General features: G+C 40.2%; 5 protein-coding genes and 1 pseudogene across 9 annotated transcripts in view; 4 read left to right on the forward strand and 2 right to left on the reverse strand.

Annotated features, from left to right (window-relative positions):
• LOC137257791 (docking protein 4-like) overlaps positions 1-24,067 on the forward strand; it is a 37,192-nt gene extending 13,125 nt beyond the window's left edge. The window contains exons 2-14 of one of the 5 annotated variants that reach the window (XM_067795229.1): positions 7,875-7,992; positions 8,823-9,045; positions 10,103-10,159; positions 10,468-10,654; positions 12,059-12,171; positions 12,731-12,769; positions 12,908-13,066; positions 15,533-15,619; positions 17,268-17,342; positions 18,052-18,105; positions 19,289-19,304; positions 22,639-22,680; positions 23,175-23,225. In XM_067795229.1, coding sequence (XP_067651330.1) covers positions 7,921-7,992; positions 8,823-9,045; positions 10,103-10,159; positions 10,468-10,654; positions 12,059-12,171; positions 12,731-12,769; positions 12,908-13,066; positions 15,533-15,619; positions 17,268-17,342; positions 18,052-18,105; positions 19,289-19,304; position 22,639 — 1,083 coding nt within the window. In that variant the 5' untranslated portion in view covers positions 7,875-7,920 and the 3' untranslated portion in view covers positions 22,640-22,680; positions 23,175-23,225. Of the gene's footprint in view, positions 1-7,874; positions 7,993-8,822; positions 9,046-10,102; positions 10,160-10,467; positions 10,655-12,058; positions 12,172-12,730; positions 12,770-12,907; positions 13,067-15,532; positions 15,620-17,267; positions 17,343-18,051; positions 18,116-19,288; positions 19,305-22,638; positions 22,938-23,174 lie in introns of those variants that run through there. The other 4 variants (XM_067795228.1, XM_067795231.1, XM_067795230.1 and 1 more) reach the window with 4 other exon arrangements.
• A 13,966-nt stretch (positions 24,068-38,033) lies between these two features.
• Positions 38,034-73,520, reverse strand: LOC137257773 (E3 ubiquitin-protein ligase ZNRF2-like). The gene is made up of 4 exons (XM_067795197.1): positions 73,040-73,520; positions 59,692-59,787; positions 56,629-56,734; positions 38,034-40,913 (listed from the first exon to the last, which is right to left on the reverse strand). Exons 1-4 carry the CDS (start codon positions 73,350-73,352, stop codon positions 40,856-40,858), a joined length of 573 nt encoding a protein of 190 aa, XP_067651298.1. The 5' UTR covers positions 73,353-73,520; the 3' UTR covers positions 38,034-40,855.
• Positions 73,521-73,735: 215 nt separating this feature from the next.
• On the forward strand, positions 73,736-98,174 carry LOC137258426 (sodium-coupled neutral amino acid transporter 7-like). Its single transcript, XM_067796104.1, has 9 exons — positions 73,736-73,990; positions 78,643-78,764; positions 81,473-81,671; positions 84,933-85,074; positions 85,964-86,056; positions 86,647-86,704; positions 87,995-88,254; positions 89,723-89,922; positions 96,415-98,174. Exons 1-9 carry the CDS (start codon positions 73,879-73,881, stop codon positions 96,618-96,620), a joined length of 1,392 nt encoding a protein of 463 aa, XP_067652205.1. The 5' UTR covers positions 73,736-73,878; the 3' UTR covers positions 96,621-98,174.
• Positions 98,175-110,253: 12,079 nt separating this feature from the next.
• Positions 110,254-117,978, forward strand: LOC137258564 (serine-rich adhesin for platelets-like). Its single transcript, XM_067796276.1, has 5 exons — positions 110,254-110,407; positions 112,693-112,910; positions 114,744-115,001; positions 115,829-116,677; positions 117,508-117,978. The coding sequence occupies exons 1-5, from the start codon at positions 110,256-110,258 to the stop codon at positions 117,783-117,785; spliced, it is 1,755 nt and encodes a 584-aa protein (XP_067652377.1). The 5' UTR covers positions 110,254-110,255; the 3' UTR covers positions 117,786-117,978.
• A 3,893-nt stretch (positions 117,979-121,871) lies between these two features.
• Positions 121,872-122,641, forward strand: LOC137257520 (uncharacterized; annotated as a pseudogene).
• A 764-nt stretch (positions 122,642-123,405) lies between these two features.
• LOC137258528 (uncharacterized) lies at positions 123,406-135,906 on the reverse strand. The gene is made up of 6 exons (XM_067796233.1): positions 135,865-135,906; positions 129,045-129,090; positions 127,095-127,278; positions 126,172-126,392; positions 125,053-125,307; positions 123,406-124,708 (listed from the first exon to the last, which is right to left on the reverse strand). The coding sequence occupies exons 2-6, from the start codon at positions 129,088-129,090 to the stop codon at positions 123,792-123,794; spliced, it is 1,623 nt and encodes a 540-aa protein (XP_067652334.1). The 5' UTR covers positions 135,865-135,906; the 3' UTR covers positions 123,406-123,791.
• Positions 135,907-144,179: the final 8,273 nt, after the last annotated feature.

Raw genomic sequence — 144,179 nt, forward strand, 5'->3', positions numbered from 1 at the left:
TTGTTGTAATTCAATAAATAAGAAACGGAAACTTAAACGGAAATTATGTGCGTGTACGTAAGATTGATTCATCAGAAATGAGCGAAATTTGACTTGGATGCTAAGAAAATCAAAAACAAGAAAATTATTTGTGCTACATTAATTTATATAATGTCTATGGCAATGAAGTCAAGTGACTAATATTTCGGGCACGGTCTGTACATCAGTTGTTTACGGCTTGATTCAACACACCTTATAATAAGAACCGTACTTTCTGAAGTTTCATTTGATCTTTCAGGTGTTTTTTAGACTATCGATGTTTCTGATATCTAGTTCCGTAAACATTTTTTTATTTGATGTTCAAATAAACCCGGAAGTCACGCCGGTGATCCCTGGGTGACAATGCATTACTTATCTAAGGTTCTTTATAACACGACACGGTCCAGTTACGTGGAAATCGTATTATAAACTTCAGACTTTAAGTTTTTGATTCGCAAACATTTAAATCTAGAGACAGAACACTGTTTATGCCGTTGTAATCGTGATTACCAATAAAACCGACATAACCAGAATCCAGATGATTAAAAGTTTCATGCTTCGCGGATCATCAGGAAAAATCCATTGCGCCATTTTGACCCGGAAGGTATTGAGAGTATGCGAAATGTTTCGGTACAGATGTGAAACTGGCCCTACACTAACCATAACAGTCGTCAATATGTGCGGTACCCACATTCATGTAGAGACGGTTTATGACCGATTTGTATTCCAGATGTTTGACCTTGTCTGTTACATATTCATAAAATGGCTGACAAAAGAGAAAGGTGTTGAATATTATCAACGGTACACAGTCATACATTTGCACTTTCCGCAAACAAGGAAGTGAAAGATAAAGGCAGTTTTACAACACTATCCAACTGGACAGAGAACACACCAAAGTACGTACGGAATCCATCCAAAGATGGAGTCAACGTAAACAGTTAAATATTGGCCTGAGACAGAGCTTCATGACTCATGCGTAAAGTAAATCGAGCATGTATGGGACCACATTGATGGAGTTATTCGACGGAGACGGAAGTCACCAGTTACAGTACAGCAAATGACTCAAGCTCATGTAGAAGAATGGAGGCGAATACAATCTGACGTCATCCGACGCCTAACAGCTTCAGTGAGAAGACGTGTTTTTGCGTGTACTCTAGCCAGAGGTGTGAGCAATCGCTATTAGAGACTTCGGTTCACGATTTGCTTTGTTTCCCGAATAGACATCGTGAATTCTCAAGTTTGAGCCCATGTCAACCACAACCTGTTCCATAAGTTGTCGGCCTTGTTAAAAATCGAAGGTTTGTACTTAGCAAGTGCCTGTGTAATTGTTTCACACATTTTAAATTGCAAAGTTCGATTTCTTGTTGTTTTTGAGTAAGATCATATTGAGCGAGGGTAATGTTTCTTTTGCCCGTCAGTGTATATAGATATGATTCAAATAGAGCTCAGAGCAATGCAATTTTGAGCTGGGGTAATGTAGACTTGCCCAGTCGTTCTTTATATGATGTATGCTGTATGACCAGAGAGAATGACGTATGTAGGAACGCGTCTCCTACGAAGATCGTCTTTGTATTGATGCGTTATGAAAGCAGTAAGGCAGTTTGTGCTTCAGGTATTCCTGTTTGAATTATCAAAGTCCGGGGCCATAATAGCCATTTGACGTACAGTGTTATCTGCACCGAGTTAGTTAGTCACTGAGCACGTGATCTGTCTATTCAGCGCATACCGACGAGCTGTGCACAATGAAATCAACATGTGCGAGCATATGTCATCAGTCTTCCTTAGAGTTGTTACTGATTCCTTTAACACCAGCTTTGAAAACGTTTAATGGTAAGTTATTTCCATCATGTCTGAGGATATTCTCTCTCTCTCTCTCTCTCTCTCTCTCTATATATATATATATATATATATATATATATGTGTGTGTGTGTGTGTGTGTGTGTGTGTGTGTATTCTAAAACATGGAGATTTTCTGTGCAAGAATCGTTGTGGCCGTTTAGCACTTGTTCTAGCAAGGTTTCGTTAGGACAGAAACTAAAGCTCATAACAGCGATGCATAATAAGTAAAGTCAGTTTTATATATAGGGGAAACATCTGGGTGGGTAGGTGTTTTATAAGGGTAGTAGTAGTAGTACAGAGTTTGCACTTTGTTCTTGGTCATCTGGACGATCAGTACGGATCAAAATATCTTCCTGCACCTCAAATCACACTCCAGTTCAAATCTTTATAACACAACAAAAGCAGTTCCTGGTTATGAGACGTAATATTGCTTCGATTATGTCACTCGCGGATGAGTGCTCAACTGTCACCGTGACATTATCCACATAAGATATCGAAAGTGAACCGTGTAACTTCTAGGCTTGGCTCCGCCCGGAAGTAACAGAAGACGTCTTTATGTTATAGCAAAAAAACCAGTCTAAAAATACAAATTAGTACAACACAGTGTCACAGTATCAGTACATAAGTATAAGGTATGGGTTCTAAACAGTCACAGAAACCATGTAACAAGCGCGTTATTGTCACTAACACGACTGCTGTGACCTCTAACTTCATGAGGCATTTGAAGTTGGTGTGTTGAAGACTGGGGACAAATGTAAGGATGTCCAGGTTTACTATCATTACTGTGGGCGACGTTTCCGTGTTCCTACTAACACCGTTTGCTTTCTTGATAAAGGTTTGAGCAGTTACATCATTAAGTCACACAGACTTTTTATTTCATTATCAGTTTTACTATCACATAGGGAGGTAGGGTAGTCTAGTGGTTCAAGCCTTCACTAATCACGCCGCTTACCTGGGTTCGATTCCCAACATGGGTACAAGTCCATTCTAGTGTCCCCTGTCGTGATAGTGCTGGAATATTGTTAAAAGCGGAGTGAAACTAAACTCACTCACTCACTCACTCACTCATCAAATTGGACAGCCCTGTCGTCTAAGTCACGCAGTTGCGACTGGAGGCCGGTCAGCACACTGCGACACCCGTCACCTGATGTCATCTTATTTCAGTGTAGCGTATAAACAATTTCCATGGCGTGAGTTTTGGATGGATCTTTGTCAAATTTGACAGGCCAGTTTGAAAACATCTCTGCTCTGCGCACACAATTTCACTTCAATCCCCCGACCACTAATTAACTGATGCCATCACATTTATCACGAACGCATGGTTCCACAATGTACAATCCCATAGGCCGCCATGTTTAAGGAGTTCACGGCATTGTTCATATGTTGATTAAATTGTTGTAATTCAATAAATAAGAAACGGAAACTTAAACGGAAATTATGTGCGTGTACGTAAGATTGATTCATCAGAAATGAGCGAAATTTGACTTGGATGCTAAGAAAATCAAAAACAAGAAAATTATTTGTGCTACATTAATTTATATAATGTCTATGGCAATGAAGTCAAGTGACTAATATTTCGGGCACGGTCTGTACATCAGTTGTTTACGGCTTGATTCAACACACCTTATAATAAGAACCGTACTTTCTGAAGTTTCATTTGATCTTTCAGGTGTTTTTTAGACTATCGATGTTTCTGATATCTAGTTCCGTAAACATTTTTTTATTTGATGTTCAAATAAACCCGGAAGTCACGCCGGTGATCCCTGGGTGACAATGCATTACTTATCTAAGGTTCTTTATAACACGACACGGTCCAGTTACGTGGAAATCGTATTATAAACTTCAGACTTTAAGTTTTTGATTCGCAAACATTTAAATCTAGAGACAGAACACTGTTTATGCCGTTGTAATCGTGATTACCAATAAAACCGACATAACCAGAATCCAGATGATTAAAAGTTTCATGCTTCGCGGATCATCAGGAAAAATCCATTGCGCCATTTTGACCCGGAAGGTATTGAGAGTATGCGAAATGTTTCGGTACAGATGTGAAACTGGCCCTACACTAACCATAACAGTCGTCAATATGTGCGGTACCCACATTCATGTAGAGACGGTTTATGACCGATTTGTATTCCAGATGTTTGACCTTGTCTGTTACATATTCATAAAATGGCTGACAAAAGAGAAAGGTGTTGAATATTATCAACGGTACACAGTCATACATTTGCACTTTCCGCAAACAAGGAAGTGAAAGATAAAGGCAGTTTTACAACACTATCCAACTGGACAGAGAACACACCAAAGTACGTACGGAATCCATCCAAAGATGGAGTCAACGTAAACAGTTAAATATTGGCCTGAGACAGAGCTTCATGACTCATGCGTAAAGTTCACGATATCACTGCAATTGTGAATCAGGTCTACCTTTAAACTACATATACCATTCAAAACATTAGTGGATATTGGATTGATAAAATCCAAACGCTGACCCCTAAGAGGAAGCAGATGATGAAGAGAATTAAGGCAAAATGTGAGAATTTATGACATTTCTTTGAAAATGTTTCATCTGTATGGACGTATATTCCATCTGAATGGTATGTATAAAAAATGACAGTGAATGAAAAGAAAACAGGAAAACAATAATAGTTTATTGTTACATTTTTTTAAAAATATGCAGCTGATGTTATTGTATTTTTATGTGTCACGATTAGTGGACATGCTTGACTGAGCCCTTTGGTAGTCTTAAGTGTCATAACTTAATCATGGGACTGTCTCTTCAAATATACTGTATATTTATAAGCCTTCGTTTTACTTTACGGGAGTTTAAGATAGCTTGTCATTAGAAGGATTAACAAAGTGCATGCCATATTTTCACATACAGTTCGTCACACACTGGAACACTTAAACACTAAATATAAGATAAACAGACAAGATAGTACATAAAATCAAACAAAAGAGCATAGTTGTTGTATTGCAGGTACTTGTGTGAGCCAGGCCCGTTTATGTGTCTCCTATAGTTGACCCAGGATTGTTTTGTCTGTCTCGTTGTAATATTGCAGCAGAACACACGTCTGTGAGTGTGTGCACCCTGGACCTAATGGTACGTTGTCATGGCAACAAGGAAGACGCTACTTCATCTTCTCTTTCCTCCCCACACGGCAATATTCAAGTATCTATTATTGCTAGTTCCTTTCAAAGTGACCGTCACCTTTGTTCGTCGACAATCAACGTATCTTGTGTATATACACCACACCGTCCGATCGTGATACGCCCATCAGTGAGTTCCATATATATAAGGACACTGATAAAACTGTCAAAGGCGCCTCAGTCGTACTACAGAGTTATGCCCCTTTGACGTGCCACTATCCTATGATCATATTCGACGTCACTCTGATTATGTGTCGAGGATTGTGGGCATAACCTCTGTGATTGCAGGTTTCTCAATAGTGGTAAGAACTATTTTACTTTCATATTTCGTCAATAACTCGTGTGATAGCTATTAAAAGGGGTATCATTTCGATTTTATAAGCCACTGACCCTTGTAAATGAATTTTTTAAATGGTCACACCGTAGCGTTTAATGTCAATGAAAATATGTTTTAGAATGAAACAATCGAAAGTACAGTTTTCTTTTACATGTCATGGAATTTTAGTACATAAATATATATTTTTTTCTATCAGCTATTCATCTGATTGTTGAAACGTACATAAAATCTACCTATCAACTATTCATCTGGTTATTGAAGCTTACATCTTGCGTAACAATGAATATATTTCTAAGGTACATCTTACGTACAATGATTGATGTTACCAGTAATGATGAATATCACAATCAATTGTTCTGATATCAAATCTAGAAATATATGTATAGTATTAACCAAATCATGGGTCGTTGGTTGAGTTACTCTCACAGGGACCCGTGAAGGTCCCGGGGTAGAATAGGCCTTCAGCAACCCATGCTTGCCATAAAAGGTGACTATGCTTGTCGTAAGAGGCGACTAACGGGATCGGGTGGTCAGACTAGCTGACTTGGTTGACACATGTCATCGGTTCCCAATTGCACAGATCGATGCTCATGTTGTTGATCACTGGATTGTCTGGTCCAGACTCGATTATTTACAGACCGTCGCCATATAGCTGGAATATTGCTAAGTGCGACGTAAAACTAAACTCACTCATTACTCTCACAGGTTCTGGACAAGAAAGTCCGCACTTCATTGAAGCCTAAACATGTCAGGTGACAATGGTCGACGGTGTTGTGTTTCACTCCAACGGTGAAACTCACTATGAGAGAGTTACCTTACTTCGTCGCAACTTGCCAGGCACAAGTACATGGACGCGTGGTCCTATTGGCAAGGCCAACTTAACTAAAACCGAAACATTTCTTATGGTTGTCTAAAGCTGAATAAGCTATATTTGGTAGGCTGAGCCACTGACAAATTTACAGGCTTCTCTGATTTTACAAGGAGTGAGCGAGTATGGCTTTTAGCAATACTATCACGGCGTGAGACAATTAGGAATGGCTTTCGCACACTGTTGCGACTGCTTAAACAATATGCCCACTTCCGTTTTGACGAACACTTGGTGGTTATCTGTGACATATTGTATTACATTGAGTCTGACCAGTTACTTGTCTCCTACACCACTATACACCATTTTCCATCTCTCACTCAGGGCAAGTCAAAACATTGACTTCACAACAAACGCTATTCCTGCTGACTGGGTTCCGTGCTATTGCGGAACTTAGTATAATAACCAGGCCAGAATTGTGAGAGTGCGGCGTCAAACAACAGATTCCAGCCATAATTACCATCTTCGTTCCAGTTATTTACAGTGAAAGTGGCCCGTAGAATAAGCCTTCAGCAACAAATGCTTGACACATAATTAAAGGCGACTATGCTTGTCGTAAGAGGCGGCTAACGGGATCGAGTGGTCAGACTCGCTGACTTGGTTGACACATGTCATCGGTTCCCAATTGTGCAAATCGATGTTCATGCTGTTGATCACTGGATTGTCTGGTCCAGACCTGATTATTTACTGACCGCCGCCATATAGCTGGAATGTTGCTGAGTGCGGTGTAAAAGTAAACTCACTCACCCACTACAGTGAAACGTAGATATCTAAACTGAAATTGGTTCCACTGCCCATACGCGCTCCAGTCTAAATGTTACACTTTGAGGTAGACTGATCTTCAGCAATCCTTACCAATCTAGACGCATTCGTGACCAACTCGTGTTATCCCGGGACAAGTGGAATAGTGGCTCCTGCCCCTCTAGAACGATTTCATATTGGCACATGAACATCGGAACTACTTAAAACAAGAACGATAACTCTATTCAGGTTTCATTCAAATAGTAATTAATATCACACTGTATTTCTGTTTTAGGTTTTGCCTTTTTATTTTAGAGAATGAAATCTCTTTGATAGAATTGAAATGAGAAATACATGTTTGTAGAAGACATACTCTAACATACTTATTACCAGCTGTTCACCAGATATTTCCAGATATATTTCTGAACAGGGTGTAGGAATAAAAAATGGGATAAATTTTTCACGACTCTCTAAACAATGACATACTGCCATAAACGTTTATTTTTATTAAAGCACCGCAATTATTACGCGCGTTCTGATTTGTTTCTCGTACTTTCGCACATAACAAGCATCGAGAAGTGGACGATGATCACGGAAAGGGCCGAGTTGTGACGAACGATCAAGAAAGTACATGAAGAGACGCTGTTACCGTCTCTTAAACGACTAACTCTATAAGCCGTGAACATTAATCGAAAACATGAAATGGAACCAGTTTAGGTATATTACTCCATATACTGTTATATCCTGTTTATTTGTTAATGTAGGCCACGATTTTCGAAGATCTCTTACAGCCCAAATAGTCGTAAGAGCCATATATTGACAGCAACTTACGGGAATCTTAGTGCTAAGAGATCTTAAAAAACCGTGTCCCTGAACTACTAAATATGGAAGATTCTTCTCATTCAGATGGTGCTGTATTTTCAGACGGTGACAAAGTGACGTTGGATCTTGGAAGGCAAGATGCACCTCAATGGCGTCGACAAATCAAGCGTCTAATATAGTGAAAGTCGGCTATGTAGAAGTCCAAAGCAGGCATATCAAGGTGTGGTGTTACGAAACTCAAACTGACTTAGGATCTAGATATTAACAATTCAGACTTAAAGGGAATGACAGGACGAGAAACAAAATCCAAATATTATTGGGCTGAACACAATTGGCCATATTTACCCAAGACCTTAGGTCCTTCCCACAAAGACATCACCAATGAATAGCCAGTTTTATCTAAGCCACTATGAACCATTGTTTTATAAGTCAGTATATAGCCCAATTGGTAAGCGCACAATTTTAGAGCACGAAATGTTTTCGGTTTCGGTTTTGAAGTAAACACTTCCATCTCTGAAAATGGAATGATATAAATTTGACTATAAATAGTATATATTGAGCCGGAAAAGCGATAGGCAAAAAATAAAAGACCACATGTGAACCGCCAGTCTTTCTCCTTGCAGGCATTGGTTTAGCAAAATGTGGAAATTAGTAGTCTGATTATGAACGGGGTAGAGTTTCGTATTTATATTCATATATGTTAAGAATAGTGAGTACACAGTAAAGAGAATACATATCAAACCCTGATCGTTTTAATAAACAAACAGATGAGTGAGTGAGTGAGTGAGTGAGTGAGTGAGTGAGTGAGTGAGTGAGTGAGTGAGTGAGTGAGTGAGTAAGTAAGTAAGTAAGTAAGTAAAATAAACAAAGAAATATTTCACTCTGCTGAGGTAAATATGATTCGGCTTTGAATTAAGTATTAATTCCCACTTCATGGTCTTTTTCTTTTAAAAGACGTGCCTGAAATAGCGGATTCGGGGTCAAATATCATCACTTTTAACGCCCCACTTCTTAAAAGAGATATATAAATCAGCTGCTCTGTGCTTACAGACATGGTCGAAGCGATGGTTTGTACTCCACAATAACACGACGGTGTCTCCAGCTCGCCTTGTGAAATACCTAGACGAGAAGGACGCCAAGAAAGGGAAACCGCGTCATGAGTACTTTGTCAACGACATGGAGATGGTGGAGAGGCTGCCGGGGAAACCTAGAACCATTCATATCACCCTCAGGACCAAACAGTGTACGGACATCTACTTCACCTGTGACTCCGGTAAGTATAAATCTATACACACAACAACACTGCACTGTTGGAACAAGTATGTATGGAAGCAACTTTTTTAATTCAAGAGCACAACGTTTTGATACAGCTTTTTGTGTCGTTTTCATTTTTTATCTTCCTTCCATCTTCTAAATATAAAGTGTGTTTCAAGTATCAGCGACATTGGTTCCTATAGGGGCGTTGTGTTAATGTTTTTACCGCTACACTACCGACATCGCTGCAATTGTTTCGCGAGTGGGCTGCGTTTGTTTACATTTGAGATGCAACTCCTTCATATTTGCCGTAATACATTCAGTTATTTGGGGGGATCTGAAGATGTCACTGAAGCAATACTGCGCTGTGACTCCCGTAAGCATAAATTTATACACGCAACAATATCACTCTGGTAAGTATAAATTTATACACGCAACAATACTACACTGACACTCCCTGAGATTGATATCCAGCAATCCAAGCTTGTAAGAAGCGTCTAACGGGATCGTGTGGCCAGGCTCAAAGACTTGGTTAACACGTCATCGTATCCCAAGTGCGTAGATCGCTGCCCATGCTGTTGATTGCTGGATTGTCTGATCCAGGCTCCAAACTCTACAGACTGCCTCCATATAGCTGGAATAATGCTGGGTGCGGCGTAAAACTAAACCCACTCACTACGTGTCGGGTAAGTGTACATATATACACTCACAATAATAGGCTATTGTGTCTCGTGCAAGTGTAAGTATTTTATGTACAACACAGCAATCGGGAACTGTGAAATATATCCTCTTTAGAAACAATATTTTCCGAAACGAAACTGGTAATGAATTTTATATGTGCATAAATGTTTCAACAATTCGTCTAAGTTACAGCTTAATTTCAGGAGCAACAATCTTGGGCAAAATGTATTGACAGAAAGTGCTCATAACTTTCTCAGCAAGTGTCTGGTGTGAGGTTGTACTTCATTTAGTACTTGGTTTGGTCATTTGTGTCTTATACAAATATTGGCTTTATGTTAAAGGGTTGTGCGTCATTGCAGGTCTTGTATTTATGGTATTGGTGAATATATTCACAGAAGCAGGTGCTGAAGAATGGTTCGTGTGTCTACAGAAAGCAATCAGTACAAAAATTGGTAAGTTTCTGAAAACTAACGACCCAAGGAATACAAACCTTCATATTTGCTTTCATCCCTAGTAGACTGCATACAGTTTATCATCCAGATCTTGTTCGGGTTGTTAGAGGTTGCCTTATCATCATCATCATCATCATCATCATCATCATCATCCTCACAACCACCACCAACAACAACACAATAACCATCATCACCTTCGTCGTCGACTCCTTGTTGTTAACGACGTCGTCCTCAATATTAGCATTATCCTAACCTTTATCCGTAGTTTGTGACTCATCACTCACATCATCATCACAATTTTTTTACAGATATATTCCCAGCAAATATAATCAGTGCCCAGCACACCACATTCAAGGGCGAGGTCAGTCTTTACATCGCAGATGGTCATCTGACAATTATTCAAGAGGATGAAATCCTGTCAAAAATACCCTTGACGACGATCCGCAAATACAAGCAAGAAGAAAGAGATTTGGTATTCTGGATTGAAACTGGGAGGTGGGTATGTTTGAAGTGTAGGAGAAAACACGCCTCCGAGGTTTTGGTAGACAAAGTAAAACCGGAGTGGGAGGGATTTCCCGACCCCGATGGTTTTGCACTGTCTAACAGAAATCTTTGTCGGCCCGGTGGCCGTGCGGTACATCGTCTGCCTACGGATGTGACATTTATGGTTCCAATCCCGCTTCGGAAAACATTTGTGTCCTGAGTTTAACCTTGAACGATATTCTTCAATTGATTTCAAACACTCATGTATCATTTGAATGTTGATGTTCATATAAAATTAGGAAAAGTAAAACCTGGGAAGCGGTCTTACTAACGAAAAGTAAAATCTGTCCCTCCAAAACAAAAACCTAAAATGCGGTCATTCTGGGAAAACAAGCGATGACCTAATATATAGTGAGTAGCACACTTTAGGTTTACATGAAGTTGACAGATCTCTTCGAAGAGTATTAATACCCTGAACTGCCTCTTTGCACTATGTGCTGTGTATGACGCTCACAAGAAGTCAGTTGTTCACCAGGTGCTTTGGCGGCAAAACGTGCAAGCTGATGGGCGAATTATTTTTTTCACAATAAATTAAATTACATTACCTGTTGCTGTAGCCACATATTGTTTGTTTCAACAATGATATATGGAGACTTAGTTGAGGTGAATCTAGGTACATAATGAATATGGATGAGGTGGGGTGAAGTCAGGTGTTTGTTGTTTAATGACGTAGTCCGCAATATTGCAGCTAGATGATGGTGGTTCGTCAAAAAATATATATACAGGACTACACATTCCTGTGATCAACAGCATGAGCGTCGATTTACGCAACTGGGTTACGATGACATGTGTCAACCAGGTCAGTGAGTCTGACCACCCCATCAAGTTAGTCGTCTGTTTCGACATGCATGGGTTTGCTGAAGACCAATTCTACAAACCGAAACATGAGTGTCAATAACAGCCACACCCCACACCCCACACCCCCCCTAAAGAATTGAAACGAATTACAGCAAATTTGAAAGAATTGTATCTCAAATATAACCAAACGTAGCCCACTCCAGGAACAATTGCAACGATGTCGGTAGTTAAGCGATAATAACAGAAACACAACGCCCCTATTGGAAGCAGTGTCGGTGATACTCGAAACATTAACATTGATTAACCAATTCATGCAATGTCCTATTTTTTCAGCGCATTTTCTCGTATGAAAGTTACAAGAGAAACCAACTCCTTGTTTCAAAGGAAAATATTATTTACAAATTAATATTAATTTCGAAGTTAAAAAAGCTTATATTCTATATTTTATGTCGAAATTTAAGCAGCATGTCGTCGAGGGGTCGGAGTTTGGTGTTGTTACCGTAGACTGTAATATAATAACACCTCGAGGTAATAGCAAACCTGTGTATGTTTCATCAGGAGCAGTCCGGTCGGGGAAGGCTTCATCACGTGTCAGTCAGCCCATGCCTACAACATCCTAACCCAACTGGACGACCAGGCCAGGAGGTTGAACTCAACCCTGTCCAGCTCTGGTAGGTGGTCCCGTGGAGATCCGGGATAGGATAGTTCTTAAGCAGCTAATGCTTGCCACAAATGGCGACTATGCTTGACGTAAGAGGCGACTAACGTGATCGGGTGGTCAGGCTCGCTGACTTGGTTGACACGTCATCGGTTCCCAGATCGATGCTCATGTTGTTGATCACTTGATTGTCTGGTTCAGACTCGATTATTTACGGAACGCCCCCATTTAGCTGGAATATTGCTGAGTGTGGCGTAAAACTAAACTCACTCACTCTTGTAATGGTCCATCGTTAATGTTTGTTGAGCATGCACGGTTGTGATTGACACGGTGTGGAGCCAGGCAGGGTGTGAGTGAAATCAGGGTGTAGAGTCACTCGGTGGAATCAGTCAGGGTGTGGAGTCAGCCAGAGGGTGGAGCAAGGTTGTGGAGTCAGTCAGGGTGTGGAGTCAGAAGGTGATATCAGGGTGTGGAGTCAGAAGGTGATATCAGGGTGTGGAGTCAGAGAGTGGAGGTAGGATGTGCAGTCAGGGTGTGGACGAAGCTAAGCTGTTTCGACGTTGTTTTTTCAGGTGGCAGTGATCCAACTGCGAACTCCCTCTACTCTCCAGGTTCGTATATGTAATATTTTAGAAAGAAATGAAAATAGAATTACTTGTATTTGTTTAAAAAAAAACTAAAATGCCAATGAAGCCTTCTTTACTTAAAATCTGTGTTCACATCCACGAACAATTGAATTTCATTTGTAGATCCCTGTCAACCGCCAAGCCATCCCCGACCGCGGTATATGTCCGAACCGTGTGTGCAGCCATATTTGCCGGACAGAAAGATGGCTTCATTGACGAGAAATTACTCCACCAACAGCCGCCCGAATCTTCCTCGGAGGACAAGTTCCGGCAGCTCAAGTGGTAAGCAATTCTGATTGTAACAATGGGGATTCAGCATTTTACAGAAAATATATTGTCACGTATGATTTTGCAGTGGTGGTTGCCTTTTCGAACTCAGTTATGTCCGGAGTAGCAGGGTTCCGAATTCAAGGTCGCGATCCACAAAGGGTTCGTAACGTTACGACCTGTCGTTCCGGACTAACGGGGTTTTCGGACTCGGATATTTCTGGGGTGATGGGAGGTTTTTTTACTCAGATATTTCTGGGGAATTGGAGGTTATTTTACTCAGATATTTCTGGGGGTAATAGTAGGTTTGTTTACTCAGATATTTCTGGGGCAATGGGTTTGCCGAACGCAGATATTTCTGGGGTAATAGGGCTGCAGAACTCAAACACTTCGGGTAACGGGTTATTTTACTCAGATATTTCTCGGGTAATGTGGTTGCCGAACTCAGATATTTTTCGGATAATGTTTTTACTTGGATATTTCTGGGGTAACGGGTTTTCCGAACTGAGATATTTATGGGGTGATGGGGTTTTCGAACTCAGATATTTCTGTGGTAATGGAGTTTTCGGACTCAGATATTTCTGTGGTAATGGAGTTTTCGGACTCAGATATTTCTGTGGTAATGGAGTTTTCGGACACGGATATTTCTGTGGTAATGGAGTTTTCGGACACGGATATTTCTGTGGTAATGGAGTTTTCGGACACGGATATTTCTGTGGTAATGGAGTTTTCGGACACGGATATTTCTGTGGTAATGGAGTTTTCGGACACGGATATTTCTGTGGTAATGGAGTTTTCGGACTCAGATATTTCTGTGGTAATGGAGTTTTCGGGCACGGATATTTCTGTGGTAATGGAGTTTTCGGACTCAGATATTTCTGTGGTAATGGAGTTTTCGGACTCAGATATTTCTGTGGTAATGGAGTTTTCGGACACGGATATTTCTGTGGTAATGGAGTTTTCGGACTCAGATATTTCTGTGGTAATGGAGTTTTCGGACACGGATATTTCTGTGGTAATGGAGTTTTCGGACTCAGATATTTCTGTGGTAATGGAGTTTTCGGACTCAGATATTTCTGTGGTAATGGAGTTTTCGGACACGGATATTTCTGTGGTAATGGAGTTTTCGGACACGGATATTTCTGTGGTAATGGAGTTTTCGGACTCAGATATTTATGGGGTGATGGGGTTTTCGAACTCAGATATTTCTGTGGTAATGGAGTTTTCGGACACGGATATTTCTGTGGTAATGGAGTTTTCGGACACGGATATTCGATGTGGACTGGCGGTGTTTCAGATAGGTCAGATAGGCGTTGAGTAACGGGTTGCCTGGATTCAAATAGGTCCAAGGTAACAGGGTTTTCACTCATAGTATGTTGAATAAGGAAAATTGTATAATGATACACATTATGTGAAAAACATACATTGAACTACCCGAGATTTCGCTATGGTGTCAAGGATATCTGGATTCTGTTTGGTATGGTCTGAATGAATTTCTGACCTTCGTTGACCACGGTGTAAGAGGGTTTACCGAACTGTTATATCAGGGTTAAACCACCAGGGAAAGTTATGGTCATTGTTCTTGGAAGCGTTGTTTTAGCATAATCAGTTAACTGACCTTGGGCACTTATTTCTGTTTGCAAAAATTAAATTTGCACTTATTTTGATAATCTTCATCATGCCTAATATATTGCAATCGAGTTAAATTTTTGTAAGCCTCGCAATCACCTCACAACAGCAAAGCCCTTGCAGAGTTTATTGAAAGAGCTACATTGTAAGGGTGATTAACCTATACACAACGAAGTTCATAGAAGATCCGGAGTCAGCAGATGTCGCTAAAATTGCAGGAATCATGAGAAAGGTTTTCTGGACAACACAGCCGCGAGTAAACAACAACCAAAGTACAAAAATAATAAATGATACTTGATGTTTTACATGTCTGGGGCCCGTTTCACAAACCTCTCGTATACCTAAAATTTCGTAACTTTTCTCGAAGCATCCGTTCCTCTTATGTTACTGTAAAGGAGGTGAGTGAGTGAGTTTAGTTTTACGCCTCACTCAGCAATATTCCAACTAGAGGTCTGTAAATAATCGAGTATGGACCAGGCAATCCAGTGATTAACAACATGAACATCAATCTGTGCAATTGGGAACCGATGACATGTGGCAACCAAGTCAGCGGGCCCGACCACCCGATCCCGTTAGTCGCCTCTTACGACAAGCTTAGTGGCCTTTCGTGTCAAGCATGGGTTGCTGAAGGCCTATTCTATCCAGGGACCTTCACGGGTACAGTACAAGAGGCACGAATGCTACGAGAAAAGACTTACGAGAGCTTTATGAAACGGTCCCCTGAACGACAGTAAAATCTAATGTTTTCTAGATGTTGAGGAAAGATGTCTGACAATGTCCTATGGCATCTCTAAATAAGCACAACTCCCAATGTTTACTAAAATGAATCAAAACAAAGTGTTATTATCCTAGGCTTGGTTCGCCCTGAGAGTCGTCGGCCGTCGGAGCCTGCCCTGACTCAACAAAGCGCAAACCCGTATTTACCCATGAATAACCCAGGTAGGTTAACTCCTTCGCCAAGGTTATATTGTGTTATACCATCCGTTTGATATTGTAGCTTTGATGGTTGGCGTCTCGATTGGTTCTGGGGTTTTGAAGGCAGGCTTGATATTTTGTCAACTGCAAATGCCACACCACACCAGATATTAAATATTGCCCCAAGTATTTTGTTAAATGCATACATATTCCGTAATTCGATCATTCGTTTGCTTATGATAAGTATATATTTTTCTGAAGCCTGATTAACATTTCAAAGCCTTTCTCTTTGAATTAGTACGGAATGGTAGGCCAGTTATTTGCGTGATACACTGGATCATCACAAGAAACCCAGAAACATACGTTGAGATTTTCAACATAATTTAGTAAGGAAAACAAATAATACCGTCGTATGATGATGACCCGAAATTTGCAGTCAAAAGTTGTGTCCCTTAGAATCAATGCTTATGTTGCGATTCGCCCTGAATATATTCCTAAGTACTATATTCAAGTTAGAGAGGTTTCATCAAAATGGTAAAGTTAAATAGAACGAAATACAGTTCACAGTGGAGATATAATAGACACAATATATAAATGGAAAATCTTAAATTGTGCATCTGTACTCCTACAATGAGAATGTATTCATGGATCAGTCATCTGTTCTTCATCTTGTATCCTTGGACCAATCATCTCTTCTCCACCTCCTGTCCTTGTACCAGCCATCTGCTCTTCACCTTCAAGTTGTATCCTTGGAGCAGTCATCTGTTCATCACATTATATTATTCGATCAATCACTCGTTATTCACCTTCTGTAACTGACCTGTTCGTCACTTTGTATCTTTAGACAAATCATCTCTTCTCCACCTTGTATCCTTGAACCAATCATCTGCTCCTCACCGTGTATCCTGAATCAGTCATCTCTTCTCCATCTTGTACCCTTGGACCAATCATCCCTTCTCCACCCTCTATCCTTCGACCAACTGTCTGCTCCTCACCATGTATCCTGAATCAGTCATCTCTTCTCCACCTTGTATCCTTGAACCAATCATCTGCTCCTCACCATGTATCCTAGGTCTGTTCGTTACATTATATTCTTGGATCAATCACTCGTTATTTACCATCTACCATTGGACAAATCATATGCTCTCCACTTTGTATCCTTGTAACAAACATCTCTTCTCCACCTTGTATCCTTGGACCAATCATCTGTCCTTCACCCTGTATCCTTGGACCAGTCATGTGTTCTTCACCGTCTATCCTTTACCAATCATGTGTTCTTCCCCTTGCATCCTTGGACCAACCATCTGTTCTTCACCTTGTATCCTTGGACCAATCGTCAGTTCCTCACATTGCATCCTTGGGCCAACCATCTCTTCTTCACCTTGTATCCTTGGACCAATCGTCAGTTCCTCACATTGTATCCTTGGGCCAATCATTTGTTCTCCACCTTGTATCTTTGGATCAATAACTCGTTATCCACCTCCAATCAGTGGACCATGGTTCCTCATATCTGACGTCATGCCACCCTTGACTATTACGGCGTCAAACTAAACTCACTCAGTCACTCCAGAATAGAATTTGACTCAGGAACAGACTTTATCCTAAACAATGCACAACATCCTGCGCGACTGAATCAAAGGAACCATTCAAACGTTACATTGTTTCATTGCAGTGATCAGGGGCCCACCGCCCCCTCTCCGTCCCCCCGTCGATGACCCGATGCCCTACACCGATATGGCCAGAGAAGGTAAGTCTGACAGCGTATATAGTACAATATCCCTATTGATAGCTTTGCTATCTGATGTCACCCCGTGTCATCCACAGTCTTTCGTGTCTTGGTGAGGATTCAAAACGACAAAATATTGTTTTTGAGATGACCATCACGACATATCAATTGTGAAGTATTTTGAGTCGGGGGTCATCTCAAAATTATATTTATATTTAATAAATCCTTCATCCTCACAAAGACACCGGATCAGTGGTGCCATTCCGATTCCACGTTTTAACACCAGTAAACCCATTGGCACTTACCTCCTGTTCTTGGCATATTTGAGGTTGAGCTTCCGTAAGATGAGGACACGCTTACCACGAACACATGACGTCATCACGTCGTATTTGAATCGGTCCGAATTATTCAGGGGGCGGATCCAGAGATGGCCTAGTCCTTGAATCTCTCTCTCTCTCTCTCTCTCTCTCTCTCACACACACACACACACACACGCGCGCGCGCGCACACACGAAAAAAAATGAATTATGAGCGCCCCCTTTCTCCAAAATCCGCGAGGAAAACGTATCGACAGAACCTTGAGAATGACACATTTTCAGTAGTTGATTTTGGTTTGAAAAGAGCAGGCATTGTGTACCAGACACTTTAAACTAAATACCTAAGTCGTGATTACGGAATGTTTGTTTTAAGAATGTTTACACGTATTTTTCTTTTATTATTTGACCTTTAGCAGACTACCTGAGCCCGATACCATCAAGTCAGGACCACAGGTCACCCGACTCAGGTGAGCTATAGTAAACATCAGAATGTCATGGATGTCAGAATTATTAGGAAGAACGTGCATTTGCATTGATGTACACGTCGTATCAATGAAAACGTAAGCAGTGGAATGATGTCATAGGGATGCGCCTCCAAGCTGCTTGATGTTGCCTGGTGGTTGTGGTAATAGTGTGGTGCTACGGTTTAAGGACAATATAGGCCAAGAAAAGACCTATTTGCGCCCAGAACTGACGTTTTATAGCTACGCCTGGGTTGTTTCCCTTGGTGATCCCAGAGATGTTCGATATGGGATAGTTCAGGAGAACGCGTTATCATGCCAATACGTCAAAAGAAATGGCGGTTCCAGAAGTATGTCATTGCCTTACTGCCATAGAGTAGCCTATGGTTAGAGCGTTCTCTCGTCACTCAGGAGACCCGGGTTCAAATCCCCACATGAGCACAATGTGTGAGACCCATTTCTGGTGTCTCTTGCCGTGCTATTGCTGGAATATTGCTAAAAGTGGCGTACAACCGTACTCACTCACTGTTGTTTTAGGAAACAGCGGAATAGCCACCGGCTATGAATATGTGACACGTTTGATGGATAACAACTTCTTTTTATTCTCTTTACGTTTCAGAACTAAATATGGGCTCCGTTCCGCAAAGCGATCGTAACGCTATGTTGATTGTAAATCTTGTACTGTCGTAGCTCTACGATTTCTTTGAGGAACGGGGTCCTGGCACGTTCATCAGATGAAGGAGCAGGGATTAGTTATCAAACGTCGTAAAAGGGACAAAAACAAGTTATTATCCATCAAACGTGTCATATATTCATGTTTATCACCCTAAAGTGTGTTCCACAGGAGATATCGCCTGCGTGAGATCAGACAAGAGATATCGTTTTGACACTAGATTTTGTACAATGCCCTAGCAATGCTATGACGTCATGAGCGTTATGACATCACTGCACTGCAAATCTAACTACTGTGCTCAGAGATGTACATTTTTCATGATTTTGGATGTTAAATATATAGAATCTCATCCTCGTGACTACTGTTATCAATTATATCAACACTCTTTTGATAGAGGTAAAAAACTGTTACTTTACCAACTCGTGTTGATATATTTGATATCGATAGACACGTGTGTGAGATTCTCCATTTATCTAACTTCTAAATGCCTAAACGCAAACTTTCCATTAAATTTAGGTCCGATAGCGGAGTAGTATGTATATTTTCTCTTTTGCATGTTTACTTTTGAGAAATACTGCACAAAGCGCACATTACCATTGTCTAACTAAAGGTTCCGCTCTGCCCGTGTATATTACCCAAGTTGACCAACTACCTCAAACTACCGTGGAAAGGCAACAGTTAAACAGAACGCTACCCATGAAGATGTGTGTGCGTGTGTGTGTGTGTGTGTGTATGTGTGTGTGTGTGTGTGAGAGAGAGAGAGAGAGAGAGAGAGAGAGAGAGAGAGAAAGAGAGGCGACTAGCGGGATCAGGTGGTCGGCCTCGATGAACTGGTTGACACATCATCGTATCCCGATTTCGTGGATCGATGCTCATGACGCTGATCACTGGATTGTCTGGCCCAGATTCGATTATTTACAGACCACCATATAGCTGGAATGTGTCTGTGTGTGGAGTCAAACTACAAACATCATAGTATGCAGCATGTAGTTGGGGGAAATTCCTGGGGAACGCAAAAAAAAACTATGATAGTGAATGTATAATATTATATGTGCTCATAACATGTCGGCATGGCAATGATGACGTCATTGCTGCTTGAATAGAATTCCCACGCTTCATAATTATCTAAACTGCACAATGCCCGTTCGCTTCCCTCCAGGGCAATATTTTTTTCCTGTTTGAAGATCGCATGGTTTGTCCACTTAATAAGTCTACAGACAATTATAGGACTGCAGAAATATCATTATCAAGTCTATACGGTCAATAAAGGTATTTAATTCATGCGTGGTTTAATGTTAAGACCCAATGACTCATTTATTCAGTGCTAACAGGTTATATTCAGGGTCAGGGTGACCCCAACTAGCCTTTGCCTGTTGTAAGAGGCGCCCAAAATACCAGACACTCGGGTGACTGCAAGTCGTCGTAACCGCATGCCATGTGCTCATGATATCAACACCGTGTTCGGTGATCCAGATAACTCGCAGTCAGTGGTCGCACAGCTAGAATATTGATTGTATATTGCCTTAACTACCTTAACTGCCTTAACTATCAGTATCCAGGATTCTTTCGAATCTGTCCAAACACAAGCAAACTGTAGCGATAATGCGCGGCGCAGCATAGAGAAAATGACTAGTCTTCTCTACACGCGCAACCCCATTTGCGCTACAGTTTGCCTGTGGTCCAAACAAAACTGATTACTTTGCACATTACCTTACCCAAGCATATCAAGAACAAACGTATGGGCATTTCTTGTGTACGTCCTATGTACATCAAACTGTATGACCATATCCGATCCATTCACCCCACCAATCCGCACGCTGACTTAATTTAATTCAACCGCTGCATGTAAAAACCCTTCATATTATTTCAAACATATTTTCAAAATATTTTATCTGTGTGAACCAACTGTCCCTTGCTGTTTATCAAAGGAATTGTGAACAAACCTTCTCGTAGATAGTCCTTATGGAGATAATCAAGATTGTTAACAGTTACATAGGGTATATGTTTTAGTTGCTGAACGTTTGTAACTTTGCTAACAATTGCAAATAAGAAAGAAATATAGTTTACTTTATTGATAACAATTTCTTTAGTATTGTAGGATGAGACTTTTCGGTATAGATTCTTGTACCATTGTCATGCAAGAGCTTTGACACTCTATCCTGACAACGGTATAAGAATCTTTATCTTATCTCACACATAAATATCGCTTTCTGATTGGCTGAGCGCTTTTCTATTATTTTCAATGTACCCCGCTTACATGCGAGTAACATTTATATGTAGCCCGAATGCTGAACTCATTTGGTACTTCGTGGTAGTAATTATTTATCTCGAATAACATTCCATGACGTATGATGTACGGAAATTACCGATGTTTTGCAATATACATCGTTGGAAGGGAGGTAACTCTACATCAGTTATATTTTTCTTGTCATTACTTTCTTATTACTCACGAACTTATAAAATGCCAATCAAGCAGATCAAGGAGTTACGTGTCTGTATTGAACACTTCATAAAAGATGGAAGCTGCTACTTTTAAGTGGTAAACACAATCTGTTTATTGGTAGTTTTACAGCATGAGATCCATGATAGCATTACTAATGGTACATTTTAGACAAGGTGGCAGAAATGAGTATATTACATTAGCTTATGACTGATTGGATATATTTGATACTAAATTCACAGGACATGGTTGGAAAGATGCTTGTTTGTTAGTTTTTGCATCAAGGATAAATGTCACGATGTACAGACTATATTTTCAGAAATGTCTGCCTGTTCATCTTTGGTTTGTGTATTATAAGATCTAAGGGACATTTGTATAGAGTAATACCTGTTAAATGTAGAACTGAAAAGGCACGAAGCCCCAACGCAGAATTACTTGTTTGGGATTGATCTTCCTATTTATAAGTACCCGTGAAGATCAGGGTTAAAACTGATCTTCATTAACCCATGCTTGTCGTAAGTGGCGACTGACGAGATCGAGTGGTCAGACTCGCTGACTTGGTTGAGACAGGTTATCAGTTCCCAATTGCCTGGACCTAAGTCGATTATTTACAGACTGCCGTCATATAGCTGGAATATTGATGAGTGCAGCGGAAAACTAAATTCACCTACTATGTTCAAACATACCGGAAAACGTGACCGTGCTTCGTGCCAGGCTCAGTAGTGTTGTTTAAATTAGACATAAACTGAGGGTTCTGCATTCTCTTCCCACAGTGGTTACTTGTCACATCTTCCCACGTAACCTCTAATACGACCCTTTCGCGGTGCGAGTATTCAAGACTCGTGGAGGCAATCAGATTTAGTTGTGCAATCAGCGACCTTGTTTCAAAAGTGATCGTTCGCAAGATCTCGGTAGTTTCCGGATGCATCGTGAAAACTAGAACCTCTTCCCGAGCGCGATACTCAAATGTTTCTTCTAGACAGAACTCAGTCATGTCGTATTTGTTTCTCCACATTGCTGTCATTTGGCAAGTTGAATCTAGGTCGATGTAATACGTGTTCTGATTGGACAGAAAAAAGGGAGATAAATCTGCTGCCATTTTTTGCCTCTAGGGGATTTTATGAGAACCGCGAAATAAGGCCGTATTAGAACAGAGGTTCGTAGGAAGATATGACAAGTATCCTCTGTGGGAATAGAATGAGGGTTCTGCTGTGTATTTCCCTAGTTAGAGAATTGGCTAATGACTCGATACACTATGTAATGGGCAGATGTACGGTGTATGAAGTCCACTTAAGATGTTGTATGAAGTCCACTTAAGATGTTGCAGTGTAGTAAGACGGTCGTCGTATTTCTAAATGTGGCGTAAAACACTACCAACTCAGTCACTGATGTCATGTCACGTACAACTTCCTTTTTGTATTTTCAGATAAACCACATGAGAAAACAAACGAAGAGTGGGATTACTTGTGTAAGACCGATTGTAAAGCAGGTGCCATTGGACGTATGCCACTGCGAAACACTGTTGTGTCGAACCTACGGTTATTTCGAAGTGAAAACTTGGTCCCATCGTATTATCTGTTCAACCGTAGTCGATGGGGTCCAAACTCGGATAATTCGAAGTATTTACGTACTTAGTTTCAACTTCGACACAATGTCAAATTTTGAAGAATATTATCAGACTTTTGTGTCGGTTTTTCTGCATAATTATCGGGGCAGCCTCGTGAGTAAAGCGTTCGCTCGTCATGCCGGAGTCCCGGGTTCATTTCCCCACACTGGGACAATGAAACCCATTTGTGGAGACCTCCACCATGGTATTTGCTGGAATATTCCACACAATACTGTGCGTGACCCGGTAGTGACAATTACGAAACGCGGCGTAAAACTATACTCGCTCACTCCCAGATTACAGCTCTCACCAACGTATTCTCCACCTTATTCATTAAACCATATCTCTCCTTTCAGCCCCACTTCATCCAGATCATCATCGGTACTGGATGAAAAATAAGCTGTCGTGACCACTCGTTCGTTTCCGGATTTTGCCGAAATGAGATCCTTTGAAGTACGAGGTCTTTGACACACGTTATGGAGTTCTGGTCTGGACAGTTGACACTTGATGCTGCTACTGGTTCACTATACTGCTTCATTTATCTTTCTGTGTAGTGTCGAAACACTGACAGTTTCTTCTGTCACTCAAGGCAGTATATTATAGCAATATTTAGACTGCATTCGTCTTGAATTCAGGATTAGCTATGGTGTGGTGGAAAGAAACTCGACACATCGGCTGGAATTTGTGTATAGCTGGTCTTCAAACCACTACCATGATATAAGTGAGGAAAATGAACTCTGCAAATGTTTGTCTAAATATCTTCCAAGTATTTAATCCCTGTCCGACTGAGTTTAAAGGAAGAGGGAAATTTGTATTGAACATGTAACAAAGATTTGATGAAGAAATTATATTTAAATACTGTAAGCAAACATACACACAGGACCAAATAAATTAGGGATATTGGTATTTTTAGGATGGATATTTTATTCGTGTGTTTTTATCAGTGATGTCTAGAAACTATTTAAGGAAGAACATATACGCAACACAACAGCCCATGCAGGTGAAATCAACCAAACGATCGCGAAGACACTTGTATTGTTCGGAATGTTTAGGTTGAAGTTTGGAACCCTGTCAGGAGGCCAGCATGCACAGGTCGATGTTCGTAGCCTGAAATCAGGATAGGTTCTGTACACATGCTTATATGCCTTATTTGCAAACACCTGTCACATTTGCTCAGTACCCTTTCATATACTCATATAAATCTACATGCTTGTATATGGATGCATAATAATATAAACACTTGTACATACCCTCTATTGTTGTTGTATTTTACCCGCAAGACAAGAAAGCCAAGGTATCAATTTAGTTGTCTAATTTTTGCGTTTATTTACAGATCGACGTCATGTAACTGGATTTTTTTAAAAAACGCGTTAAGAAAAACAAAGCAAAACGAAAACACATACAAATTACTTCGTCGAAGTCAAAACCTGAGGAGCCGGAACTGAATTAATCCAGGAAACTTTAAAGGTCACATGCAACGTAAAACACAACTTTGCAGATTCTGATTCACTTACCGAAACAAATCATCAAAAATGCCAATTCAGCCTACAAAGTTAACAAAAAACGTGATAAAAAAAACCCCCACAATATCTCATAACGCATGCAGGTTCGTGGAGTTTGAAACAGTATGCCTGGCCGAAGTACGAGGTCGTGAGCACTAGTCTAATCTTTGTTGTATACACAAACAAGTAAATAATCTACTTGTTAGATAACAAATACATGTTGACTGTGATAACCAGACTCTGTCACAGAGAAAACTCAATGTCTGGTTTATTGACACCTATGTCAGCCTGCCTGTCTGTTAATGACAATGTGCAATGCACAACTTCATTCACTGACCACATGAAAATTGAAATTAACAGCTATCGGACTTATAAACCATAAAAAGAGCCGGCTAAGCGTATTGACAAATGAATCATTGGCCAATGAAAAGGCTTCGTTACACTTGAGTCCACACCCACCGGCTCTGACTGGGTTCGGTATCGCGGCTGCTTCGTTTCGAGGATGGTAAACCGAAGTGCAAAATATTGCACTTTCGATTTGTGATTATACGCTTATATTTTGTTTATTGTTTTTAGCATTTTATATATCATGAATTAATGATAACTGTTTTAATTTTTTTTTTTTTTAATATTTTGGTTGCATGTGACCTTTAAGGTTCGAGGGGTGATCGTCTTCTTTAGAATACGGCCGTGAAGACGTGGTTGCATCTTCTTTACGATAATGTAAAGAGCATGGTCTCCTTTGTCGTAGTGCTGTTGATGAGAAAGGCGAAATGATTTCTTACGTCGATTTTAAGTATATGTTATTTTCGTTGTTGTTGCTGTTGTTATTGTTGTTGTTGTTGTTCTTCTTCTTCTTCTTCTTCTTCTTCTTCTTCCTCATGATGATGATGTTGTGTAACACAGCAGTGTTCTAGCTTTACGACAGTGGCCTGTACATATGGAGTCTAAGCATTCGCTGTCTGCAGGTCTGCTGTAGGGAAGCCACCCAACATGGTATACTCATTCCAGTGTGTTATTCTAATGTTCAGGTGATCTGTGAATAATTGAGTCCTGACCAGACAATCCAGTGATACACAATCGATCTGCGCAATCGGGATAAACCATGCATTAACCAAGTCAGAGAACCTGACCACCCGTCGCCTCTTACGACAAGCATTGGTTGCTGAAGACCAATTGTAACCTGGATCTTGACAGGGTAGAGACTTCAGTACAACAGTACAGGCCTACTGAAGTAACAAGCGACAGGGTAACATGCGAGTCGACTACCAGCCAATGGTTTATCCACTAAATTCCGATCTCCGACCAGGCTTACACAAGTGCTGCCTCATACCGCCCCTTGGAATCACTCGGTGATAGTATCTGACCATTGAACATCACCGCTTTGTCCACTTGACCATTGAGGCGACCCGGTTTTACACCGATTTAGATTGCGTGAGATGATCATAAGCTTAAATATTTCACGTAAGAACGTCATGCACTCGGTTCACCTAAACACGTCACGCTATCTCTGTCAGTAACAACCCCACATTGGAACAACGGTCGACCTACGTGAAAAGACAGCGTTGTATTTCACACACACACAAATATTTTCCATTGACTTGTACAGTAACTTTAATAAGTGAATGTATATAATTTTACGCCGCACTCAGCACTATTCCAGCTACAAGGGGGGCTTGTGTTTAAAAACAACCAAACAAAACTACCAAAAATCAATAAATAAACAATCAAAAAGCACTGACTTTCGCACGCAACCATGTATGTTCAAGCATAGCCCTGAAATGTTTAATGTTGAATTTATTGGTGCATGTGAACATTCAAAATGTCCTTTTGCGTGTCTTACACGATTAAAGGTCAATACCGAGTGTCAAGTCCACGTGACTGTATGACATCCATCACTCTCCTCCCCATACCCCTTGTCAGCCTCCTGATCCCCTGGAAGGGCAGTCTAAGCCCTTCCTAGTGTAAAGCTGCTTCCAGTTGGGCAGGTTCTATACAGAAAGATGCCAATCTTGCACATGACGACCAATCCTCTCTCAGATATGACCCAAAGGATTAGGATCGGGGCTCATTCAATCGTGAGAAGCGTTGCCAGTTACTCAAAGTAACTTTCTTTGTGTATAGTTACGATTCGGGGGTTCCCAAGTTGCTATTGTGTTGCATGCTACAGGTTGTTACGACAAGTTGCACCGCGTGAACACACAATGATGGTGCCCTCTAGTATGTTTGTTGTTCAACGCGTCTAGGGATCGAACTTCTCTCTGAGAAGACTTTCTCTCCACCAACAAGGACGGTCCTCAAAGTGGCAAATGCGAATAAAACATTTGATCACTTGGCGTAGTGCATTCAGTTTTAGAGGACTCGCATGCATGAACACTACCAACATCAAAACCTACCAAATTTCACCTGAAGTCCTAACTTTCAGTCTTATTTTAAATAAGAGGAAGTGTGTCTTTGACATGTGTGCATTTTAATACGATTTAGTTTCATATCCTTACACTCTCCGTTTTAACAAATGCCCTTCAACAGTATCCCTTTCGGATTGAGCTGCACATCATTCATCATAGTGATGAACGTATCAAACTAGCAGTGAGGGATGTTCTCGAGTCCTATACAGAAATGTCTCCATTGCATCGTGGCACCCAAACTGTAGAGGTCTCGACGCTGATTAGCTCATGACTCAGACACACATGTATATATTGTTAGAGGTGACTAACGGGTCGAGTGGTCAGGGCCCCATTTCACAAAGCGATCGTAACTCCCTTACTTTAACATAGACTTACGACTGTCGTAGCGCTAAGATGATCGTAACTCCCATGCGTTAACACAAACTTAAGACAACCGTAGCGCTAAGATGATCGTAACACCCATGCTTTAACATAGACTTACGACTGTCGTAGCGCTACGATCGTTTTGTGAAACGGACGCAAGGGCCAAGATTTTCGAAGTTCTCTTAGCGCAAAGATAGTCTAAAGTGTCATATACTAACATTAACGTATCGATCTTAGCGCTTCGAAAATCGAGGCCCAAGTTCGCACGTTCGGCTATTACCGTATCCCAGTTGCCAAACATCGATAGTGAGTGTGGTTTTACGTCGGTTTCAGCAATATTAGGAAAGATCCACAGTCACGATGTCAATGTTTACATTGTTTGGTTCATGCGTGATTTTCACAGACAAACGTCCTATCTGGAACATTGATGGAGAGTGTGATAAAGCATCAAACAAACATAAGGGTAACATGGAAACAATCTGTAGCAGGGTATACCAATAATATTGTTCTCAACATGTCCATGTTTTGTTATTTTTTGGGGTTTTTTTTAAAGAATTGTTTAGTAATTTTTAAACAACACATACCTTTTAAGTTGTCGTCATATAGTTTATTATACATTTCAGTTGCCTCTCAAATATTACTATGATGAATGTAGGTGATAGGTGAGCTTTTGTACCTTTTGGTAGTCAGTGTGTGTGTTCCTAACCTTAATGTTTTCATGTGATTTGCGAAACACAGTAATACCCGGTCACATATTGTTTTTACAATTTCTTATCATGCTATAAATGTTCTGAGGAATACATATTTTTCAGGTGTTTTTTTTACCGAATCTGAGCAATTCTGTTGATCAGATAATTGTTGCTCTACTGTCTGGTCTTCCTATGATTATGATGACATTGTGGTTGCTATGGCTACAATCAATATTTAAGTGTTTGTAAATAAACATTTTTTCTGTTGTCATTCTGTTTTCCTAAGAGAGTTATATTTAAAATAAATACTTGTTAAAAATTGTGGAGAAATGTTCTGGTCTGCCCTGCAGTGAACAAGACTTCTGTGCAAGGAAGAAGACAAGGGTGCCGTTCCTCAGGGGAACCGTAGTACTATGACAATCGTAGGTCTGTGTGAAAGAATAAGAGTTACAAGTGTCGTGGCACTGTGATTGCTTTGGGGAAAGTGATCATATTGCTAAAACTGTTGTAAGTATTGTTAAAGGCCAAGAGATACTAAGCGCTTGTTCAGTGAATATAACGTGTTACGCCGAAAGGTCGGTTTCAGTGTTGTCAGATCCTCACTCAGAGAGCCACTGCATGTGTGGCAGTCAAAGATTTGACGTTAAGTTTTACGCCGAAAGGTCGGTTTCGGTCAGGTGTTGTCAGATCCTCACTCAGAGGGCCACTGCATGTGTGGCAGTCAAAGATTTGACGTTAAGTGTTACGCCAAAAGGTCTGTTTCAGCCAGGTGTTGTCAGGTCCTCACTCAGAGCCACTGCATGTGTGACAGACAAAGATTTGACGTTAATGACACTGTCACCAAACAACAAAAGTCTTATTTATCAATATCGTTTATTCATATTGTCCACAGTTCCATTGAAATGCAAAGTCAGTACATGAAAATGATGGAATAAAACATGCACTTATTCCAGCTCTGCATGGAGCCGTTACATTAAGCACATGTAAAATCAAGGTTATGTTCCAGGTCGAACACAGCACTGAAGTGGTAGCCTGGTGACCACCTGTCCATACTAATCACGAGCACCAGACACTGTGGGAATAATGCAGCGAGGAAGTGCCTTAGCCACTGGAGGTATTATTATGATGGTCTAACTTCCTCGCCCATGTACACATACAACCCATAAATCTACGCCATGTAATACAACTGTTCACAACTGTCAAAACATGCTGGCTGTTGCTCCTTCAAGCACTGAAGTAAAAAACGTTTCTTAAAACTATTGACATATTCTTTTCTATTTACTATAGTCAAGTTATCGGATGAGATACTTATTCAAGTTTGAGCATGTTCTATTGTGGTGACATCAACATAATCTGGTCCATAACTGGTGGATATTTAAAATGGTTTTGTGTTTAACATAATTTGTTCCAGAAATAGCTTGAAATAAAATATTTTCTCGCCTCTGAACAAAAAAAAAATATTTTTTTTTTTGGAAACAGTGGATGAACAAAAAGAAAGGTGTTCATCTCTTTCATTGACATAAATATAACGTCTCTAAAGTCCCACACTGCCAGATTGTAAAAATGGTCTGTCAGTAAGTTTGGAAACTCCTATAGGTCAAAATATGATCAGAACAGGTTGCATGAATTCATAGGGAGTCTAGAATATATCATATGACAAACATACACCATGCCTGATGTACAAACACTTATTTCTAACTTCTGGTTAACTGGTATGTATGTGTCTATAGATAACCAGGGATAGTTCAAAACATTGCATTTAAAGCATATACTGTCATTTGTTTTATGCTGCTGCTGCAAGCAAACCCCATTTTTCGAGATATGTTCTTGCAGAGAAGAGTCGAACACAATTTCAAGAAATGTCACACACAATTTAAAAAAATTTATGTTGAAAACTACTTCCCAACTTAATTCGTTTAATATAAATCAAGGTAAAATTCACATAAATAACCATCATTCAAATCTGTGTCATTAGTCCTTCATCAGAATCTTGACACATTGGCCAGCACAATCTATGGAACAAGAACTAACATTGATCTGGGTTTGCATGTCTTACCTGCTTTCTTCATGGAACTCAGGGTAATGACTTATCAAAGAAAATAATAAAATAATCTCATAATCGCTTAAAAGTTCAACAAAAATGAAGCTGACAAAACACCTAGTTTGTAAGTATTAAAATCATTTTGTGTCAACATTACCACAATATCTCATTTACATACATGGTACTGGTAATGACCAACCTAAACAAGAGGAGAGTAGTTTCATAAGCTTTCAAACAATCTATTTTCAGTTAAAGACTTATATTTGTGTCATCGAAGGGGGGTTAAAATTAGAGGAAAACTGCATTTGCTGTGATTTGTGAGTGAGTGAGTGAGGAAGTTTAGTCTTATACTGCTCTAAAAAATATTCCAGCAATATCTCTGCAGGAGACGCAAGATAAGGCTTTGACATATTGTGACCATGTGTGGAATTGAACCTGGGACTTTGGGTGCAATGAGCTAACACCTTAACCGCTGGCTACCCCATAGCCCCAATTGTCATTTGTAAAACAAAACAAGAAATAGTGTCACCTACACATGTTCTCAACTGGTTCATAACATCAGGAAACCTTGCTCTTGTCACTGGTATTCAACACAAAATAAATAATACAGTACTACCAAGGATCAAATATGTTTCCAATCTGTAATGATGAATGGTCCATCATAGTTATCTTATGATTACTTATGAGGACACATCTTTGATACAATGATTGTAAAGCATGTATTAAAGTTACCGAATCTCATTTCAGTGATTGAGTGAGTGAGTGAGTGAGTGAGTGAGTGAGTAAGGTCTTACACCATTTAGGTAATATTCCAGCACTATCATGGTAGGGGACACCTCAAATGGGCTTCCCACATTGTGCCCATGCAGGAGGAACTGAACTCGGGTCTAATACATGACCATCAAGCTATCCCACTGTCCAGGGGCCCCTTTCACAAAACTCTCGTAAGCCTAAGGTCTCGTTCTCATAGCATTCCTACGTCCTATTTTACAGTATAGGAGGTACAATGGCTACGAGAAAACTTACAAGATCTTAGGCTACGAGTGTTTTGTGAAACGGGCCCCTGGACTTTATTTTACATGCAGATGACAAGGGTTTGTACTTTAATGACGTAATTTGATTAAAATCCATAAAACTACCCTCCTCTTGTCTTCATTTGTACAGTGAACACAATCATGAACACCAACACTCATCATCCATCTGGTTAGTGTTGAGAGGATTACAAAATATCAACACAAACTGAACCATTAAGCATTCTAAGACTTTCCTCAGTCTTCATACACAATAAGCTCTGTCCTGGTTACAAACAAATCTGAAAGACTTCGACATGACTTGCTGGTCTGGTACATTTCTACTCAAACTCCACTACACAGTTCTGCTACATCCACAAGATCCTAGGCAACAGAGCTGGTGCCTAGAAGTAATAAGCTCACAGTCTAGGTACACGATACATCATTCAGTACATGATATTGAATGAGAGAGTTTAGCTTCAGCTGCTTAAATCAATATTCCAACAGGGAACACCAAGACATTGCATAATGGATTAACTATTAGAGAGAGTGAGAGACTTCAGTTCTAAGCTGCTGTTAGCAATATTCCAGCAAAAATGGGTGTCTTATTACTTGAAGACATAAGAAAGATTAACATGGTCCGTCACATCTTTACAGTTGTTCAAAGCAACCAAAGGTGATTACACTTGAGGATTTTTGGAACTTCTTTTAAGGCTAAATAAAACAAATTTCTTGTTTTTCATCACCTTTTTATAATCTGGGAAGCAGGAGATTGCATTTTACTTCTATATCTTAATATTTACTTTCTGATTTTCCATTCCATTTGTAGCCGAAAACTTGCAATGTCAGAAGCTGAGATGGATTTCAGAAGTCTGCTGGCTTTAAACAAGTATATTTACCAGTGACATTTAAAAAGAAAATTTAGGGTCATGCTAAAATTTTAATTAAAAACAGGAAATTATTTTTATGAGGCCAAAGTAATATGAAGACACATGGGCCACTAGTACTGACTCTCTCTGAAAGAACACTGAAGGGACTTAGGGCCATCTAGTTTCATTATGCTCATGGTGCGTTCAACGATTTCCTGCCTGTGGGAGTGGAACTGAGTCTGAACTGGACAAACCTGTGATTGATATTATGAGCAATGATCCATACCACAGAGGAACCATTGCAGGCAATCAATGGCCTAAGAGCTCACAGGACAAGGTTGATGAGGGATATCAATACCATTTAATAACAATATGAGGTTCCGATCCACAAAGCATGTATGGTTCTAACTAAGACTAAATAGGTTATCATCAGTTACTAACGACTTACTTCGAACAGGTACTGCTTTGTGTGACTATTACATTTCCTTGTTTCTTATCTGACTGCTCTGCGAAAACAGATCAAGAATCCAAATGAACTAATGCTTAACCATATATATGCTGAGATGTTGGTTAGCTTATGAAACACTATCACAAACTCAGGATCCACAAGGTTCAAATATTTGGTGAATAAGAAACTTATACATGTACCGTGGTTTTTTTCAATTTTGCAAATAAAAGTTAAATATGTCCATAAATTTTTATCATGGACAATTTTTAAAGTAGCATTATATTTAAAACACTGACTGATGCAATAGAGCTGTAATCACCAACGACCGAAGAAATAGTACTCAACATCATGTACCATATGAACACAAATTATACCTGACGGTGTATGGTGACTCCTGTGTATTGTTCCACTTCTACTAAATACTAAATACATATCAATATATAAAGTTACTATCACCAAATCTACCTGTGGAGTAAGACAGAGAGCTGTGACACAAACTGAAAGCATCAAATTTGTAACCATGGTAACAGTACATCTCATGAACTAGTATCCTTTCACTACAAAATACATTATTTTAACAAAATGCACAACTTATAAATGGTGTTGCATATATACATGACTATTATACATTAGCATACATACAGTTGTGTTCTGACTCACACACATATCATCCTCTTGATTCAGGGGTATATTTCTCAGACATTTGTCATCATAAACCCTCCTTGTCATCATTTCAGAATTTTACAAACTTTGGGGTAAAAGGCATGACAACTTGAGATGTTGGATCTATTAAAAAGTGGTTTTAACATGATCCACATGTTTAACTGTACATAATCGTCTTTAAAAGGATTTCTGGTGAAATAGCTGTACAAAATATGCAATGAGATACTGACAGCAAGAATATACAAATAAATCATTTAACCCAACAAAAATGAAATTGTGACCAGTATACTGATGGACAAATGAATACATGCACTTTATATATGTTGATAATAGAAGCATGAGTGACTGATTTAGTTAGCACTTCCATTCCAGTAAGACACAAGATTAGTTGTTATACACTGCAGTGACAAATAGATATAACTCGTGATGCATTTATACCCAATGAAAAATCACTGTTGTCATTTGTATATTAGTACAAAAAGTAAAGCAAAACTGAAATTCTCATAAAAATGATGAAACTAAGTCATCAAAGAACTAAGTTTATGACGAATCTTTGAACCTGTGATACAATGAATATATTTGTCATCAACAAATATGATTCAAACTGAAACTCAATCTTAAAGACAAGCTGTGACGGATTAAAATATCATTCAAATGATTATGATCCTGACTGACCATAACAAGCATAAACGCAACTTGTCACCAGAGTTACCTCCCTTTGATAACACAGCCAATCATCTTCTGAAATACAAGTTGACAGATGGAACAATGGATCTCTGAATAGTATACTTGTAATGATGAATAGGATCAAAGTGGTCGTAACAACTGGCAAACAGCTCATGGATGAGGGCAATGAAGAAACTAGACTCTCATACCTAGACGCTCATACCTGTAAGAAAGTCTTCAACGACCTTTTTGATTCACAAGATAGAAAACAAAGTTCCAATTACTTATGAGACATTTTGTCTTCAAGGTCAAACAGCCTTTTCCCTGTTTTTAAATCAATTTGTAGGTTGTGACTTTTGATGACACAGAAACTAATCACACAATGATGCAATATTTGCCTTCATCTACTACATAATTGTGTTTCTCAAGTTTGATATGTGGCAATGCACAATGAAGATAAAAATATTCAGAATTTGATTGATGGTAATAAAGCTAAATTACCTGTTGACAACCTCAGTAAAATGTTCCATGGACTAAAGATGTATGGGAAATCAGTCAGTACTGATCCCAGCATGATAAAAATGAATTTAAAGTCCAACATCATTTAACATGGTCTAAAACAAGGTAATCCATGGTGATGTGGGTATAAGAACTTATAAATTGTTCATATTTACTAATGACTCTTTAGACAAGCACATTTACAATTAGAAACTTAAACTATTTTCCAAACACTTGCATACTAGCAAAAGTGAACGACTTTTGAAAAAAGATACTTGCTTGCTGTTACAAAAGATATATATGAAAAATCTGCTTTCCCATAAACAGACAGTTAATGTTTAAAAAAAACTTCTGACAGACATTTCTAACCAATTTAAACTTCTTACTATGGTAAAACATTTTAAACATTAACTGATTAGTTGCAGTATTAATCTTGAAGTTCATTTTTTATTTGAATATGCAGACAAAGATTTCATAAACCAACTAACACGAAAACAAAGTGCCATGCGAGGAATGGTTTAATACAGGCTACACGCTATGAACACAGCTAATAACACAGACTGGGTCTTCCTCCAAAGGTGAAATGATAGCTTGGGGAGTTATCTCCCCTGACAATGAAATTCTTGCCTGATCAACAACTTTGTTGCTTTTTGCCATGAATATTCATGAATATATTATGACAAATCACAGACTAGGTCCCCTCATCATTGTCATGTTAATTACATTAATGTATGTCAATCGACAATCACATCACATATTCCACACCACATTCAGTCTCTTCCCATACTGTTCAACAAAACATTCAAGCCCTTTCTGCCAATGTGACAACAAGCATCTTCAATGCAGTGTTGCATGGAACAGGGACATACTGTTTTTCTCTTGTACATGTACAATTAAGGCAATACTTTGTTTAGCATTTGTATTAACACAAGTGTTGGATGAAAATGACAAAAGCCAAAGGTTAATTCAATTCTAAATTTAACGTAAAAAAATCTCATGATATATTTCCCTTCCTCCATTCTGCTAGTACTTTCCACTGGACTTACAATTAGACCTGTTAATGACCTTTGACCCAGTTTTTGTCAAGAGACTGCGGATATTATCATGAGGAGAAACAATTCCATTTTCAGATGAGCTGTAGGAATTTGCTCTAAAATCAACATATATTATATTATTTAAGAACTCAATTATCTACTCCAACCTAACCACATGTCACTTATCTCTCAAATAAACAGAAATAATACTACATTCTTTAAACATTTATAGTCTCGGACCAAATTCGACCATAATCTTTTTCCAAAACATATATAAAATATCCACAATAAAATTCCTAACATCCCCTCAACCACTTCCATATGAAAATCAACTCTAGCAATACATGTTCCAGAAATTACAAAACAGTACATCTTCAAAATCTATCTGACTATGATGAGAAACAAGCATTTCTTCAGCAAATATGTGTATGAATATCCATGCAAATTTTCTCCAAACCTGTGAACAGGATTAAAGCCAGCCAATACTCATCATGGTCAAATCACAGGCAAACTGTAGCACAAATAGGTTACGCAGCAGAGTGAAAATGACCAGTCTTCTTAAAGGCGAGCGAAGTGAGCAAAGGTTAGCAACGTACTTTCCTCGCTTCAGTTCGAAAAATACTTTACATGTCAAAATAAAATATCTCCACCATCCAAAGTATACACCTATTTCTTCACTTGGTTGTGATCTCACATTTCCTACCCCATGTTGAACAATTACTCACATGAAATATTTTTTATTCATTTTAAGTGCAACTCGTGGTAAATCATACAGTTCTTCGCCTCTATTCCCCCTTCCAGCTTCCGGTTCAAAGGAGTGAAGGAACAGGAGGGTACTATTCCACATGGAATACTTAGTTACCTCCCCTGCTTCATACGCCCATTACGCCAGAAGTGCTTTTATGTAGAATACATGTTACGAAAATTCTAACAATAGCGACAACAGATAAGACACATAAACCACAACAGGTTCCTGATAAAATTAGGTAATATGGTATTTCTTTTCAATTTCTGCCTATTCTTGTTCCGTCACTCCGTTCAACCAGAAGCTGGCAGGGGTAATGGAGGCGATAAACGATCTGAATACCACGAGCGGCGCTTGAAATGTTGAATAAAACATATTTCACGTGAGCAATTATTAAACATGAGGCAGGAAATGTGAGAGCACAACCAAGTGAGGAAATGGGAGTGTACCTTTGATGTCAGCGATATTTTAGTTTGAGATGAAAAATATTTTTCGATCCAAAGCGAGGAATGCATGTTGCCAACCTTTGCTCACTTCCCTCGCATATATGAAGACTTGTCAAATTCTCTAACCCCATTTGCGCTACAGTCTGCCTGTGGTCAAATGTACAAGAAAGTAGCTGTGTTCATATCTTGTCTATTTATTTCACTGTGTTCATATTTTGTTGATTTATTACACTGACATTCTGGTAAGTTCTCATCCATAACTGTTTGTTTGGTGTTTAACACCCCCATTCAGCTCTATTCCGCTATATGGCGATGAAATTACAATAATCAAATCTGGGCCAGACTATCCTGTGATGAACAGCATGAGCACTGTTCTACGCAACTGGGATACAATAACATCAGATCAGAAAGAAAGCCTGACCATCCTATCGTATTAGTTGCCTCTTAAGCATGTCAAGCAACTCTTAACTGAAAAATGTCTTTTTCTTTCATGCTTATTGGTGTGCAGTTGGGTGAAAGATGGAGTCCATTGACTCTCATAAAGGTTTGCATTCAAAGACTGTGATCCAATAATACTAACAAATAATCAAAAAAACTAAAATTCAGCCAGTCAGATTTTGTGTTATTGACAGACTATGATGTTACAGTTTTTAACAGATGAATTAATAAAAAAGTATTTAGTTTCTTTTTCAAATAGAGATAATCAATAGGCAGCATTTTTCTATATCACCTTCTGCTTGAGTATATATGTTGGTAAATCAAGTCTGGTTTGTTGTCACAGACAACTGAATTAATCCTTTATAGTCAGCAACAAACTGCTATGATCAAAGGTACTTTTGCTTTTGAGCAAATAACATGTTCAAGACACCATACAGTCAAACTGACACCATCTGACCATGAGCAGTAAGTGGAGCCTTTAACCCTACTGAAGAATGAAAATGATGCAAACAAATTTCATGCAGGATATGAATGTGACAAAAATGCAACAATTACTTGTGTTTACCAAAATGACATATTCATGATCAACATACCTGTCCACCGTACACATGTACTCCACTCACTCATGCACACAGTCATACATGTTCAACATAGGTGAGCTACAGGCCCCACTACTTGCTGGTGACATAAGGACTAATACAGACCAGCATCAGGCTGATGATGCTATTGTTGCTGCTTCACAATGTATCTTCAGGAAAGTCTTGTGGAAGTTGGCTGTAGTACTGGACTCCTTGACTCCAGTGTCTTTCACTCTGGACTCTTTGTCAGGTGAGACTCCTTGACCTTGGACTCTGACTTATAGAGACTTTGGACTCACTTGAGACTCTACATCAAAAATCATAGTTTTTGGATTAGGAGTCCTGAAATCTGCCTTAACTCCTACAACTTAAACCTAAACTCCAATATATGGAAACTTGATTCCTTCAGTCAACGAGACGCCAAGAATTTGGACTCTCTTGAGGCCCTAGATCTAAAATCATTGACTTTGGACCCTGGACCCAAGTCCTATAATTTGGACTGCTTTGACTTTTAAGTCTGAACTCCCAGACTTCAGATCTAGACTTCGAGATGGGAACTCCAAGGATTTGATAAGAAGGTACAAGAACTTTGTAATCTGCCCCAAAAAAGGGGAATCCAAAATGTTTGTCAGTTCTCATTTAATGTAGGTGTAGACAACTTCTACGTTTACCGAGTTAATTTTCAGCAGAATTCTACAACTGAAAACAGCTTTAGAGACAATCTCCCACTTAACAATATTACTGATCTTAATAGTTCTCACTATGATCATTTCTTCATCATGTACATAGTGTGAGTGAGGAATTTGGTTTTATGCTGTTTTTGTAAATAATGACCATTCATCTGACTTTGATTGTTCAGAACTGTGACACGGCCATTTTACATTATGTCTCTTCAGTTACCTTGAGATCCATCAGAAAAAAAACCCCTGCTGTACATACATGAGGTTACAATTAAATCGATAAATGCCCTATAGTTTTGGTTTAGGCACATCCTTACCTTTCACAAATCTGAATTAGTGAGTCAGTGAATATGGTTTCATGCTGCTTTTAGCAATGTTCCAGCAATATCACGGTAGGGGACACCAGAGATGAGCTTCACACATTGCACCCATGTGGGAATTAAATCCAGGTCTTCGGCGTAATGAGCGGACGCTTTAATCACTAGGCTACCCCACAAATCTGAATTCAGATAATCATGGTCTAATTAGCAGGAGACATTAGCAAGGGGAAAGTATATAATAGTTTCTTAACTTTACAGTTTTCCATAACTAGTACGTGCGAAAACTCAATCACATACAGAGCGCAGAGTCCAATTCCAGCCAAATGCACATCAGTCATTGGGTTACAAGAAGCAGTGACAGACACAACATGTATATGTATAATATCAGGTCACATCCATGGCGACAGCAACAGACTGTACATGTATACAATCTTACAAAAGTTTATATCACACAATAGATTCATTTGGCTGAGTGTCTGTACACTGTTGACAAATCTTGTCACTAATGACAAAGAGGGGTGGGCACCACTGACTTGGAACCACTGACAACAAGTCTTGGCACCACTGACAAGTGTTGCTTCCATTGACATACAAGCCTGGGCACTGCTGACGATAGTTTTGGCACCTTTGACAACAGGTCTTGACACCACTGAAAACAACTCTTGATACTACTGACAAGTCTTGTCTCCTTCACATTGAGCCTAGCCACCACTAACACATCTCACCTGTCAAGTTTGGCACCACTGATAAGTGCTCATCTCCTTGACAACATACCTTGGCACCACTGACAAGACCCAGTAGTTCACAAACACGAGCACTGTTTTCTGAACTTGACCGTTGACAAGATCAGGCATTGCTGAATGAAGTGTAGGATTGACATTTCCCATGGTGAATAATTCACACATCAGTGCAGGTGACAATCTGGTACACTCACAAATATCTGTTCCATTGATAAAGTCAGTTAATTATTGACAAAATATGAGCACTGTTGAAAAGACCATATCACGTTGACAAATCTTGGTAATGTTGACAAACCTATTAATGTTGACACATTGGAGTAACCTTGAGAATCTGTTTAATATTGACAATGTTGACAAATCTGTACAAAGTTGATGTCTGGGTGTGGCTCTCGTCTGTTTCGCTCTTTGATGGCTGACTGTCGTTGAACCACTTGTTGTAGACTGGCGCAACAGTGACATAAATGACTGATACACATAGAGGTGGTTGTGCTGTACACACTGTGAATGACTGTCCAGCTGGTCAAGCGCCCCAAAGACAGCTTATGCAGTATCCACATCGATCACCACTGCACCGGTCTTCACAAGTTGAAAGCATATTTCATCAGAAACATCCTTCTTGACAACACAGAAACTCATCAAATATGGATGTTGCACTGGTATGAATATATCTTATCACACTTTCACTCTTCATCCACTGAAGTTTGTTTTTTTCCCACGAGGGATTGTGGCAACTTGAGAACTTCTGAGAATTATTTTCACAAAACACTGATGCGGTACTCCTTACCTCATCTGTGAAGTATCGTTATGAAATAATCATCGTTAATCCACATTAATACCATTCTCGAGTCTTTCTTCCAAGCTGGAGTGTTGTGGTACACCAGTTAAACCACATCAATTCTTTTATCACACAAGGACATATCCATCAAGTCAGTGTCATAATCTCCACAGAGATTGCGCTCATAGAAACACTGTCAAAACACCGAACACACTGCCCTCCACTGGGTTAAATGCAAGCATTAACCTACCAAACACTATGCACACAAAACTCTAGCACATATACACAGTTATTATCAGTTTTGAACTAAAACAGGCCTCACCCTTTAATGACAGATATACGTACCACTTGCCCTCAAGGTGGGATCTGTACTAAAAGAGTTAACTATTTTGATGTGTAAAAGCATTCCCTAGGTAACCCGCCTAGCATATGCACACTTCTCGTTCCATCCTATGGATAAAAAATAATCACATTTTAAAAGGTCAAATAGAAGTAGCGATAACTGTTTTCATGACAATGCCTCTTTCACTTATAGCGCATTGCAACAAAATCAACACAGATCAAACAAATCAGAGATTTGACAAAACAGGAAACTCCATCAAGTCCTGCTTGTTACACCTTGACAATCAATAGAATATACAGTCCAGTTCTGCTGCTACAGTCGGAGTCAAAGCGAGATTGGCAATGATTTGTGACGTCATCCTTTCTAGTGACAACTGGCAGCCATCAGTCTAAGTTAGTCATTGATTTTTTTCACATTCTGATTGATTATTCTTGAGGTCAACTGATTGCTGGCTGAAGACTTTAACTAAATCATGTATCCAAACCATGTCTTGACGATCCATAAATAACTGTGACTATCTATAGAAACTGGCTGATTGATCCCAGAATTGATTGCTTGTGTCATCTGAGGGAAAAGTTATCAGATCGACACAAACAAAATTGCTCTGCAATTAACAACTACCACTGCAATAAGGGCAGCTGTGCAATTTCTCCGTGCAAGCAAAATATGGTAATTGAAGGTTTGATATCACAAAATTCATGCACCATTGGGTTTTATGTCCACCATTTTGCACCTGCTGTGAACTCCTGACACTGTCCTCACATCAAAGCTCCTTGCATCTCTAATCAGCTGGATGTTCGGGACAAGAACGGTTCACTTCAAACCATTTGTCTATACACCTACAAAACAAAAGAACTGTGTCAGCAGATCAGCTAACACTGTCAAGAGACAGTGAATTCAAACGACAGTTAAGGAACCAATTCTTGCCCTATCATGCAAAGAAATGAAAAACTGACCAGATGCAGTTTTTGTTACTTAACACCACACCCAGTAATATTACTGCTTTATGAAATAATCAAGTCTAAACAAGACCATCCTGTGATTGAGTAGTATAGGGAATGACAGTCCGAAAACACTTTTCAAAAACCCCTCTAAAAAGCCTCATTTACTAAATGAGGCTTTGGTGGGACCCTTAGCTCTTGATATTATTACCCCTACTACAAAGCCACACCATCACGTTTACCGTGACTTGGCAGGCGGTAACACTGTGCCGTACGGTACGATCAATAATTTGTTGTAAGTTTTGACTGACCACATAGGATCGGTGGCTCGCTTACGGCTATGTTATGTTTATATCAATGAAACAGTTTAATGTGAACCGCCTACGATCTCTTTGGTGTTCATAATAAAGGCTTGCTGGGCTTTTTGTATTCCCTGTGCTATGTACTTTTTTTTCTCGTCCTCGCTGATAGCAGACTTACGAGACTTGGATCGAATATCTTGTTTCATTCCGTTATATTTTTTGAGTTCAGAGAGGATTGAACTAAACTCCTCTTCTGAGATCTTACTGTCAGAGAGTGCCGTGGAAATTCTCTCACTCACTGTGTTCAGCTTTGCTTCAGCCAGAACCCTGATCTCGTCGTGTTTCAATGCCTTACGATTAAGCCTGCGTGATACTAACTTAAGCGCCAACCGTACCAACCCTGCCACCCCAGCCGTTATTTCAATACCTAGCACTATAGGTGCAGCCACGATGGTGGTTAACAACCCAACGCCTGCCGCCCCTAGTCCCATGCTGGTTGCCATAAGGGTAGTGTCAGCCCCGTCCACGATATTGAAAGCTCTATTATATTTTTTACATAATGCTTTCCGCGTGTCACGGTCTTGTTCTAGTTGACGTTTCACATCACATAACTGCCTCAAGCGGAACCCATCTACGGTTTCCAGTGTCTTCGCTACTTCCTCTACGACTGGGTACAGACCCATCCTATAATATATATTTTGAAAAATATTTTAATTGGGTTTCAGTTAATATTCTATCAATGTATTTGAAGCCTATAAGGAGTAGATCATACCTAATGATAATAGGTGAGAGGCTAATAGACTTTTCTGTTGTAATAAAAACCCCAGGGAGGCTTATTAAACGTTTTATAGAACTCGTGGGGGTATCCTGTTGTATAATAATACGGCAATATTGATCTAAGTGTTCGGTAAACCAGTGTATTGACACCCCGGGTAAAAATTGACGTCCTTTCGAGGAGTTTTCCTGATCAAAATACGTAAACATGACTTCTATGATGATTGTGTAGGGGGAGTATATCTCAAGATGCCTTCCGTGTAAATAACTACTACTAAATGTTAATTTATTTTCTATTCCAGAAAGTAATCCAATTTTTCCTTCATGAAAATATACCGTGGCTGTTTCTTCATTCCCCATAATGAAATCCCCGGGCCAGATACCGTTATTCCTAATCTTAGAGATAAACCTCCCCCCCTCTTTTGTTGTGATATAAGGTGAGGCGAGTGTTAAGTTGATCGGCCATTTGGGTTCTTTTAAATCTGATAACGACACCCGTCTGTACACGTTGTCTTTGAAGTGCAGGATGTATAATTCATCTTCCTCACCAGGTTGATCGAATCCCTCCGTATCTCCCAGGTCGTTAAGCGTAGTGTTGGGATGATGACTGGTCATTATTATACTATTATGATATAATTTCCAACTGGTTTTCTGATAATAATTCAGGGGTTAACTTAATACCCATGAAGTGTATGTTGTCAGGCAGGAATATATTGATTAGTGATATCTTGTTTTCTACGATCACGTTGACCCCCTGTAGACTGGTCTTGGAGTCGACACCCACCCGCACGTAAACGTTGCAAACTTGAAACTGGTGTCGTTTTACCCACCCGAGTTTGATCCCCTTCACGATCTCGACATCATTCCCCGATGGTTCCCCTAAGTAGACTTTGATGAACAATGTTGAGTTTGCCGGTAGACTCTCTAGTATCTTGACCACGCCTTCGAATTCAGACACCAACTGCAATTTCACGTTTTGCATGGCCGGTTTACTCGATAGCATGTGGGCTGCTATAGTGTTGACTGGGCTGACGACTATGCTACGTCTCTGAGTTGGGACGTAAGCCACGAGCAGGGTTCCATTGTTCACGACTTTGTTTAGGTGGTTGTCTTTGTTATCCGTGAACACGTAAGGGGAGACGAGTCTAATATTGAGAAACCATTTGTTATCGGGTAACAACACCCACTTGTCATCTTCGGTGAAGACGAGCATATATGGTTTGTTTTTGACGACGGTAGTGCTCTCAACATCGTCTAAGTCGAACAGTTTACCTCCGAATGATGGGTATATTCTCCAGTTGTCATCACCGGTGTTGACGAGGGCGTACTTAGTGTTGGCTGTTGCCCCTGTGGTATCTATCATATCACTTAGGGCTCCACCGGAGGGGATTTCAACGCGTTTGTAAATGTTGTTTTTTAGTTGCAAGGCGTATGATTTACCATCTACTCCGGGAGCGTCGAAACCGCGTGTGTCTCCGAGGTCGGAGATCCCGATATTGACGCATTTTTTCACTCCGGGCCCTTGTGCGCTGGTCATGTTACGTGAAGCGTTAAGCTGAGGTATCCTATATTTACAGGATTATGATTTATATCTAACACCGATATTGTCAGTTCAGGTATGTTGCCCTGGGTTAATCTCTTATACTGCCGTGGTGAAAATGACTCGGTTCTACCGTCGTTGAATTTCTCAGTTTTAACCGGCACTGCTCTCAGTATAGTGGAAGGGTGTCCTCCTTGAATGTTGTACGTTGTGCTAACCTGATCGAGATGAATGTATAGCTCTCGGTACGGTACTAGTTCGGGTAACTTCGTGCCTGTGACGGTTGTTGTTGGTTTTATCTCGTCAGGAGACATACCGAGTATCCTCGCTAATGGTCGGCCGAGTCTCAAGGAGGTTCTTCCGTTGTTGATTAACACCACTGTGCCGTTTGAGTCGTTCATCTTGAGTTCGGCTCCCAGGGGTTTGAAGACCTCGTCGTTTAGCGAGCACACGCTGTAGTAGCCGTCAGTTATTTGACTGCGAGTTCCACTGACGAACAGCTTATTGTTGCTGATATTAATGTTAGTCCATTGCGGTAGGTAGGTGATATCGCAGAGTGCGACTTCGAGTTGACCTGACGTGTTATCGATCGAGTGCGTCAGCTGAACGGCCTCACCGCTAGTTATTCCTGGAAGTGTTATGTACATATTATAATATATGAATTATAAATTATAATATGGATTTAGCACACTTGAAAATCGTGGTGAATGCAGATGGTACTGGGTTTAAAACAACCTTTATTGATATCTTTGAAAAGTATGTCGTGTCCGTTAATAACGCGCAGGCGGTGGTAAATTGGAATCAAAACCCAATGCAGTTTTGGCAGAACCAACTCAACTTTGCTGTGTGGTGTGCGACGACAGGGTCGGGTGTGACACCAGACTATGGTATAGACGAACTGAGTAAGGCGGTTGTTTTGTTTCATATTTATTATCAAACGAGACGAATATTGAAGGAAATAAGTGCTCCTCTTCCCCAAGATAAAGCGTGGAGTATGACGAATAACCCCTATGATAGACGCGCTTATGAACGTATTTGTGGGGAGTTTGAGATTCCAACGAATAAAGACTTTCGCCTTCCTGGTGTGAACCATGGTCTCGGTATAGTTCTCGTGTACTTCTACAGGTCCGGAAAATATTATGCCGGTTCTAAAGATGGTTCATACAACCCACACCGTCATACATTTACAGGCCCCACAACGAATGAAAAGATCCATGTCAGCTGTATAAAGCAAACCAGTCCTGATGCAGCCACAGCCTGGACTAAAATGATCTCAAAAACATCGAAAGGATTCACTCGTGCTGGTACAATACGCTTGAACGACTCGATTCGAACGTACGTGTGGGCGCTGTTGGGTGCGCAGTCGATGACGCGTTCTAACATCCTCGGTAAGGGAACTGCTTACGACGCTCAGACACAATTCGTTTCCAACGTTGAGGATGCTATCAATTCTCCAGTTGATCTCCCGAGGGCTATCGACCGTTACCAAAACGTGTTAGAATACGCCAGATCGAAAGTCAATTACGTGTTCGGTGTGGGGTTGTATATGGCTCCGAGTGATATGCAACTGAGAATAAAAAAAGTGGTGGGTTATAACAACAAAATAGTCATAGCCACGGCGGACCAAAAGTTGGGTATCAACCCCGATATTAACACCCCACATATCCCACACATCCCACCACGTGAAACGGGTATAGTTGCGCCACCTCCGGAGCCTAAAATTCATGTGGAGGTACCCCCTGGGGGTGTGGGGGTTTCCACCACCTATCAGCAGCATATTGATAATAAAACAGCCCTAGTGGTTGGTGGGGTAACTTTGGGACTTATTTGGTTAAAGATTTCTTAGCCGCTACGTACACCAGACCCGCCACGGCGACGATGGCTGCCCACAGGTTTTGACTGAGCCACATGGCAGTTTTAGACAGAGCGCTCAACAACCACGAGACGATGCTACCCAGTATGCCGGGAAGGGCTTCGGCGGCTTTACCAGCTAGTTTAGCTAGGCCTTCCCCGAGTTTTTTAATCCAGTCTTTAACACCACCACTTGGAGTTCCGCCGCCTCCTGTAGACCCAACAGGGGTTCCCCCCACCAGTGACACCACCAAGGTTGATATGATGAAACCCAATGCAGTCAGAATGCTGGCGATGGTGATCCCTTGCTCCCGGAACAATATCCGAATCCTGTTGGCTAAAGTTGTATCTTCATTCAGTATTCTATCGATTGTTTCCCGAATGCGACTGATCTGGGATCGAAGATGTTCACGATTCGAGGAAGCGGCTTCCAATCGTGTACGTTTCTCGTCTTCTAAATCGCGTAGTCGTTCATTGATGCGACGCTTCATATCATCGTCGTCAGTTTCGGTGAGTTTGGTTTTTTCCCTAGCGATGTGCTCGTCGATTTCGTTCAGTTTCCCCATGTTGTTCACGAGTTCTCCACGCACGCGTTTCACGGCTTCGTCTAAGCCGTACAGTTCCCTTACCGGAAAGTCAAACCCCGGTAACGGTTTGTCCCAGTAGGTGCTCAACAGTTTTTCTATGCTGTCCGAGGCTTCTGTAGCACGCTCTGGCGTCATTTCATCTATAGTGGTGAGGTGGGATCTGGTAGCTTGCAGATCTTCTTTAACGGTCTTAGGTATTGCACCACCGTAATCACGCATGTTTAGATGTTCACGGATAAATTCAGCACCACCATTGCGGCTGGCTAGAGTTGACAAGGCCAGTGGTTTTTTAGTGATCTTGTTAAAGAGGTCAACCCCTGGGGCAGACTTAAGACGTAGAACACCCTTTGTATCAACAAAAAAATTCTTATGGTATATACCCTGGGGTTCAACGTAGTTTTTATCGTTTTTTAAACTTTTGTAATAATCATTTACCGTTGTTTCCAAGAGTTCTTGGCTCAATGGTGAACTAGTAAATGAGGTCTCCTGCTCATCATCATATGCCTGGGCACTAGCGCCCCGCATATCATCCATAGGTATGTCTTCATCCATTAGTATTTAAATATATTTTATTTATATATAACAATGTACGGTAGAAAATTAGATCCTTTCAGAAAATTGAGAGAGCCATTAGGTGCCAGAGCCGTGCGACAGTCGGTGACCATCACCAACAATCCCAGTAAGATAGACCAGAACCAAACTCTGCTGGTTAGATTTCCAAACCTTGGTGAGAATGACCTCATTGTACCAGGCACTGTTCGACTGGCGTTCAATATCACGTTGACCTCCGACAACGACAAACGCGAGCTAGTGCGGAACGTGGGTCGAGCTATCATCAAGAAAACGACCGTCAAGATAAGCGGTAACGAGGTACTGAGCATCGACGACAGCGACGTGTTTCACTGCTACAAGGATCTCTGGAAAAGCGAGAGAGAACGAGTCAATGATGTGTACCAGGGTATCAGCAAATCAACCCGGGCGCGCATAGGATACGTCTTCACGACAGACCAGCAAGACAAGCTATCGGACGGTGAAAAGGCTATCGCTCTAGCATACGGGAATCGATTCTGCGTGCCGCTCGACTTCGAGTTGCTCACGGGACACGCGCCATTTTACCAGGCCGCGCTGGGTGATAGGCTCGAATACGAGCTCACGTTTAACGACTATAGCAAAGTAGTGCGTACACCGAACGGTGATGAGGCCAGTTATGCCATAGACAACATCTCTCTGGAGTTCGACATGGTCACTAGCCCGGAGCTGGCCAGGCAGGTTCGAAGCCAGTACTCTGGGAAGATGGCCATCCTGTACGATCGCGTACTGAGGCATAGATCAGTCGTGCGAGACAAGAGCGACACTGTGTGGAATATCAACCTGAACGTGCCGGCGCGATCGATGAAAGGTATCCTGGTCGTCCCCGTGGAGGATTATGATCCATTCCGGAGGGACAGCGAAAAGTTTTTCAACCCCGAGATTGAAAAGGTGGAAGTGACTATCGAGGGCGTGCCCAACCAGCTGTTCAGTCATGGTATGAGACCACACCAGCAGTGGGATGAGATAAAAAAGCTACCAGTTGGGGACTACATAACAAAGGACCTGGACCTCGGCTCCGTGCAGATCGGTGAATACCTGACCACCAAGTACGCCCTATGGTTGGACATGCGATCCACGGATGATGATAAACTGCACGGTAGCGGGCGCCGTATAGATAACGGCAGCGAAGGGATAACCATCCAGATTACTAAGAAGGCTCAAACCGCTGGTAAGTTGAAATTATATCTGTACGTAATTATGGACGCGCAACTTAATATAGACAATGGGAGATTCGTGCAAGCCATCTACTAGTGGGGGTGGGGGGTACCCCCCCATACCCCCCAACAATAAACTACCCCACCTACCCACTGACCCACACTGCGCTATCATATGCGGGCAGACTGGCTGTGGGAAGACAGTTTTCGTGTTGGATATGTTGGAGGGTTACTACAAGGATGTGTTCGATAACATCGTTATCATGTGCCCTACTCTGAGTATGAATAAAACGTACGCGCGACCTTGGGTGATGACGGACCCGGACGTACACAAAATCGACCCTGGAACACGCCTGCAGGACTGGTTGAAAGCTCTTCACGAGAAATTTAAAGGGGAACCGACGCTGTTTATACTGGACGACTGCAGCGCTAATCGTGAGATAACAAAAAAGAGAGACATGCTATCGTACCTGGCCTTCTCTGGCCGGCATGCAAATCACAGCGTCTGGGTGCTAACGCAGAAGTTCAACTCGGTGTTGAAAGACCTCAGGGAGCAGACGCGATGGGTGGCCTTATTTCACTGCAAGGACAGGGATTCGTTCGAGGAGTGTTTGAGAGAGAACGATGTGATGAGTAAATTAGAACGGGAACGGGTAAAGAAACAGCTCGCTGAAACTAAACACGCTAAACTCGTACTAAAGACCGACCAACCAGTAGCATATATAGTTTGCTAAGCAAAGCTAAGTAAAAGCTAAGCAAAGCTAAGCAAAGCTAAGCAAAGCTAAGCATAGCTATGATATTTGAAGTATTTGTCGTGTGCAACTTAACTTTCATTTCTCTGTGTTTTGTTTGTATCGGGTATTATATAGTTAAAACTAAATCTTACTTGTTATATTATAAGATGGAGTGTGAGGAATTGCTCGAACAATTGTCTGTGGAGGGTTCCCCCACTGGGGATTCCCCCAAGCGAGAGAAACTGGTGGCGTTGGCTGTTGGCGGCAAAGCCAAACATTACTTTGGAGACTACACTCCAGATAAAATTAACAAAATGTCAGCCGAAGAAATCGATAAACTGTACGCTAGATACGAGGCCCGGCTCGGAGCAGAAATGACAAAGACAATAGGATCGGCTATGACCCAGATATACACCGGTATTGTGTCACATTTCCTTCCCATTCCACCAGAGCGCCGACTTTACCTGTGGGAGGACCTCGAGAAAGACCCTTTTATCGAACACGCCGTGAGCTCTATCAGCTGCGGGTTGTACCACAAATATGGTATGTTGTTGGCTCCAGTGACGGCGGCGATTATCACGGCAAAGCATTGTCAATTTGAGAGAAAAAATAATAATAATAGTATAGATGGATGCTGCACAGGAACCAGTGGAGGTACCCCCAACAGTGATGGAGGAGACCCCACCCCCAACAGTGACCCCTTCAGTGGAGGTACCTCCAACAGTAACCAGACAGAAGAATCCTAAGAGAGTAGCTGCCGGTAAAAAACGGTGGTGTAACCAACATAAAGTGACCAACCCAACCCGACTGTTGTTGGCTGTAGGCGTAACTGCTGCCGTGGTTATAACATGGTTATACACCTCCCACAGTGAGCCACAACCCAACAGTGAGAACAGTGAGGGTATGGGGGTATCCCCCATGGTAGACCCGCATATCATGTTATAATTTAAAATATTTTATATCATATACATAATGTCTGAGGGGAAAACGTTCGTCAACGACGCATACCACGCCACAGTGGTAGCCAGTCTAGCAGTAGGGTACGCTCGGTTGACTAAAATGGTGCTTAAACAACCAACTATCAAGCTAGATTTCAACCTACAGGATATGGGTATGCTCATAATGAACCTTGGTATGGCGATGGCCACAAAAGACATCCTAGTAAAACAAGGAATAATACCTGATAATATAATGAAATAAATATAGGGATGGCCACGATAGCTATGATGGTTGGTGGGGCGTTAGTGAATGCCCTGGCATTTTCCGGGAGTAATTTCCTCTTCTCGAAACTACGAGATGATCACGCGGCTGAAATACAGGAAGAAAGGAAGCGACACGATCTCGCTACTGAGAAATTACAAAGAGCACAGGCCGAGTACGCTAAAAAACGCCTCCAGAGGCTCGATTTCATTAACGAACAACTCCAGCGTGAAAACCATGCCGTTCAAACATTCAACGATGTCGATGAAGCAATGAAAGAATACTACCTACTAACTGGTAAACGATTGGAAGCGCTCAATGAACCCACACTCGCTCAGTACTACACACCATCCAAGGGACAAATGAATCGTGAACTGGGCTTCATAGTGTTGGGTATAGCAGCTACTGCGTTGGTTGCTAAGCAATTAAACTAAAATACCTATATAAGTAAACATGAGACCCGCTCCATACCGATGCGAATATATACTTATGGGGAAGACCGAGGCCTGTGGTAGGAAATGCAGGAATCAGGGGTTCTGTTGTTTCCATATGGGAAGTCCTAACTATACGTGTTCTGTGTGTGGTATCGGGGTTAAAGGACACTACTGTTTATGTAAAGCTCACGGAGCGAACGTAGTCAGACATCAACTCATATACGAGAATAAAAAAGACTACATAAAAGAACGTAGGCGACTGCTCAAGATAAAATCCAATTAGAGATTGGTTCTCTTAAGTGTAAACATGTCTTGAATATGGAAGCCTATCTTACGGTAAAACAATTAAAAGCTATAGCAAAACAGCTTGGATGCCGGCGTTATTCAAACCTGGGGAGAGCCGGGTTAATCGAATTGTTATCAAATAACCAAACACTGATTCACACAAGCTGTTGGAAGACTTACGAGAATTGTGGCCAACAAACCGAGTTTGGTTAATAAGTGATTAAAATATTTTTTATCAAGAGTGGAGGAGTTACCTCCCCTTACTGTGAACCAATTAGACATTAGTTCTCTTAGGTGTAAACACAATGACTACTGTAAGCGAGCTCAAGAGGGTCGCAAAACAGAGAGGTGTTATCGGGTATTCTAGAATGCGGAAGCCAGCATTGTTGAGATTACTAGGTTTAGAAGTCCCTCCTACGGTAAAACAGTTAAAAGCTCAAGCGAAACAGCTTGGATACACGGGTTATTCAAAATTGGGGAAAGCCGGGTTAACCACATTGTTATCACATGCCCCAGTAGCACGTCCAACTGTAAAACAACTGAAAGCCGAGGCACACGATTTGGGTTTAGGCGGGTATTCTCGTATGAGAAAACCACAGCTTGTAGAATTATTACGACAGAATAGAGCTATTGACCTACAGTTTGTGCGCACTGAGCACGCCGTAGGCAATTATTTGAGAGGTTGGCGCATGCGTGTTGATAGAAACATAGACATTACAGATATCAAGCCTCTGATAGCTGATAAGGTCAACCAGGAACTAAATAATCTAGGAAGTATCAAGTTTCAGATCACAGTGAAAATGTCGCTCGATAAGCAGGTTGGGAGTACCACTGAGTATTTTCAACCTTACTTCCGAGGTAAACAAGAGGTCGTCACACATGCAGAGACCATTGACGCATCAATCGATACAAGTTTTCAGCAGATACGAGAATACCTAGAACGCTACACGCACATGGGGTCCGGGTGGGTTGTAGATAAAATCGATAACGTCTATCTAGACATAGCTAAATACGTGCCGTTCAGAGGTGGGTCATACCTAGACTTGCCTCCCTACTATAAGAACAAACAAGCCATAGTAAACGTTAAGAATAGAGGAAACGATTGCCTGAGGTTATCTCTCAGGTCAGCCATATTTCCAGCTGTCACTAATCCGAACAGGCCTTCTAATTATCCACAGGATGATGGGCTCAACTGGGATGGTATAGATGAACCAACCCCAATAACCCAGATTACTAAAGTAGAAAAACAGAATAATCTGGCTATAAATGTTTTTGGCCACGAAGGTAATACAACAATAATACACAGGGTCAGCCCGGTGAAGGATTGTCAAGTTATTAATTTATTCATGATTCAAAAAGGTGAAAAGTATCACTACACGTGGATAAAACATCTCAGCCGGTTGTTACACGACCAGTCGAAACACGATGGGGAAAAACACTTTTGTGTACGATGCCTACACTGTTTCAGTCGGGCCGATTTATTAGAATCCCACCTGGAGGATTGCCAAGGTGTTGGGCAGACGGCCATACGAGTCGACATGCCTAAGGAAGGTGAAAATATCCTAAAATTCGACAATCACAAGAACCAAATGTCTGTGCCTTATATAATATACGCCGACTTCGAAGCCTTAGTGGTTGGGGAATCATCCACTAGTGGGAGTTTCACACAAAAAACACAAGAGCATAAAGCCTGTTCGTTTGGATACATTGTCGTCCGTTGTGACGGGGAAACGAAAGCTCCGGTAGTGTATAGGGGTCCTGACGCGGCTGAAAGGTTTCTAAAGTGCTTGCAGGAGGAAGAAAAAATTATTAGGAATGCATTGTATAGAATCGCTCCCATGCGTATGACCAGAGCCGACAAGATAGCTCACGCCAGTAGCACTAACTGTCACGTGTGCGACTCGCCACTTAACGGTGATTCGGTGAGAGATCACTGCCACATAACTGGTAAGTATAGAGGCGCCGCTCACAACGCGTGCAACCTCAAGCTTAAAATCAATCCTAAGACAATAAACATCCCCGTTGTCTTTCACAACTTGAGAGGATACGACTCTCACTTGATCATGCAGGCCATAGCGAAAATCGATGGTAATATATCGTGCATCCCAAACAACATGGAGAGATACATCTCCTTCAGCTTAAACGGACTTAGGTTCATTGACTCGTTTCAATTCCTCCTGTCGTCACTCGACAGTCTGGTCAAGGCCAACAATACCTTCCCTATCACAGATCGATACACAGACGCCGAGACTAGACACCTGCTCATGAGGAAGGGCGTATACCCATATGAGTACATGGATAGCTGGGCTAAGTTCACAGAGACCAGACTACCTCCTATCGACTGCTTTTATAGCAAGCTGAATGAAGCGTCCGTCTCACGAGACGATTACTCGCACGCGATTAACGTATGGAATAAACTGGGTTGTAAGAACCTTGGCGATTATCATGACCTGTACTTGAGGACAGATGTACTGCTGTTAGCCGACGTATTCGAGACGTTTCGGCAAACATGTTTAAAGCAGTATAAACTCGACCCCGCATGGTATTACACCAGCCCAGGTCTGTCGTGGGACGCCTTGCTTAGAAAGACCGGAGTTAATTTGGAATTGCTCACAGATTACGACATGCACCTATTCATTGAGAAAGGCTTGCGAGGTGGGATTTCCATGGCATCCAAACGATACGCTAAAGCAAATAATCAATACGTGAAAGGTTACGATCCTAACAAACCAACCAATCACATTCTCTACCTCGACGCAAATAACCTGTACGGCTGGGCTATGAGTCAGTATCTACCTACAGGAGGATTCGAATGGGTACCAAACGTTGATGTTATGAGCATTGCACCAGATTCGAACAAAGGGTATATCCTCGAAGTTGACTTAGAGTATCCCAAGGCATTACACGCATCGCACAACAGCTATCCCCTTGCACCCGAACGTATGAAGGTTAACACAGACTGGATGTCTGAGTACCAACATAACTTGTCAGGTGGTCGTGTGGCGGACGTTGAGAAACTCGTGCCTAACTTAATGAATAAGACCAAGTACATAGTTCACTATCGCAACCTACAGCTGTACCTGTCATTGGGTATGAGGCTGACCAAAATACACAGGGTGCTCATGTTCGACCAGAGCCCATGGATGGAGCCCTACATCAGAATGAATACAGACCTACGAAAAAAAGCCACCAGTGATTTTGAGAAAAATCTCTACAAGCTCATGAACAACTCGGTGTTTGGTAAGACTATGGAAAACCTGAGGAAACGCGTAACCGTGAAACTGGTTAGATCTAATGAGGAAGACAAGCTCAGGAAATTGATAGCCAGTCCGGCATTCAACCGTAATAAAATATTCACAGACGACCTAGTTGCCATACACATGAAGAAAAGCCACATAAAATTCAACCGACCTGTTTACGTTGGGATGAGTATCCTCGATTTATCCAAACACCTGATGTACGACTTTTACTACAATGAGCTCAAGAAACAGTACGGCGACAGGTGTGAAGTGCTGTACACTGACACGGATTCCCTGCTGATGGAGATTCGAACCGAGGACGTGTACGAGGATATGAAAAAACACATCGATTTATACGACACCAGCGACTATCCTAAGACCCATACCATGCACAGCACGGTAAATAAAAAGGTCCTAGGTAAGATGAAGGACGAGTGTGCTGGCACGCCAATAGCTGAGTACATAGGTTTGAGGCCTAAGATGTACTCCATATTGAAAGCCGACAATAGTGAGATCCGAAAAGCTAAAGGGGTTAAGAAGTATGTGGTGAAACAACACATCAAACACGCCAGATTCAAGGAAGCCCTGTTCAAGACCCGTACCTTTAGGCATAAGATGAACACGCTTAGAAGTGATGGACATAAGATATACGGACTGACTATAAACAAGACGTCCCTATCGCCTATGGACACGAAACGTTGGATAGCTATTGATGGTATAAACACATACGCGTATGGACATGAAAAAATTTGAGGCTATTTATTACAGCCCGCGTGGATATTGGAAAGGAGCTAGCGCAGTAGATAAGCTAGCTAAAATGGCGCGAGTATCACCAGAGAAAGCCAAAGCGTGGCTTGAAAAACAAGCCCTGTGGCAGATCTATTTGCCGGCGCCACGCTACGTACCTAGAAGGAGTTTCGGAATTAACATACCTAATAGCATTCACCAGGCAGACCTACTGTTCCTACCTCATGATAAGAGGTACAAGTATGCCTTAACCGTAGTGGACGTAGCCAGTCGTTACAAGGAAGCCGAACCCTTGACCACGAAAGATTCGGCCAAAGTAGCCAAAGGATTAGAACGCATATACAAACGCAGCCCGCTGACTTGGCCAACAGAGCTGCAAGTTGATCCAGGACGGGAGTTCATGGGTGCCGTTTCACAACTGCTATCCAAACACGATACAAAGGTCAGACGTGGCACGGCCGGAGCCCATCGCAGCCAAGCTATAGTTGAGAGATTTAATAGGACTTTGGCTGAGCGCTTGTTCGGCTATCAGTATGCTAGGGAGATGACCACCCCTGGAAAACGATCGACCGAATGGGTAGCGAGGTTACCAGAGGTGGTGTCAGCAATCAACCATGAAGTCACCCGTCTCACCGGTAAGAAACCGGCAGACGCTATCAAACTAAAATCAGTGTTAGCAGAGTCGTCTGCTCCATTGCGTGGGAAGGAGAAACAGATACCAGATAGGGTCTTAGTTAGGTATCTATACCAGCCGGGGGAACACGAGGGCGATAGCCGTAAGCGAGCCACCGATCCTATATGGTCAGTCAAAACTTACAACATAGATAAAGTGGATATGAAAGCCGACGAACCTAACTTATACTACTTGAGGGATGGGCCGGGTAGGGGGTTTGTAAGAGAAGAATTATTGATCGTACCGTACGGCACAGTGTTACCGCCTGCCAAGTCACGGTAAACGTGATGGCGTGGCTTTGTAGTAGGGGCAATAGTAGCAAGAGCTAAGGGTCCCACCAAAGCCTCATTTAGTAAATGAGGCTTTTTAGAGGGGTTTTTGAAAAGTGTTTTCGGACTGTCATTCCCTATACTACTGATTGACATCATGAGCATCAATATATGCAATCAGAACATGCTCACATGCATTAATATGATCTCAGTTTTGCTTTGATATAATATCGATTCGTAAACATACAGCTATTTTGATATTCATGTGTTCTTAAGAAAAGCCCCCAAACAAGTGTCACAATATACAATTTTCTTTCAGTACTTTGTCCATGTTTACTCCACACTGCTGTTCCTACAACTAGGTGTTTGCATGTATTCATATGGTCACCATCTGGTCATCTACCAACGGATTCGTAGGTTCTTCTAAGTGCACAGGGTAGTGTACTGCACATTAGGGGTTGTGACAACACTGAAAAAGTTTGCACACAAAGGTGACTCCAAGGTCTTTTACATCTCGGTACTTCCAAGCTCGCTAGATTACTAGCCTGGTGCCTTAGCTCAACCACATCGCCCTCAATGGGTCTCATTGTACCAATGTGGGTAATCGAACCCAGGTCTTCAGTGTGATGAGCAGGCACTTTAACCACAAGGATTCCCTTGTACTAACCACAAGAAATGATCTTAACGTATTGAAACAATGTGAGGATTTAAACATGGGACTCAGACATGAACAACGAACATATTTACCATTAGGCCGAACCATTGTAAAAACAAAAGGGAAATCACAATAAGGTATGATAATCATAATGTTCAAAAAAAGATTACTGTGATGGAGTGAGTGTTTGCATATAATGCTTAGACACTTTAAGCATTATTCCAGCAATATCATGGTGGCTTACAAAAATAAAGCTTGTCACCTATAATGCAGATTTCAAGGGAATCAAACCCTGTGATAAATGTCTTAACCACTAAGCTACCTAACTGCACTGGGCCTCGATTTTCGAAGCTCTCTTAATGCTAAGATAGTCATAAGCTAACGTTAACGTATGGCACTTACGACTATCTTAGCGCTAAGAGAGCTTCGAAAATCTAGGCCCTGATCGTAAGTGAACTAACTGCAGGAGGTATGTTGACATAGCTACAAATCGTATTGGAAAGTAGCGCTTCGTTGTGATAAAACACACTGAGTCATGACTGTAGCGAACCAGTGAAAATCAGCCAAATAGAACTTACGCTTTGTGATATATACACAAGCACGGTAGCCTGGCAATGGTATCCCCTTTCTGCAGGTCTTCAAAACATATGACACACTCCCCCTTGTCATCTGGCAACACATCCTCTGTAACACAGCAACAGTGGGTGAGTGAGTGAATTTTACTTACTTCCATGATCTGCAATACAAAGGGCTGGTAGCACTATGCCATTTGTAATCTTATGATAAAGTATAGAGTTACGATGGGTCGTAACATAACAAAGTCTTTGAGGATCATAACCCTGGCCCAGAAGGATGCCTCAAGAGCACTGTCCTTCCTGATGTACTACAGATATCTGTAGTGAACAGCAAAAAACCCCAACACTTCTTTATGGTCATGTGACATTATTATGGATGCTTACTTTTATGAGATTTCATTGTTTGAAATATGTGTTTCTTTTGGTGTTTAGTATCTATACTGTAAGCTACATGTAAATGATCAGGATCTAGATCCATGAAGTGTTCAAAGCATCATGTCCTTCCTAATTTTATTCCTAAAGCAGCACATCCTCTGTAACACAGCAACAGTGGGTGAGTGAGTGAATGTTATTTACTTCCCTGATCTGCAATACAAAGGGCTGGTAGCACTATGCCATTTGTAATCTTATGATAAAGTATAGAGTTACGATGGGTCGTAACATAACAAAGTCTTTGAGGATCATAACCCAGGCCCAGAAGGATGCCTCTAAAGCACTGTCCTTCCTGATGCACTACAGATATCTGTAGTGAACAGCAAAAAAGCCTCTTCTTTTTTGTCACTTTTTTAAAAAGAAGACATAATTATGAACGTTTACTTTTATGATTATGAGATTTCATTCCTAATGTTACGACAAATATAGAGTTATAATAGGTGATAATGTTATGAACACATTGTATATCTGAGCTCAGATAAAGAAGGGTGTCTCAGGAGCACTGCCTTACCTGATGCACTACAGATATTTATATACTGTAAGCTCAAATGTATATGTTCAGGGCCTTGATCCACAAAGCATTCGTAGAATGATCACAATAGAAACAAACCAGATAGTTACGAAGGTCGTAATGCTACGAAAGTTCTGTGGATTGGGACCTGGCTGACACAATTACAACTCGATCAATAAATTATTTATGATTGTCTCTAAGACAAAATAACATGACTACAAACACAATTTTCAAGGAACAGAGATAGAAATCAGTAAGGCAGATTGACTCCATAGCAACAGATTCATGCTGTTGCAGTACAATGACAATAAGCCTGTTTAGCGGTCATAAGACTGACTTTCACGAATAGTATTTGCTAATGACTTGAACCCAAACACAGACTAGAATCCCCACATGGTTTGCAGACAGGTGAAGCGTTGTGTGTTGTGTCTTCATCCATCACCAGCCACAAGAATACAATAGGAGCGTCACCCATCACTAGCCATGTGATGACAATAGGTGATATTGAGTCAATGTTGCCTTACACAGCACAGCATTGCTACAGCCACATAACATGTACAACAGCACACAGGAATATTTCAGCTTCATGGCTGTAAAAATCTAAATGCTAAGCTCTATTGGTGGGTACGTGATGCTCAACATATTAGAATCATTTGGGAAATCATACACCGGTGCATGAGTAGACACTGGTTTTTAGGAGGGTCTTGATTAAAGGGGATTCTTGGAGTCAGGCTGATATTGAATGAGGTGACCCACAAAGCCATTAACTTGACACACTGCTGTTTTGACCCCTGATTTTTATGCTCATACATTGATTTACAAGATGCCCACCAAGGTGTTGGGATGACGGAGAGGTGGAGAGTATACATTTTACACCTTTGATTACAAAATGTCATACAGAAAGTGGTCAAATGTAACATACGTCAAATTTGGGATGTAACAAGCGTAATAACAGATACAACATATGTTACATTTCACACCTTGTCCAGTGTTCACGAATGGTGATTCAAAACAACAGGATATTGGGTTCTATAAGTTTCAGATGTCTGTCTGACCTACTGAAATATTCATAGGACCCTTTGAATATAACTAAACATGCATTTCCAATTTAACATTTCTTTTGATGTGTACTGATATTATCAACGAAAGTAAAAATTCAGAAAAAGCAAACCAAGTGTCACGTGTCGCATATAACAACTTCATTCAAAGTCATTGTGAAATATACAGTTGGAACTTGGGGTCATCGGGTTGTAGGCTTACACTGGACCAGATTTGTCAAAGGGTCAGACACTAGTCGTGAACACTGCTTGTCAGGTATATTAACAGCTATCTCATGTAAATACTTTTAGTGGCTGTTGTTGTCAACACACTGTACGATTAATGGAACTCCCACACTTTCAGGTACATGTAATTCAGCTGTAGATGTGAGTGAGCGAGGAAAGTTTTACACCACACTCAGCAGTATTCCAGCTATATGGCTGCAGTATATAAATAATCAAATTTGGACCAGGCAATCTAATGATCAACAGCATGAGCATCAATCAACACAATTGGGAACCGCTGACATGTGAACCAAGTGAGTGAGACTACCTGATCCCACTGGTCGTCTCTTACAACAGGCATTGTTGCCTTTTGTGACAAGCATAGGTTGCTGAAAACCTGTTCTACCCCGGATCTTCATTGGTCCTAGGAAGAATGTTACTCTTATACATATGTCCCCAGTAGAGGCAAATTGGTTTAGGTCTCAAAGTGGACACATCTGCATAGTATCCTTTGACAAGATACATAGGTCCACAATGTCTCAGTTCAACCAAGGGTAAAATGGGTACCCATGAGGATGTGTTGGCACTGCATTTAGTTCACTGCACCTAACAGGCAGCATGGCTGTATGATCCCCATGGAATTCAAAAAGAATCAGAATACGATAGTGTCCTATAGCGCCATGAGCAGGCAACATGCCTGGATATGAGAGTTATATAAACTGACTATTATAATTACTATCATAGTACAGGAGTTATGATCACATTTAGGGTGGCGCTGAAAACGTTGATGATATTCTACTATAGTCACAGAATCCCAAAGGTACACTCAATAAGGAGGTCAAGGATAAGTGGTTTTCTTACCATTGTAGGTTATTCGTGGCTTGGTGAGGCAGATGACAAGATGACACTCAATATCATCTGGAGGAATGAACTTGGAGCACACAGGGCACTTGATTCCTGTAAAACAATATCAAACTAAATAATACCCATTACATACTACAGTTCCTCAAAAATATTCCAAAGTCACTTGTATGTTTTCTTGAGATTCTATGCTGCCTTCGTCGTGTAGTTGTCAGAGCATCTGTCTGCAAGAGCAAAAGGTTGCAGGTTCGACCCAAGGCCGTGTCATACCAAAAGACATTAAAATATGGTACTTGTTGGTCTCGAACTGGTGCTTGGCATTAATGGGTACAAAAAGGATTGCTTGGCTTGGAGTCGGGGTGGGGGATTTATGCTTAACTGTGGTATTTCAGTGAGCTAGCACTAAAAAGCCACTCGTAAGATGATATGCATGTATGTGTACAAACCACCAGACATACACAAGCATGCATTTGTACAAACCGCTACACATACACATGCATGCATGTCGTCTTATGTGCGGAATATTTTTTGCGGACATTAAACCCCATTTCATCACACCTCACTATGAGATCCTCTAATGCTTACCAAACTCCCTGCTATTTAGGATCATGACCCATAAACTGTTTGTAGTGATACGACATTGCGCAACCCTATGATAAACTATAGGGTTGCGACAGATTATAACTTAACGAACACTTTTTTGATCAGGGCCCAGGTCTGTGGATTATGATACAATGACCTAATGCATATATAAAAGTAAGCCATCGGTATCACTCAACTGATCACAATGAGCTGTTTCTGCATAAATTTACCATACATTAATAGTGCATTGACTTATGATCTAGGTTTGCTCAGAGGACTGATAGTCTAGCTCAAATTTTGCAGCAAATTTCATGACAAATTCTCAAATGGAAATCCCTCATCCTCTATGTACATATAGTAATGTATAATGGAGATAAAAGGGTGGGTGAGTGAGTGAGTATTTAGTATTCAGGGCTCCAGAAAACATTTGGGGTGTGGGCATACTTACTCCTCATATTGCAGGTGGAGGTGTACTGAGAATTTTAAAAGGGTACTGACATGTTTTTGCGCTTACGAGACGGCGATGTGGTTTGTTATTTATAATTTTAAACAACTTATTCTAAATTATTAAACTTTATACAATTGTTAGACATACATAAACATTATTTACGTTAGACGTACAAAGGTATTTATATGTGTACATTATAAGTTATCACATCGTGTTGAGGGAAATACGGGGTTTTATCAGTCCCTCGTAAGGGACTTGGGGCTGATAAAATCCCGTATTTCCCTCAACACGATGTGATAACGCATTTATCTAGCTGAATGTTTTCACTAAATCAAAACAAAACAACGTGCATCGAATCGACTTGCTGCCATGTTGACACCAGCTGACCATTTGACCTCAATGCAACACACGTTACTAAAGGCTTGTCGATGCACGCTTTTCTCACTTCACATCGTCACCGAGGCGTAGTGGGGTGATATGATTTTCGCAGCGGGAGTATACGACTTTTATACTCCCGCTGGCGGATCGTGATGGATGTACATGGTATTTTATCAGTCTCACGTGGACCAATCAAAACTCGACATTCTTACATGAGGCTAGATAAGATACATTTGAAATCATATATTCATGTCATTCACTTTTAGTCTTACATTATGTCTGTACACCCCTTATCCGTATATCACTAGCATTACACTGCTATTACAATATTCCACCAGCATCACAGGAGAACTTCACATTGATCATGCCAACATATGCACTATAGTTTTATGCAAACACATGCATCATACATAAATAACTTATCAGTAGTCTAGATCTATTCATTCATCACAGAGATAGAGTAAAAAGTTCTTATTTTCTTGATCAGCATGCTCACAGTAAATGTATTATTCAGTGTAACCGAACATGACAAGGATCACTTTATTTTGGCCTTTGTCTTATTTACCAGTGTTCATGTTTATATATAATGGTCTCAGCAGTTACCATGACAGTGAAACTACATGCAAGATGTCAAAATATCATGAACACTATCGCCATCTCTTTACACAAGGCCATATAACAAAGAAACATGTTCATGGAACAAGGTCTGCTCTGAAAAATGAACACAGTTCAGGATATTCCCAAACAGAAAGGTAAAGTGGCTTTGATTTGATTTAGATTCATATTTACTTCTCCCTATTGTTTAAATTATGAACTGTCCATTTGTTTCCTGGGCAAATGACAAGGAAATGAATGTCAACAAGTCATCTAGGATCGTGTACATGTACAATCACAATTCATTTCATGATGAGATATAAACAATATTTATCTTTGGAGAGGTCATCAAGTCTATTAACTAATGATATTGTCATACATTTATACTCTTAGTGTGTGCTGTTCCTGTGTATGAACGTACACAAATCATGCAGGAGCACGCTTTGGATTGTGGATGAGTCTGCAAGGGGAATGATATACCATTACATCGTTAATTTATATCACAACAATGACATGACATACAATAACCTCGCATCTTGTCAACCAAATACTGGAAAAATTATTGTAATTAGAGTTTGAAGTCTACTTCCAAAATAGTTCCTATGTCCAGAACTAGCATTTTCTTTTGTACCTGCTGCATTCTCTATATAGAAGTTTCCTTGTGATTTCATACGAACATGCAGTGCTTGCCCTGACACAAAAAAAACCCTGCATGTTTGACGCCCAAATTATCTCAAATATGCAGTGAATTTAAAAGTTTGATTGGAAAGATGCCAGTTCAGAATTTTTTGGATTAAGAACAATAATAAGACATTAAAATAATAAATAAGAATTGGGAAACTGCATAATGTTTTCAAATCTGTTTTAGTCAAGGCTTTAGTCATTATACCCAAAGTCAGATTTGTCCAAGACCATCGGGCATGCAACTTTTTAAAGCTGACTGTCAGGTCACAAAAAAGACCATCCCAGACGTTCAGGCAGACGGGAGTTTGCAATGCTGCATGATGACTCTTAAATTTTTATGTCTAGGGCAAAAAAATGGAACATACATATCGTGATATGTACTGCGTCACTGGCTAGTTTCCTCATTGGACGCAAGACTACATGGAGAATGCCCCAGTTTCACAGTTTCCTTCTCCGCTGAGATACTCTACTGTACACACTTAGCCGGAAGGAAGCAGGAAACATCAGATGACTTTATTCACTTGTACAGTCACAGCACCTCTGTACTGCATGTATTCACATATGAGAGAAGTGTATCTATCCAAGTGTTTTAGAAGCAAGCTCTTAGTGCTATCTACCTATTTACATAGGCGGTATAGAGACCAGACATTTTATTTAGCTGCATGTGTAAAAAAACGATTTGTGGCACTGAATACTGAAAACATGATACACGAATCTTATCAAAACATCAAGCTAAAGAGGTTGTCATCTATATATCATACTTGCTCTGTCAACAAAAGACAATGAGATTAAATATCTTCTTTATTAAATACCTGCTTACAACAATATGTATTTGCTGACACACATTACTTTCTTTCAAAGCTACTTTATAATTTCTTTTATCTAGAACAACATACTTTTTCCAAAGAAATCATTCTCCATAAAAATCAAAATGTGTCTTCCACATGACTGTCAAACAAATACTTCTACTGTTAAGCAAACTAAGCTACCTCACAAGTTGTTGAGCACGTTCAAGACCGAAAGACTAATGAAACTCGGCATGATTTAGACATGTAAGAAACTAGATGAGATGATCCACATTGAAAAAGACATGTCTGACATATGTACATGACGTAGTAATTAAAAGGAACCCCGAGACTATCATATCCTAGCAACAGTATCGACAATCAACTTAATCAGGATTTTACTGTTGACAAAATACCACATTCCTGCTCCAAGTAACTGAAGAAAGATGTAAATAATTACATATCTATGCCAGGAATCAATGAATCTGTTTTGAAAAGAAATGAAATTCCATTTCAGTCTCATTTTTCGCTCATGGGTTTCACCAAACCAAGATATGTCTGAAACCTGCATCAGTGAGTGAGTGAGTGAGTGAGTGAGTGAGTGAGTGAGTGAGTGAGTGAGTGAGTGAGTTTGTTTAGTTTTACGCTGCCATCTGGAATATTCCACCTACATGGCAGGTTTCTATAAATAATCAAGTCTCGACCTGACAGTCCAGTGATCAACAGCATGAGCACTGATCTTCCCAAGCATCATTTGATGTTTCATCATCACATCAACATGATCAAGCTGACACAAGCTGGGATAGCCTAGTGGTTAAAGTGTTTGCTCATTATGCCAAAGATCGGGTTACAACTTCCTACAAGGGTACAATGTGTGAAGCTCGTTTCTGGTGTCCCCGCCGTGACATAGCCAGAATATTGCTAAAAGCGGTGTAAAACCATACTCACTCAATTGTCATACTGCTCAAAGCGATGTTAATCCCAACTCATCAGACTTGGGAAGGTCCAGGGTTGAACAGATCTTCAGCAACCCATGCATGCCACAGATGGTGACTATGCTTATTGTAAGAGGCAATTAAGGTGGTCAGGCTTGATGACTTGATGACACGTGTCACTGGTTTACAAATGCACAGATCGATGCTCAGACTGTTTACCACTGGATTGTTTGGTCCTGACATATAGATGGAATATTTCTGAGTGCAGTGCTAGACTGAACTCGCTCACTCACTATAATGAATCATACAACATTTTTAGCCTCAAACCCTTATGTTAATATCTTCAAAGCCTCTAAAATATTACTACTATCCCCAAGGTCCAAATATAACTAGAACCAAGAGAATCGATATCTAACCATATGATGCACTTGCTGAACTGACCATGCAGGACAACTCATTCATTTATCTTGTTGATGAATTACTAATCCAAATTTACACAACACCTTTCATCTTTTCATACCTAAAGCTACAACAGCAATGCATAATTAACAGCAAACGTGTCAACACAAACACACTGCTCTAGTTAAATATTCAATATTATCATTCATGCTTACATAACTTCACTGATCATGTCGGATTAGCTTCAACATGACCCATGCTTTGGGCTACCAACAAAAGTAGTAAACTATTACTAATTATATTATCATGATTCTCTGATGTACTGATTCATGAATTAATTAATTCTGTATCGATTATTTGAATATCTGCCACTACCAACAAGACCTGCACCCAAGTCAGCTCCACTTAGACACATCACACCCCATCACTTTCACCTCGGCATGGTACATTATTTTGATGCTAGTGTAAATGATACTTTACGAGTGAGTGAGTGAGTGAGTGAGTTTAGTTTAGTTTTACACCACACTCAGCAATGAGTCAGCTATATGGTGGCAGTCTGTAAATAATCGAGTCTGGACCAGACAATCCTGTGACCAACAACATGAGCACCGATCTGTGCAATTGGGAACCGATGACGTGTGTCAAAAAAGTCAGCGAGCTAAAGTCACCTGATCCCGTTAGTCGCCTCTTACGACAAGCATAGTCGCCTTTTATGGCAAGCATGGGTTGCTGAAGGCCTATTCTATCCCGGGACCTTCACGATTGATACTTTACTATGATACATAACTAACAACTACATGTGCTAGCAGCAGCTTGATCTTCCAACATATCATGAAACAAACTAATGTTTTTACTGCATAAAATCATTAACTAACTTTACTCATGCAAGTTAAACATCTGCTGATTCAGCACAACATACTCCTGCTAGAATTTCATGCAAAACATTGCACAAACCAAGTAGCAGAATGTATACCAAACTGTATCAATATGCTAGCTTAGCAGAGTCTCCAAATTGCAACGCAGACTTCCTTACAGTAGCTGATATCTGCGTGATAAATTACCATATGCACATTAAAGACTTGGTGATTCTTTCAGACTCAGGTGCAAAGTTGTAATTTCAGATGAAATATAATTATATGGAAGAACTAGTTGTAACTGATGCATTTGTGAGGTGTATAACATGTCTGCCAAATCCAACAGACTGGTTAGACCAAATTACATAGGTACTAAGATTATAGTGCAATTGATACCATGGCATTGAAAGGTTAACATTTAATTACAAAAAATATAACCGAAACAAAACATGCACATACCCACAAGTGAATTGTTGTGGTTGTTATTTTCACATTTTTTGTACTTGTGTTGATAAATCAAAAAGCAGTAAGTGGGTGATTACTGATGATTTTTCATCAGATACACAGCTCAATATATCCTAAGGGGCAAAACCTTCAGTCAAATACTGAGTCTTGATCCTTCTGAAATGTTGAACAGTACGTCTCAGATTTTACTTTAGTCATTGTCTCCAGATCATAAAGGGTGTACAGTAATACTGATTTGTTGGTTTACTGTGATTCATTCTTAAAACAAAATGTTGTATAGATATACAGGTTTACTGTGGTTCTTTCTTTCCAAAACATATATTATGGGTATATTAGTTTACTGAGGTTCATTCTTTTTACAATAAGCATTATCGGTATACTGGATTACCGAGGATCATTCTTTCCAAAACACATGTCAGTGGTATATTGTTTACTGAGGTTCAGTCTTTCCAAAACACATGTCAGTGGTATACTGGTTCACTGAGGTTCAGTCTTTCCAAAACACATACTGTCAGCATATTGGCTTACTGAGGTTTATTTCTTTCCAAAACACATACAAATGGTACATTGGTTTACCGTGGTTCATTCTTTCCAAAACATATGTCAATGGTACATTGGTTTACTGAGGGTCATTCTTCCAAAACACATATTATCAATATACTGCTTTACTGAGATTCATTCTTTCCCCAGTACGTTTTACAGGCATACAAGTTTTCAGCAATGTCCCAAATACTGCACCTAGTGCTGTGTGGCATTTCATTCTGGCATTTCCGCTATTGAGGCAAATTGTACTGTTATATGTTTTCAGCATCTGTTCAGTTCCATCCATTTCGTCTCTCTTAAAATCTTAAAAATAATGGTATAAAAATCACAGGTCTGTCATATTACCGTGTGTTTCTGACCACAACAGAAAAAACTGGTAATTGACGCACATCAGATGTGTGCTACAGAAATCTCTCATCCACATGTGGACAGACTAAGGACTGTTTGTTGGGAATAGCCAACACATTATTTACCTGTGGAGGGATCCCACAGGTGACGGAAGTCCATGACAAATCCCTACGGCGTCTGCTGAAATTAACACGTCACTCTACCTATGGTCTTGTGCCGTGTCATATATAAACATGTGATGGCAAGAAGTCCACGCAAATGAAATTTCAGTGTATCTAAGGCTTTGTTTGGTTGTTCTCAGCAATATTGTAGATATAGTGGTTGTCTGTGAATAATCGAGTTTGGACCAGAAAGTCCAGTGATCAACAGCTTAAGTGATGATCTGCACAAATGGGATGTGATGATGTTTATCTAGGGAATAAGCAAGGGTGGGATGTGTAAATTCCATCAAACAAGACCTCATGCCTCAACATCAGCAGTTTTCATTAAATTTTTATTGGACTGTCTGCAATTTTAAAGTTTAACAGAATTAGCAAAGTAGGGGCTAAAATCATGTTGATATTATGGGGCTACATCTGACATCCTGATCCTCAGAATGGAGAGGAAGGCAATGGAAGTACTTCTTCATGACAATACCTGGGACAATACATCGCACGTATCAGGGGGCGTAAAAAGTAAGTGCATTGTGTTTCCTAATTTTATGTTTCATGGTTTGCATTTCATGTTTGCAGGGTTGTGTACTTCCATACTGCAATAGATAGCGATTTAAGTATTCCGATTTTTATATGGATATATTGGGAGCTAAAGTGATTGTCAGTGAGTGACCATGATCATACAAGCAGACCTTATCTTCAACATAATTAGGCAATAAAATTGTATGTTATGGTTTGGATAACATCAATCTCAAAATTAAAAATTAGGTTGGTGGTTAGTTCTTCCTTTATTTCGGGGTTATTTCTCTCTCTCTCTCTCTCTCTCTCTCTCACACACACACATACACACACAAACACACAAAAATAAAATAAGAAAAAAGAGAGAAAAAAAGAAAATGAGGGAAAACAAACAAAAACAAAGTTAGTTTCTGAAATAATTACACGACACAGTTTACTGATTGTAATTATTTCAGAAACTACTGTACACTAGGTATTCTCATCATTTGCTTCACACACAGACACACACAAGATACACACAGACACACACACACACACACACAAAAATAATCCATCCACATACAATTTACAGTCTTGTAGATTTGAATTAAAATCCAAGAGATGATCACAAAACGTCCTATACAGAGGCTAAAAAATCGCATTGCCCGACGCCTGCACCTGGAACAAGTCAGTTTTCACTTCGGACCATCAAATCCTGGTACCTTACTTGTCCATGGGCTAGTACATAATTTCCACTTAAGGTTTCATTTCACATCTACTTAAAATGTACCTATTAAATTTTGCAATAATAATAAAGTTAAATTATCTTTCTTGCCTGTTTATCACTTAAATAAATAGTCCAGTAAACATTAACATCAAATATCATGTTGATTTATTCCTTCATAATTTCATCATCATGATTATGTCATAAAAATGGAAAGTGGAAAATTAGTCAGGACAAGTTACTTTCTTAAAGTCGCTTGCCCAATGGCAAGTGGCTTATAAAAAAATTTTAAGCCCTGTTATATTCTTTTACCAATGTAAAAGTTCCAACACAGATATTGCAATGTTTACTGAAAAGCATATTGTGGTATACTGTGCAGTCCTACACATGTACATTCTGACATGTACTGCATGTTCTTGTATGTCCCCCAAGGTGAAACAATTAGCTTGTCTCTGTATGTGCTTGTGATGGGTGCCATTGGTCTGTGTTTCGTGAACACAAGGTAGCATCAAAGTTTGGTAGTGATTATAATTTCTTAAACTTTGTTAAAGCATGATGTCACACATTTTGAACAATATTTTGGCCTATGTTATAAATATTGGGGTGTAAGCACTCACTTAAGCTTCCTATTGATGAAATAAAAGATCTATTATCTTGACGACTTGCCTGAAATTGAAAATTGAAACTTTCACGCGAACAACTTCAAAATCATATGTAAATAGAGAACAAATGCTATATATGGAATGTGACACTTGTTCCATACATCGAAAACTGTTGCATGCAGTTTTGTCGGTGTCTGCTGAAAGGTTTCAATCATATGTTGATAACACCAAGGGGCATAACTCTATGTGATTCGCTTGAAATAATGTTCGTCCAGTAGAAGGTGTGGGAGCCCATTGCATTAATTCATTTTAAGGGTTTGGAGTTTAATATTGTAATCCAAATATGTAATTATCTGTGGAAATAAATTACATGGTAGCTTCCCTGAGGGCTGATAGTTAATATTGCTGCAAGAAATTATTATTTATTTCAACAGATGTCTGGTGTGACATAGTGCCTCTAAATCAAACTATAACATGAAAAATCTCACATCTATTTTATTAATGTGTGGTGATAGCGATTCTCCATTGATACGTTTTGTGACATATTGGAAGCTTCTGTGTGACAGTGAATGAAATTGATTGTACATGCAGACACCATTTTATACATGATGAAGACCTAGAAAATAAAGTATGCAAAGTAAGGGATTGTATTTTATTTTCTGAAAAGTTCATAGCGTGTTATGTATGTTAGTTTTGTCAGTTAGTTACAATGGAAAACTAAAACCCATGAAGCCTCTAGTGTCTCGACAATCACCCAATGTACGCTCTTGACATTGCGAGGACATTGCGAGGACATTGCTTGCAATGTTTTATGGAATACTGCATTAATTAACATAAGTTTGAAAAGAGGACAAAGTGGGTCATGGTCATATTGAAAATAAGATCAAGGTCACCAAAATCAACTGGTGTCTGCCTAATTCCCCAACATAGGCTGTAACCAAATTTGAAGACACTGGGTAAACAAGTAAAAGAATTTAAAGAGTGGTTAAAGCATCGTGAAGACCTTGAAAATAATCCTCAATGTAGGCTGTAACCAAATTTGAAGACACTGGGTAAACAAGTAAAAGAATTTAAAGAGTGGTTAAAGCATCGTGAAGACCTTGAAAATAATCCTCAATGTAGGCTGTCACCAAATTTGAAGACACTGAATTTAACAGTTCATGAGATAGCGCGTTAACAAGAGTTTGAAGAGTGGTCAAAGAGTCGTAATGGCCTTGGAAATAGGTTAAGGACACCCAACATGACTGCTGTCTGCACATTCCCCTAATGTAGGCTGTCATCAAATTTGAAGACGCTGAGTACAACATTTCATGAGATATCGCAATAACAAGAGTTTGAAGAATGGTCAAAGAGTCATGGTGACCTTGAAAATAAGGTCAAGGTCATTCAAATCAAATGGTGTCTGCATAATTCCCCAATGTAGGTTGTCCCTAAATTTGAAGAAATTGGGTACAACAGCTCATCGGATATCACGTTAACAAGAAATGGAATGTACAGACGCTGCTCAATACAGTCCCCTGTTTCGAGTTGCAGCGGTTGACAATTACGATCATGACAGTAACATTGATATTGAATTGGAATGTGGTTAAATTGGATGAAATCTTGATACTTCAGACTGGGTCCACTAATCACCACACAAAGCTGAAAGCTGAAACCATGGATAAAAGATTTCTTCATAAACTTAGCGATTTACTTCCTCTTAATAGCATTTTCCCCCAAACATATCAATGGAATTTGTTTTCTATGCTTTCAGAGCTGTATATGTCAAACACAGAAAGATGTGTAATTGAGTATGGTCTTACGCTGCCTTCAGAAATAATCCAGCAATATCATGACAGGAGACACCAGAAATGGCTTCACTAATTGAACCCATGTACCACCCATGTGCGGAGTGAGTGAGTTTGGTTTTACGCTGCTTTTAGCAATATGCCAGCGATATCAGGGCAGGGGACACCAGAAATTGGGTCTCACACATTGTACCCATGTGGGGAATCGAACCCGGGTCTTCGGCGTGACGAGCGAATGCTTTAACCACTAGGCTACCCCACTGACCCCCCATGTGCGAAAGTTAGCTCCAGTCTTCTGTGTAAAGATCAAATGTTTTAAACACATGGATACCCATGGATACACGCGGATTTAAGAAGTCAATTTAAGCCTATTACATTTTATCAGAAGAGACCAAAATGAATAAACCATCCAACAAAAGGCAAAATTTGGCTTCTCTTGTGACAGAAAAACATTTACATCAGTAAAACATGTCAGCGTTGTTGGTGGCCATTTACTTATCAAGATGAGTAAATTTGCATCTTTTCTGAAGGACACTATTAGTGAGTGTTCATTCATCTCTTAGCTACTGGTTATCATTCCTATTCAAGAATAAAAAACTGAGGCTACACATTCTTTTATATATCATGTGCTTATTCAATTCTGAAAAAAAAATGTTAAAAAATCTTTATCTGTCACAAGTGGTACTGAAAAGGAAAGTACCCTTGTTGAGCAGAGATTTCATATTATGGATTAGTACAGCTGTTGCTGCTGTTATCTGGTGGATCATGTCCCACCTGACACGACTTGTCAGTAGGAAGGACAGGGTCATGGAGTGAGTTAAACTTAAAGCTCTGGTCAACACTGAATGTCACACAGCCTACTCCAGTCATCCCATGTTAAATGCATTCCAACCAATGGAATAGTGTAGCAGGAGCTGAGAGCATATAAACATATTCTTAGTTGAATGACAGTGTGTATTTATATTTCTTCTTCACATTTGTGGTCGTGATAAGGTGAATGAAAGATGAAATCACATGACCAAAATGGAAACTTATGGGAAATATGCTGGGATGAACGGGTTTTAGTTTTCTTACAATGAAACTGTTTTAAAGATAGGTGAGTGTGAATGTTGTTTTACAATGCAGATGTTTTGACGTTTGTTGTTTAATGCAACTCAAAGTATTAGCGTCTGAGCCCTTTGTAAACAATATACTGGGGAACAGAAGGCAGTATCTGAACTAGCGTGCACATACAATTTATATTGGTTCGTTGTTTCCAACCCAATAGGTAATAATATCACTCACATTTCTCTAAATGTGACCCTACTTCATAAATGTAATAGCAGGAAAATGTCACTCTTTGCTTGCTTCTTTTGTAACACTGCTATCATCAATATTCCTCTTTATGTGACAATAGTCTGTAAATAAAAAGAGTCAATCAAAAGCATCAATCAATGACTCAATCAGCATCAACCAAGACAGCAAAACCAATGATGTTAGTTAACTTGACAAACAGAGTTGCCTCCTCTGACAATGATGAACATTTTACATATCATTCAAGTACATGAATTTGTTTTGAGCATAACAGAAAGACAGATTAGGCAGTTTCTTGCATTGAGAAGATTCTGTTGTATGTGGAAATGCACTGAGTTTGGGGTACAATCCATATAGAAAGTGAAAACCATAATCACATTGGTCATAGTCTTCATTCAACAGTTTCCACTGCATGTGGAAGTGATTGATTCTTGGTGTATTCTGCAATCAATCATAAAACCATTAGGATCTGGCAACAATCCAAGACCTCAAAGATGCAAAGTTAATGAATGGTTTATTTAGTAGCATGCAAACATGGGAGCTTTCTCTTCACATATGGTAACGTCATAAGCAACGACTGAAATCAGCTCAAACTCAGCAATACATGGTGACACGTAATAGCATGCATATTTCATTCTCTCATCACGTTCCTATCAAACCCATAAGCAATGTATTGGCTAATGAAATGTGACAAATGAATGTTAAATACTTTGCCATAGAAGAGTCGTGAACCAATAACATATCAAACATTGTAGGTCATCAGCATGGCATAATGACAGTAACTGTGATATCATAGCACAAAATCAACAGTACTAAGTCAACTATGACTTCACCTTCTCCATCAAAACCTTCTAAAAACTTCCAAAACTGTTTTCATATCAATATTTTGTACAAATTCTATTCCCAAAACTGCAACAACACTGTTTCTTTTTAACACGTGGGGTGATCAGCTGATCAGCTGTAACAGAAATAAATATGTATCACATTTGATGCTGTTACAAAGGTGGGCAAAGTCAGCTCCATATTCAGCTATCCTCGGTCGCATGTTGTCATCACATGACATTTGATCCACGTGGCTGATTGCGGGACAAAAACATTCATGTAAACAATCCGGACGTGAGTTCATACAATGATCTAGCACATATTACATACGTCAGACCTGGTGTATTCTCGACAGGTGCGCGCTACACTTCGAGGTTTACACATACATGCTGTTGTCACCTAAACAAAACTGCACATTTTATGGCTGAAACTAAACATGAACGGGGTATACATACCTTGTAATGCAAACAAATGAACGGGTAGAGAGTGAGCAAACGCGCGCCCGAACGGTCCCCCTTCTTCTGGTGAGCTTGAATCAGAATCAGGCGTATTGCTTCTGTGAGCGGCGCCGTTTGATGTTGGTATAGTCAAAGCACCCGAATGACCAGGGGATTGGAAGCTTCCAAGACTTCTGGCACGGGCACGGGCGGCAGCACCCCCTGATCGACCCATGGCTAAATCCCCTGTGGCCGAACTGCTGCCAGCAGGACTGCTCCCCGAGTATGTTCTCATACGGGGCTGATTGTGCGTACTAAGCTTGAGGCCCATGGTTTTTCAATACACTGACACTTCCGTCTTCAAATTTCATGGGTTGGAATCAACGATTGCGACTGGCAAAACTCTAAACTTGCAACACAAATACATGATTTGATCTCTTTCTGTTTCTATCCGCCATCTTTTCTTCCTTGTTTTGCGTCAGGGAACCAACACAAAAGTGACGTAGTTTTGTCATGTGACCTATGTAAACCATTGAAAGACAACACAAGGGCATAAATAATATGTGTTTCAAATGACCATTGTCTAATGAAAGACTGCATAACTGATGGGGATCATATCGCTTAGTATACCACTATGAATATCTTTAGGCTGTTTTACAGTATAATTTACTTTATTTTATTGGCCCTTTCCATTTTAAAATATTTATCGCTTACACTTTCAGTCACATGACTTAATCATGGCGGATGCAACTTTCTACGCCATGCAAAATATAAACATGATGGTTATGACATTTTATGTTTAGGGTTAATGTTTAAAGACTGTGGACGTAACATTTCGGTTTTTGAATAGCCTAACCATGTCTCTCCAAGCTCCTGATATAGCTGACGAAATAGTCATTTCCCAAGATGAGGAAGAAGTTGGGTTGCTGACAGGAAGAAAGGGGAAAGATGCACCTGCAATTATCAAAGGTTTTAAGTTTTGTTCATGGTGTAACTAGCATTAAAGATAATACGAGTTTGCATGTAGATCATGTAGACTTCCTTGCAATTAAACAAGCGTTCGTTTGTGTTACACTTGGGCAGAGACAAACAATTAACTCTAAGTGCAGACGTATATGTACCTACATGTATATCTAAATTTTGATTTAAGGTGTACATTTTCATGTTTACATATAAATTTTGTTGGGTCTACATTGCATACATTGCTTAGTAATGAATGTTTAATTTTAACAGAAGCTGATTCCAAGCATGGTAACTTTTCAAAGCTTTATGATTTTTTTGTTGTTAATAATCCAAATGACAAGTCCAGTTGTGTTTCATTATCATGTCCGAAGCACAAAGTCCTCACCCATATATATCTCCCATATTTATGCATCACGCATTTAGCATGAATATCTGTGTAGGGAAATTATCACCTTCTTCACATTCATTATTATAACATGCTCCATTTGGCTGAGGTTTTCTCAGATTTCTAGCTGATTTGTTTCAAATGTCCCAACGAACCAACAAGAAAGCCTGTCTGTGAGCAATAATAAAATATTGCTGATATTCCACACAAGAGAGAGACTGAGGTGTAATGGAATAAATATTTTAATGCCTGTATGAATGCCTATTACAATATACAAACTGTTTGAATAGATTATGCTAGTCATAAAAGACTCAATAGCCAGTGTCACATGTCTAGTTGGTACCGGACAGCTAATGGACTCTACATAGTGAAAATGGACCATCTGTACTTAATACATTTTGTACTGAGACAATATGTTCACTACTAAACCTGATTGGTAATCATTGATGAGTTAGAGCTAGCTGCTGTTTCCTGGATTCAGATGAAGGTATTTATTCATTACTGTACTTCAGATAACCTCAAGTATGATAATCATCATAATGCAAATATGTTTGTCATGGTTTTACAATTTGTTAAATAAATGCTAAAACATGTTTGTATATGTAACATGGTGCTATGCATACACAGGTGGTGTTTGTGTTAGAAAAACATGGCACTATAATACCTTGCATATTTCCGATTTAATTAAGTATACTCTCTTTGGGTGATCGTTAAAGCTGTAAACACAATGATCACTTTCTAATAGAGGTTATCTATTGAATTCAAGTAGTTGCACATCGTAAGTTATCATTCCAATTAATATTTATTGGATTGGAATTTCAGAAGTTAGAAAGTACAATACTGACTATATTTTTAGATAACATCTTTTATTTTGTGAGTGAGACATTCTGTTTTTTCTGTTCAAGTAACTCTGCTTGACAAGTTTATTGATATTACAGTGATCATTTGTTTAGATATTGGTTCAAATGTGTTAATAACTTTCATCATTGTCATCACTGAACCTATCTCAAATGTAAGAAATCATTAAAAGTGAAAAAATGTTCTATAGGCAAGTAGTTATCCCATGTCATCAGACTTTAAGTACTAAAATGCTTAAGGAATACTGAATTAATCAACAAATATATTCTGTTTACAGATGTATTTGATTGTTTTTGTGAACAGATAAAAGGGTAAGTTTGTGTACAGGCTGTCCAAGTTTGTGTGAAGATCAGCCCAAATTTGTGTGATCAGGTCAGTCATTTCTTGTGTGTACAGGTGTGTACTCATTTGAAAATATTATGGGATTAATTACCCATTATCATCTCGCTGAATGTCTTAAATATGTTTAATTGGATAGTATGTATACAGTGTGGTGTACGCAGATATCCTGCACAGGTATATAGAGTGAGCTGTGTTATGAGAGAGTAATATGACACTGTGATAAAACTGTTGACCTGGTGAAAAGCATTTTAGCCCTGAGTTTAGATAAACTGGCTCAACACTGGTAAGTATTTTCCTACACAAAAGTAACTTTGATCACATAATTTTATCAGTATAAAAAGTTATAATTGATAATGCTGAATTTAGAGAACAATTCATCTGCCAACTGTGTGTTGAAAAGCTGCTTGTAAAAACCAGGATAGCTGCATGAAATTTTAATGAGCCACACCATCAAAGTGAAGCCATGTGTCAAATTATTGTTCTCGTTCTAACTGACATTTTAGTGACTGATGAAAAGAAAGATTTAGCATTACTTTTTTGAAGGAAAACATCCAAACTTTACTAGTGAGAATTCAAATTGAAAAGTTTGAATTTGTTCTAAACTTATGTTCCTAGGAATCATATTCTTTGAAAGACTAATAATTCATCATGAGACTTTCAACACCCAAATATTTTTTATCTTCATGTAAGCACATGTTTTGGGTTTTTTTAAGTTGTGTTTCATTCATATCTGACTGTTTTGATCCTATACTATGTAATCCTAATTCTTATGATGGCCATATTTGATTATTTCTTTTTCTATGGCTGAAAGCTATTAACACACTTTCTTTTTATGGATTCCCATAGATATGATCAAATGACTGTTGTTTTTGAAGTTGCATATGATATTTCAGTGAGAAAAAAGTGTGGTGTTATTGTCTTGTTAAAGAACAGCTTTTCATGATTCTCAAGTAACCTTGATCATAAATAAAAAAAAATGTCAGAAAGAAATCAACATATTTCACATCACTGCTGAGCAGAGACACATTTCTGCATGGATTACAAAACATTAATTGTATTCTGTCTCAGTATATTACAACTTCATTTCATTACAGTAGATTAAGTATAATCAACGGCACAAACAATTCTGTTGATAGTCATTTATTATTCTTTACACTAACTATTTTTCCTATTGAGGAACTGTTTTAGTATGTTAAGCCATCCCCAATTATCCATTTTCATTCATGAATAAAACCAACTTTCAGCTGCTACTGACAAGTGTTTGGTTCAATTGAGGTGTTGTACAGACAAATTCTTTATATTTGTATATTCCATGCCAATAATATGGTCTCTTATAAATGAGTGAGTGAGTTTGGATTTACGCTGCTTTTAGCAATATTCCAGCTATATTCCAGCAGCAGTGGACACCAGAAATGGGCTTAACACATTGTACCCACATCATCACTGTGGGAATCGAACACTGATCTTAACTGGCATGATGGGCAAACCAACAGACTACCTTACTGCCATGGTCTCTGATAACAGGTAAATCCTCTTTTTGATGAAAATGACATGATCACAAGTTCTAGACGTCAGCCGCCTAACCCGCTCAGCCACCGCGACTTCCACAAAAGTGGCGTGGAAGTCGCGGTGGCTCAGCGGGTTAGGCGGCATGGAAGTCGTGGTGGCTGAGCGGGTTAGGCGGCTGACTTTGTGTGCTGGCGATTAGGTGCCTGACTCTGAGGGTGCAGGTTTGAATCCCGGATGGGACTCAACCAAAAAAGTAATAGAATTTGTACTTTACTGAGGAAGTGAAATCCCAAATATGACATATGTTGCATTTGATCACTTCCTAAATGGCATCAGTTTGGCTTTTCTTCCTTCCTACACTGGTGCAATATACTCACTCATTCACTTCAGTCACGATCTCCCTTACTGATTGGCAGTGATGCTTCAGAAAACTGAACTTCCCTGTAATTACAGTAAACCTCATTATCCAGGACACTCATTAATCTGGAATTTCCGGACATGATATGCTGAGAATGGGATTTCAGTTAGATTAGGCCTCCAGCTAATTAAGCTGGTAATGATAAGTGAGGATCAAGGAGTTGAAGTGAAACAGCGTAATCTGGACACCTGTTAATCTGGAATACCCACTTCGAATATGAATTGCTGGGAATGCTAAAAGGGCCTTTCCATTGAGGAGTTTGGGCATTTGAATAGGCTCCAGCAATCTAAACTGGTCATGAGAGGCAATGAACATGAATTACAGTGGAACAGTATTAGTGTGGACATATGTTAATCTGGAAATCGCATATCTTAGACATGGTGGAAGTGTTATAAGAAGTGAAGAAAAATGGATTAGGTTGTCAGGTTATGCTCCATTGATGAATGTGTATCATACCTCTGTTCATTGCTTCTGTTCACCCTGCAGTGCAGAGTTCAGCGATGTATAAGTGGCCAATTATTGTTATTATTATCATTAAAGCGTGAGGGATCATTGCTCACAGTCTCGATCGCCAGTTCGTGTACATGGACACTCAGCGCAGGGTTACAAAACAAACAGAAACAAACTACATGTACTTACCTTGATTCCTTAACCAAAATTAATTAATCCTGATGATTTAATTGGAAGACTGCTGTCCAGAATTTTGAGGTTTCACTCTGCACCAAAGCATATAAAGTTTTACCTGTACGAATTGAAAACTGAACTATTGACGTATGCTGTTACGTCAATAGAGGATTGAAGCACATTCCTGATTTAAGTGTTTGATATTCTGCACCAGTATTTTCATTACTGCTTAACCAACCAGATATATATATATGAATAATTCAAAGCGATTGCATTAGCTTCGAGGAAAAATCCTTTAAACTACACTTTCGTTGTATTGACATTACAAACAGTGTGCCATAGAGTATTACATATGCTGTATTCAATCAAACATTGAAGTTTTGGCAAAGTCTGATGTCTACAAGAATCATTCTAGACCTCAGTTATGAATAGTAAGTATCCCAAAATTTTGTTTCAGTTGACAGAAAGTGGAATTTAGATCTGTCCTATAGAAATGTTTACACTATTTTGGTTTCTTCTCAGGGTCTTCCTGGTTTTCCTCTGCCTTCCTGGTGGTCAATGCCGCCCTGGGGGCAGGACTTCTCAACTTCCCTCAGGCGTACGACCAGGCTGGAGGTGTCCTCATTGCCATTATCATCCAAACAGTGAGTATTGAGAGCTGCTTACGTCCCAATGGATAATGTAGTCATTCATTTCATTACTCAAAGACAAGGTCAGCCTAAATTTCAAAAGCCGAATAAGGAATGAACTGTGCTGTGGGGCACCTTTCATGAAGCAACCTTTACTAAGGTTAAACTTAGTCACATTTTTTAACACTTCACAAAGGTAACCTTAGTGACTTAAATTATGGTCACCTTATAATTAGTACATTTTCCAAGGGTATATATCTATCCATGTCATTTACTACAGAAAATATTCTGAAAATATTTTACAGTTGTGGTAGCTAGATGACGTCTGTATAGTTCATGATCAATCAAACTTAACTTGCACAGATCATCCTACCCATTTATCTAACACTAAATGTGACTAGGCTCGAGCATGCTTTAAGCCAGTGAATAATGTCGTTCTTTTCTGCAATGACACTAAATGAATCAACAGTGACCTGCAAGTCATGGTTTTATTGAATTTGCTTTTACACATGTTTATGTTTACCTCACGACAAGTAATTCACTAATTGCTTCATTTTAACACCATATCACAATTTCCTATTTTAAATACATGGCTGCTTACATGTTGACAGGGCCAGCAACATTTTTTAGTTGTCAGCCATGTGGGCTTCCTTTCTTTTTGTTGGATTTTCATACACTGCTATTGGTCAGTAAAGTTCTAACTATATGCAATGTTTAAACCCTTTTTGACAAATACATTGCCATTTAGAAAGTCAAATGTAACATATTATATTTTCTCAGTAAAGTACAGACTCTAGTACTTTTGATTAGTTGAGTCCCATCCAGGATTCAAAACCACACCCTCAGAGTCTGGCACCTAATCGGCAACACACAAAGTCGGCCATCTACCCCATTCAGCCACTGTGGCTTTCACAAATACAGCAGTTGGACTATTGGTGGTGTTGACCCTTCACTTGTGTCCCCCTCTGACAAGGGTAAACTGGCACGTCTCCCACATCCGAAAACTACAAATACTTACTGCCATTTTGAAAGTGGTCAATAGTGCTAGCATCAAGACTTGACTTAGAGAGTGTAGTCCTATAAAGAGAGAATGAGTGAATTTAGTGTTACGTCACATTCAGCAGTATTCCAGCTGTATGGTTGTGGGCTCTAAATAATCGAGTCTGGACCAGACAATCCCGTGATCAACAGCATCAGCATCGATCAACACAATTCGGAAAAGATGACATGTAAATTAACCAAGTCACTCAATCTCATTAGTCGCCTCTTAAAACAAGCATCAAGCATTGGTTGCGGAAGGTCAGTTCCCTCTCAGATCTTCACAGGTTAGTCCCAAATTTAACATGTTACCCTTTGGGTGATTTTTAAGGGATTGGAATTGCTATGTTTATCATGCACTACTACACTATGACTTACTGAAAGGAGCATGTGAACTAGATTCAGATTCTCAGATTAACTGTTAATGTTCAACACTACAGTGATCTTTTAATACACTCACTGCCTCTAAACTTCATGCACTGTACTCCAACATTTGCCATTTGTAAGTTGCGGTGATGTGTGTAATTACCCATGCTGCTTGGGCTTGACGTCGAACTGAGGTACTTCGGTACACACATGTTACATTTATATCTTACAGATGTAGTTCACCGAATAATTAAAATCATCACACAGCCTTCTGTGAGTGAGACATTATAAATGACTCAAGTTTGTGCATCAGTGGGATCAGGGTGCAACCTTGTAGTGTATTTAGACATGATTTTCATGTAAGGGTTTCACTTTGGACTCAATATACACTCAAACAGTGGGTGATAGAAAAATCCCAGTTTGTGGAATAAGCTGCCACAATAGGTCAAGAGTGCAGAGACCTACTGATGATTTTGTAGCTTTTCGAAAACCTGCCTCTTCTATAATTCCTACATCTGCAATATTCAAAGCTGACATACTGATCAGGAACTTGCCATTGAGCACCAAAAGTTGGAAGTTTGGTGCAATACAAATCAATCATTATTATTAACTATTATTATACAATAGTTTCACCATGACCTCTGTACAATAGTTTCACCATGAACACTATACTATAGTTTTACAATAGGCACTATACAAAATTTTCAACAAAGAGTCATTTCATGCAATAGTCTCAACAAGAATTCTATAAGAGTAGTTTCACAGTGGACACCATACAGTAGTTTGACCAGGACTCTGCAACAATAGTGTGGCCAAGGGCACTGTAATAGTAGTTTCACGATGTACACTATACAGTAGTTTGACTAAGGACACTATCACAATAGTTTCACAATGTACACTATACAATAGTTTGACTATGGACACTATCACAATAGTTTCACAATGTACACTATACAATAGTTTGACTAAGGACACTATTACAATAGTTTCCACAAAGTCATTATAACAATAGTTTCAAAAGGGAGACGTCATCAACAGTTTCACAATGGCCACTACTCGAAAGCTTCACCTAGGACACTATACAATAGACTACAATTCAATGGTGCAAACAACTGTTTTGAGTTTTCAACATCTTAAGCCAATATGCTGACCAAAAGGTCAAATGTTGCTGAAATTAGTGATTTAAACAAGCTTAGTAAGGTTTCTAAATTTTCATATTTAAATGAGGATAGATGGGGAGGCATGGGGTATCAAAAACCTGTTCGTTCGCTCACTCACTCACTCACTCACTCACTCACACAGATATCTAACTATTTCAGATAATGATGGCATTTGTTGTAATGGCCATCTTTGTCCTGGCGTACATCTCTGACCTGAATCACAGCGCCACGTACCAGGACGTCATGTTGTCAGCGTGTGGAAGGAAAGCACAACTAGCATCAGCCTTTACACTGCTGATGTACTGTTTCGGGACATGCATCACTTTCCTGATCATCATAGGCGACCAGTGGGAGGAATGTAAGTGCAAGGGGAGGTAACTGTCAATAAACCTCATCAGGTTGCTGATAGGGGTCGTTGTCGTCATTGTCAGCAAGGGTACTACCTATATGTACCACAGGGTCCAGGTGCATTTGACGTGACACCCACCATAAATTACCGTAAGGCTCAATGCAAGAATTTCTGATCTCATGCAAGGTGTCTTTTAAAAAAGCAGAAATCAAGGTACAGGTCATGGAGAAAATCGGACAGCACAGGTAACCAACAGATCAGACATGTTAGCAAAGCTTCATGGCCACGTTATCAAGTTACGGACTCCGGTGAGACATTGTGTTCTGAATCCGACAGCAGGTCTGGGCTAACTGTAAGGACTTTGTCGTGTCAGGCCCATTGTCATACCTCTGACCGATTCCACTTCTGAGTCTGACTCCATGATTGAGAAGCTGATGACACTTGAACACTACAAGCCATGTTACAACATAAATAATCTGTTATATGTTGAGAGGGTGTCACTCATGGTGATTGGTGTCAGGTGCCCGGGCAATAGAGATATCAGATAAGATAATCCTTTAGAGGAATTAAACTGGGGAAGTAAACTACATATCATAACAATTTATCAATGATACCCGGTCCTGTCGACTACTTATATATTTTGAGACATTTAATACAATGGCTGATTTAAGCTTATCTGTGGCTATCATACTCTTTTATCTCAACACACACTTTATGAAAGAAAGACACATAACTTGTTAATCAATAAATGAGACATATTCAACACATGTAAAGGTGTAAAATATCTTTGAGATGACCCCTTGTACCTGTAGGCTGCACATGTATTCCATGCCAAGTGAGTCGACAGGGCATCGTCGTCTGACGACCTAATTGCCATCTATAGTCTAATCTATTGTTTTCATTAGCTATTCATATATTTTACCAATTTTATGGGTAAACATGCTTTTCTAGATATCGTACAGACACTGTGTATTGCCAAGGCCAAGGCTCGTTGAATACAATGTTCATTCCTAATGCAGGATATTAACCATCCCAAAACACACCCACAGGATAGCTTATATTTACTTATACTTGCCACATAAATTCTCACTATACTACTTATTCTCATTGCTGTTGGAAGGAAAATGTTCCAAATGGCTGTCACTTCCATGGCCAAATGGACAAGATGCTGCTCTTGAATGTACAAGGGAGATAGCTCGGTTCATTAAAGGCTGCCAGTTGGAAGAGTGTATGTATGAATGGGATAACTCTCTATTCTTCACTCAACCTGTGTGAGAAATCACAGTGAATAAAAGAACAGCAGGGTAGAGGTGAAGGTCATGTGTGGAGTGATTCTGTGATCATCCTAGTTAAAAGTAGTTAATGTTAAGGAAATTAAGAAAAAGCCTGCGCTTACACATAATTGTTGTTAGAAAAGTTGGGAAATAAATATACACATGAGCATTAATTAAGCACCACCAAAAATAATTGTCAATTGTGACAAAAAGGGATCAAACCAGAGAAGTCAACCAGTTATATCTAAATACACATGCAGTTAGCATGAAATTCACTCGCTGACTCAAATGCATGCTTTTCATGCTAAAGTTCTGTCATGGTACAAGTTACTGAGAGGTATAAAAAGGTGAAATGAAGTATTCTCATTGCTTTCTTTTTGACGCATCAGTAAGTGAACAGTGCTGAAATTGAACTTTTTAGGACATGCCGAGGTGTAGGCTTTCTGAAAATACCAGATGGCAGATTATTGGTATGCATGAAGCTTGTTTGCCCTGTCGCAGCACTGGGTCTAGATTGAATATCAAGCACACTGTCATTAATTGCCTTGTAAGGAAACGTGGCCACTGGTTATGTCAAGGATCGTCCACGATCAGGAAGGCCGAGAAAGACCACTCCCCGTGATGACAATGCCCTAGTTTGCCTAGTGAAAGATAGGCCCACGACCAATGTCAAAGATCTCAGAGAACAATGGAGAGCGGGTGTTCATCTCTCAACCAGCACCATCTGAAGGAGGCTCAGATCCTCTGGACTGGACATGCATGTCATCCAATCAGATGTCCCTTACTCATTGATAGACACAAGGCTCAACGTTTGGCGTGGTGTAACAGCAAAACCACAATCTGAAGACATAGCGCTGAAGGCATTGGTCCAATGAAAGCTGTTTTCTTCCTTATGTTACTGATGGCCATTGGCAAGTTTGGAGAAGGATTAATAAAGCTTATCAACAGCGGATGATCCGCTGAACCCTTTGGCAGTGGCTCTGTAATGGTGTGTGGGTGTAGTTCCTGTCACTGTAAGCTGAATCTTCTCACCATTCAAGGGACACGCAATGGTCAGAGATACCAACAAGAAGTAATGGAAGCTGCTGTTGTCTCACATTTTAATAACCACCCCCTCGCCAGTCAGCCAGTATTTATGAACGATAATGCTAGGCCCCATAGTTCCAGAGCTGTTATTGCATACTTGCAGAACAACACAGTTGGCAGATTACCTGGCCTGTGAGAAGCCCTGATCTCAACCCAATTGAACATTTATGGGACCATCTGGGGCGTCAAGGAATGGCAGAGGATTCCAATTATACGCATTTGGCGTTTGATTTCCAGCATGAGGAGGAGGGTTGCAGCAGTTATCGGTGCGAGGGGAAGATACACTAAATACTGATGTCATCATTACTGTTGGCTTAGGATTGAACAGTGAACATTTTTTTAACTTTGGATACATTGGACCACAGACATTGTCTGACATTGAAATCCAGCTTGTCTTTCATGAGTTTATGAAATGGGATTTCATAGCGTGTTTGGTATTATGTGTATTACTCTCCAACATGAATTGACAGAAACTGCATACTAACAGCGTGATGACTCTCAGCTTTCTGTGAGTCAAGCAGGGTCTAATACAAAGGTGACAGAGGTATTAGCATTGTGATGTCATAACTGTAAACCATTATGATGTCTTAAGTCCAGCATCAAGCAATGTGTACTAACATTGTAGATTGATTAAGCAGTAATGTCTTCAACAGGTGAATAATTTATGTTGATTCAGTGTTAATATGACACAGTTATGTACTCCGTATCTATTACTACACAGTGCATACATGCCTGTCAGATACCAACATCTTAGTTGTTTCAAATAATATCTAATGAGCTAAAGCACCTGCAAAATCTGCATGCATCAGAAACAAAAAGGTAAGATGCACAGTGTTCATTTTGCATAGGTCATACAAGAAATAGACCACAGGTGTGCGAGGTAAGGGGAGATCACTCTTTTCTCTTCCAGTTTTCCTTTTCGTTGCCAAGGAGCTATATTGTGATGAGCAGCCAATCTACATGAATCGCATTTTCTGTGTTGTTGTGACATCAATCCTGTTCATCCTCCCTCTCTGTTTCCCCCGAAGGATCGACTTTCTAAAGTATGCCAGGTATGCTGACTTATTTTTGTGATTGATTGACATGTAGTCGAAGGTGCATGTTACCAACCTACAGAAGGCAATCATAGTTGGCAGACTAGGATAAATAGTCGATGAACCACACATATTGGACTATCAAATGGAGGGACAAGTTTGTGGAGTGCAGTGGTAAGGCACCTGACTATCACGCTGAATTGCCCAGGTTCAAACCCCAGTGAAGACATCTAGGTTCGGGTTTTGAGGTCGGAATATTTGCGTAGTATCCTTGGACAAGATACTTAGATCCACAATGTCTCAGTTCACCCAGCTGTAAAATGGGTACCCATGAGGATGTGCTGAGTGTTTATTGCATTGCACCTAGCAGACATGATGCCTGTGGAGTTGTACTAAAGTACTGGAAAGTACAATAGTAGCCTATGACTGGGGATAATAATGTATGTAGCACCATGAACAGGCACTGTGCCTGGATGTGAGATCCATACAAGCAAACTATTACTATTACTATCACCAGCACAATTTATTATAATAATTTTCAAATCACCTGATGTCCATACCTCCTGAAATTATGTGACGGCCATCCAGAGCTGGAAACAGCTTTTTGAAAGTTGTTGTGCACACTCTTTAGAAAGAGGGAGGGCACACTTCATCATCCCCAAGTTTCAATGGTCACTTAATAAACTTTCAGGACACACACCCCCTGGCCAGATACCTGATCTCCGGGTATCTGCTTCTTGTTTGGTTTCAGACATTTTTGGGATAGGAATTTATCTTGAAATATAATAATGTGGTCCGTAAAATATTAGGTACTACCACTTATTACCAGCACTATTATCTGTGTTACTGTCACATGATAGACTAATGCTGGTTTAAAACTCTTACATCTTCTGTTTATCTGTTTCAGTTTTGTTGGTGTAGTGGGGATTGTTTATGTTGTTGTCATGGTTACCGTGAAGTACTTTCTCCCTCATGATCCACCAGAGAGTGTGAAGACAACGTAAGTATTACATATTAAGCGGAAACAGTGGATTGTAGGAAAGTTTACATGTGAACGGGGATTACAGAATTGTAAGATATCACCCACTGCTAATAGTACATCAGATCTTGAATTTTGTCATTGTTTTGAGAACTTCCCATTTCCTATGCAAGGTGATAGTTGCAAAATAGGCACTGGAAGTAAAAACAAATGAAACCAAAAGGGAGATAACTCTTGGATCTTTTGTGCACTGACCACTGGCCAAAAAGATAGATTGTCTGGCGAATCCAGTTTATGGTAAAGTCTGGTGCAAGGGATGTCTATTTTATTTAATGTTAGGCATCGGGTAATGATGTTCACATATCCAAAACCATATTGTTGGTCATGGTTTGTAACCAAAGAGGATTTAGTGGTCAATTCCGACTCAGAGGGCATGTGTTCCTGTTCATATTTTCTGTGACTTATTTTCTGATACAGATCTGATTATTTATACAGCATTTATGTAGCTGCTTCCGGCAACATCTGTTAAAACATTCAAATACTCAGAATCATTAAATGAAGTTACATACCACAGTTGTGATAAAGAAATTGTATGTGGTCCTTCTTTTCAGACCTGATTCCTGGATGGACGTTTTTCTTGTTGTACCAACTATATGTTTTGCCTATCAGGTAAGTCAAACTTGAACAGCTGTTTAGTACAAGAAAAGTTATCTCCCCTTAGATGTCACATTTTAGCATTTTTAGGGACAGATCTTCCTGTCATGATTTAGGAACTGTGAGTTTCATACTACAATGATAGAAATACCTACCCTTTTTCATTGAAATTATTGAAATACGAATAATCCATTTGTTAGTTTGGTTCTGTGTTTAGTAACATAATAATTATCAAAAATAACATGTAAAAAGATAATTTACAAGTTTAATACATTTATCAAGACAGATTTCACAGGCATTAGCAGATTTCGGTTTCAAAGGGAAACCACTCCTGACTCATGTAGAAACTACGATTAGCTGCCGTTGAATTATTTAAAAGGTCACGGTATTTAATTATCACTTGCAGAAAGTTTTTGTCATTACCCTTCCCTTTATTATTAAAAAGGTATGACATTTCATACTTCTTCCAATGCGCAAAGATCCATTGTAGAATAGGCCTTCAGCAACACATGCTTGCCATAAAAGGCGACTATGGTTGTCATAAGAGGTGACAGACGGGATCAGGTGGTCAGGGTTGCTTCCTTGGTGGACACATGTCATCAGTTCCCAGTTGCAATGCTCAATGCTCGTGTTGTTGACCACTGGATTGTCTGGTCCAGACTCGATTATTTACAGGCTGCTGCCATGTATTTGGAATATTGCTGAATGCAGGGTAAAGCTAAACTCACTCAGTCACTCATCAGTTCGACTGCTCAAGGGTGCTTTGTTTTCCCCCCCACCCGATCATTGGATGGCCATAACTACGGCACATCATATTTTCAGTCTCAGCTCATTCATTCTTCTTCCATGAGAATGGTACTTTTGGTAATCCACTTGGTAATCATGTGGTCGTCTGCTGCAGTTGATAATGTTTGTCCATCAGACCTAGGGTACATTCTCTATGTTGGCAAAGAGGTTTAACAAAAAGTGAAGTTAGGTGAACTGGGATTTAACGTCGTGCTGAAGAATATTTCGCAGGCATGTGTGTGTATGTTTGGCTGCATGTACCAGGACAGGTTTTTTATTGCTCGCTGACATAGATAGCATGCCACAGTTAAGCATGAATACCCCACTCGAGCCTATTATAATAACTCCGATCTGACCAGTCCTTGTTTTACCCATTTATGCCAAGCTCCAGGAAGGGACCAACAAGTACCGTATTTTAATGCAGATGGACACTCTAAGCCCAGCAACACAGAGGCTGCACGTTGGCTTTTGTTTTGTATTTCCCATGGATGTGTAAATGCCTTTTCTTACTCTTCACAGTGCCATGTCAGTATTATACCTATTTACTCCTGTATGGAGAAGAGAAATGTGAAGGAGTTCGCAAAGACTGTATCCGTGGCGATGTTACTCTGCGTGGTCAGCTACACAGTGACAGCAGCACTAGGATACCTCCAGTTTGGTCAGAGTGTCACCAGCGATATATTGCTGTCCTTCAAGCCTGATATTCCGGTCATTGTTGCAGTGGTGTTCATTGCTATCAAGACCTACACAACATACCCAATTCTGCTGTTTTGTGGAAGGTTTGTATCAACTCTTTTTGCATCCTGATAAAAAATAGTGACAGTCATCAAGACATGATATTTCCTTATATTAAATGTGGTATTTCTCAAGGACTTTCTGCTTAGAAATGGTTCCAGCAGCTATGATATGAAGGCATAGTATTTCCTTTTTTCATGTGTGATGTTCCCTCGAGTTTCCTGGTTAGAAGTAGATTCCAGCAACTTATGGGGGTCATAAGAGGTCATAAGAGAGAACTCCCATGACAGGGTGGTCAGACTTGCAGAGTGAGTGAGTGAGTGAGTGAGTGAGTCAGCGAGCGAGCGAGCGAGCGCCTATGTGAGGAATTGAACCCATGTTTTTGGCATGACAGCTGAACGCTGGTCTTATGAACGAGGTCATAAGAGAGAACTCACATGACAGGGTGGTCAGACTTGCAGAGTGAGTGAGTGAGTGAGGGAGGGAGGGAGGGAGCGAGCGAGCGAGCATCTATGTAGGGAATCAAACCCATGTTTTTGGCATGACAGCTGAACGCTACCCCACCGTTCATTATTGCAGAGTGAGGTGTTATAAACATGAAGTTAAACTAATGACAATCTTGTCATGACTCACCATTCATCATAATTCAGTTTACCTGTAAAACAATCTGCTTTACAAATATTAGCATACTAAATTCATTTTTCATGTCAGTTGGTAAATGCATGCTGGGGTCATATTTTCAGTTGTGTCAGTTCTCATATAAATCAAAACATTATGCAGGTGAGTGAGTGAGTTAAGATTTAAGTCACAAAATTAAATATCAAAACTATTTTAACTATATAGGATAATACAATATATAAACAGGCTATAGATAGCCAACAACTGAAACTAGGGTCCATGGGGACTTAGAGTTTATTTACTTCCTGCATGGCCCAAGTTGGATTTTACACCGTTCCTTCAGATGTTAGCTGTTTTGGACAGAAATTGAAATAACATGTATGCTGCATTTAAAAATAGTATTACTTTTAAATTTACCATAATTGTTATGAGACTTTTGTACTGTCTCAGGAGGACAATAATTTGGCAGTACTTGAATGTGGAGGACAGAGCCACTAACAATATCTGTTGATAATCTGAACTACCAATCATATGACACCTCTTATCTAATTACAAAGCATATTGTTCTAAATTTATTATATTAACTGTATTTCCTTTAAAACAATATTAAATGATAATTGATATTATGACACTGAAATATTTATCCCTTGTCATGGAAAAATCAGATGATGAAGGTCCCTTAACTTTGACAAAGTGGTATTTGACTATACATTGATATATGTTGGTTTATACCTACATACAATCATGTTCAATGGTATGTATATGTAGGTCTGGAACCATAACATTTACCAATCGAGCAGTGAAAACATGAAGAAAATATGAAAAGAATGTGAAATGAAGTTTGTTGGCAAACTGTTTTCTATCAGAATATGAACAGATTGATTGTATTTGCAGGGCTGCGTTTGAATCCATCTGGATCTGTGCCAGAAAAATACCTCCAGAGGATGTTGCTCAAGGGGAAAGACTGCGACGCATTGTTACAACTATTATCTGGTTCGGACTGACTGTAGTGCTGGCAGTACTTATACCTAACATTGGAGTTGTTATACAGATGCTAGGAGCTTTGGCAGCAGTCTTCATCTTTATATTCCCAGGTAGGACAGAAGTGATATACTGTGTTGTTATATCAGTTATATCCAACATGGGAGTGGTTATTGGCAGTATATTCCCAGGTAGGGAAGAAGTGATATACTGTGTTATTATATCAGTTAATCCAACATTGAAGTGGTTATTGGCAGTATATTCCCAGGTAGGGAAGAAGTGAAATACTATGTTATTATATCAGTTATATCCAACATTGAAGTGGTTATTGGCAGTATATTCCCAGGTAGGGAAGAAGTGATATACTGTGTTATTATATCAGTTAATCCAACATTGAAGTGGTTATTGGCAGTATATTCCCAGGTAGGGAAGAAGTGAAATACTATGTTGTTATATCAGTTATATCCAACATTGAAGTGGTCATTGGCAGTATATTCCCAGGTAGGGAAGAAGTGATATACTGTGTTATTATATCAGTTAATCCAACATTGAAGTGGTTATTGGCAGTATATTCCCAGGTAGGGAAGAAGTGAAATACTATGTTATTATATCAGTTAATCCAACATTGAAGTGGTTATTGGCAGTATATTCCCAGGTAGGGAAGAAGTGAAATACTATGTTATTATATCAGTTAATCCAACATTGAAGTGGTTATTGGCAGTATATTCCCAGGTAGGGAAGAAGTGATATACTGTGTTATTATATCAGTTAATCCAACATTGAAGTGGTTATTGGCAGTATATTCCCAGGTAGGGAAGAAGTGAAATACTATGTTATTATATCAGTTAATCCAACATTGAAGTGGTTATTGGCAGTATATTCCCAGGTAGGGAAGAAGTGAAATACTATGTTGTTATATCAGTTATATCCAACATTGAAGTGGTCATTGGCAGTATATTCCCAGGTAGAACAGAAGTGATATACTATGTTGTTATATCAGTTAATCCAACATTGAAGTGGTTATTGGCAGTATATTCCCAGGTAGGGAAGAAGTGAAATACTATGTTGTTATATCAGTTAATCCAACATCGAAGTGGTTATTGGCAGTATATTCCCAGGTAGGGAAGAAGTGAAATACTATGTTGTTATATCAGTTAATCCAACATTGAAGTGGTTATTGGCAGTATATTCCCAGGTAGGGAAGAAGTGAAATACTATGTTGTTATATCAGTTATATCCAACATTGAAGTGGTTATTGGCAGTATATTCCCAGGTAGGGAAGAAGTGAAATACTATGTTGTTATATCAGCTATATCCAACATTGAAGTGGTTATTGGCAGTATATTCCCAGGTAGGGAAGAAGTGAAATACTATGTTGTTATATCAGTTAATCCAACATCGAAGTGGTTATTGGCAGTATATTCCCAGGTAGGGAAGAAGTGAAATACTATGTTATTATATCAGTTAATCCAACATCGAAGTGGTTATTGGCAGTATATTCCCAGGTAGGGAAGAAGTGAAATACTATGTTGTTATATCAGTTATATCCAACATGGGAGTGGTTATTGGCAGTATATTCCCAGGTAGGGAAGAAGTGAAATACTATGTTGTTATATCATTTATGTCCAACATCGAAGTGGTTATTGGCAGTATATTCCCAGGTAGAACAGAAGTGAAATACTATGTTATTATATCAGTTAATCCAACATCGAAGTGGTTATTGGCAGTATATTCCCAGGTAGGGAAGAAGTGAAATACTATGTTGTTATATCAGTTATATCCAACATTGAAGTGGTTATTGGCAGTATATTCCCAGGTAGGACAGAAGTGAAATACTGTGTTGTTATATCAGTTAATCCAACATTGAAGTGGTTATTGGCAGTATATTCCCAGGTAGGGAAGAAGTGAAATACTATGTTGTTATATCAGTTATATCCAACATTGAAGTGGTTATTGGCAGTATATTCCGAGGTAGGACAGAAGTGAAATACTGTGTTGTTATATCAGTTAATCCAACATCGAAGTGGTTATTGGCAGTATATTCCCAGGTAGGGAAGAAGTGAAATACTATGTTGTTATATCATTTATGTCCAACATCGAAGTGGTTATTGGCAGTATATTCCCAGGTAGAACAGAAGTGAAATACTATGTTATTATATCAGTTAATCCAACATCGAAGTGGTTATTGGCAGTATATTCCCAGGTAGGGAAGAAGTGAAATACTATGTTGTTATATCAGCTATATCCAACATTGAAGTGGTTATTGGCAGTATATTCCGAGGTAGGACAGAAGTGAAATACTGTGTTGTTATATCAGTTAATCCAACATCGAAGTGGTTATTGGCAGTATATTCCCAGGTAGGGAAGAAGTGAAATACTATGTTGTTATATCAGCTATATCCAACATTGAAGTGGTTATTGGCAGTATATTCCCAGGTAGGGAAGAAGTGAAATACTATGTTGTTATATCAGTTAATCCAACATCGAAGTGGTTATTGGCAGTATATTCCCAGGTAGGGAAGAAGTGAAATACTATGTTATTATATCAGTTAATCCAACATCGAAGTGGTTATTGGCAGTATATTCCCAGGTAGGGAAGAAGTGAAATACTATGTTGTTATATCAGTTATATCCAACATTGAAGTGGTTATTGGCAGTATATTCCCAGGTAGGGAAGAAGTGAAATACTATGTTGTTATATCAGTTATATCCAACATTGAAGTGGTTATTGGCAGTATATTCCGAGGTAGGACAGAAGTGAAATACTGTGTTGTTATATCAGTTAATCCAACATCGATAGTGGTTATTGGCAGTATATTCCCAGGTAGGGAAGAAGTGAAATACTATGTTGTTATATCAGTTATATCCAACATTGAAGTGGTTATTGGCAGTATATTCCCAGGTAGGACAGAAGTGAAATACTGTGTTGTTATATCAGTTAATCCAACATTGAAGTGGTTATTGGCAGTATATTCCCAGGTAGGGAAGAAGTGAAATACTATGTTGTTATATCATTTATGTCCAACATCAAAGTGGTTATTGGCAGTATATTCCCAGGTAGAACAGAAGTGAAATACTATGTTATTATATCAGTTAATCCAACATCGAAGTGGTTATTGGCAGTATATTCCCAGGTAGGGAAGAAGTGAAATACTATGTTGTTATATCAGTTATATCCAACATTGAAGTGGTTATTGGCAGTATATTCCCAGGTAGGACAGAAGTGAAATACTGTGTTGTTATATCAGTTAATCCAACATTGAAGTGGTTATTGGCAGTATATTCCCAGGTAGGGAAGAAGTGAAATACTATGTTGTTATATCAGTTTTATCCAACATTGAAGTGGTTATTGGCAGTATATTCCCAGGTAGGGAAGAAATGAAATACTATGTTGTTATATCAGTTTTATCCAACATCGAAGTGGTTATTGGCAGTATATTCCCAGGTAGGACAGAAGTGAAATACTGTGTTGTTATATCAGTTAATCCAACATTGAAGTGGTTATTGGCAGTATATTCCCAGGTAGGGAAGAAGTGAAATACTATGTTGTTATATCAGTTTTATCCAACATCGAAGTGGTTATTGGCAGTATATTCCCAGGTAGGACAGAAGTGAAATACTATGTTGTTATATCAGTTAATCCAACATTGAAGTGGTTATTGGCAGTATATTCCCAGGTAGGGAAGAAGTGAAATACTATGTTGTTATATCAGTTTTATCCAACATTGAAGTGGTTATTGGCAGTATATTCCCAGGTAGGGAAGAAGTGAAATACTATGTTGTTATATCAGTTTTATCCAACATTGAAGTGGTTATTGGCAGTATATTCCCAGGTAGGGAAGAAGTGAAATACTATGTTGTTATATCAGTTTTATCCAACATTGAAGTGGTTATTGGCAGTATATTCCCAGGTAGGGAAGAAGTGAAATACTGTGTTGTTATATCAGTTAATCCAACATCAAAGTGGTTATTGGCAGTATATTCCCAGGTAGGGAAGAAGTGAAATACTATGTTGTTATATCAGTTAATCCAACATCGAAGTGGTTATTGGCAGTATATTCCCAGGTAGGGAAGAAGTGAAATACTATGTTGTTATATCAGTTATATCCAACATTGAAGTGGTTATTGGTGGTATATTCCCAGGTAGAACAGAAGTGAAATACTATGTTGTTATATCAGTTTTATCCAACATTGAAGTGGTTATTGGCAGTATATTCCCAGGTAGGGAAGAAGTGAAATACTATGTTGTTATATCAGTTTTATCCAACATTGAAGTGGTTATTGGCAGTATATTCCCAGGTAGGACAGAAGTGAAATACTATGTTGTTATATCAGTTTTATCCAACATTGAAGTGGTTATTGGCAGTATATTCCGAGGTAGGACAGAAGTGAAATACTATGTTGTTATATCAGTTTTATCCAACATTGAAGTGGTTATTGGCAGTATATTCCCAGGTAGGACAGAAGTGAAATACTATGTTGTTATATCAGTTTTATCCAACATTGAAGTGGTTATTGGCAGTATATTCCCAGGTAGGACAGAAGTGAAATACTATGTTGTTATATCAGTTTTATCCAACATTGAAGTGGTTATTGGCAGTATATTCCCAGGTAGGGAAGAAGTGAAATACTATGTTGTTATATCAGTTTTATCCAACATTGAAGTGGTTATTGGCAGTATATTCCCAGGTAGGGAAGAAGTGAAATACTGTGTTGTTATATCAGTTAATCCAACATCAAAGTGGTTATTGGCAGTATATTCCCAGGTAGGGAAGAAGTGAAATACTATGTTGTTATATCAGTTAATCCAACATCGAAGTGGTTATTGGCAGTATATTCCCAGGTAGGGAAGAAGTGAAATACTATGTTGTTATATCAGTTATATCCAACATTGAAGTGGTTATTGGTGGTATATTCCCAGGTAGAACAGAAGTGAAATACTATGTTGTTATATCAGTTTTATCCAACATTGAAGTGGTTATTGGCAGTATATTCCCAGGTAGGGAAGAAGTGAAATACTATGTTGTTATATCAGTTTTATCCAACATTGAAGTGGTTATTGGCAGTATATTCCCAGGTAGGACAGAAGTGAAATACTATGTTGTTATATCAGTTTTATCCAACATTGAAGTGGTTATTGGCAGTATATTCCGAGGTAGGACAGAAGTGAAATACTATGTTGTTATATCAGTTTTATCCAACATTGAAGTGGTTATTGGCAGTATATTCCCAGGTAGGACAGAAGTGAAATACTATGTTGTTATATCAGTTTTATCCAACATTGAAGTGGTTATTGGCAGTATATTCCCAGGTAGAACAGAAGTGAAATACTATGTTGTTATATCAGTTTTATCCAACATTGAAGTGGTTATTGGCAGTATATTCCCAGGTAGGGAAGAAGTGAAATACTATGTTGTTATATCAGTTTTATCCAACATGGGAGTGGTTATACAGATCTCTGACAGCAGTCTTCAGTGGGGGATATAGTACATAATGAAATGGAATATCTTAAGAACCAAGAACTAGATTCTTTTTGTATTTGGTCGCTCTGTTCATCACAGTATAAGAAAGGTCCCAAGACTTTACCCTTGTAAGCAAGATATCTCAGTTAATCCAACATCACTGATTTTTTTCATATTCAACAGATTTATCTAGGGATTTCTTTTCTTTGTATTCAACAGATTTATCTAGAGATTTATCTAGGAAAGGCACAAAGCCCAGTCAGTTTTGGTGACCTTCACATAATTTTCAAGGTCATGGTTACACTTTGAAGATTACAGCATGTTAACCTGCAAATTAAGCTATCTCAAGAACCGTTATCTGGATTTTCTTCATATTCAGTCTTAAGCTTTATCCAGGGAACCTGCAGGTCCCGGTCAATTTGGGTGACCTTCAATTCATGGTCATGCCAGCACTTTGAAGATTCAGCATGTTATCCTGCATTTTAAGCTTGTCAGTGAGATACCGCAAGAACCATTGTCATGATTTTCTTCATACTTGACATCAAACCTTATGTAGGAAAGGTTCAGTCAGTTTGGGTGTCCATCCCATAATCTTCAAGGTCGCTGTGACTCTTTGAAGATTCAGCATGTTATCCTGCATTTTAAGCTTGTCAGTGAGATACCGCAAGAACCATTCTCATGATTTTCTTCATACTTGACATCAAACCTTATGTAGGAAAGGTTCAGTCAGTTTGGGTGTCCATCCCATAATCTTCAAGGTCGCTGTGACTCTTTGAAGATTTCAGCATGTTAACCGAAATTGTCAGCAAGATATCTCATTGACGGTTCATTGGATTTTCTTCAAAGACTTTCAAGTCTTCCCTTGAATGTTTTTCAATAACAATTTTAATAGTACTATTTTTGCATATTTCATACACCATGACTTTCATGTCAAGGTCAGTCAGTCTTGAAAATGTTTGTGTATTTGAACAAATACATGTATGAGCAAGATGTCAAGGAAGATTGACTGGTCATGTTTCTGTTGACATTTAACTTCATCATAAACTTTTATGAGTTTGATTTGATAGTTTGCAGTGGTAGATTATGTTGATTCAGATTCATGTACATAGATTAAAATGATCAAATTACGATCTCTTATTTCAGGGATGTGCCTGTTGAAGACATCCCATAGTCGACTAGCAGATTCTACATCAGCTGAAGAACACCGGAAGTACAAGTTTTTCCTATACTTTTCCTGCTTTTTCATCACCTTGGGAGCATTTATCTTTGGTTTGACCTTTACTCAGGCTCTAATGAAGGACCTTGCCCCTGCTGGCATCAAACCTGACAAATCAAAGTTCACATGTTGACAATCAGAGGTCAAGGTACTGACCTTCAGAAGTCATAAGGTGTTGACCTTCAGAGGTCATCACATTCCATGAGCAGCAGCGCAGTTTGCAGCCCATCAAATATCCTGATCAACTCTTCCAATCAACTTATTAATCCCACTCATCATGGTAGCTGCTTGCACTTAGGCAACATGTGATGGGAAAAATATTTTTCTGAGACTATGTCAGAGTGACAAGGGTCATTTTTACACAACGATATGTTTCAACCCATACGGCTGACCCTAATGGTAGTTATTGCAAAGTATGAAATGGCTGTCCTACGAATGCTTGTAGAGTTGGTAGTGTGGCTATGTGAATAAGTCAGAAATTCTGCCTTTCCTTGTTTGTGTTGAGTGCGGAAAATGGAGGTAGGTGCATGCTATAACACAGCTATATCTCCAGACATGGTGTTGGGGTTACAGATAGTGGTGAGATTCAAGAGGGCACAGTCTTCAAGCCACTGCAGTTTGTTGTATGAAGTTACTGCCCTTGGACAGACAGGAACTGTGCATTGGAATGCCTGATTTTATAAATCATAACTCTTGGTTTGCCATCTACAGTCTGTTCTCCATGGTTTCAACTCTGTGGCAAAAGTCTAACACCCTCATGACTTTCTAACCTAGGACACTGGAGTATTAGTCATTATATTATTATCATAAGGAGGGGTCAATTTGACCCACTGAATAGATGTGGAATAGATGTGTGATGTATGTTAAGTTAAACTTTAGGTAGTGATCACAATGTGATAAACACATATAAAACCAATTACTGATGTGCCATAATACTTTCAACTTATCATTATTTATGGCTTGAGGGGCAGGGAGGTGTCACCCATTTGTTTTCTTGGGAGGTAGGGGATCAACGATTTTGTACACATATACAGGGGGAAATAGTTAAGCACTTTTGTGCATTAGAATATTAAAATATTGTAATTAAAAAATATGGTAGGGGTGAGGGTTCATTGCTTTTATTCATGACATGCAGGGGGGTACATGTTCTTCCTTAAAAATCATCATCACCCAGTTGCGCAGATCAATGCTCATGCTGTTGATCACTGGAATGTCTGGTGCAGGGTCGATAATTGACAGATTGCTGCCATATAGCTGTAATATTGCTGAATGCGGCGTAAAACTAAACTCACTCACTCTTTTTCTATGAGCACTATTTTCATCCTTGTTGGTTTTACCAAAATGGTCTACACTGACCCAGATCACAACTTCAAACCAAAGCTCAGTGATATATACTGGACAAAACTAGATAGGGATATATGTAAAGTTTGAAATTATGAATAATGATCTATTTATTCATTGACACAATCATGACATATTAATCATATAAATACCACTGTCCTTAACTTATTTTGTCCAGTATAGCTAAAATACTCTTAATAGCAGTGTCCACCCAAAATATCCTCTCATGAAATCACTTGATACCTCACCATCAGCCATAAAAATATATTTTTTTGGAAGCAAGGAAATATATATCCTTCTTTATGTGAGTTGTTTTGCATAAACAAATAAACCTCAAGCTGAGAAATTTTCCTGTTTTCTTTCTGTTCACTGTGACAGAAACTGTTTCTTCTTGTATAAATCTTTTAAAAACTTTTACCACGTGGTTGTTTTAGATATAGTATTCAACCTATGCAAGGGATATTCAGATGTCATATTTAGAAATACACTTGATGTTGTTTTTTTGGGTTTTTTTTTTATTGTTTTGTTTTGTTTTGGGGTTTTTTTTATTAGAGATGGTAAATGGTATCAAAAGAGTAATGGTATGTAGCTTAGTATTGATTGTTCAGTCTTCAGGGATGAGGGGCTGTATTATACTGCTATACTCATTTAGATAGGTTATCTGTCACAGAGCATACACCTTGAAATCGTTGGTGTTTAATTCACATCACTTTACACATCAAATATTCATGGAATACTGTCTCAGCCATCTTGATGTATCTGTTGTTCTTTTAAATTACATGAAATTGTTTAGTTTCAGCAGGGAGACTATTTAGAGGGGGAGAAGAAACTCCTCGAAAAGCCGCTGAACGTATGTCTCGGGTCGTTACGTAACCAGTGTAGCCAATATGGTGGCAGCATAGTAAGATTGAGCCCGGTTTTTTCAACAGCTGATTAAGTTCGCTGAGTGATGTAACAACTGAAATCCAACAGGTAGAGGAACTATTTTATCACTTCAGTTTAAGTCATATAATTGGTATTAGTGTCCGTATTATGCCAGTAGGTTTGTAGTAAAGTTTCAAGTCGGTAAGTTATAGCCCACTGGCTTCTGTTCTCGATTCACCGCCAAGATAGACTAAATTGTTCCGATAAAAACTTCTTTCGTTTAATTTTTAGGAGAACATACCTTTAGTTGAAAGGTATTTGCAAGTAATAGTGACGGTTTTATGACTTAAAAAATTGTTAGGGTGTAATTGAGGTGTGTGAAAAATATGTCATTTCGGCATTGAAATACCATACGCCTGTGTTTGAGTATTCCTAGTTACTTCCTCAAAAACATTTTTCACATACACCTTTAATTCATAAGAGGGGAATATACTATCTGGTGAAATATGTTTGCAAGTAATTGTGATAGTTTCATAATCTAAAAAAGAATGTTAGGGTGTATTTGAGGTGTGTGAAAATATGACATATTGCCGATCTGATCTGATTTGCCATTGATGCTTGAGGGTTATAGTTCCATAGCTTCTTTCTTTCGTGTTCTTATTATTTGACAAAACTGGAAAGGTGTTTAGAACGCTTCGTGAGAGTTTTACACTTTATTTTTGAGGTCAGTGTGACAGTGTCAGCTAACATCTTCTTAATGTCCTTTACATTCCCCACATGCAATAAGTTATCTGAATTAATTATTAATGTAAACAAAAATGTTTTGTTTCAAAGCAGATTTTTTAAAAGGACAGCTGATGTTAACACGTGTTCTCGCGATACTTTTGCGTTCTTTAACATGTTTTGGGAGGGAAGGCCGCAGTGTATCATTTATTCTTTCATTCATTCACATATGTACTTATTTCTTTTGTTCTTTTTCTTTATCTCGTTGATTCATTCTCATAATTCTTGCTCTTAATTCTTACTATAATTCATTAATTCAGTGTAAAATTCCGACTGATACAATAAACTGGCTGAAGTTCTATTAAACCAGGGATAATCTACAACGTATATACTCTGTATAGTCTCCCTGGTTAAACACAACTGAAGTTGCACTAGGAAGGAGCCAAGTCACAGTGTACGTTGGAGCGTGACGAGGCACACGTTAATTAGTACAAATGGCAAAGAAGGCAAGCGAGTGACCCATCCCCGTTGTAGAGTATCCCTGGTTTCAGGTAATTTGAATATAGGGTTATCTGCTAATCTAGAAGTGTGTTCACATTTGATTAAAACATTATCTGGTAAATAGTAGATCAAGAATCAAAAGTCCCCATCCAAATATTGCTTATTTTATAGGCTCAGCCTGTTAGCTGATCACTGCATAAAACTCACTCACTCACTGTTCGCTTACTGACAGGAAGGCCTATTGGTTAAACCATTCCTCATGCCAAAGACTTGGTTCGATTCCCCTCATGGTATAAGCAAAGCCCATTCCTGGTGTCCCCTCCCAAGATACTGCTTGAATATTGCTTTATGAAAGCCAAACTGCTCACTCACCTCATGGGATTACAACAAACATAAGTTTTATATAGTCAAAGAAGCCATTGTTAAATATTGGCTGGATCCTCTAAATGAGGCAATTTGAATGGACATATCCCATGTGATTATAATCATGCTCTATCATTGGCTGTCATGATCCTAAAATAAGACCTCATTACGTCTAGCCTTGGTAATGTTTGTAAGGCGATCCAGGTGTCAGTCCAGAGATATCATTTCTGTTTCTATTTATAGATTTATACCGTAATGTCTCGAAATAAAATACTCATTTTATATCTTTCGTTTACTGTTTGTATTAGTTGTTCCACCGGTTTCACCTTCAGACAGTCGTTAAATCGCTGTGACAGACCATACTTATTCGTTTGAATTCAGGATGTCCTCATATTTGCACAAGCTTGGCGTCTATTCTGTTTAAGGCTGCTGCAGTGGTAAAGACATTATAATTCCTTATCAAGTTCATGTCACACAAGGGGCATTTTGCAAGAAACGATCACTGTTAAACTCAGAGGTCAGGACCTGTGAAGATCCGGGGTACAACAGGTCCTCAGCAACACATGCTTGCCACAAAAGTCGACAGTGCTGTCATAAGAGGCGACTAACGGGATCGGGTGGTCAGACTCGCTGATTTGGTTGACACATGTCATCGGTTCCCAGTAGCGCAGATCAATGTTCACGTTGTTGGTCTCTGGACTGTCTGGTCCAGATTTGTAGACGCCGCCATATAGCTGGAATATTGCTGAGTGCGGCGTAAAATATAACTAAACTCACTCTCACAGAGGTTGGCATTTAATGGAGAGAATACGGCAAACCAAACACGTTCTGTATTCGCTTCGTACACCATTCCTCAGCTGGGTTTCCCATGTCCTAAGCCAACAGTTATCACAGAAACACAGATCTATTTTCCACGTACTTTCACACATGCCCACATCCATTCTAGAGACTTACGATTCTACGACACGGGTCTACGATCTCAATACGTAAAATGCTAGTAACCACATCTGTCCTACAGACAGGTCTGAAGCCTTATTTATACGTACCCCTTTGCCATTTGGGGCTAACAGGTGAAGCAAATTCAATTAGTCGTTTGGTCTTTCAAAAACATTTTGTCCAGGTGTTCTGTTCTGGTATTCAGGTGTTCCTGATTACAATATTGTTAGAGCTGACACTTGTGTGAGCGTTCAGTATTTAATCAGAACCCTTGGCATCGTGCATGAATAAGTGAAAATATTCGAATATGTTCTTATCATTGCGTCATCTGAAATGGAGTGGGTGGTGTCTCCAAAATAAGCTTTTTCACAGTCTCCAACAGGCAAAATGTTTCTTGCATATTTTGCTTCCTGATGTTTGTGGAGTATTTATTGCAGAATGTGAGGGGTTTTTTTGACGTACCAACCTAAAACAAATAAAAAGTCAAACAAAATGGGGATCGTGAGGCTGGAACATAGCAAAACCAGTTAACTTGTGGTTGACAGATATACAGTTTAATGTGTAGAAAATTGAAATATGAAAACAGGAGCATTTGCATTATTTTCTAGGTGACTTCGACTACGATCCTCGTATCTCCCAATACTTTCAATCGTAAATTGAAGAAGTTCCCCTACATTTTTATGAATATGTATTTCCGAAAAGTGTTCGAAAGCGCACCTACAATCTCCATAATAGGCCCGCAAGGTCGTCAGAAATACACCCAATTTGGCCCTTGAGAACCGTTATGTAAATAAATGCACGTTCGTGTATTTGAATCCCTTACCGGCCATGACATCATCCTAACTAAAGGCTACTAACAGTGAGTGTGTCAATTAATATTGCGTCAAACTCCACACCGGGTATGTCCAGAGCCCCAACACATTCGTAACAACTCGTCTCTTTCCGTGACCTACAAGAAGACATCCGGCTTGCCAGAATGGCACGAGTAGTTACGAATGAACCCTACAATCAATAGCACTGCGCATTTTTACCCGGATAACCCAAGCTGCATGTTGTTCGGCTATAAAAGCTTATAGTCGCATAACTCATCGCACCGAGTAGTTGCCTAGAGTGAGATAACATGTATCCCATGGGCCACATTATTCTCTTAGCTACATTATCTGTTCTTTCAATATGGCGATATATATTTTCATGATTTTTTAAACAGTGACAGAAACGATTCAAGTACTCGGGATTATTTTTTACAAAAGCAGCACAATCATTACGCGCATTCTGATGGTTTGTCGGACATGGCAAGCATCGAGAGGGGGACGAGTCATCTTTGAGGTTACGGAAAGGGGCGAATGGTGATGAATGGGGAAGTGAGCGAGTTTAGTTTTACGCCACCTTTAGCAATATTTCAGCAACATCACGGCGGGGACACCAGGAATGGGCTGCACACATTGTGGTCATGAGAGAAATCGAACCCAGGTCTTCAGTGTGACGAGATAACACTTTAACCACTTGACTATCCTGACACCCCAGATTTCAGAAGCCAGTGTAGGGCACATTACATAAATGAACCTACTCCCAACAAACATTGCCTGTAACACGTATACCACAGGTTCAGCAAAAATCGAAACTCTTTTGCTCGCTCCTTGAGTGAGTGAATGACTTCAGTTTCATGCTCCACCCAGTTTTACGCCGCACTCAACAACATTCCAATTATATGGCGGCGTTTTGTAAAGAATCGAGTCTGGACCAGATAATCCAGTGATCAACAGTATGAGCATCGATCTACGTATTGGGAACCGATGACGTCTCAGCCAAGTCCGCGAGCCCGACCACCCGATCCCAGTAGTCGCATCTAACGACTAGCATGGGTTACTGAAGCAGAGCTCGAAACAATCGCCGACACAGATGCCCAGCGCTGGTTGTTATTGTATCGGGCCACCAGTTCCATATATTAGCAGGCTCTTGTGGCTTTCAGTAAGTAATCTGTCTTTTTTCACCTGGAATATTTCCCATTGTTTGTTTCTTTATTAATGTTCTTGAACGACCCCTGATCCACCACGCATAATAACTTACACTTTCCTTTCCTGGTATTTTAGCTCAGTTATTCCACCGGAATGTCAACACCGGTCTTAAACAAATCAAATCTGCTGCCCGTGCCTGAGGCTTTGCTACTTGATGTCGAATTGTGTGAAACAGTGTACAATGTAGTCTATTTTGTTTCTTTTGTTGCGACGTAAACAAAATAGACCTGCAGATTTCATTAAGGGAATGTAGGTGGCACCAGGACCTGATATCCAACTGGCAAATTCAGGAATTGCAAACACCGTACTGAAGACCAATTCTAACACGGATCTTCACGGGTATCTAATACAAAGATTTTACTCTATCCTTGAAGTCACTTAGATCTTCCACAGTGTATTTCTCCCCAGTTCCGAAGAATTGCGTATATGCATTCCTCAGGGCTGTTTGAAATGCAAAGTAAACTGACGAATCACGGCCAACATGTTTGTATGGTGGGACTGCTGTCTCTCGGCGTTTTCACCACAGTCTGCATCTGTTCCCATAGAAGTACCAGCCCAACCAGCTCAGCATGACCAGAGACCACAGAATAGATAATATTATATTGTCTCTGGTAGCAGAAAGTGTAAGATGTTTTCTTGAAAAACGTATCGATTCATGCAACACTCAAGGAGGATGTACACATCCAGTCTTCAAATCTGAAATGGTATTTTCCGCGAGCAAATATTTATTGAGCACTACATCGAAAATGAAGACTTTTCCAATTCGGTGACGAATCACAGCTACGTGATCATATTAATTTTCCACATGAATAATAACTAGAAGAGGAAGTCATCATTGTGAACATTGAACACCAACCGTTAATTATCTGCTCTTTTCAGTATTGACAAAATGACGTTGTGCAACACTGTCGTGTTAATTCCACTTAAATCAGTTTAATACTTAAATACAGCTTTATGCTGTAAACGTTAGTTTAAAATAACCTCAGGACAGTACTAATCTGGTGAACAAGACACGGATTCGGCATTGGCGGTTCGAATCCCGTCTCTGATTTTTTTTTCTTCACCTTTGGGATTGGAATCCCGAATCTTAATTTTTTGTTCATATTTGGGATTCAAGTGCCGAATCTGATTTCTATTTTTCATATTCGTATTTTTTTCTTTCGTAGATTCGGCACTTGAGTACGACATTTGGTATTTAAACTCTTTTCAGTATTCGGGTTTCGGGAGCTGCTTTAGAGTGAGGACTACGACTGTCGTAATTCCGGAACACAAAGTTCGCAATACTGCAATGGGAACATTTAAGGGAAATGAGCTTTACGTGTTTAGCTGAAGGTATTTCATGCCATGAAAGTGAGTGTGGCTTTACGCCGTTCCGCTATATATAATGCCACCCGCTGTGCCTGATTACCTGGTCTGTCTGTCTGTTTATGTGTGCATATGTATTTTAAACACACTTCTCAATATATTCCAGTAATCCATGTCTGCGAGCCACACGTCGTCTCTAACGAAAATCACTAGGGACCACTTCATGTTCACTCGTCACCACTCGCCCCTTTCCGTAACCTCCAAGAAGACGGCGGCTTGTCCCGGAATAACACGAGTTGGTCACGGATGCTTCTAGTTTAGAATTCCCATGATGAAGTGACTTTGCAGCAATGGATGTCAATATACCGGGCATCTTGTATTTCCATCGTGTTAAAGCAATGGAATCCAAAAAGGGACATTGTCGATTTGTCGCATTGCAATCCTAGATAAAAGAAGCAAAAAGTGTCAACAGTAAGCAAAACGGGGCAATGCAGCAACGTGATAATGTCCTTTCTAGGATTCCATACAAACCATCTCAAATCTATACCCACAATGCCTTCAGACTGTTTTCACAGAAAGCACGTACGTTCAAGTGCAAGCATCTTGCTTTTTGTAACATGGACTACCGTAAGTATCAGCAAATAATTGATCCACATTTGGAGTTGTTCGACAGTACTGTTTATGTGTATAACACTCAGTGATATCTGTAGCTACACATACAAGTAAGGTTTTTCCAGAAACATTGACATAACTTAAAGTTAGTGATACGTTTAAAACACATCCGTTTTACCTATTGATTCCAGCTCAGCCTCATAATGTCTTTTCGCGATGTATTGTCTCTGTAGCTCACACAATGGACTGCAAATGTTTTCTCAGTTGATACGTCCTCACTGCCAATATTTTATTTTGTCAACAATATATGTGTATGAATTTCATTGTCAAAATCAAGAGCGTGGCGTGTTTTATGGTCGCGTTCTGCTCTGCTTAACTCCGGGACAATCAGACTCAGCTGGAGTTTAAGAGGTGCCATACGGTGTAAGGTAAATGTTGAGATCGATTTGAGTGAATCTCAGAAGACTTATCAAGGATTTCAAATTCAAAAGGTTGTAAAGACAGTACAAAGCTGAGAAATCAGTACATCTGAATACGACAGTATGGTGAAATGGTGGCCGATATCCTCAGGTTGCACTACCCTATATCAAACCCTGATGGTAAGTGAAAAGCATCATGTTCGCAATGGTGTATTGTGTTTACCAATTCGGTATTATAAAGACAATGTCAGATTTGTCTGAAATTCAATTTCCAGTGCTAACTATGTTTTGTGTGTATTTTTTATTTAAAAATCCTGTTCGCGTCAAGACATATTTTGCATATAGTTATTCAGTCAGTGTTCCACTCTCAAGGGCCAGTTGGATTATGATTATAGTCTGTTTGCAGGGAAAACGTACCTTGGCAAGGTAAAATTATGAGGATTCGCAGTCTTAATGTCACTTTATTTGGTTTACTCTTTTGTTTAAAGTGAAATTCATCAGTACGTTTCCACTGCAAACTTACTATATTACAAAGCGATTTTAACGCTACGATGACCGTGACTTGATAATAAGCAAGCATCTACGGCAGTCTTTGTGCAAGGGACCCGTGAAGGTCCCGAGGTAGAAAAGGTCTCCAGCAACCCATGCTTGCCATTAAAGGCGACTGTGCTTGTCGTAAGAGGCGACTAACGGGATCGAGTGGTCAGGCTCACTGACTTGGTTGACACATGTCATCGGTTCCCAGTTGCGCAGATCGATGCTCATGCTGTTTATCACTGGATTGTCTGGTCCAGACTCGATTATTTACAGACCCTCCGCCATATAACTGGAATATTGCTGAGTGCGGCGTAAACCTCACTCACTCGTTTTGTGCAAGGGAAGCTTGAAAGCCTCTGAAATATGCAGACAATAGTTTTAATATGATTCTCCTAATGGGAGACAACAAGGCAGTCGATTGTAAATAATGCTTCTCTGAGTTTTTTTGGTTGTGAGACAACGAAGATCAAGTAATAAGACATCCAAACGGTGCCTGACGTAGACATTTGAGAAAGGTATTGTGAAAAGAGTCATTCGACACGGTCATTGTGTGACGTCTTTAAGAAAGTTGGCAGCATGGCGAAGTTATGTCATGAGAAGTAATGTTGGGCGGAGAGTCGTCTGCGAAACTGGGCATCCCAAATGACGCGAAACAAGAATCTGTCCTCGACCCGGTGCTCTTCGCATCTGTTTTTCACCCAGGTGTTGCACACTGTAAGCGATTTCGACCTGGGGTATCCGCGAAATATGGAAAACGCTATGCCGGGAATTGACGAGCTCAAATCAGCTGTTCTCGTATGTATACCCCAGTACGCTTCAAGGTCCTGTTGCTTTCGTACTAGTTGATCTATCTGAGAAAAATACTAGAAATGCTGTTGAAGAACACTGTCCAACAACGCTCCAAAGATTAGTTGGTGTCACCAGTCTAGAAGTTATGTGGGCCAAGAACATTTTGAACAGGCCTCCTCGTGCACCAGCATTCTTTCATCGCGTCATTCCAAGAGAAATCTCGATTTATCGCAGAACGAGATTCGACGCCAATCTACGAGGGTCCAGGCCTGAACATTGGTGCACCATTCAACACGATGTTGTCGATGCTGCTGAGGGAGCAAGGGACCAATGTACGGTTTTGTAGCTCTTAACCTGCCTGCTGCTGCTTGTTTCTGGCGATCTGCGCAGTCTCTCCTCAATCCGGGTATGTGCCTGGCGGTACGGATCTCTGTAACTGTTCGATGACGCAGGTGATGTAACCGGATGTCCCGATGTTGCGCTGTTGTGGTCGTCCGAGTTTTCGTCCATCTCCCACAGAGTTCTGTTGGTGATATTTCTCCCATAGACAAGATATCGTGTTCTGATGGACGTTCAGATCACATAAGCGGAGATATTCCTACATCCAGGAGACCTATAGCAATATGGCGATTGGCGCGGCTCACTCGTGTCATTTTGCTTCCCCCTAAAACTCCCAAATACAGAAAACACGCCAAAGACGGTCATCGATCTTTTATACCCATCAATAACACGAAGTGATCCCTTTGTTTCACGTGCATTGCACGTGAATTATGTGTCCTGTGAAACTACATCGTCTATTGAAAATCACTATGCTACATACAGGTGTTCCACAGGGGATGCGTTTGGCTATGATGTTTTAAGATGGAAAAAAGACACAATAGGGATCATAAACAAAACAAATGGTTTTTTTCACCTCTGCCAATACACTGCAGCATGAAGATGCCATTTTCGTTGTGCGTTTCATTTTGGAGAGAGTATATATATTCTATGTATGTGGTATGCACTACATTTTGTAAGTGTAAGTCGTAGCTTGTGATACCTTTACAATATGCCCCCAGGAACATATACCCAGTCGGGCTAGCGCCTGCGGAGATTTACTGGCCCGACTGGATATTTACTAGCCACGGGTTAACAAACCAGTGGCTATTTCGCACATCGTATGCAGTATGTGGTTAATGTGCTTATATGTAGTATTCTGCACTTTATAGTATGCAATATGTGGCAAATATTATTATTCCATACGCGTGAAATCTGCATTTTATTTATTTATTTATTTATTTATTTATTTATTTATTTATTTATTTATTTATTTATTTATTTATTTATTTAGTAGTTGTTGTTTGTTTGTTTCTTCGGAGACAGGTTTTGTTATTTGGAGATACATTTTTCCTATTTGGAGACTGACGTATTTTGAGCATTTTCTGTCAGGTATTATTTGTTTGGAGACACGTTTTGTTATTTGGAACCAGGAAACAAAACCTCTTAAAGCTGTGACCGATAAGGGTTTCTTTTGTCTCTAAACAAAGTTCCCACACCCCCATAACCTTATTTGCATAAGCTCCGAATGTTTATGATGTTACTCTTACATTATTCTATATTATACTGTTTTACCCTGCAGGTACTGCTGCTAATCGGTCTGTGTCCAGGGCGTGCCGACACAGGTAACTATTGGTAACAGTAACACGCAGCTTCCATAAGTATTGTGATATTGCTAAAGCATCCTCGATAATCTCCAGGGTATACGTTCCGATAAATCTCCACGATACCCTGGCTGCATCTAAGGCTCCATACGGTACTTTTATTACCTCCCTTTGCTGGATCCGCATTCTCACAGTAGCCAGTCAGCTAACTCGCCGGTGTCAACGAAGGTTTGTTCACAGTGCGACTGGTTTAGGGGAAAATCGTTGAGACAAAGTTAACAGGTCCGACAATTTGAAGAAATATATGCAAGAACTCCCTCTACCTCTTTCAGACTACTTACATCATTTGTGTTGTCAAGTTTAATCGCGATCGGTTAAATGATTTAAGAAGTGAAAGTCAGTTGTGATTGGTACGCTCTACTTCCCAGCGTAGACACTTGACTGGATAAAAGGCCAGCGGTAATAAAATCACAGGGCCGAGTCGTATACCCAGGAGATTATCGAAAATGTGTTAAAAGCAGACAAAAACCAAATTCACTCACTAATTTATGATCTTGGTTGTTAATGTATTAGAATATGACAGGCACTTTCGAGGTTTTGAGTTATAAGTTCTTTGTTTCTCACTGAAAAACATTTTCTGAAGATCTATAACAGATGATGTCAGAGGCATTATGTCATAGCAATAAATTTTAGCCGAAATGCGCATAACGAAGTATTAAGCTCCTCGAACCTTGTTTATAACCGTTTTTACTCTACATAGGGCCCGTGAAGATCTGGGTTAGAACTGAAGATCTGGGTTAGAACTGATCTTCAGCAACCCATGCTTGTCGTAAGAGATCACTAACGGGATCTAGGCTTGTTGACTCGGTTCACACGTGTCATCGGTTCCTAGTTGCGTAGAACGATGCTCGTGATATTAATCACTGGATTGTCTTGTCCAGACGCTATTATTTAGAGTCCATACAGCTGGAAAAGTAATGAGTGCGGCGTAAAAATAACCCACTCACTAGCTATTCTGTATAGTTCACTTCGTTCCAGAACTTGCTGAAAAAAATAGACTCGATGGTACCATTGAAAAGGTTATTGTTTTGTGAAAAGGTTTGACTCCTCCTTTCTGACACTGGATAATTACACAGGCGAAACTGTTGAAAAATGGATATGAAGATAAAATTTGAAACCGTGGAAAACGCGCCAAAATAGTTTTATATCCACATTAGAACAATTATTACCCATATCGAAAACTTCACGATCCGCACGGCCGTTTTGTTAGATTCACTTCTGCAAACAACAAATTGGATGTATTCTTTCTTTCCGTGCTGGGTATCTGAATTGTAACAGTCAATGATATATTCTCTCTCAAAGAAACATTCTTTTTGCCTCGAACTACCGATAACTCGAGGATATCTAACATTTCGAGTCAGTGATGTTTCTATTCACCGTCCTTTTTCACCGTAAACCCGTGAAGGTTCGGGTTAGAATATTGGCCTTCAAGTAATCCATGCTCCTAGTAAGAGACGAATAACGGGATCGGGTGGTCAGACTCGCTGACTTGGTTGACATATTTCACATGTTTTCATTTGCGCAGATCGATACTCATGCTGTTTTTCTCTGTCTTGTCTGGACCAGACTCAATCATTTACAGACAGCCGCCATATAGCTGGAATATTGCTGAGTGCACCCACTGTTTCACCGATGCCGTTTCTTTAAATCTCCAGCTCCAACGATGTCCATGACGACCTTGACCCACATTTCGGAAGAGTACTCGTGGAACGCAGGCTTGGATCTGTGTACGGAGGGATACGGAAGCCTTCTCAACGTCATGGATCAAACCATGCAGAATGTTTTAGTACGGATGCAGTTTCTTCTAAGTTTCGAGTAAGTGTCGATAACACTGATCAAATGTTTTGACAACGCGTGACGGATGACATCACAGGAGCTTGTATTGTTGAAAATAATACGTGATGGGTCCAACAAGCCTCGACTGATACCCTTCTTTATATGTATATGGATATCAGTGTAGGCTTGTTGGACACAGGACGTATTATTTTCAGCAATACAAGCCCCTGTGGATGATATGGCAAATCCTCGCAAGCCTTGACAACTGTATGGAGGATAATGGATTTAAAGTATTTGCGTAGCACACTCACTACATCAGCACACCCCGAAGTTCTGAAATGTAGTACAATGTATTAACTACATCTGCACACCCCGATGTTTAGGGATGTAGTCCAATGTATACACTACATCTCCACACCCCGATGTTCTGGAATGTAATACAATATATTCACTACATCTGCACACCCCGAAGTTCTGGAATGTAGTACAATATATTCACTACATCTGCACACCCTGAAGTTCTGGAATGTAGTACAATGTATTCACTACACCTGCACACCCCGAAGTTCTGAAATGTAGTACAATGTATTCACTACACCTGCACACCCCGAAGTTCTGAAATGTAGTACAATGAATTAACTACATCTGCACACCCCGATGTTTAGGGATGTAGTCCAATGTATACACTACATCTCCACACCCCGAAGTTCTGGAATGTAGTACAATATATTCACTACACCTGCACACCCCGGAGTTCTGAAATGTAGTACAATGTATTCACTACACCTGCACACCCCGATGTTTAGGGATGTAGTCCAATGTATTCACTACACCTGCACACCCCGAAGTTCTGAAATGTAGTACAATGTAATCTCTACACCTGCACACACCGATGTTCTGAAATGTAGTACAATGTATTCACTACACCTGCACACCCCGAAGTTCTGGAATGTAGTACAATGTATTCACTACACCTGCACACCCCGGAGTTCTGGAATGTAGTACAATGTATTCACTACACCTGCACACCCCGAAGTTCTGGAATGTAGTACAATGTAATCTCTACACCTGCACACCCCGAAGTTCTGGAATGTTGTACAATGTAATCTCTACACCTGCACACCCCGAAGTTCTGAAATGTAGTACAATGTATTCACTACACCTGCACACCCCGAAGTTCTGGAATGTAGTCCAATGTATTCACTACACCTGCACACCCCGAAGTTCTGGAATGTAGTACAATGTAATCTCTACACCTGCACACCCCGAAGTTCTGAAATGTAGTACAATGTATTTATTCACTACACCTGCACACCCCGAAGTTCTGGAATGTTGTACAATGTATTCACTACACCTACACACCCCGAAGTTCTGGAATGTTGTACAATGTATTCACTACACCTACACACCCCGAAGTTCTAAAATGTAGTACAATGTTTTCACTACACCTGCACACCCCGAAGTTCTGGAATGTTGTACAATGTATTCACTACACCTACACACCCCGAAGTTCTGGAATGTTGTACAATGTTTTCACTACACCTGCACACCCCGAAGTTCTAAAATGTAGTACAATGTTTTCACTACACCTACACACCCCGAAGTTCTGGAATGTTGTACAATGTATTCACTACACCTACACACCCCGAAGTTCTGGAATGTTGTACAATGTATTCACTACACCTACACACCCCGAAGTTCTAAAATGTAGTACAATGTTTTCACTACACCTGCACACCCCGAAGTTCTGGAATGTAGTACAATGTATTCACTACACCTGCACACCCCGAAGTTCTAAAATGTAGTACAATGTTTTCACTACACCTGCACACCCCGATGTTCTGGAATGGACTACAATGTATTCGCTGCGCCCGTACATTCCCGAAGGAGTACAAAGGATAGCGTTCATGTTGTCATACACGGAATACAACAGGGAATATTTATTCTCTTGATCCCTAAATTTAAACAAACGAAGTACCATAAATACCACATCTATGCACACCCGCAAAACCATGACATGACATAAGTGCCAAGACCCTGGTACTGGCGTTCCAGGCGTCATGGCGGTGGGGTAGTCTAATGGTTAAAGCGTCTCCTCGTCATGCCAATGTTCTAGGTTCGATTCCCAACATGGGTACAATATGTGAAGCACATTTCTGGTGTCCCCCACCGTGATATTGCTGGAAAATTGCTAAAACCGGGGTAAAACCAGAACTCTTTCATTACAAGCCCCCATGCTAAGGATTTTCCTTGAGAGCGTATTTCTTAATTTTCATGTAAAAACCTTGGGTTATTACGAATATAATTATTTGTTTCTGAAACAGAAAAGACATGTGGATCGGCTTGCATGATCGGGGACTGGACATAACAGATGATTACTATTGGTCGAATTGTCAACCACTGCAGTCTCATTGGACCAACTGGGACTCGAAGCCATTATCAACCAGTAACAAACTCTGTGTGCTGTTATCGCAGAGATCCCTTACATGGCACACAGAAAGTTGCTGGAAAACTCAATCCATTTTGTGTGCCAAATCTGAAGGTATGAACGTCACATTTCTCGCCATCTCATTTGTACCTGATAACAATTTAGTCAGCGGCAGGTTTGAGCCAAGTTGAACAATACACTGAGAGGGAAAATGTGGCGACATGAAAGCAATAGATTTCCTTTACGGTTTGTTCCAAGGTCTTCAAAGGCTTGTGTATCGCACAGCTTGTGAAAAATTGGAACAAAACCAAAAGGAAAACACTCGTGCTTTCATGTGATCCCTTATTTTTTCCAACAGTATATGTCAGACCACCACATACGTACTATGAAAAGAACAATTATTGTCTTGTGCGTTATGACTGGTAAGTATAATGCTTCTTGCAGCTTGTCAAGCTTGAACTAATCAAGTGAATACTAATGCCTTGCGGGTCCGTGTCACAACTGGTTGGGTCTATTATTGTGAAGGGGTGCACCTTCCTGAGTTGATTGGAAGCATGTCCAAACAACCGAGACAAGGTTGTTGTTTTACGTCCTAGTATCAGCTATGTCCTAACTTTCAGTAAAGGAGAGGCTACAGATGGTTTAATGGTTCCGATGTATGCATGCTTAGCACGAAAGCAACATCAAAAACGTTCTATGCTTCCCTATTTAATGAAGTTAACACGACCTGCCGTTCTTGCCATTTGACCTTCCGATACAAGCTATAATACAATATGATTATCTGAAACCGGCCACTGGTGTGGTGTGCTTTATGTGTGTATTATGATTGATGTTTATGATTGAGGATTTTTGGTTTTGGTTATCCTAGACAGGGAAAGCAGTTTGGGAGCTCTCAGAGTCAGCTCCAGAGTTAGATTGCCATTCAGGATGGAGGATTGATTTGCTATCGAAGATTCATTTTGTATTTAATGGATCGGCTTTTGACCGTGTTCTGCCCTCACTCAAGGTCTGATGTAACGGGTCCTGGATAGACTTGCCCTCGGTCCACCAGATCATCATCTCACCATCAGTAAACACCGCTAAACACCAATGGTAAACACTACCGGTAATATCACCAATATGCGCCACCAGTATGCTCCAAAGGATTAATAACACGGGTACATTTGCACCCATAAATACTACCTATAAACTCCGCCTGTTTATACCATCGATTAATACCACCGGTAAACACCATCGGTAATGTGCCCCAATAAACACCACCCGTGAACAACAACTTTGCACAATCGGTTAACACCACATGTTTACACAATCGGTTAACACCATCATTACACACCACTCGTTTACTCCATTGGTTAACACCACAATTAAACCCCACCTGTTTATTCCATTGGTTAAAACCACCATTAACAACACCTGTTTACTCCATTGGTTAACACCGCCATTAAACCCCACCTGTTTACTCCACTGGTTAACATCACCATTAACAACACCTGTTTACTCCATTGGTTAACACCGCCATTAAACCCCACCTGTTTACTCCACTGGTTAACATCACCATTAACAACACCAGCACACCAGTCCTGGATCCCTACAACATACGGGTAGTTAAGAGGCTCCACGACCCACTCCAATCAGTCTCATAATATCAGTCAAGTTCGAAACTAGAAACTGACAACAGGGGTATTACTCTCAGGTGTTAGACAGATACCTTATTGCACGTGCACCTATTATACTTATCATATGGAACACGGTGACATATCTGTCATTGTGCAATGACTAGCGACAACAACATTCCTCTTGTCCATGGAGATCCGGCGTAGCCTAAAAGTTGGTCACAGCTAATTCCCAGGTTCGATGATTCAAACCCATTGTTGGTGTCCCCCTCCGTGAAATTGTTAGAACATTGCTAAAAGAGGCGTAAAACTAAACTCACCCACTTTATTATAGGGACATGTACATACGAGTTGAAAGAGAAACAGACATGCAGTTTGGATGTTCCGAAGAAGAACGTGAATGCGGCAACCTTAGTAGGCTGTGAGGAACTGTGTAATACAGACGTAGATGGCAGCAATGTGTGTTGGGCGTATATATTCCACCATCAAGACAACACATGCCAACTGATATTTGGCTCGAATCCTTTTTTCTGCGAGAACGACATCGAATTAAATGATGATCACTCTTTTGGAATACGAAGATGTTTCAATTGTAAGTTTTTCTTCAACATTCTGTAATGCATCATCACCTTCAAGAGAACAGTAGGTAATAGTCCTCTTATCTCATCGAATCTTAGTCCTGGTACAACTAAGGGACGCAACTCCACATAGCGAGTTGTGTCACCTGACACTACGGTGATGACGGAATTCTGGTCATTCGTTAACGTGGCGGTAACATGCATGTGCGAATTATGACAAATCAGTTCTTTCCATTATAACATAAGGATGTATCCTGGGGACAGGAGTAGACTAGTGGCAGTGCTGGGAATTGGTTGACATCTCACAACTGATGATTGCTTCTTTACCAACGAACAATCACCGAAGTTGGTTAGCGTCATTTTTCAGATTTTCCTACCCAGGTTGTTATTGCAGGCATGTAGAATATGATGCAACTCGCTACTCATGACTAATATATCATGAACATACACTTTCTGGAGTCTTCAAGAAATATTCAGTCATGACTTTTCAGTTGAGTTTTCTGAGCATTAAAGAGGGTTTCAGGCCCTGACATGAAGATATGTTCCGTCGTCAAATGTTCCAAAGACTACAATAATAGTTCCAAAATCGTTTGTGTTCGATTATGAGAAAATGCGATCTGTTGCCTGGTCGTTTAGTGATTAAGTCGGTCGCTGTCACGCCTAACACTCGGGATTGATTTCCCAGACTGGTTCAACGAACGAAGTTCATGTCTAGTGTCCCCCACTGTGATAATCATGAAATGTTGATAAAGCGAAGTAAGAACATATTCTCTCTCATTCACGTTGCTTCGGTGTTCAAGAAAGATTTTGTCAACCTGCCTTGACTTATAATCTGTTTCAGTCAGTAAAGTAATCCTGGTAGATGCTGCAGATGAACAAATCGACAGTCCCTTGCTGACGTGTCCAGAATCGACATCATCCGACGCAGCTACTACGACATTCATTACATCTTTGAACAACGACACCCTCGCAACCACTACTTTTGACTCGACCGTTGCAGATATGTCCAGTCCTAATACAAGCACCACAGTCAGTTACATATCTGATCAAAGTACTGCAGGTACTCCCGCTCCCAGAACAAGCACCACAACGAGATCATCTTCTGACACAAGCACAACAGGAGGATCTTCTCGTGAGACAAGCCACACAACGAGATCATCTTCTTACACAAGCACAACAGGAGGATCTTCTCGTGAGACAAGCCACACAACGAGATCATCTTCTGACACAAGCACAACAGGAGGACCTTCTCGTGAGACAAGTCACACAACGAGATCATCTTCTCACACAAGCACAACAGGAGGATCTTCTCGTGAGACAGGTCCAACAACGAGATCATCTTCTGACACCAGTACAACAGGATCCTTTCGTGAGACAAGCCAAACAACGAGGTCATCTCCCGTCACAAGCACAACAGGAAGATCCTTTCCTCAGACAAGCACCATAATGAGATTTTCTTCTGACACAACAACCACAACAAAAGCCTATTCCGACACAACTACCACAGTAAGATCCTCTTCTGACACAGCCACCCCACCGAGATCCTTTTCTGACACAATAACATCAGGAAGATCCTTTCCTGACACAAGCAATACAGCCACCTATGCTTCTTCCACCAGTGCCATGAATTCCACGCCAGCCACAACTGGTCTTTCACAACTTGCTACTCCTGTTGCTCCGAAAGAACCCGGTACGATTAACGTTTTGTCGTTTTTGTTGAAAGAGTTAGAAAGATAATTACACGAGGAGGCATGTCATACGATTTATACGAAACGTGTGTTAACCTTTATGCTCAGGCAATACATAATTTTGCACGTGCTTCGCATAAGTCATATGACACACTTGTTCGAGTGTAATGATTTCTTTTTATACATTTTATTCATGTAAATTTGTGCAATATAACATGGTAAGCAGGTGTGACGGCCCTCTTACCTGAGGTCACGTTCAATTGTTTAATGACGTCACAGATGACAAAATACCGAAACGATGGTTGCTTGCAAAATATAACATATGCATGTGACGCTGGTTACGTTTCACCACAATGGTATGAATAATAACAGCAATTGTAAGTAATTCGCTGAAAGGTCAAAGCGACAAGAAACTTTCAGGCAGAAGGTACTGTCCGAGTAACCCTCCATTCATGAAAACTAATGGAGCCGAGGCCCATAATGTTTAAGGAATGTACAGTTTCGAGGCTATTACACAATAGTCTTGGTATTGGGCATTTTATAAGCAAAGTCTTGTATTTGAAACTGGTACAAACCGCCCTATTCCAGTATATTAATGTGACACACAACGGAATGACGTCACATATGTAAATTAGCATGCTATAAAGTTATGTTATTTAATTGTGACGTCACAGAACAACTTTTCAAGGCATATTTTTCAAAGTTGCATATTTTTTAAAATGACAGGAAATAAGTTATTGTGATCCGTATTAATCAAAAAACACCCAGAACGTCCGATATGCGGAGTTTATGTCAATAGTTTATATTCAATAACCTCTGATGTCTGTTTCAGTGATGCCTCGTGCAAACGCCAAATGCATTTGTATGTGTCTCAACGTCAACACAACCAGGCGTCTACAGTCTCTTAACGTCCTTATCGAAAACCTTCTCTTGGACAAACGGAACCTCTCCGCGTATAGACGGAAACATGGAAGTGCCGGTGATGACCGCCCGTCAGCCCAGAGTCTGGGGGTAGGGGGCGCCACCTTTCTCATATTTTCCATTCTTTTCGTCCTGGCGGCTGACCTCACCAGGGTGTTCTCTAGTCGCGGATGTGACCCAAAAAGATAAAACTTGCGAGGAAACGTCAACCAAGCGGTCCACAATGTGATCGCCGCCATCTTACTACACCATTAAAAAGTAGGGGATATTCCATTTAACGAGCATAACACTAACAAATGCCAGTGTATTTGTGGAAAAGTAATATATATCCATATACATGAAAAGTTTCTAAAGGAATGGAATAAATTGTCATATTTTCCCTTAATTTCTCTTCATCATCTGTTTCCTCCTTGGCATCATCATTTACGTCTTATCAATCTTGCAAATCCAACATCCTCTACCTTTAATCGTATATGCTGGGATGATTCATGGCTATTGTCATATTCCTTTACCAGAAACAGAGTGATATACTGGACAAAATTAGTTAGGGATATATTAAAATTTTGAAATTATGAGTAATTATCTATTTATTCATTCACACACACATGAAATATCAATCATAAAAGTACCCAAATCCCTAACTTATTTTGTCCAGTTTATTTCATGAATTTAGGTTCTTGCGTGATACCCGCTAGATCTATACACTACCGGAAATATCGACACCATCCATCAGAGCGGAAGCCTGAATCTTGTAATGTGTCCGTTAGCCCATTCATGACCAACTTGTGTTATTCCGGGACAAGCCGAATAGTGACTCGTACCCCTCTCGAAGCATTTCATAATGGCGAAGGAACATTAGAAGTACTTCGAACAGGAACGATAACTCTGTTCCTGTATGATTCCTATGGTTCTAAAATTCACCGAAAACATTGTTTTGCTGTTTTTGGTTTTGCTTATTTATTACTACATGTTCACCCTTCATTTCCAATTATATTTCTGAAAAGGGGTAAATTATTACAAATGGGACTTGTTTTATTGAATATGGAAATCAAATTATTTAAAATTTCACCAAACTACATTAAATCCTAAAGCACAAACTCAAAAATGACTCAAAAATATTTTTCAAACTGAACATTCGTGTAACCTTGCTGTCATACCCCGTGAGGAATTTTGACTGAATTCGCTGAAAAATATATGAATGACCAAAAAAGTCAGACTTAAATATTTCCAGAGATGTGAAATATATGCTCAGTGTTAAGGTTAAAGTTGACCATAATTATTAAGATTTATTACTATTGTTTTGAAACTGCTGGCGATTTATAATTACTTTTCCGAAAACTGTTGGAACCGCACGTACAATCATCACAACAAGTCCACAAGATCGCCATAAAAGCCCTCAGTTGGCCCAGTGAGAGCCATTATTTCAACAAGCGCACATGATGAGTATACCTCGTGTTATTACAGGACAAGCCGAACATCGACTGTCTTGGAGGTTACAGAAAGGGGCGAGTGGTAACGCATGACATGATAAGTAGTCGGGATTATTTTTACCAAAGCACCGCACCCATTACGTGCGTTCTGACTGGTTTGTCGTATTTTCGCAAATAACAAGCTTCGAGTGCGGAATGAGTCTTCTTGGAGGTAACGGAGAGGGGCGAGTGGAGACGAATGGCCGTTAACTCTCCCTGGTTTGATACGCGTTTGTGTGTATGCGTGAGTTTGGTTCGAGATTGCGCCAACTTTTCCTTTATACTATACCAACACCAGCTTTGTGTAAGTTCCTGTGAGTTAATAAATCACCCGGACAAGAAACTGATTTCGCTTGGGTAAAAGACCTTAACGACAGAGCCCGTGAAAATCTGGGTTAGAATTGGTCTTAATCACCCATGGTTGTCGTAAGAGGCCACCAACGGGGTCGGTTGACGTGGTTGACGTAGTTGGTTCCCAGTTGTGTAGGTCGATGCACATATTGGTGATCACAGGATTGTCTGGCTCGAGATCGTCGGCACATAGCTGAAATATTGATGACTGTGACGTAAATCCAGAAACACGTTTTATGCTCACTGATCTGCTCAATGATACAGCCTGGCTCCCTGGGTCTGATGCGCCTGCGCTAACGCTCCGACATCAGTGTCGGAGCGTTAGCGCAGGCGCATCAGACCCAGGGAACCAGGCTGCTCAATGATATATCTCAACTAACTATGCTGAGTCGACAACCAGCTTCATGTGACCCAAAGAAGTCGTGGTGGTTGACTTTGTGTGCTGGCGATTAGGTACTTGACTCTGGGGGCGTGGGTTCGAATCCCGGATGAGACGCAACTCAAACGAAAGCACCAGAATATGGTAAAGTATAATCCCAAATATAACATTTGTACATCTGACATCTCTCTAACTGACATTGTGTGTTTATGTCCTGCTTCATGGTTACAGGGTCATGATAATCTAAACAAATAATCTCTATGATAGTATTTTACTCAACTGTAGTTGTATTTTTTCGTTTTGCTTTGTTTTGATTTTAGTTGAGGACATTTCGTTACTCCTACGACACATGAAGGTGCTGGGTAGAAAGGGCCTTCACCATAAAACCCATGTATGTCATAAAAGGCGACTAACGGGATCATGCGCTTGATCACAGGATTGTCAGGTCCAGACTCGATTATTTACAGACCGCCGCTATGGAGCTGGAATATTACTGAGTGCGGCGTCAAACTAAACTCACTCGATCACTCATTACTGTTATATCGATACATCACCAAACCGTCAGCAGACAGACAGCGATCAAACCCCCTCAGCCACTATATGGCTTCTACAAACACAAAAGTCCGACAGCTGGTAGTCTAGAACACGAGTACGTACCCTTCTATCATGTGTAAACTGTCGCGTATATATCCCATGACCGGAAGCTGTGAGTACTTAATACCAATCAGAAACGGACTATTCGGTCTACTGCAAATTAAACACCATTTAATTCTGATGAAGCATTACATTACATCAATCCTGATATGTACCAGGCATAATGGCGTGTACATCGATGCAGCATTTACCATATGGGTGAGATGAGGTGAGGTAGGTGAAATGAGGTGAGGTGAAGTGAAATGAGGTGAGTGAAGTGAAATGGTATATGACAGTCAAAGTAAAGTTAGTCTCAGTGTTATTCGTTATACTCCACCACAAACCCTAGTAAAAGGTCGCGTCAGTTAACCTTTGGGCAACCTATGACCGTGCAATCAAATGCGAGACGGTTAAATGGAATTAACCAATCAGACAACGGCTACTACTGAGGGATCGGAGGGACTTACGAAATATTAAGGTCACTGACACAGATCTCCCCACAAACAAAAATTCGCATATAACACAGTTAATTGACCTGCAGTATATACGCGTTGGGTTTTCCGTTGACATGGTTACAATTAGCTAATATTTCCGCAAGATGACATCCTTGAATATTGACAACAATACTATTTTCAGCGACTGTTGTCATGGCTGTACGTACGCCGTGTGCATCACCCTGAAGCGATCGCACGCTAAATAGCATTCGGAATCGTTCGGGTACGAACCTTTTCGAAATAAAAAGTTCAAAAGGTATGTGCGAATGTCCAGTTTCGCGATTTGGTAAGCTATGTTCTGATTGGTCAATCTCAAAGGTTACCTGCTTATACTTATAAATGATTTATGTATTGTACCCCCCAGAGTATACGTGATCTTCAAGCTGGTTTTATAGTGCCAGCTTGTTAAGAATGAATACCCCACACAGACACATTATACTGACTCCGAGCTGACCAATCCTTGTACCCATTAATGCCCAGCCCCAGGCAGGGACCAACGAGTACCATATTGCAACGTCTTTTGGTATGACGAGGCCAGGAATTGAATCCACGGTTATATCCCAAAACTTCCACATCCCAATACAACCACAAAATGTTAAAACAACAACTACCCATCTCCCCTTGTTGGATAATAGGTTAGTTCATTAAGCTCATTAAGTGCACAGAAGTGAAACGTGAGATCCGTGGATCAGGAAGTGTGTTGAACTGAAACATAGGGTATAATGAAGGTAGAGCAGAGTAGAGTAGGCTTTTGGGGAAGGAAGGAACAGGTAATTGGTAATCCAAAATACATATAAATATGCATCATTTCAAGATGTTCAAAATACTTCACTTCACTTCATTATTATGGCGGGGTTAGTTAAAGATCCATGTGAATGGCTATTTGTACAATAGGCATGTTCTAAGACAGTCATGCACACATTGGAAATGTTCAAATACAAAGTGTAAGGCAAGATGTACAACTGTAGGCGAGTTTGTTAGAAATTCCGCCGAACATACCCATCCTGCAGAAGATGCCAGCAAAGTCAGATTCATCAGCAACATGAGGAAGAGAGCCCGAGAGGAGATCACTAAGATGCACACTTTGTATGATGATGAAGTGGCCCAGCAAGATGAAGAAGTCGTCCATCACCTGCCTTCCTTCCAGTCGATGCACACTGCCCTCTACAGACACAGAAGAAAGACTTTACCCGTTCTTCCACAGACCAGGAGTGAAGCTAACCTTGAAGGAAGGTTTACTGAGACACTAGATGGTAAACCCTTTCTGCTCTTCATTGATGGTGACGAAGACAAGATTCTTGCCTTTTCCACACTACAGCAGCTCGAGGTCCTTGAGGCTGTTGAGACATTGTACATGGACAGTACATTTACAGCTTGCCCTGGGAACGAGTGTACATTATACATGCAAGGTCTGGGTCACTGCCATTTCCTCTTGTGTTTCCTCTTCTGCCTGATCGCCGCCGAGAGACCGACGCAAGACTCTTCAGGTGCATCAAGACAGAAGTACAATAGAGACTGAACCGACCACTTACTCCGACAACAATACTGAGTGGCTTTGAACTTGCAGCGATACATGCAGCAGCAGTTTCCTGGAGCCGATACCAAGGGTGTTTTTTCCACTGTGCTCAAGCTCTTCGGAGGAAAACACAACAGTTGGGTTTGGCTGTGGCATACAAGGAAGACCCTGAGATGTTGAGACTTTCAAATGACTTCAAATGACTTTAAATGACTTTCAAATGTGATATGTTGTATATACATGAATATACATACTGATCTGATCAATGTATTTTTATTTAAAAGCAGAATTAATAATAAAAAAACTACATGACTGTGTGTTTGTATTTCTTACTGACAGATGGGTTAATCCATTTAAGCAGGGGTAATTAGTATGCTAGAGTGTGTGCACTCAACCAGAAAAGTTGTTGTTATAAGCTGTGGAAGTTTTGGGATGTGGAAGTTTTGGGAGGATACCGAATCCACGACATTCTGCTCTCCAGGCGGACGTTTTATCTACTACACCAAGGAGGCGGTGACATCAGATGAATAATTTGGAGTACTTTACATTCATACTTGGAGTACTTGCCCTGCATACTTGAAGTACACGTAGTACTGACAAGCACAATAAAGTGAGACAATAAAAGGCAAGCAAATGATTCAGTTAAATCAGCATTAACGTCGATGGTGATACAACGAAACATACACAAAGGGCAGGGGACGAGAAATGAGCTTCATACATTGTACCCATGTGGAGAATCGAGCGAACGCTTTCACGACTACACCGCCGCCCACGACTACACCGCCGCCCACGACTACACCGCCGCCCACGAATGCTCATCGCATGTGATACCAATGTCCTACAGATCGCCATCGAATACCCATTTCTGTTTCACCATCAAACCTGGATGTAAACTTTCTTTAGCCAAGCACCGTATGCATGTTTCTCTAGGAAACTGATAAAGACGTGGTGCATATGCAGTGGGGATATCATGTATATTGTAAAATAACCTGTACATAAGCGAGACATGTAAGCTGTTTTCAGTTGTTTTAAGCTGTTGGCCTTTTTGTGATGATGAAAGAACATCGCCAATGACCGCTACAAAAATTCATATTGTGTCTGAAAGGTTGGGCCAAAACTATTTTTGGATCATCAACACATGTAAGCACCTGTACTGGGATGCACATCCACTTGAGTCGGAATGTTAAATGTTAACACCTTACGAGTAATACCGGCGTCGTATCCGGAAAATGGTGAGAGGAGTTCCAGGTTGAGCCTCCTTCAGACCAGAGGCCTACTGCGGTGCAGGGACAAGCTGCTTCTTTTTGTGGACGTGCACCACATGCATCAAGATGCTGGTACAGGCAGGCAGGATTATGATGAGTTACACAGTGTTTCCTTCAGGACAGAGTCCTGCTGCTGTGCAGGGACAAGCTGTTTCTTCTTATGGACGTGCATCACATACATCAAGATGTTGGCACAGTCAGGCAGGATGATGATGATAGCTGTTGTAACAAGCAGTATGATGGCAACGCCTCCCCCCACGCTCCTGGCAGACGGGCGCTCATCTTCAGCGCTGGACTTCTTCCTACGATACGATGAGAGGTTCTTCTTGTCCAGGGTGAGGTCACTGACCATGTCGTCTGTTCGCTTCTTTCTTTCTGCAATCGTGAACGTCTGCACCACCACACACACTACGTAGACTTGCCTCCCAAGGGAGGTAACTGTCGATATAGGGGCAGATCTGTGGTTGGTTAGAGCTGCTTCGAGACGAGACAGGAAAGTGTCGAGAGAAGGCGAGAGGGCTCCTAAGGCTCCTCCGGTCACGTTTCTTAAAAGTGCAGCCGTTGAAGTTGTTGAAGGAACGGGGATATGTGTTGGAGTCACAGTCTTACTTGCAGTAGTAGTTGCATTTGGAGGTATAGCTGTACTTGCAGATGTAGCGACAGTCGTCACTGCTGCTGATTCAGAAGTTGAGGCTGTAGACGTACTGGCAGTCGTCACTGCAGATAATTCTGTAGTTGCTGTCAATGTTGTAATGGCAGTCGTGGTTGACGTCTCTGTATGAGTAGATTCCACCCCTGCCGTTAACGATGTGCTTGACTGTGTTGGATCGGTTTCTGTTGTAGTGGATGTTGTTGTTGTTATAGATGTTGTTGCTGGTGGCGCCGTTGTAGTTGCCTCCGTTGCTGCTGCTGCTGCTACTGTTGATGTTGTTACTGTTGATACACAGGCAGAAACAGGAGCATTTGATTCAACAATCGTTTCCTTTGTCCCCGTGATATCTGAAACTATTACAGACAGAGACTTACCTAAGCACGTGCTACGACTGTAGGTGAGACAGGAACAGATGATCACATGCTACAATTGTCTCAGTAAAGATCACGAGCTCCTTGTGAGACCGGAACAGGTGATCATATGCTAAAACGAAATCAGTAACTGATCATAAAATTTTGTATGGATACCTTCACCAAAGAGGCAGACTAACGAAGAAAGTCAGTCCCGAATGTACAACATGGTGTATCAGATGGCCTTCAGTGATTATGAGCAAGGTCTTCACACGAATTACTTAGTATACATTCTAGCTTTTTATAAATGTATTTTATAATGTCTTTATGGAAGGGGGTCAACTTACACTCAAAACAGTGTCTGGCGGCAGAGTCAGTATCCTTAAGAGAAACCTGGGACTCACAGACGTATGGACTTGTAGAGAAGATTAGCGTGCATTTGCCACTCTTGTCACGCTCGAAAGCCCAGCACAGGTCGGATCCATTTTTGTCCATGCTGCAGCGATCCCTACATTCGCCATGGCTGAACTGTCCCTCTAAAATAACTCTTCTTCCTTTTGTTTCACAAATTTTGTCTTTGAAGCTGGTGTAGGAACAATCACCTGTAAATTACAGAAAATCGTTCAAGTCTTAGTTTGGTTGATATTTAACAAAGCAGTCGGCAATATTACAGCTATATGCGGAATCAAATAATCGCGTGTGCACAAGACAATCCAGCGATCAACACCATCAGTGTCCATAGCATTGGGATACGATGACATGTGTCTTCCCAGCGAGCCTGAACCTGCCTCGTCAGTCAACCTAAGTCGCATCTTCCGACAAGCAAGGGTTGCTGTAGGCCAGTCCTAAACCGGAACTTGAACCGGCAGTCTGAAGCAATGCAGGTCTCCGACAATATAATAAACCGGCATTCGAACCAATGATCATTGTTTTTGCGTGCGACTTGGCCACATTACATGACCTCTCTTTCATGATAAATATACGCATTCCGACACAGATTCGTACCGGAAGTGGCCATACCAAGACACGTTGTCACTCGTGTAGGGAATGTTACAGGAAGGACACTGATGACTTGTCGAATTCAAAAGCACGCCAATATTCATTCAAGGATTCCGTACTCACAGATGCAGTCATCAGAAATCCATTATGGCTGGTGCATGTGTTCAGTTTGCGTATCGGGTTCGATTCAATGACCGGAAAAGAATTCAGTAATAGACCACAATGAAACGGTTGTCACGCCAACGATTAAAACATTACCTATACATATGGAATTTGGAAATGAGCTAATATTTCACCGGAATAATTTACACAATTGTGAATTGTTCTAAAACAGGAGGGCTAGAGTGTATGCACAAAAGATCTTTTAACTTCTACAGCAGTAAAGTACCCACGCACACTTTACATTTGGTGTAGCTGGAATATTGTAAAATATTGCGTTAATATTCACATTATCACTGAACCTGTACCGTTAATTTTCTGGCAAACAAACACGAAGTTAGAGCTGCAGTTTCGTGTTCGTGTCATGAATGCTCTCCTGCCGGCAGTGATGCAGCTTGATGCTTCGGGGTTATTGGGCTCATCAGTCAACCACGGTACAGTCTCATTGACGGACTGACAGTCGGACCACTGGAACTCTCCCCCGGCCACTGACTTGACGTAATGAAGTCCAATCCACATGGGTCCATACCTGTAAGTAATGAAGCGTAAAACATGTTTGGAACTTCAAATGATGTTTAGTTTGTTAAGCATCGCAATCAGTAAGTAAAGTGCGTGTAGTCCATGCGTAGGCAGCTTGATGGGCGCAACAAAAAAGTAAAAGAGTGAGTTTAATTTTACGCCGCTTTTAGCAATATTCCAGCAATATCAAGGCAATGTTTCCAATGGCGAAAGACAATAATCCCGACCGCCTTAACTGTCTTGTAAAATAAATCTGTTCATAAAATGTTTTTTCTTTTCTTATGAGTAGGGGTTGATGGGGTAGCCTCGCGGTTAAAGCGCCGCTCGTCACGCCGAAACCCGGGGTTCGGTTCCCCACAGGGGTACAATGTTTGAAGCCCTCGTGTTTCCCTGTTGTGATACTGCTGAAATATTGCCAAGAGCACCGTACTACTATCCAGATTCTGTAGATCGATGCTTATGCTATTGAACACTGGATTGTTTGGTCCAGACTCGAATATTTACAGATCGCCGCCATGTTGCTGGAATATAGCGGAGTGCGGCGTAAAACTTTACTCACTCACTCAGGCACGCGATAAATGCTAACCTGCTCATGTATTCATTACAGTTCCGACTGCGTCGTAAACAAACAAAACTCACTCACTCACTCACTCACTTACTTTACGGCAAATGGAGAAGGAGGTAAAACATACCTCTTCCTATTTTGACTTACATTGCAGACGCTTCGGGTGTTGAAAAGAAATGTTCGAGGGCTTTGTTCCTGACACTGTCTTTAATATCAACGAGGTCACTTTGGGAATGTTCCTGGCAAGTGGCCCATGCAGTGCCCCATGACACGGTATTGAAACTGTACCGTAATTCGTAATTCACGTAGTTGGGGGTCACGTTGCCGTACACTGAAAAACATCGTTTCTATAAAAGAAATAATACGCATGCGCACATCTGCTTTGGCCACCCCACGGCCATTTCCTATCACTCGCTCCTTTACGTAACATTCAAGAACAACGACTCGTGCCCGTCTCGAAAGATTTTATATTGGCGTAGGAACATCAGAACTACTTCCAACAGGAACGATAACTCCTGGTACTCACACTCATACATTGTATTGCTGTTTCTGTTTTTGCTTATTTTTTTAAGAAAAAAATTAAACCTCCTCGATACAACTAAAATGAAAAAAACATATTTGTTAAAGACATACTCTGACGTAATTACTACCAGACGTTCACCCTATATTTTCAATTACAGTTTGGAAAAGTGTTTAGTAATCACAAATGGGACTTAATTTAATGAATATGCAAGTAAAATTTATTTAAAACAACCCAAGCTACATTAAATCTCAATGCAGAAACTCAAAAGTAACTTTAAAAGTATTTCTTAAACTGACCATCCGAGGAACCATACTGAAGCGATATTTTCATCCATTTCACGTGTAGAATGATTTTACAGGGTATAATATAATATCATATCAACTCACCAAAGTCTTGGTTTTAGAGTGAGAAACAGTTATACGGAATGCTACACAACGAGCGGTCCGGCACACACACACACACACGCGCGCGCACACGCACACGCACACACACACACACACGCACACACACACACACACACATTCAAGCACTTTGCGACCACCAACTTAGAACTTTCTCGCAGGCACAGCTAGTCAAGAGAGGTAACCCTAGAGCACTACCTTACGGCCTGCCGTTAAAATACTAATAGCACTGAGCATTTATGATACGAAACGTGACCCATAATAACTGTCACTCAAGACTCTAAACACAGTGGCTGTAATTATTATCACTTAATCAATAATACAATTTACAGATAGTACGAGAAATATGCCACTTTTGACAGCTGAATAGAGAGAAAGAGCCATCGGGATGGTGTAGATGGGGTCGACATACAATACTGTTGCCAGTCGCATTCAGCACTACAGCCAGACTGGGGTCACTGTAGACAGACCAAGAAGTGGACGTCCACGCATCACAACGACAGCTGAAGACAAGCACCTCCGTCATTAAGGAAGGAGGGGAATGTTTCTTTTGGCGTTCAGTATATAGCAGGAGTGTTAAAAATGTTGATCGTTAAAGCTGCGTTTCGTGTGGAAGTGAAACAACATATTGTAGTAATGTTAGTGTTTTCTGTAAATTCAGAAATAACTCATTTTATCGGAACCACAACACGTACTATAACGTGTAGAATCCTGGAAAAGACTGTTGTTTTGTATCTTTGTCCCATTAAATATATGCAGAACGGTCCCGATACAACACTTTGGGTGATTTTGGCAGTCATTAGTGATTTATTTTGTTGTTGTTGTTGTTGTCGTCGTCGTCGTCTTCGTTGTTCGTGGTTCATGGTGCTGTCGTTGTTTGGGCGATAACACGAAAGTCCCACACAATAAGTCTCTTCTAGGATTCCCTGATACTGTAAAATCGTATAAGGATCGAATGACTCGAGTATCGCACTATATTCATGACCATGAAGATCCGGGTTGTTGCTCATGCTGTCAATCACTGGATTCTTTTTAAAAAGAATTTCTGGTTTGAATATTTGAATAATCGTATTGTTTAGATATTTAAACAAATACTTTCGACATACCATTGTTTTTTTATGTGAAACTTAATCCCTAAAAGCGCACCACTTACGCCTGAATCCAGTCACCTACCTGAAAGTATTGATACGGACAGCATAACCAGGCTCACGACAATCATCTGGAAATGGTAAACGGGGAAGGGTTGATATCAGTTATTCATTGTGAATATTCTACAATCTTCTACATTTTTTCAAATACAATATGACATTATATTTGCCTAGCTACAGATGATACTCGTATGGTAAAGAGAATGTCGGCGCATTGTGACCTTAGCGGATACAGAACGTCAACAAAATAAGGTTTCTATTCTAAATCACTTGATGAGAAACACATATTAAACGAGAAATATCTGTTGTATTTATGCATATTTTTCCAGATATATTACCTTACTCATAAAACAAAGTAACTTCTTTGTGGTAAACCAAACTTCTACAGAATGATTGCCATCATGAATTATTATCTCCAGACAACAGAAGCTGATTTCATTTGCATGATAAGTCGAATTTATATGTTTTATCCCTCAAGGTCTGAGTAAATAAATAAATTGATAAATATTATGAAAGTAAGATAATCAAACTTCTTTATTTTATACTGAGGGAAAAAATAAGGGACCACATGAAAGGACAAGTGTTCCTTTATTTTTTTTCCCAGGTTTGCAAGCCATGCTTGCCAAAAATGGCCACTATGCTTATCGTAAGAGGCCACTAACGGGATAGGGTGGTCAGGCTCGCTGACTTGGTATACATATTGTTATATGTAACAAGTAATTGATATTATCTCATTACTATACTCTCCATATTCTTTCTTAGATTAACCTTGTATACTGTCAGATGGTTATAATTTTATTGTTCATACAAATTTTACACGCATAGTCTGGAGAATTGGTAATTCTTTAACTTTCCTGTACCTGTACTTGTCTATTTGTAGTGTTGATAATGTTTATCTGTCAATACAGATAACACTCGATTCGCATCTCTCTTTAACGTATTCCTATAATCCCTCACTCGAATTTCTATGTTGTTTGTTAAAGTATGTTGCACCACAAAGTATGTGTCTTAAGTGTTTATAATAATATCTTGTCGATGATTACAACCACATCAACGTATTCTCTTAACGTGGTGTGGGTCGCTCGCAAGCTTAAGCCCAGTACACACGGGTTAATGCGTCGTTTGTACCTTGTATCGTACTTTGTCTTCACAAGTTTCTTACTTGGCTACATACCTCCATGGAGCATACTATCCAATTCAGGTCGTTGTCATCCATATTACCATGTCTCTAGAACTTCACTACTGTTTACATTCGCTTTGTGTCACAGAGGTTGGTTGTGGTTTAACACTTTTTCTCAAGTGTTGCAGCTCCATAACCGATCAACGTTCAGTTGGGACAGAAGTTACACACGTCCCCTACTGTCATCGGACCCCCGCCAACATCGATCATCTGACTCCACACTTCAGTGCGCTCACGTCACAGCCAATGCACACGCCAGGCGACTTAACACACTACGTTGTCTATCATCGCCTAGCATCGCAGATGACATTGTTCTGCCACCCATCCATGGCACGATCGTTCAACTTGATCTGCTGCTCGTCGGGTAAACAACATGTTTGTCCAGGCCAATCTACTGATGTGCGGACATTTTTCAACTTCTCACGAGGTTGTCTAACAAGATCATCCTGTTGGATCTTACCACGCTGTGTGTTTCATACCTAACTCTTCGCTGTGTGTACAATCTAACATTCGTTGTGGAGTTCGGTAACAGTGCCGGGCAGTTTATGCTGAACTTTTCCTGCCCAAACTAGTGACAGTAAATTCGTTTGGGGACCGATGACCAGTGAACTTTGTGACATTTGAGCTTGATCAGAACATGTCTGCTCATACACAGTGACATTTAATCGTCGTTATTATTTTTTTAACTTTATCGGAATAGGACTTGTGCTGTTGTGTACATGCTTTTGGTGCTCGTTCGAAGTAACACAGGAGCCATTCTCTTTCGCTCGTCAGTTAGGTACCTTTGGCATACTGGTCGCTTTTGCGCTTCATATTAAAATTTCGTCAGAAAGATTCCACATTTACTCTTCGATTTACGTGCTCCTGTATTGCTTCGTCTCTATGTTCTGTTATGTCTCCTTACATCCCTTCCATGTTCTCATGTTCACTTATTCCGAGCTGTGGGCAGCTCTTGTCCACAGGCGGAGGATGTTATAAGGTGAAAATTGCAATCGTATACAAGAAACGATTTATACATCTATCACTGAGATTTGCGGTTAGTTCGGCATAGCACCAATGCTATTACTATTGGGTAATATATTAAGGGATAGAAAAAGGAAATAAATGTCGAACAACTGAACAGAACAGATTCGTCAAGTAGCAATTAAATCTGAGTCACTGATTAGAATTAAGGGAGATTTCCAATCACGAGGTACGACATGAGACCAGGGAATGATGTAACTTCTAACGAATCAGAGAGATTGTAGAGGGTCATGTGACAAGGGTGGAGCAGGCTCGAACACCTTAAAAAGATACCGTCAGCACTAAAAAGGTGCGAGGTGCGGTGCGGGTTGAAGAGACAGTAGAACGCTCACATCCCGAGAGCTTGCCCTACCCTGTCCAGGCCAAGATCAATTGTTATGAAGAGAGGGATCGAGTAAACCGATGTGAGTATAGAAACTTGTGTTGAGTTATTCATTGTATGCCTCAGTGCCAGTACACGAATGATATGCGCTAGTTAGGAATCCCGGTCGTCAGACCAGTTATTCCTAGATGTACCCCCCCGGACAGACCAAGCGAGTATGCCACCAGAGCTGGCAGCACCCCCAATAAGGCAGAACGGTCGTCGTAACAGGTAACTGGTAAGAGGGTTTACTAACACCCAAAACCCAGTTACGACAATATGTCATCACTTCCCAAATGCTCAGATCGATGCTCATGCTATTTATCACTGGATTGTCTGGTCCAGATTTGATTATTTACAGGCCGCCGCCATATTGCTGGAATATTGCAGAGAGTGGCGTAAAACTAAACTCACTATAAACCATACTCACTCACTCATATCAAATGTGTTTCATAGGCATCTCGCACAGTGACTAAACAGTACATGCAACCCGGTGTTCATTTCATTAGAGTAACCAGGTAATTATTAAATTTAATTCACCAGTAGAGATGATATAATTTACCCTCGAGAGACGTCAGAAGTGTCACGTGATCAATTATAGATCTGGTGGAACTACTGTTTCTTACGCTGAGTTCAATGGGGACGTTCTTGTGAGTGATCTAATTCTCTCGCTTACCTATAACAAGGCTCATTAAAATATTGTTTTTAGAATCCATGTCGAAATAACGCTCAATAGCATTTAACTTGTAAGGAAAACAGTATTTATCTTAAAATTGAATTGCATAATATTCTATGATAACTTTGCACACGACATGCTTTTTACGCGGTTTGAATTTCGAAGGGAACTTGTACTTCATGGCTAAAAGAGGTCATATGGTACATTAGAATCAAAATCTTCAGATACATATAATACTCAAGATGTTTATACACAACAATAAATAGTCTCTCAGTCCCAAACCAAAACCCTACTCAGTCAATGCCTAACCAGCAGACACACATGCCAGCTATTAGAATGATCTCCCTTTATCAAATGTTGTCTGACGTAACACGATTATCGTCTGCTTGCGAAGGTGCACACTACCAGTATGAAGTGATATCGAAAAGCTAATGTGAAAAGACTTTGGAGAGCTGAAGGTTGCTGTTTTTATCCCGTGACCGCGTCATGGCAAGACAAGAAGTAGTGCTTGCTTGCCATCTCTGGTAATACCCTTTAAAGTGGCCACAACCACGGCCTAGTGGGTAGAGTGTCTGCCTGGAGGGTTTGCGGGTTCCATTCCATTGCAGTGTCATAACAATACGTTAAAATATAGTACTTGCTCTTACTCGAACTTGTGATCTACACATATTAAAAACATTTGCACTGTCACAAGAACGTTTTTGCGTAGGGCCTTACACCATTCCGTTTTAGTCACGGCTTTTCATGACTTGCTATCTTTTACTCCATGATGTGTGGTGTTCAGACGAGCATATCATGACTTTCTAGTGCCACGTGTCACACACGCATGCAAAGGCTAGTCAATGTTTTGGATGCATAAACGTTTCAAAATGCCCTCATGTTTACCATAGAGATATTTTGAAAGTTTTGAAAGTTGCAAGCCTGATTAAACAACACCGTAGGAAAAGTCGTTTGGCGCTCTTGACAAAGCATTGCAGGAAGGACATTCTCCATTTTACCCGTAATGCTAGAGCTGGATATTATCCCCCTTCCTTATAATCCAGTGAGGATCTTTTTTTATCACTGATCTAAATATGGTAGAGATGAGGTTTCATTTGTCCTCTTGGGTTCAGGTTCAGGAGGGTAAATCAGGTGAGTGGCTACACGACGCTATCCCGACATCGTTATACCTTAATAAATCTTAAGTTGAATCCCCTCCATATTTCAATTTGCTAAGTCAAACAAACACAAATTCCGATTGAGTTGTGCACAGAAACTGTTTTCAGGGAGGAGGGTACCCACATGGCGTCCCCGACCTTTTGCCAAAAATGTTTTATCCCCTTATTTCATGTATACTGAACCACAAAAGAAACGTCGTTGTTCAAAACCAAATGCAAGTGTCTTTATAATGACTGTATCGATTTGTTACATGCTTTTAATTCCAGATTGATAATTATAACCAACATCAGTGTGTTTTCTCATGAAAAAACATATCGACCACACGCACCTTAAAAGGCACTCGTGGTAAAAGGTTCCGTATGACATTCGTGAAAATGAAAGTGTAAGTGCATATCGTGACAACCCTATCAATAAAGGCGAGTCCCAAACCCGCCCAAAACATTTTGCTGTGACACAACTGCCATGACATGACTTACGAGAGATCATCGAAGCCAAGTCTTGGACCGATTGCAAGTTGGTCATACTTGTAATCAATCTGTAGCAGTGTTATCAGGTCACTAACGGCATCCAAGACCGTCCACGCAGTGGGCGATCTTCAGTAACACCACAACCTCAAGACCAACAAATTGTGCACCAACCATCTGCAGGGTCGCTTCCTAGACAAAAGACCCATCAGTACCGATACAGTGTGTCGACGTTTGCGCGGAAGAAACCCCTGTTGACACGGGCCAAATCGTAGTCCTGTCCTCACCGCTCATCTCCACCCTAACAGACTACAGTGGGCAACTCTATCGAAATCGGCGTTATCGCCAATGGGGAACTGCTTTTGTCTCATGAAAGCCGATATTGTGTTCCGACAGTCGACTGCAGAGTAAGAGTATAGTGAAGGCGTGAAGAATGGTTGTGGTCAAAGCATCATGGTGTGGGGTCGAATCGGTCTGCACCAGATTGTTGGTACCGTGGTGTTCCAGAATCTCGTTCCATGATAACGAATTGACATGAGATGTGCTGGGTAAGTTGGCCAAGTCATTCACCCCACGTAGTACCACTTTTTGGACGTTACAGAAATCACATCTTCTAGCAGGACAACGCCTGTACCCACGCTGCCAGAGTAACATTGGACTTCCTAAGACAACGTGACATCCACACTCTACAATAGCCTGAATTCAGTCTTGGTTTGAATTCATTGGAACACCTTTGGGACGAAATTCAAAGGAGAAAGAATGCCCCCACCCACAACGCCCCCACCCCACCACCCCTCAAAGCTGACAACTGCAGCTGGACTCGATCAGTCAGTTTACAACAGTCAGTTTAGACCCAAGTGCCTATAGACTGAATCAACCGGCTACTTCATCAATACCCATGGCGACCATACACGATTCTTACTTTTGATTTTCTTAATAGAGCCATTCTCGGATATATGTTAACCATAAAGGTCAAGTTTGAACTCAGTCCTCCTGTTGATTCTTAATTTGTGTGAAATGAATTGTGTGATTTAAGAAACTGCCCTCGATGTGACGTTTCTTTTGTGGTTCAGTATAGATGTTATCTTTAAGGAAGTCCTATATTTCGCCTATATTTTCTCAATAACCATCGGATATATATTTGCTTTCATATATGACAAATTGTCGTGCCAGAGATATAATGGAGGATCAAGAAAAACGTTCCTTTAGATGGACAGAAAAATGAAATGGACACAAGACAAACGTTGATAGTATTCACGTGTGATTTAGTCACATTGCTTTCTCATACTTACCACACAATTTGGTAATATGCAGTAACTGATACATATAAATCAACTTCTAGAATGCCAATTAATGATTACTTTTCATCAAGACCAACCATGTTTAATTTAGAGATGTTTACGTAAAATAGTTGTGTTATCTGGGGCATTGCTGCTAGGCACAACTATAAACATTCAATATATAGACCTGTATGGAAAACAATTGTTTCTATTTCATCGTTTTCAACATCCAGCATTTACCGCGTGCATTTTCGGTAATGAAATAATTTAAGCACCAAATGACCTGATTAAATCTGTATTTAACTTTTTATCGTCAGCAGTATGGTTTCGTATATATTTTTAGTTCAAACTCTGTGCCCTTATTCTAGAGACGTTCGTAGCCTTAAGAATTTTTGAATTTTATCGTAGCCAATGTGTTAAGAATGGGGTTTCGTAGGGTTACGAACGTTTCAAGAATAGGTAGCGTCACGACATTCGCAAGCCTATGATAAACGACAGATTTACGACTTGTAACTGTACTAACGCTTTGTGGATGGGCCCCTGATCCTTTTAGCGATTCTTTACCTTAATACAGATGAGAGTGCCCCATCTCAGCCGTGTGGTAAAGAAGCTTGTTTAGTATAATCCATTAATGCTAAAACTGTCCAACTTCAATAGAATTATCCTTCTAGAAAATTTAGGAAACATCGAAAATATACTCTACCTTGTTTCATACTTCTAGAGATAACAACACGTTGCGTTGCCAGCATGTAGACATCTCACTGAGGATCTTTAGACTATTGCTCGTAAATTCATCAAAGGAAAACATAATCAAATTACTTAGAGATCAATATGGTGCTGAGCATAACAATGGGGTTTGGGTTAACAGAACAAGTGAATGTTTTTCGTCGTACAATCAATGAATAATTTAGAAACATCGATCTTGCACATTTAGCGTTCTACAGTTACTTAGTAAGATACTTCACCGATTAGCCACTTAACAGGTGGATGGAATTTAATATGCATGTACTTTGTTCTGCGTTGGGGACATTCTGTATTTCAGAAAACTTCATGATTTCATACTAGTATATGACCTCAACTGCAAGAGAAATACAAACTTATGCATTTTAAAATTTCAACGCTTATATCATACTCAACTCATGTAAAGCCCAAATTCAATCACTATGAAACGGTAATTGTTCATGTGACCGAGACCGTGAAGATCCGGTTTAGAATTAGATCCAGGAACCCATGCATGTCGTAAAAGGCGAACGTTGAACGTGACATCGTACCCCAACTGCGTAGATCGATGCTCATGCTGTTGATCACTGGTTTGTCTGGTCCAGGCTCGATTAGTTGCAGATGCCGTCATATAGCTGGAATGTTGCTGCGTGCGGCGTAAAACAACGACCAACAACCAACCACGTGAGTGAGTGAGTGAGTGAGTGAGTGAGTGAGTGTATAGGTTCGTGGTTGAAATTACTGTGTGGGTAGGTGAGTGTGGTATAACACACTGACCATTGTAGTCGTTCTGTAATATGACTGAACAGTGATGTCATTATCGGTGGACAGATTTCAATTTTTCCTTAAAAGGTGGGGTGGGCTAGTGGTTAACGCTTTCGCTTGTCACGCCGACGGCTGGGCTTCGATTCCCCACATGGGTACAATTTCTGAAGCCATTTCCCCAGCCGTGATATTGCTGGAATATTGCTAAAAAGCGGCGAGAAAACATACTCACGCACTCTAAAAAAAACCTTAGCACGCATAGCAATTTAAGGGACGCGGCGAATCTTGGATTCAAACCCACATCATAATTATCGGATACCGGTATGGGAGTCCTCACGAGAAATATTCCAAACCAGTCTACGCTCTTTGAAAAGGCGTCTATGCAGAAATATATTTTTTTAACATTGTGGAAGACTCTGAAAAGGTTTCATCAGTGTGTTCATCACTTTAAACCCGTGGGTATTAACGCAATTCTCACACAGTTCTTAGGATCAATTGCATCGATCTTTATTTATAATCAAAGGAGACGACCTTTCAGCGTATGACTGCACATGTCCCGTCGACAGTTACGCAACAGAGCATTTACTGATGAGGTTGATGTCGGGTCATTTGGTAGGTCATGAGAGAGAGTACATTTGTCTCGAATATCGAGATTCACATTTATTTGTTACACGTAATATCTACCTGAACATTCAGAACTTTTTAATACATGCTCTTAGTAGGGTGGGTATTGCAAAGAATAATCATATCGCGATATATTGGATGCGAAAGTATATATTGCGATAAAAAAAAACCTGCCCTAAATTAATGTTTTATCTTATATACCAAAAACACAAAATCACAATGGTTGATTAAGCTTTAATAGTAAAACTATTAATCGTCACAAAATAAAACACGTGGACTTTTTCAACTCAAAATGATGCCATACTGAAGCTTTTGCGTGGTACTGACGGGCACTACATCCAATTGTTTGTTGTAGGGGTTGCCATGCTACAACTTCCGGTGTGAGAAACGGAGGTATCCGAAGATTTCCGAATGTTACGATGTTTCCCGAATACATGTCAAGATACCGGTTTTCGATCAGTGTATCGCAATACCTATCGCTTTCATGTCTGACCCGGTAGATACCGGTAACTCTCTTATATTGCACAGCCCTGTGAGTTAGACGTGTAAAACTACAATGAGGTAAGCTAATTAGACCATAACACTATAAATTCCCCACCACATCTCTCTATATCTTGTGTAATTTTGTATTTAAAAAATTCTATGCAGAAAGTCATATGCACTGGCCTCTGGCAATGCGATTGAGTTCTAACAATATCTTTTCCTTGTGTATGATTTCGTAGAGGATGCATACAAATCGATCCAGAAACACTGAATTCGGTGAAGGCAGTGGTTAATTTGACGATTTCTACTTACATCACTTTATGTACACGCATCTGATTAGATCCAAGCAGAGATGACTGCAAGCATCATTATCAGCATTCTGCTTGTTAGGGCAAAACAATCAAGCGACAGATTAAAGGAATGAATATCCGAGTTCAATAATTTACCAGTTTTACAAATATACAATCCCTTTAGAAAGATGACAGCATTGTTCGTATGTCATTACCATGCTATTAAACAAGATTCTATATATTCCACATCACACCGTAGGACAATAAATGCTATATTGACCCATGTATGAGACATCTAATAAAGTAACGCACTAACTTCATATATATAACTGGGTGTGGCAAAAAAACCCGTATACTTGAAATATTAATGCTGGAGAACAAGGTTTCTGATATTCTGATGTTCGCTAGTATGTAAATAAGTATGTAAATAAAATAATCAAGAATGTTTCCACTGTCATAAGAACTTCCTGCTAAAAGCAGAGTCTATCATGCGTCGTAATCACGAACATGTGTACATGAATCACCATGAGCTAGTGCCTACTGGTGTTCGCGAATAGGTGGTCACTTTCTGAAGTTGCACCTGATTGCACGTTGACAAACCTATTTAAGGTATGAACATCTGTGTCTTGATATGTATCGGGCATATCCTCTTCACAGGTACGTAAAGTAAAACTTGTTATCCATAATGGTAAAATTATTCTACATCATGACTTTCCGACTTTTGCATTTAAGATTATCGATACTAGCTGATTGAGTCGAAGTCATATGACGTCACAGTACATATGAAGTTATCCATTGATGGCATTAGAAATGACATATCGTAGATCAGTGCCATAACTGACAGTCAGTTCACATACATTCTTGTCAGCGCTATTTCGTATCTTTGGATATTTGTTCTGGCGAATAATCGAGACTGGTTACACTATGGATTTTATATTTGATACACCTGCACGAGCAAGGCGTGATATAACTGTGATATAACTGATGTGATTATTCTTATAATTTCTATATCAATTATATAACTCCTGAGATATGGACACGCACACACACACGCGCACGCACGCACGAACGCACACATACGCACACGCACACGCACACGCACACGCACACGCACACGCACATATCCAGCCAGCCAGTGTCTTCGTACATTAACTATAATATTTCAGGGAGAAATTGTGCTTTATTACTTTATAATAAGTGAAGGTCCGTAACCCATGCTTGACATAAAAGGCGACTATGCTTGTCGTAAGAGGCGACTAACGGGATCGGGTGGTCAGGCTCGCTCACTTGGTTGACACATTTACAACCCGACTAAATGCGACACACCATCAGCATTCTCTCTGGGAAATTTCCCCTGGTCATCAAGTCATTTTTTAAATCTAATTTGCGTGTCCAGATTATGGAATTTTCTTCTTTTTGGTGCCAGTCTACCACGAACGTGGATTTGGAGAAGAACAGTCTTAGACTGCCCCTTCTTGACCATATTCACGAACTTGAAGATGTTTAGATTGTTGGCATCTACTTGTTTTAGTTTTGAGTGCCACCTTCCAAGTGGTTTGTGGTCCTTGAACTGATTGCTTGAAAGGGGTTCCTAACACCACATATATCCACATTGATCCACTGTTTAGTCTCTGAATCTCACTAGCATCTTTGATAGGCATTCTACAAGTTCAGTGTGTGAAGAATGAGGACTATGATTTATGGATATAATACCCTGTACCATTTGTTTAAATATATTTAATCCCCCGTATCATTTGCTTGGCAACGTCATTGGTATCTATGTCGAAACGTCCCACTCACTGAATAAAAGAAGTTGTATATCGATAAATTATAGTCCTAATTCATCTTCACTAGCATCTTCAAGTCAGCATTCTAAAGGGCATTCAACCAGATGTCGTCAATGTCACGTGGCATTCTAAATCTCTGACAACTATGAACTAGATTCTGTCAACGTTGGGAGTTACCATCAAACTGAACATTTGTTTGAACATTTGCCGTGTCCAATGACCAGTCTAGGAAATGCATATACATGGCAACACTGTCACCCACCACTAAAAATACTCTCTTATACCACAAACAAAAAGTATGGGAACGCCCTAAAATGTGATAGTCCTGTATAAACTTAAACATGGTGAGGTCATTTGTTCTGTAAGGTAAATGCAACAACTTGTGTGCTTAAGGGGCACTTTAAACATGTTAGAACATGCAGTGAAGCGATGGATTCAGTATTCACTGAGTTTGAGTAGAATAAAACATTGTCAAAAACAGCGAAAGACAAGGGTGCTGAAACAGAAGCACGATGTTTGGTGCAAACGATCAAACACAGCATCCTGGTGTATATGGAAGACAGACTTCCCATGCCTGTGGCAACTGGGCACTGGCAGTTGTGAATCGGTTCCGAAGGGCTTGGAGCACATATCGGTCATCTGCCCTTGATGTTTTACTGGGTCTTCCAGAGCGAAATCTGTCCTGTACTCTGCCAGTGGCCTAGAACCCGTCCCTCAGTCTGTGAATGATAGAGGGAGACACCTGAAAACGATGATCAACACTTCTTAAGGATTCACCCTCCTGTAAACCATGACATGGCCCTGCTTCTGTCGTGGACACGTAGCGGTCTGCGCAGTGGCATGGTGAACAAGTTGTGAGGCTTAAACAATGTCTGTAGCTTCTTTAAAGGACATGTTGCCTTTAGCTGCATGGGGAGTCTGCCTTCCACGGGCACCAGGCTGTTGTATTTGATCATTTGAATCCTTCCAACCTTCGTTTGGGCAAATTAGCATTATAACGTCGCCGCTACCCGTCTCGTCTGTCCAGGCGCTGAGGGAGTGCAAGCCTTTGTCCCCACTTCGCTTGGTCCTGCGTCCATCTTCACCTCCGCCTTCCAAACCTGGCCTTAATTCAATTCTCTACTTTGTTATCGTTTTGTTCTTACATCGTTTCTAGGAGAGTAGAACAATAACTGTACCATAACTGACCTAACTCCTGATATAACGACCCGTGAAGGTCCCGGGGTAGAGCAGGCCTTCAGCAACCCATGCTTGCCAAGGCGACTATGCTTGTCGTAAGAGGCGACTAACGGGATCGGGCGGTCAGGCTCGCTGACTTGATTGACACATGTCATCGGTTCCCAGTTGCGCAGATCGATGCTCATGTTGTTGGTCACTGGATTGTCTGGTCCAGACTTGATTATTTACAGACCGCCGCCATATAGGTGGAACATTGCTGTGTGCGGCGTAAAACTAAACTCACTCCTGATGTAACTGTACTATAACTGATATAACTGCTGATATAGCTGAAGTAGACCTGAAATAACTGCCCTAGACCTGATATAACTCCTGATATAACTGCACTAGGCCTGATATAACTCATATCATAACTACACTAGACCTGATATTACTCATAATATAGCTTAGCAAGGTCTGATATAACACCTGATATAACTGAACTTGACCTGCATGATACGGCTGTGCTAGACCTAATAGACTCCTGATATACCATATCCGATGTAACTGCTTAAGGACATTCACTACAACACTCTTTCATTCTTCAGGTTCGGCGATGGGCTGGATGCATCGAGCGTTCACATTCATGTTTATCGAAAATCCGACAACTTGGAACCACGCCCAACGTCTGTGTGAGTCACATAACGCCGAAATGTTAGATCTCCATTATGACACTGAGTCTCTGAATGCCCTGAAATACTTTATGAGGTCCATGAACGGGTAAGTACACATCAGATTTACTACTGTTTGGACTCACTCAGACCTCAGATAGGGGTGGTGGGGTTGCGTTCGCTCGTCACGCCTAAGACTCGGGTTCGAGTCCCCACATGGGAACAATGTGTGAAACACATTTCTGGTGTTCCCCGCCGTCATATTACTGGAATATAGCTAAAACCTGCGGAAACCCATACCCACTCACGTTATACCAAGTTGGTTGCCCTGTGTTGTCCAAATTAAGAATCGAGTAACTAGCACGTGTATTGTTGGTCAGCCACACTTTACAGTACATCCTGATATCAGACCTGCCAATTCTCACGCCTTTGGCTTGAGACTCACGGTTGTTAAGCATTTGTCACGCTCTCACGGCAGACATTGATAATCTCGCGCTTTTTAAAACAGTTTAACGTAAATTGATCAAAGCCACTTTTTCACTCATTTTTCGCTTATCAATTCCACTTTTAGGGTGTTAAAAACACTACTTTTCTTCAGCTTGACCCCCAACCAGGTCTCCGCCCTGGACACGGCCGGGGCCTGCAGCCCCTGGACCCCGGCTTCTCAAGTTTTTTTCTTTGAGGGGCTGGAAGCTCTGTGATATCCATCTCATACTGTCTTGGGTCACAAATCTCTCGTAAGATCTCGTAACTGTTCTCGTAGCATTGGCACCTTCTGTACTGTACCACAGACGCTACGATAGCCTTGTGAGAAGGGGTCTCTGGCTGATATTCTTTCCACTGTAATGTACTCAATCTCTGGTTTGACAGTGCGTTGAGCCTTTTGCTGGACTATTGCTAAAGCGTCGTAAAATCCTCAATTAATATTCAGGTCTCAATGGATATGGCTGGGTGTCCATGACGAAGGACACGACAACGACGTTGATCTCCGTTGGAGGGACTGTACACCTGTCACGTGGTCTAACTGGGACGCTGACGGACCACATGGCAATGGGCGTTGTGCGAAGATGAACACTACGTCATTCACTTGGAGCATGGATCGTTGCAGCAACGTAAACCACCCCGTATGTGTTCGGGAGAATGGTAAACAATTTCTCACATGTGTTTTGCATAATGTTAGGGCACGATCACACTTCTTCGTATTCTAAGTCTTTATGGGTTGCGACCCGTGAAAGTCCCGGGGTAGAATAGGCCTTCAGCAACCCATGCTTGCCATAAAAAGCGACTATGCTTGTCGTAAGATCGGGTGGTCAGGCTTGCAGACTTGGTTGACACATGTCATCGGTTCCCAATTGCGCAGATCGATGCTCATGTTGTTGATCACTGGATTGTATGGTTCGATTGTACTCGATTATTTTACAGACCGCCTCCATATAGCTGGAATATTGCAGAGTGTGGCGTAAAACTAAACTCACTCACTCACTTTATGGGTTGCGCCTTGACATTCCTTTCATACGCAGTGACCAAAGGCTTCATGTTCACGCGATGGAATCTTCTTTTATAACGAAAACAACAGGAAACAGGAGCTATTATTAATAAATAGATAATACTCTAGGAATACTCTAGGAATACGAATAACATTCGTCGGAGGTGCGTCAGGCATGCTGTCGGCATAGGTTCTGTGCGTTCGGAATGTGCTGGGCATGCGCACTGCATAGGTCTATGTAGCAATTTGGGGTAATAAAAACAGTGTTACCTAAATCATAGGTACTTCATACAATACCGTTTGTTCACACATATTTGAGAAAATACTGCCCTGTGCAAGACAGACAAGCTCCCAATATATGTATCTTTTCAATCACGTCATATTTAGGAAGCGATCGAGTTACGGTTTTGTGGGTTTATTGTTTATGTACATTTGGTAGGGTTTTTCTTTCCGAAATCGGTATCCTTTTCGAAACAACATGGGTCACACTGCAGTGTCTGATGCTCGATTCCTATTAGCTGGTCACGTTCAGTTTCAAATCTCAAATTTACCGGGATATTGTGAAATATACAATAAAAAGCAGCAAAGAGACGCTATTACAGCGGCTAGAGCTATTGTAGCCAGTCACCCACTCACTCAAGTCAAACAGTTCTTGGTCTGTTCTTGGCGCAGAATACGTCTAATAAGCATGATACGGTGACATCCGAGGGCGTTGGCAACAGCATTGTATGTCGACCCCATCTACACCATACCAGTGGCTCTTTCTTTCTGACCAGTTGTTAATCGTGACATATTTCACGTATCATATCATGCATTCTGGTCTCTCTTTCTACCCTTTAGAAGCATTCTACACGTGAAAAGGATGCAAATCCTGCTTGCATATTGCTACGTGTTATCGACTGATATTGCTGTGTAAACAGGAAAAGCAAAAAATGGTGCTTTGCAAGCAAAATGTTAACAAAGGTAATTTAAGATGTCCAGAAACACTCTTTCACATGGACACGTTCTTCTTGTTTTCAATATTGCAAATCAGAAGA

This window comes from Haliotis asinina, chromosome 12, assembly GCF_037392515.1.
Source record: "Haliotis asinina isolate JCU_RB_2024 chromosome 12, JCU_Hal_asi_v2, whole genome shotgun sequence".
Taxonomy (NCBI): domain Eukaryota; kingdom Metazoa; phylum Mollusca; class Gastropoda; order Lepetellida; family Haliotidae; genus Haliotis; species Haliotis asinina.

What these genes read in the sequence shown, in the direction of transcription:
- LOC137258426 (XM_067796104.1), top strand. Translation starts at nt 73,879, where the DNA reads ATGTCTCTCCAAGCTCCTGATATAGCTGACGAAATAGTCATTTCCCAA. An exon ending in TGCACCTGCAATTATCAAAG is followed by an intron (nt 73,991 to 78,642) that starts GTTTTAAGTTTT and finishes GTTTCTTCTCAG; the next exon opens with GGTCTTCCTGGTTTTCCTCT. An exon ending in CTTCATCTTTATATTCCCAG is followed by an intron (nt 89,923 to 96,414) that starts GTAGGACAGAAG and finishes CTCTTATTTCAG; the next exon opens with GGATGTGCCTGTTGAAGACA.
- LOC137258564 (XM_067796276.1), top strand. Translation starts at nt 110,256, where the DNA reads ATGTCCATGACGACCTTGACCCACATTTCGGAAGAGTACTCGTGGAAC. An exon ending in CAGTTTCTTCTAAGTTTCGA is followed by an intron (nt 110,408 to 112,692) that starts GTAAGTGTCGAT and finishes TTTCTGAAACAG; the next exon opens with AAAAGACATGTGGATCGGCT. An exon ending in AATACGAAGATGTTTCAATT is followed by an intron (nt 115,002 to 115,828) that starts GTAAGTTTTTCT and finishes AATCTGTTTCAG; the next exon opens with TCAGTAAAGTAATCCTGGTA.
- LOC137258528 (XM_067796233.1), bottom strand. Translation starts at nt 129,090, where the DNA reads ATGATTGTCGTGAGCCTGGTTATGCTGTCCGTATCAATACTTTCAG. An exon ending in GTCCGTATCAATACTTTCAG is followed by an intron (nt 127,279 to 129,044) that starts GTAGGTGACTGG and finishes GATGTTTTTCAG; the next exon opens with TGTACGGCAACGTGACCCCC. An exon ending in TGTTTGCCAGAAAATTAACG is followed by an intron (nt 125,308 to 126,171) that starts GTACAGGTTCAG and finishes TGTAATTTACAG; the next exon opens with GTGATTGTTCCTACACCAGC.
- LOC137257773 (XM_067795197.1), bottom strand. Translation starts at nt 73,352, where the DNA reads ATGGGCCTCAAGCTTAGTACGCACAATCAGCCCCGTATGAGAACATAC. An exon ending in TCATTTGTTTGCATTACAAG is followed by an intron (nt 59,788 to 73,039) that starts GTATGTATACCC and finishes ATTGTTTTACAG; the next exon opens with GAATCAAGTGCCCTGTGTGC. An exon ending in GCCACGAATAACCTACAATG is followed by an intron (nt 56,735 to 59,691) that starts GTAAGAAAACCA and finishes GCTGTGTTACAG; the next exon opens with AGGATGTGTTGCCAGATGAC.